Source organism: Thalassophryne amazonica, chromosome 21 (assembly GCF_902500255.1).
Source record: "Thalassophryne amazonica chromosome 21, fThaAma1.1, whole genome shotgun sequence".
Lineage (NCBI taxonomy): Eukaryota > Metazoa > Chordata > Actinopteri > Batrachoidiformes > Batrachoididae > Thalassophryne > Thalassophryne amazonica.
The window spans coordinates 15375995-15480801 of NC_047123.1; the positions used below are offsets into that span (position 1 = coordinate 15375995).

The 104807-nt window shown below is 41.9% G+C and overlaps 5 protein-coding genes across 10 annotated transcripts in view; 2 read left to right on the plus strand and 3 right to left on the minus strand.

Annotated features, from left to right (window-relative positions):
- LOC117503122 (disks large-associated protein 2-like) overlaps positions 1-15822 on the minus strand; it is a 425071-nt gene extending 409249 nt beyond the window's left edge. For all 5 annotated transcript variants that reach the window (XR_004558488.1, XM_034162291.1, XM_034162297.1 and 2 more), the window contains exons 1-2: positions 15490-15822; positions 8252-8306 (exon numbers count right to left, since the gene is read on the minus strand). Coding sequence is in view for 4 of the 5 variants with exons in the window: in XM_034162291.1 (XP_034018182.1) it covers positions 8252-8306; positions 15490-15507 (73 nt within the window). In the remaining variant the exon portion in view is untranslated. The remainder of the gene's footprint in view (positions 1-8251; positions 8307-15489) is intronic.
- A 16563-nt stretch (positions 15823-32385) lies between these two features.
- bpnt1 (bisphosphate nucleotidase 1) lies at positions 32386-101229 on the plus strand. 2 transcript variants are annotated; one of them, XM_034162867.1, is made up of 12 exons: positions 32386-32390; positions 48797-48800; positions 53122-53160; positions 63907-64028; positions 64102-64206; positions 64305-64412; positions 65612-65660; positions 75939-76013; positions 76180-76271; positions 90294-90491; positions 94929-95034; positions 99581-101229. In XM_034162867.1, exons 4-12 carry the CDS (start codon positions 63909-63911, stop codon positions 99730-99732), a joined length of 1005 nt encoding a protein of 334 aa, XP_034018758.1. In that variant the 5' UTR covers positions 32386-32390; positions 48797-48800; positions 53122-53160; positions 63907-63908; the 3' UTR covers positions 99733-101229. The 2 variants fall into 2 exon arrangements, with proteins under 2 accessions (XP_034018758.1, XP_034018759.1); XM_034162868.1 differs by lacking the exon at positions 75939-76013.
- Positions 35713-48694, minus strand: grcc10 (gene rich cluster, C10 gene). The gene is made up of 4 exons (XM_034162871.1): positions 48604-48694; positions 47215-47268; positions 41945-42121; positions 35713-36166 (listed from the first exon to the last, which is right to left on the minus strand). Exons 2-4 carry the CDS (start codon positions 47264-47266, stop codon positions 36027-36029), a joined length of 369 nt encoding a protein of 122 aa, XP_034018762.1. The 5' UTR covers positions 47267-47268; positions 48604-48694; the 3' UTR covers positions 35713-36026.
- saysd1 (SAYSVFN motif domain containing 1) lies at positions 48796-52604 on the plus strand. The gene is made up of 2 exons (XM_034162870.1): positions 48796-48981; positions 51094-52604. The coding sequence occupies exons 1-2, from the start codon at positions 48832-48834 to the stop codon at positions 51415-51417; spliced, it is 474 nt and encodes a 157-aa protein (XP_034018761.1). The 5' UTR covers positions 48796-48831; the 3' UTR covers positions 51418-52604.
- Positions 101230-102247: 1018 nt separating the features above from the next.
- LOC117503611 (serine/threonine-protein phosphatase PP1-beta catalytic subunit-like) overlaps positions 102248-104807 on the minus strand; it is a 16057-nt gene continuing 13497 nt past the window's right edge. Inside the window, exons 6-8 of the mRNA XM_034162869.1 lie at positions 103731-103882; positions 102505-102639; positions 102248-102432 (exon numbers count right to left, since the gene is read on the minus strand). Of these exons, the coding sequence (XP_034018760.1) occupies positions 102328-102432; positions 102505-102639; positions 103731-103882 (392 nt within the window). The 3' untranslated portion in view covers positions 102248-102327. The remainder of the gene's footprint in view (positions 102433-102504; positions 102640-103730; positions 103883-104807) is intronic.

Below are 104807 nucleotides of genomic sequence, written 5' to 3' on the forward strand. Positions count from 1 at the left end.
GTATAAACAGACTTCTTGTCCTTTTTAGCCCCACATAGCTGGCAGCATAGTGACCACTTTTCTTTTGTCACTAAAATGCCACTGACTGAAAATGAATGGCAGCTAGTTGCTTTGTCTTTTGTAGCTAATCTCACTATGAGGTGATGGGGTTCCAGCCATGCTTGACAGCAATATAAACCATGACATCTACTGGACAAGTTATATGATGACAATTTCCAACACCCAAAGTGTTTTTCCTGCATTGTTTATTCAGTAAAATAAAAGGTTCCATATCTGCAAAAATAACAGCGATGCAGATATGTTTGTGAAAGACTCATAAGATATCCAGCTGGTACATCGGTCAGGCTCGAGTTCATTTCCACTCAACACAGTTGTGGTTTTCATAGCGAACACCAACATCCTTTAAACTGTGTCGACATATCTGTGTGCCCATGAGCATGTTGGTCTTAAATTGAGGTGTGGTCAGGCACAGTGCAGGCGCAGAATGTGACTGAGCCATAGGCAAACAAAAACCTGGTCCAAAGTCTAGTGCAATGTATTTAAATAGCACAAAGTTCAGATGCCGCTTACACAAGCAGGTCCACAACACATGTACACTTTGATTCTATGCACAATTAAACTGACTTGAAAACTTCACGTCAGGGCACTTTCATGACTGCTGTCTGCTGCCACATTCTTATGTGTTGGCACAGATGCATTAATCCACCTCAAACCTCCCATTCATGTACGCTTTCTAAACAGCAGTGTTCCTAGCACACTGCGGCTCTTACACGTGATGACACTGAATGTTTTATTCAATGCTATGCCCAAAACACACCAATGTAGGACTGCAGCTATTGAATATTTTTGAAATTGATTACTTGAGTAATCAGATAAAAAAAAAAAAAAAACACTTTTGTTTTTAAACAATCAATCAAATCAAATCAAACAATCAAACAATCAATATTGGCAGGGCTCTCCCTAAGCAATGGCACAATGGGGGTTTGGTGCAGGACCCCCCCCCCCCCCCCCTTAAAGGTGCACTTTTGTAACCATTTTTGCACACAACCAGATTCTAGTACTTTTACCTAAAACTCATGAACTTCATCCACTACATACTAGGGCTGTCACGACTACGTCGACTATTGAAACAGTCGACAACTAATTTAGTAGTTGAGTCACTTGCATTCAACCTTGAACCAATGAAGCAGTGCTTTCATCTGCTGCTTCGTTGGATCTTCGCTTCACTCTTCAGAAGCGGCAACTCCACTTCTTAACTCCTCTCAAAGCCATTAAAATGTCAACTGTGTCACTTTTGTGCAGATTAAAGTGACTAACTGGGACTCCTGTCTTGTTGTGAGAAAAAAAAAAAAAAAAAGAGAATCGTCCTCTGTTCTGTTGCTCCAAACGCTGCGCCGCCGAGTCACGTTAGAAAGATAGAGTCCGCTCAGAATTAACTTCAAAGTGAATTGCCATTTAAAATCAAATGACACCTCTTTCCAAATGTTGCAATACAAACAATAAACTGCAATCAAAAAATTTTTTTTTCCTCCCAAAATGAGACATCCTAGCTGACATGCAGCAGTATGCAGACGTATGGAGTGACATCCATGCCATTAAATGTCTGAAAGGAAATGCTTTTGACAAATACTACAGATTTTTCTTTCTATGTCCAGAGATCAAGAATCCACCATGTAGAGTTTATTTATGTCCAGAAATCAAGGATCCATTGACCAATTTCATATTTATTTACTTTAAGACTCAATGAAATGTTGCTGACATAGAAAACCTAGAAATTAGAAAACATTGTAGCACACAGAAAATTCACAGGAGGTATCGATAAGGGAACCGATAAGGAATTGGATTGATAAGTGGAATAGATAATGGTATCAATATCGATAAAGTGCGATAAGCTGCAATTTACGTATGATCCGACAAGTCGACTAATCGCAAAAATAATCGTTGACTAGTCGACTATCAGAATAGTCGTTCCTGGCAGCTCTACTACATACGCAGGTCATTTTATCTTAAAAATTTTAAAAGATACATATAGGAGGAGAAATACTACTCAAATTGGTCTTTTCACACAGTTGGCACTTGTTCAACTCAGCTGCACCTCGTTGCCAAACCCTTTGACACGGGAGAAGTCAGGCTAATAATAGGAGAAGTGGGTCTCATTCTACTTGTCCTATAGAACAAGACCCTGAAAATACTTAATGTTTATGCCTGTATTGTCATTTAGACTTCTGTGTTAGTTCTGAACTGTCTATAGGAAACACACTGCTGAAAAATAAAGATACAGTACCCAAGAACACCTAGGAAGGAAGGAAGAAAGGCAGGCCTGCGTGCGTGCCCGCCCACCCGTCTCTCCCTTTCCCTCTCTCACACTACTCTCAAATCCAGCATATGTCTGAAAATTCTTCTGCTCAGTGCAAATCTCTACTATCCGTAGCACCCCAACTCCACTGGAAACGACGCACATTGGACGCTGAAGCAATTACACAGAAAGGTGTTTTCACATCCCTTCTGCATACTAACAAATTTTTAGGATACACAACAGACTCTCAAAGGATGCAGTCTTGTGTAACGGGGTCTTTACTGCCTTGTGATCCATACAACGAGGCTCAGCACTTAAGATCAACCACACACACAAATCTCTGTTAACATTAATCTGTCATCTCTTTTCTGTGCAGCCATGAGCCCAGTAGCCAAGGTGGCCAGAAAGTCCACTGGCTGGTCTCCACGTCTTCTGCTCTTGCGGAGGAGGCGTGAACAGGCCAGGAAAGTCCACCGCTTTGGAAAATGAGTTACTCTGACCGTTTCTGGGCACGTGCTGATCAGAACCGTTGACTTGAATAAACTCTGATCAGTAAGGTAAGAAGGATGCATTTATCCAGAAAGAGTTTGGAAATAAAATTGTCACCTTCTCATCATACAATGTAGACCTCCTCATCTCTCTCTCTTTTTTAAGTTATAAACAGATCAGTTTTATGCCCCTTCTCTTTTTCATACATTTCATGGTTTTAACAATTTTTTTAACTTCACTGATAGTGATCGTGTTGCAATTTAATCCCACAATTAAGTATTTTAAGTATTTTATGTAAAACACTGGATACCTTGTTCTCATTCAGGACCACAAACAAAAGTTACTTATTTTCATAATTCATCAAGTTATTGTTAATGGACATCTTTACTATTGGTACAATATCTCAGAATAACTAATGTGTGCTGATATTATTCCATAGCCTGTAATTCTAAGATGGACGTCTGCTGTATCACTATTATTCAGTTAAAATACTAAACGTTACTGTACAAACGTGACTTGCTATAATCCTTTTACAGTGGGGAAAATAAGTATTTCATACACTGTTGATTTTGAAAGTTTTCTCCCCTACAAAGAATAGAGAGGTCTAATTTTTTTAATCATAGGTACACTTCAACTGTGAGACTGAATTAAAAAAAAAAAAAAAAAAAAAAAAAAAAAAAAAAAACAGAAAATCACATTGTATGATTTTATGTATGATCAATTTGCATTTTATTGCATGAAATAAGTATGTGATCACATATCTGTGCAAATAACAGGCCTACTGTTGGAGACAGCCACATATTATTTACTGGATTGTCACAATGTGTAAGTTTGCCAATAAATACTCAAGACTGTTATATTGCTCTAAAATGCTGGAAAAGGCATTTCACAAGGGTTTACTTTCACTTTTCCTCAGATTTCTCAGTTACTGAATCACATCCCTGATATATACATACAGAACCTCTGGAGTTTTCCACAAAGATTTCATAATAACAAAATTTATGCAAGGAACAACAAAGTTGCTTAAGCCACCACCGCCAAACCCGCCAACATGGGACAAGTCAGGATAGCAACAGGACAAGTGGATCTCTCATTGTAGTTGTCCTGTAGGCCAACTCCCTGAAAATACTTAATATCTACGCGTGATGGACCATTAGGTTTTGGACTTCTTTACCTCCCCTCCAAAAATTGGCACACAGACAGACATACAAAAAGTTTTGTTTTTGGCCATGTTTTTCTTGATCTTGACCTTTAACCTCTGACCAAACTATCCCCAATATCTACATATCTGTCCAAGTAATATTTCAACCAGGTTAGAAGGAAATCTGTCCAGCTGTTTTTGTTTATCCAGTAGTCAAGAATATAAATGAGGCAACTGTAAATAAAACAGGCCTGAAGCAGGACATTTTCTAAAGTAAACAGTCCCACCTAGTGGCGTAAACCTGACCTGGAGTATTTTATCAAACTTCAAAAAGACTTACACATTCGTATGGTGGTCCTACAACCCCAATTCCAATGAAGATGGGATGTTGTGTGAAATTTAAATAAAACAGAATACAGTGATTTGCAAATCCTCTTCAACCTATATTCAATTGAATAAACCACAAAGACAAGATATTTAATGTTCAAACTGATAGACTTTTTTTTGTTTTTGTGCAAAACTTTGCTTATTCTGAAATGGATGCCTGCAACACATTTCAAAAAAGCTGGAATAGAGGCAACAAAAGACTGGGAAAGCTGATGAATGCTCAAAGAACACCTGTTTGGAACATTCCACAGGTGAACAGGTTAATTGGAAACAGGTGAGTGTCATGATTGGGTATAAAAGGAGCATTCCCAAAAGGCTCAACAGTTCACAAGTAAAGATCGGGCGAGGATCACTTTGTGAACAACTGCGTGAAAAACAGACCAACAGTTTAAGAACAATGTTTCTCAACATTCACGATGTCCATGATTTCCAAAGACTTTCCTCTTTTGTCCGGAGGACACGATGTCCATGATTTCCAAAGACAATTTGAAATATGGACTCATCAGGCCACAACACTTTTCCACTTTGCATCTGTCCATGTCAAATGAGCTCGGGCCCAGAGAAGGCAACTGTGTTTCTGGATGTTGTTGACGTATGGCTTTCACTTTGCATGGTAGAGTTTTAACTTGCACTTGTAGATCTAGTGACAAACTGTGTTAACTGACAATGGTTTTCTGAAATGTTCCTGAGCCCACACGGTAAGGTATCCATTTCAAAATGAGCAAATATTTGCACAAAAACAGAGTTTATCAGTTTGAACATTAAATATCTTGTCTTTGTGGTGTGTTCAACTGAATATACTATATAATATATATATTGTAATAGAATTAATAGATACTGACAGGGCATTGTATTTGCTTATGAAGCACAAGTGTAAAGTTTAAGCTCTTGAAAAAAAGTCATAAACTGCATCATTAGTCTTTGCACTTGCTTTAAATGATCCAAGCCTCACGCACACATTAACTTTCTGCCTCAACCTTGAGAAAGTGATGAGTAATGTAACATCAAGTGCAAGTTCTGTGGATGGCTGATAAAGAAAAAAAATTGAGGTTATGCACATCAAATGAGCACTCGTATACACGTCATCAGGATCCTTTGTGCTGACAAAGCTTGTAAAGACACAGTTGGACCCCACAGAAGATTAACTCAGATAACATCTGTGTTTCGGTCAAAACTCTACCGTCAGCCCATTTACTGTACAGGGCTTAAAAGTACATTTTCAGTGTACTGTCACACAGATACCATCAACCTACATCTCATACTGCATATTCTTATTGCCATACTTAATTGGAAAAATCACGATGTCGACGTAAAACATTGCGATGGGCAATGAAATCAGGAAGGAAGGGCGCTGTACTCTGTACAGAATTTATTTTATACTTTTAAATGTAGAACAGGTAGCTGATTGGATAAGGAGTTGGACTGCCAATATGTAAACCGGAGTTCGTATCTCACTTACACTACCCGTCTGTGTCCTTGGACAAAACAGTCACACACCTCTAAATGGGTACTGGTTTTGGCTGGGGAAACAACCTGCATCCCATAAAGAGTCACAGAATCCCATCAACTTGACACACCACGAAATCTGGAGAAAAGATAAAATCACCCCTCATAAATTGCTATTTATTTATTTACTGTTACTAATGCCCCTCAGCTGACTTTCCCAAGCAGCTCTAGCCTGGCTGCGTTTGGAGACGCACGGTCCTCCTCACCTTTTGGAAAAAGTCTGGAAATATAATATTTGCATCTCTATTTATCTTCAAGTAGGGAAACTCTTCTTCATATCTCTGTGTTAAAACTGAACACCGTGTTGTGCACCACTACAGCCACCAGGCCACTCTGACTCCAGCAGCACGTTATCACTCTTCTTGTTACTTCAGATTTATTTTTCCATATGCATGGCATAAAAACTGGTGGTCACGTTATGTGCCATTGCAACCACCAGGCCGTCGAGCTGCTTTGACCAGACCAGCAGAACACACCGTTTGAACCAGCTCTTCTGCCGGCCACATTTCAGCCTATACGTGGCACGTCTCTGCTTTTTCCACATACAAACAAAACATCACCACCATCATTCATTTGTGCACAAATCAATACATATTTATGTTACAGCAGGGACAATGGAATTTCTGTGTGAAAGACAGTCTGGGAGTTGTGGCATCTCAAACGTGGCTCCACATCATGATGTCGGTAAGCCGCAAGAAACAATGGAATTACCCAAACCCCATGAAGAAGACTCTTGAAAGATGCTCGTGCAATCCTATATATACACGTAAAGGGCACTGCAGTTGAGGTGGCTTCTTTCTTTTCCATTGGTAAATCTGCTTTTTTTATCCGCTCCTCAAATACTGCCTTTTTCCTCCTGCCCCACTTCTCATGCCTTGAGTAAGCGAAGCAGTAGATCATTTTCTTCTCCTCAATGGTCCAATTTACAGTGGCGTAGTTTCGTAAATTTCTTTTGGCCTTTTGAGGCTGTTGCTCCTGGAGTCCAGGATCTGAACTGTGCTTCCACAGGAGAGACCATTCCCCATAGCACTGGGAGAAGTTGCACCATTGCTTTTCTCACACACCCTGGTGCCTAGGCGTGATTTGGGGACCTTTTTATCCTGGGAGACATCCGGCCAGTACAACTGATCATTTTTCGACTTTTTCATTTTTGCTTTGTGGAGTTTTTAGCTGAGGTTCGTTTTCATTGAAACGTCCGTCCTCACACAGAGATCTCCCCCCACAAACCCTCTTCACAGTGGGACCAAGGACACTCGAGGCAAGTGTCCAGTAGGAACTCCGAACCCACCGGAGTTGGGTTTGGAGTTGAGCACTGCCTGTCTGCCATCCTGTGTGCGTGCGCACACAGCATACACAGGTGAAGAGGCGGCACATGGGTGAAACCATATGACCTAGACATGACAAATGAAGCCTCAACTGCCAGCTAGCTCAGCTAACAGGCTAACCTTGGTTTGGTTGTGTATTTAGGAGCACTACTTCTCAGAATGGTTTTGCTTTGATGTGACCATTCAAAATTATGACCCATTTCTTTCCAATGTCATGAAGCTGCTATAAATGCTAACACCATTGGCATCCAAAATGACAGCGTGTGTAATTTCCCAACGCAAAAACCTGCACACATAGATCTTAGATGACCTCTTTGGAGAACTAAAGAGGTGTTGGATGAGCTGCATGATCTGCAGCCATTGCATGCCAGATAAGAGGTACAAAATGAATGAATGACAACATAATTGTCAATCCCCCCAAAAATTCCAAAACAAATAAATGTGGCAAAATCTAACAAAACCATCTCAGAGTCCAAACAGAAAACACATGAAACTGAATAGTTGTGTAAAAGAGAGCATTTTACTGGCAAAGACAAACTCTGACTTACCTGAAAGTTCTCATCTTGTGCTTTTATATGCATCTAACAACTACGGGGATCAAAAACGGTAAAATCTGAGTACTATCAACAACAGAGATCACATCTAATCCTCCAGATACACATCATGCACTTAAAACATATTTAATCATTTAAAATCAGCCTTTCGAGTAGCAAAGATATACTTAAAAATGTGCAACAGCAGCCATTTTGGATGCCATCTGGGATTTTGACAAAGCTATAGGGGGAATTTTAGCATCCGACTACACATTTTTCTGGAACCACATGATCATTTTCAGCTTGTTCCACAAAGTTTTCCCTTATTGCCCCATTCTGTGTGTAACGAGTTGCATCAGGAAAATTATGTGGGGTAGAATTTATGCGAAATCCCAAACAAATGGGGCAGCTGAAAGACAATGCTGAGACAGAGAGATTTCCATCATGAAGCAACTCCAGATATACATAGAGGGTACGGTTAGCATTCAACGGGGGCACTTCTCGTTGGAAGTCATGAGTGCCAAGTGTCACCACCAAGTGCTCCCCCCCCACCCCACCCACACACACACCTTACCTGAGTCCTCCTTAAAGAAAAGACAGCAGTGTGTCTGTAGCAGCCAAGGTAACACCTGTGACAAATGAAAAGAAGTGTGATAGATGGAGTGAAATAAAGCTGAGTCACTACAGGCTCATGCATTGATTAAAAGGAGGGAAACAGCAAAATGACAAGCTGCGGGAATTAGACACAAAAGAAACCAAGGATAAACACCATCATCACACACATCTGTCACTATAGGGAACTTAACTTTTTGCGTCACAGTAACACTTCAAAGAGAAGGCAGTTATGTTGTTTTTACAGATATGTCATAGCATCTCAATGTTACACTTAACTCCTGAGTCGATACACATCACAATACTTGTGTGCCGATTTCATACGCATCGTAATTCTACTACTCCTGCAATTTGATTTTACAATATACTGCAATTTTTGTTTGCATTGTGGAACACTAGACCATAAAGAAAAACGGAATAATACACTTGTATGGACAGTATATAACATATTTACAACAACAATAAGGCCCACGGGGCCAATAGCATTGAGGAGTTATTGGCCCCACCAAAATTATACTGGCCCGGGCAGGACACAAACCACAGCTGGTGAAATTTTTAAATTTTGATGCAATTTTGTGCATTTTGGTGCATTCCAAGACTGAAATTAATGAACACTAAGACTATACAAAATTACCCTTAGTTTACAACTTTTTGGCATTTCAGTTTTTGTTTGAACATGTTAATGTTTGAACTTACTTTGTACACAACTTTGTGTTACTTATTTATGCTATTCGTTGTTAAGCATGTCATTAACACTTGTGCAGAATAACATTAAAAGTGCTAAAGTGTTACTATTTAACATGTTATTTTTGTCTGTTTTTTGTTTGTTTGTTTGTTTGTTTTTCCCAGGGTGGAATGATAGCACAACATAGCCTACATCATTAATGACTTTAAAAACAAGAACTGGTTGAAGAAGTTTGAATTTATTTTTGCTATCCTCTAATACAGTGTCAAAATCATACATACAAGCTCAAATACAGGCATTCATTTAAATCGCTTAATGAATGGTGTTGATGGTTCTCTTTTAATGTGGCAAAGCCAAGGCCAATTAACTCAATAGTGATCATGATTGACTACAACTGGAAGTTTCAACATAATAAAAGATGTGGTTGACAACACTCGTTGGACTGACCAATACTCAGAACAATGGGAAAGTCCAAGGAACTCAGTGAAGATCTAAAAAGAACTGTAAATTTACACAAGTTGGGAAGGTCTCTTGGAGCATTTCTAGACAACAAAGATCATCAGTTCAAACTGTTGTAGATGGGGGGGAACTGTATGGGGCCAAGTTCCTAAAAAGAATTTCCCAGGCAACTCAACCCCACAGAGAAAGTCTTCCAAATTGGAGCGCATTCCGTGCAAATCAATGTTTCAGATGTGTCACCACTTTTCCAGGGTCTGGAAGAAGACCCAAACTGACACCCTCAGATGAGAGGAAATTGATTATGATTAGAGGAAATTGGTTACAATGTTCAAGAACAACCCAGGAACCATCAAGGCTCAGGCCTGCCGTGAACTGGAAACTGCTGGAACACCAGCTTCTTTCTGTCCACATTGAAGCACGTTTAACACTGCCACGGACTGAAAGGGTGCTGATCAAGAAAAACGCTTTCAAGCTAGACTGACATTCGCAGCTGGCCACATAGACAAGCCAAATACCTTCTGGAGAAAGATGAGACAAACCTAAGAACACTGCACCAGTTGTCAAGCATGGTGGTGGTAGCATCATGCTCTGGGGCCGTTTTCCTGTCAATGATACAAGTGCATTGCACAAGGCGGATGAAACAATGAAGGAGAAGGACGACCTCCAAACTCTTCATCATCCCCTCACAGCATCAGTTATTGTACGCAGTTGAAATTTGGCCACAATTGACTGTCCCAACAGGACAATGATCCCAAACACACATCAAACCTGGCTGTGGGCTGGCAAAAGCAGGCTAAAATTAAGTTTTTGGAATGGCCCTCCCAAAGCCCCAACCTCAGTCCTGCACATTTGAAACAGAGGCAACATCACATAATACGGGTGGATAATGATACCTTTTCCTATGGTATGAGAAACTCATAGGGTTGTGTGCCCTTTAAAAAATAAAATATGATATGCATTTACAATGTGTGTGTATATATACATATATATATATATATATATATATATATACATATACATACATACACACACACACACACACACAATTTGATGAACAATGTTATGAAGAATGTGGGATAAGTTGTGAAGTCGGCTGCCACCAAAAGATCCCGCATTTCCCTTCTTCCTCTCACACTTCATGTGGGATTCTGTGGTGTTCCCAAGTCTGATGGGAGATATAATCCCTCCAGCATGTCCTGGATCTTCCACGGGGTTTCCTTCCACTTGGACATGCTGGGAAGGCTTCCCATTTGGAAATGCTGGGAAGGCCTCCCAGGTTCCATGGCCAGCACCATTGTGGGGCCCAGGGAATAAAACCCCAGGAAGTTCCTGGAATTTGAGAATTTTTGAGCGATTTTCAGTGTATTATGTTTTTCCCTGGTTTGAAGGTGCTCATTTATCAAGTTCTCAAGCAATATTTTTGCTAATGTACGTAGGTAGTAGGCCTTGTTGATGGGATACAGTGAATGATTGAATGAGGTCCCCCATCATGAGAGATCATCAAGCAAGACAGACCTATCTTTCTCTTCTTTATTGGTAGACCATCTGGTGATGATGAGGAAGACACCTACTTCAAAATACTTGATCTCATGTTGCTTTATGCCAAAGAGGAAATGCCCTTGAAATGAGTTTTTCAACAAGGCAATGACCCAAAACACACCAGCAACTGCGCATCATCTTGGTTCCAGACCAACAAGATTAACATTATGAAGTGGCCAGCCCAATCCCAGGGCATTAGTCCAATATAAAACTTTTGGGGAGACATCAAAAATACCATTTCTGAGGAAAAACCAAGAAATGCAGAGGAATTGTCGAATGTAGTCCAATCGTCCTGGGCTGGTGTACCTGATCACAGGTATCAGAAGTTGGTCAACTCCATACAACACCAATGTGAAGCAGTTGTCAGCTCATTGGTCGGTTGTGGTTGGGTGTATATGCTCGCGCATTTACTTGATTGAACCAACAGTTGGGCGTATAGCCACTCCGTTATGAGAAACGGCGGCGTAAATACTAATCAAATCAATTTTATTTATATAGCACCAAATCACAACAAACAGTTGCCCCAAGGCGCTTTATATTGTAAGGCAAAAGCCATACAATAATTACAGAAAAACCCCAACGGTCAAAACGACCCCCTGTGAGCAAGCACTTGGCGACAGTGGGAAGGAAAAACTCCCTTTTAACAGGAAGAAACCTCCAGCAGAACCAGGCTCAGGGAGGGGCAGTCTTCTGCTGGGACTGGTTGGGGCTGAGGGGAGAGAATCAGGAAAAAGACATGCTGTGGAAGAGAGCAGAGATCAATCACTAATGATTAAATGCAGAGTGGTGCATACAGAGCAACAAGAGAAAGAAACACTCAGTGCATCATGGGAACCCCCAGCAGTCTAAGTCTATAGCAGCATAACTAAGGGATGGTTCAGGGTCACTTGATCCATCCCTAACTATAAGCTTTAGCAAAAAGGAAAGTTTTAAGCCTAATCTTAAAAGTAGAGAGGGTGTCTGTCTCCCTGATCCGAATTGGGAGCTGGTTCCACAGGAGAGGAGCCTGAAAGCTGAAGGCTCTGCCTCCCATTCTACTCTTAAAAACCCTAGGAACTACAAGTAAGCCTGCAGTCTGAGTGAATTTAAAAGCAGGAAATTAGAGGTCATCCATGTCTTTATGTCTGTAAGACATTCCTGCAGTTTCACTAATTGGTGTGTCCCCTCTGGCTTCATGGATCGATAAAGCTGGGTATCATCTGCGTAACAATGAAAATTTAAGCAATGCTTTCTAATAATACTGCCTAAGGGAAGCATGTATAAAGTGAATAAAATTGGTCCTAGCACAGAACCTTGTGGAACTCCATAATTAACCTTAGTCTGTGAAGAAGACTCCCCATTTACATGAACAAATTGTAATCTATTAGATAAATATGATTCAAACCACCATAGCGCAGTGCCTTTAATACCTATGGCATGCTCTAATCTCTGTAATAACATTTTATGGTCAACAGTATCAAAAGCAACACTGAGGTCTAACAGGACAAGCACAGAGATGAGTCCACTCTCTGAGGCCATAAGAAGATGTGACTGGGCCTTCACTAATGCTGTTTCTGTACTATGATGAATTCTAAAACCTGACTGAAACTCTTCAAATAGACCATTCCTCTGCAGATGATCAGTTAGCTGTTTTACAACTACCCTTTCAAGAATTTTTGAGAGAAAAGGAAGGTTGGAGATTGGCCTATAATTAGCTAAGATAGCTGGGTCAAGTGATGGCTTTTTAAGTAATGGTTTATTTACTGCCACCTTAAAAGCCTGTGGTACATAGCCAACTAAAAGATATACTGATCATACTTAAGATCGAAGCATTAATTAATGGTAGGGCTTCCTTGAGCAGCCTGGTAGGAATGGGGTCTAATAGACATGTTGATGGTTTGGAGGAAGTAACTAATGAAAATAACTCAGAACAATCAGAGAGAAAGAGTCTAACCAAATACCAGCATTACTGAAAGCAGTCGAACATAAAGATATGTCTTTGGGATGGTTATGAATAATTTTTTCTCTAATAGTTAAAATTTTATTAGCAAAGAAAGTCATGAAGTCATTACTAGTTAAAGTTAAAGGAATACTCAGCTCAATAGAGCTCTGACTCTGTCAGTCTGGCTACAGTGCTGAAAAGAAACCTGGGGTTCTTATTTTCTTCAATTAGTGATGAGTAGTAAGATGTCCTAGCTTTACGGAGGGCTTTTTTATAGAGCAACAGACTCTTTTTCCAGGCTAAGTGAAGATCTTCTAAATTAGTGAGATGCCATTTCCTCTCCAACTTACGGGTTATCTGCTTTATGGCCCAGTCACATGGCACTTAAAGGGTGACGAAGCCCTGACAAAACAAGAAATCTGTACTTTCGTTGACTGTCGTTGACATCGTTTAACCTTCGCGCAGCTTCGTTCCTGCAGCGGGTGCTTCGTCAGGATTTTTAAACTGTTGAAAAATTTGAATGAAGGGCAACGAAAACCTCAGTTCGTCTGTGTTTCGTTTTGCTGTCGTTCTTGGCGTTTTTAAATCATTTGTAACGTTATTGTTCAATTTGACTTCGTTGGAGCAGCTGAACATTCTCACACAGTGCAGAAGCCAGTTTGTGAGCGCTGAGGCTGCTGCTGCGTTCATGTACCGTCGGAAATTACAGGGCAAACTCAGCCTGCTTGCTTGGATTTTTTTTTTTATGTGGGGGGGCAGCTTCAATGGGCTCATGCACATTACATAGGCCAGAATTAATCTTCTTTGTGGATATAATTAATTATTTTGCCACAAGCAACTGCTAAATTTGAAACAACAAAAAAGTTGTGTAATTTCCAACGGTACTTGAATGCAGCATCAGCGGCAGCAGGAGCTCCTGCGTGCGCTTATTATTTTGTATTAAATATAACAATCTGAGTGTAGGAATGACAATCCAGTCCTTCTGTACATGTGGCAACAGGCACATGAATCAAAATGATGATATAAAGAGCTGTTCTGGAAGGAAGAATTCACGTTGTGGATCAGTGATCAGCTGGTGGAAATAATCACACAAGTCAATGCGCGCATTCACACGCACTGATTAATTTACTGCTCTGACATATTCAATCATCTTTACACTTATATTTATTCTCCCTTTTGACAGTTTTCTGTTATAAATCAATATATATATGTCTTAGGACATAATACTGTGATACAGCAGTGACCACGGAACACTTTTTTTTTTTTTTTATAAATTGGAGCATGACGGAGCACGCATCGTGTCGACAGACAGTGTGGATTCTGATGATGATGGAGATGATCCCTCTTTTGTTCTGGACAAGGAACCAGAGCAGGTGGTCCATGGACATCTCCACAGCCTTAGCCAGCAGTTTCAAATTTCCTTCAATGTCGCCTGCTCTGGTCCCCGGAAGACAACTGACTATGGTTGCTGGTGTCGCCAACTTCACATTTCTCAAAACAGAGTCGCCAATAACCAGAGTTTGTTCCTCGGCGGGTGTGTCGCCGAGTGGGGAAAAACGGATAGAGATGTGAACGGGTTGGTGGTGTACAGGGGGCTTCTGTTTAGAACTACGCTTCCTCCTCACAGTCACCCAGCCGGCCTGCTTTCCCGGCTGCTCGGGATCTGCTGGGGGACAGCTAACGGCGGCTAAGTTACCTTGGTCCACACCGACTACAGGGGCCTGGCTAGCTGTAGGATTTTCTAAGGTGCGGAGCCGAGTCTCCAATTCGCCCAGCCTGGCCTCCAAAGCTACGAATAAGCTACACTTATTACAAGTACCATTACTGCTAAAGGAGGCCGAGGAATAACTATACATTTCACACCCAGAGCAGAAAAGTGCAGGAGAGACAGGAGAAGCTGCCATGCTAAACCGGCTAAGAGCTAGTAGCTGCGCTAAGCTAGCAGATTCCTAAAAACACACAAAGTGAATAATGTGTAAATAATTTAGAGGTGATTCAGCAGAGAGAGTGCTTTCGTTAAAGCACGTGAAGATTACACTGTGAAACAAATCGTTATCTGAATCTAACTACGCAGATTAAACAGCTAACAGATACAGCAAAACACCGCTGTGCTCCGGAACAGGAAGTGATACAATACCGCAGTGAGAGCCAACCACCAGTAGAGGCAAGCCAACTACTACTACAGCAATGATCCAGAACTGGGCAAGTGACTGTACTTCTGCTTGACCATCAAGTTGCAGCTTGACCTCAATGTTTTGAGTCAAAGAACGCACCCAGCCCTCGAACCACCCATTTGAAACCCCAGGTTTAAATATTTAACCAAAACCTACGACTAAAACAAAAACGTATAGTCTTAGACCTAGAAGTAAGGAACACACACACACACACACACACACACACACACACACACACACACACACACACACACACACACACACACACACACACACACACACACACACCACACACACACACACACACCCAGCGATGCTAATCGAATCCTTCAGTAACTTCTGGCAGTTTCTGTGGAATCATTCCGCAGAATTCAAAACCTATAAATCACAACTGATACACACACACGATGTTCCCTTCCTACCTCTTTCAGCGCTGACATGTTTCCTGACTTAATTCACCAACAACAGGAGATTAAAAAAATACAGGAGGCGTCACGTCCCCTGAAAAATGTCTCGTTGGTCACAAACATCTTCAGCAGAGCAGCTGAAGCTTCCCATGTTGAAGTCTTGCGTGTGTCTGATCGGCGGAGGACACGTCTGTTGTGTGACTTAGAAGACGGCGGTGAAAACACAGCTGTTCTTAGATGAGCAATCTGGACCAGACGCCATGTTTGGAAGGTCTGCACCTACACCTGCATGACGTCACGACATCAAATAAAGTTACAAGAGCTCACGAGCTGCCGTTGAAAAAAAAAGATCAAAGGGAGGAGTTCCCCCCTGTGGGTAACACCAGAATAATCAAGTATTCAAAAGTTGGGGCCAAGCCAAAAACCAGGCTTGAGTCTCCAGTGTGCCTTCAGGCAAACTCAGCGAACTCTCAAGACTTGTTTATAAGGAAATCCTCTACTTCTGCGCCACCATGATGTTATGATGCAAAATACACCCTCCCCAGATTTACCAATCAAATCCAGAGAAGAATTTAACTCCTTCAGAATTTTTATGGTCTCTTGACTTGATGGCTTCCCTCACTAATCTCCTTTTCAATTCAATTTGTTTCATTTATGTTGCACCAAACCACAACAAAGCTGCCTCAAGGTGCTTCACACAAGTAAGGTTTAACCTTACCAACCGCTAGACCAAGTACACAGGCGACAGTGGTAAGGAAAAACTCCATCTGATGATTTGAGGAAGAAACCTCAGGCAGACATAGACTCAAAGGGGTGACCCTCTGCTTGGGCCATGCTACAGACACAATTGACAGTGCAAATATACAGGAAATTTTTTGGTGTTCCTTTTTAAGAAAGGAATGCTCCAGACAAATTTACCATACAGCACTATAGCATTTGTATTTCTTCGTAATTGATGTGAAGTCTGGAACATTGTCTGTGATTTGGAAATGCTAAATGCTGTATCCAGTTTTATTTATTATCATTATTATCATTCTTCTGTTTATTTATTCAGTGTCTTTTATCCATTTTATTATCTTGTTTAAAGAAACTCAGTTATAAAAGTGATTATTTGCTTTTATATAACAGCTGAGTGGATCCTTGTCATTTGATTGGTGCTTTAGTATGTCACATGACATGGATTATTCATTCCATTTGTGTTGCATTGCATTTAGGGTGCAAATTTGGTTCCATACGTTTAGTACCATTGCAATCTGCGCGCGCGCGCGCGCGCACACACACACACACAAAACAAATCCACTGTGCTGTAAGCCGTCTGGAGGTATGAAGAGCTGTTAAGAGGAAGTTAAAATGAAAAGCTGGACTAATTTCTAATGTGTTTTTTTTTTTTTTTTTCACTGCACTTTTTTTTTGGAAGTACACACACAAGCGCCATCCCACTTATGTGAGTGGAAAAGATAAGGTGGGAAAAAAGAAAAACAAGATAACAAGATATAAACTCCTCAGGTTGTGGAGGTGATGTTAAGAGGTGAGCAGGATAAGTTTTATTACACAGAAAAGAATATTCTTCATAAAGACATGTAGGCCATTGAGATGTAAAACAGCTGGAAGGAGAAAAGTATGTTTCCTAACCTTTGCCCAGGCTGCAGAGACACAAAGATTTTATACTGCTGAACTTCTCCCATCCATCTGCACTCATGAGGACAACTACACAATGATTCCACAATACTGACAGAAAAAAAGAACACACAAAATTCATGTCGCACCAATGGATCATCTAACGGTACCCGGTGGAAGCTGTTGGACCACAGGAAAAAAGAAACACAAATGCATAATTAAACAAATATACATGTTTCTGACAGACACTGCACATGGTTGGTGTGGGAAGCTTCTGCTAGTCAGGATCTTGTTGCTCTCCTTCTTCTTTCTCCTCTGTGTTGTTTGTTTGCATTTTTTGGGAAGACTTGCACTCCAATGCAGATCATTGCTCACCACCTGGCTTGTTCTCTCATGTGTTCTTCCCAGGTTTTCCAGTTGATTGAGCAGTTCTTGAGATTGTGCTTCAGGAGGTCCATGTAGCATTTCTCCTGCCCTCCTTTGGAAAATTTTCTTTCACTCAGCTGAGAGTAGAAGCTCTGCTTAGGAAGTCGGCTGTCATCCATCCTACCAATGTGATCTACCCACTGAAGCTTGTTCTTGATGATGGCACACTTGATGCTCTGGAGCTTGGCTTCAGCCAGGATGTTGGTACAGCTGTCTTCTCACCTGATGCTGAGGATACTCGTCAAGCAACATTGGTGGAATTGCTCGAGGTTCTTCAGGTGGCGGCGGTAGGTGGTCCAGGTCTCAGATCCATAAAGTAGGGTTGGCATGACAACAGCTTTGTAGATGAGGGGTTTTGTCTTATGATGAAGGTCTCTGTTGTTGAAAACACGGTTGCGTAGGCAGCTGAAGGCAGTTCCTGCACACTTGAGTTGGTGTTGAATCTCATCATCAATGTCATCATTTAATGACATCTGGCCACCCAGGTATGAAAAGGGGGCCATGTTTTCCAAGACTTGTCGCTGCAGTTTCACAGCAGGAAGCTTTGGATTGACCATGTTGGGTGGAGGCTCATACAGGATCTGTGTCTTCTTCAGGTTGATATGAAGACCAAGCTTGGTGTAAGCTTCGTTCAAGGTTTCAAGGATTTTCTGAAGACCTTCTTCCATAAGGGATGACACACTGCTGTCATCAGCATACTGGAAGTCCATGGGCAAAGTGATGATAATTTTCTTCTTAGCTCTCAGTTGGATCAGGTTGAAGATCTTTCCATCCATTCTGTACATGATGGCACCTTTTCCATGATCAGGTGGAGGACTGTTGCCATGAAGATGATGAAGAGCCATACGCGCTGAAGGCGTCAATTTTTTGTGCTATTTACCAGAACTGTGGCAGACATGTCACCGTGGATAAGCCTCAGAATCTTGATGAATTCCTCTAGACAGCCCATTTAGCTCAGAATTTTGCACAGAACTGAGCAAGACACACTGTCAAACACCTTTGTCAAATAAATGAAGCAAAGGTACAATGTATGATGCTGTTATTGATACTTTTCTTACAAGTGAAGGATAGTGAAAATCATGTGTGTTGTCCCTCTTGATGGTCAGAAGCCATTCTGGGTTTCAGGAAGGATGTTTCCTGCAAGTGGTCTCAGACATTTGTTGGCAATCCATGTAAGAATCTTGCCTACAGAAGACAGCAAGTACATTTGACAATGGTTTCCATAGTTTGACTCCTTTCCATTTGTAGTTGGTGACAATCATTGAGTCTTTCAGATCTGCTGGTGTTTCTTCTTGACTTCAGATTTTGACAGTGAGTTGGTGCAGTTGGCATTGGAGAAAGGGACCTCCTTCTTTAAAAACCTCAATGGAATGTTGTCTTCCCCAGGTGCTGTGTTGTTTTTTATGCCTTTAGTGCCAATGAGATTTTCTTTGAGAGTTGGGGTTCGGTTGAGTTCTTCAAAGATGCTTTATGTTGGTAAATGGCTGAGCATTTCTTCCTCTTCCACGATCGGGCTGGTGTTCAAGAGATATTCAAAGTGTTGTTTCCATCGAGCACTGATGTCATCTCTGGTCTTTGGCAGGCTCAGGGCATCCTTGCTTTGAAGAGTTGCTGTTGTGAAGGTGTCGTAGCACGGACCCACAACAGGGGGCGCAAATGAACGGACAATGAGTAAGCCAAAAGGTAACAATTTAATGTTGTGATAATACACAACTAAATTCACAGAATTTGCACAGTCAATTAACACCAGGTGACGTGTGGGCAGGCTCGAAGATAGAAGACCCCCGACGAGAGAGAAGCCGCGTCCCACACGGCTTCCACCACCAACGGCCTGAAGAACACCGGAGCCGCCAAGTCCCGAGTCCCCAGGTGGCCTCTGTCTTCGGCTGTCGACCCTGGTACTGCTGGCAGAAAGCAGAGATAAGATGTATGAGTGTGAGTCCGCACACTCAGTAATCCACAGTCCAAACACAGTTAGGAGGGAGCACCTCCACCTCCAATCACACACACTCGTGCAGCTCCTGGGTTGGGGTGTGAGGCGAAGCCGTCGCTGTCACACCAAACGCCAATCCTCCAGATAAGGCAACACTCCAGGAAAACGGCTGCAATAGAAGTTCAGGTTATTACACACAAAGTGTCTGTCAGCAGAGAAATTACCTTTCCAATGGTAGTCGATTTCTCGGCGGGGAGGTGGAGTTGCAGTCCGGCGTAAGTAGTGGTGTAGATGAGTGACAGCTGGTGTGATGAGTGACAGCTGTCACTTCCTCTGGGTCTGGCGCCCTCTCGTGCTTGGAGCCCGCACTCCAAGCAGGGCGCCCTCTGGTGGTAGTGGGCCAGCAGTACCTCCTCTTCAGCGGCCCACATAACAGGACCCCCCCCTCAACGGGCACCTCCTGGCGCCCGACCTGGCTTGTCCGGGTGTCTTCTGTAGAAATCGGCCAGGAGGGCCGGGTCCAGGATGAAGCTCCTCTTCACCCAGGAGCGTTCTTCAGGTCCATACCCCTCCCAGTCCACCAGATATTGGAACCCCCGGCCCTTACGACGGACGTCCAGGAGCCTGCGGACTGTCCAAGCAGGCTCCCCGTCGATGAGCCGGGCAGGAGGCGGCGTAGGTCCAGGTGCACAGAGGGGCGAGGTGTGGTGTGGCTTGATACGGGACATGTGGAATACAGGGTGGATCCGCAGTGAAGCTGGGAGTTGGAACGTCACTGCGGCCGGGTTGATGATTTTGAGGATTGTGAATGGTCCGATGTACCTGTCTTTCAACTTGGGAGAGTCCACACAGAGGGGGATGTCCTTTGTTGAGAGCCACACCTCCTGCCCGGGCCGGTATGTGGGGGCCGGGGAACGCCGGCGGTCCGCATGGGTCTTGGCCCTCGCCCGGGCCTTCAACAGGGCAGAGCGGGCGGCCCGCCACACCCGGCGGCACCTCCTGAGGTGGGCCTGGACCGAGGGCACACCGACCTCTCCCTCCACCAGCGGGAACAATGGGGGCTGGTACCCCAAACATGCCTCAAAAGGGGAGAGGCCGGTAGCAGACGAAACTTGGCTGTTATGGGCATACTCGATCCAGGCCAGATGGTGACTCCAGGCCGCCGGGTGCGCGGAGGTGACGCATCGAAGGGCCTGCTCCAGCTCCTGGTTGGCCCGCTCTGCCTGGCCGTTTGTCTGGGGGTGGTACCCGGACGAGAGACTCACGGTGGCCCCCAGCTCCTTACAGAAACTCTTCCACACCTGCGAAGAGAACTGGGGACCACGATCTGAAACAATGTCCGATGGTATCCCATGCAGCCGCATGACGTGGCAGACCAAGAGGTCTGCCGTCTCCTGGGCCGTCGGGAGCGCCATGAAGTGGGCCACCTTGGAGAACCGGTCCACTATCGTGAGAATTACGGTGTTGCCCTGGGATGGCGGGAGGCCCGTGATGAAGTCCAGGCCGATGTGAGACCAGGGGCGATGAGGCACCGGCAGGGGTTGGAGGAGTCCCGTAGTCCTCCGATGGTCTGCCTTGCCCCTGGCGCAGATGGTACAGGCCTGGACGTAGTCCCGGACGTCGGTTTCCAGGGACGCCCACCAGAAGCGCTGCTGGACTACTGCCACGGTCCGACGCACTCCGGGATGACAGGACAGCTTGGACCCATGACAGAAGTCCAATACGGCAGCTCATGCCTCTGGTGGGACGTACAGTCTGTTCTTGGGGCCGGTCCACGGGTCCGGGCTCCTTGTCAGGGCCTCCCGGATGGTCTTCTCCACGTCCCAGGTGAGGGTGGCCATGACAGTGGACTCGGGGATGATGGTCTCGGTGGGGTTCGACAGCCCCGCTTTGGCTTCTTCTTCGTGCACCCGGGACAATGCATCTGGTTTTTGATTTTTGGTCCCGGTGTTGTGTGGGCCGCTGAAGAGGAGGTACTGCTGGCCCACCACCACCAGAGGGCGCCCTGCCTGGAGTGCGGGCTCCAGGCACCAGAGGGCGCTGCCGCATCATGGGAGTAATCTGGGTGACAGCTGTCACCCATCACCAAACACAGCTGTTTCCACTCAGCACCGAGGTATATCAGGAGGACGGCGTCTCCACCTCAGTGCCGAGATATCACCTAAGACCAAGGTAGTATTCTCTGCAGGTATACTTTGCATTATTCACTAAGACTGTCAAAACCGTTTTTCAGGACTGGTGACTACTAAGAACCTTATTCCTTGGATAAGTACTCACCTTCCTGCTGAACTTTGTCAAGAGGTGGAGGCGGCTTCTCCCCTCTCTGTAACTGGGTGCGTTCATCCACTCCTGTGTGTTGTTGCTCTCTCCTGCCAGCAGTACCGGATCCGACGAGCGGAGGCAGTGGCCACCTGGGAAGTCGGGACTTGGCGGTTCCAGTATTTCCAGGGTTCGGTGGCAGAGGAGATCTGGGTGGTTCCGGTTCGACTGAGACGGACGTCTCCTACCTTCGAGCCTGCCCACACGACACCAGCGGATTCGACCCTAAATTGTGTTTGTTATATTACTCTTGCTTGTTCAGTAGTAAATCTTGTTATTTACTTTCTCCATTGTCCGTTCATTGCGCCCCCTGTTGTGGGTCCGTGTTCCAACACTTTCACAACACCCGGGGCGGTACGTGATCCAGAAGTCAAAGCGCCCGAAGAACAGAGACCAGCGGGCTTGCCTGGGGTTCAGCCGCTTGGCGGTCCGGATGTACTCCAGGTTCAGATGGTCCGTGAAAACCGTGAAAGGCAACGATGCCCCCTCCAGCAGGTGTCTCCACTCTTCAAGAGCCTCCTTCACCGCAAGGAGCTCCCGATTGCCGACGTTATAGTTCCATTCAGCTGGGGTCAACCTGCGGGAAAAATAGGCACAAGGATGGAGAACCTTATCATCCTCCACGCTCTGGGACAGCACGGCTCCTATCCCTGAGTCAGAGGCGTCCACTTCCACTATGTACTGGTGATCAGGATCAGGCTGCACCAGAACTGGTGCAGTCGAGAACCGGCGTTTCAACTCCTGGAACGCGGCTTCGCACCGATCCGACCAGGTGAAGGGGACCTTGGTGAAGGTCAGAGCAGTCAGGGGGCTAACTACCTGACTGTAGCCTTTAATGAACCTCCTGTAGAAATTTGCAAAGCCGAGGAACTGCTGCAATTTCCTGCGGCTTGTTGGTTGGGGCCAATCTCTCACCGCCGCAACCTTGGCCGGATCAGGGGCGATGGAGTTGGAGGAGATGATGAACCCCAGGAAGGACAAAGAAGTGCGGTGGAACTCACACTTCTCGCCCTTCACAAACAGCCGGTTCTCCAACAACCACTGTAGGACCTGACTTACATGCTGGACATGGGTCTCAGGGTCCGGAGAAAAGATGAGTATATCGTCCAGATATACGAAGACGAACCGATGCAGGAAGTCCCGCAAGACGTCATTTACCAAAGCTTGGAACGTCGCGGGGGCGTTAGTGAGGCCGAACGGCATGACCAGGTACTCAAAGTGACCTAATGGGGTGTTAAATGCCGTCTTCCATTCGTCTCCCTTCCGGATCCGAACCAGGTGGTACGCGTTTCTAAGATCCAATTTAGTGAAAATTTGGGCTCCATGCAGGGGCGTAAACACTGAATCCAACAGAGGTAACGGGTATCGGTTGCGAACCGTGCTCTCGTTCAGCCCTCTGCAATCAATGCATGGACGGAGTCCGCCGTCCTTTTTGCCCACAAAAAAGAAACCAGCACCCATCGGGGAGGTGGAGTTCCAGATCAGCCCAGCAGCTAAAGAGTCCCGGATGTAGGTCTCCATTGATTCGCGTTCCGGACGTGAGAGGTTGTACAACCTACTGGACGGGTACTCAGCGCCCGGGACCAAATTGATGGCACAATCGTACGGTCGGTGCGGGGGAAGAGTGAGCGCCAGATCTTTGCTGAAAACGTCAGCAAGATCGTGGTACTCCTTTGGCACCGCCGATAGATTGGGGGGGACTTTAACCTCCTCATTAGCCGTCGTGCCGGGAGGAACCGAGGATCCTAAACACTCCCGGTGGCAGGTTTCGCTCCACTGCGTCACAACCCCAGACGGCCAATCTATCCGGGGATTGTGCTTCACCATCCATGGAAATCCCAAAATCACTCGGGAGGTAGAAGGTGTTACATGGAACACGATCTCCTCCCTGTGATTTTCAGACACAACCAAGGTCACTGGCTGTGTCTGATGTGTAATTAATGGAAGCAGGGTGCCATCTAGTGCTCGCACCTGCAATGGTGCCAGCAGAGCCACCAGGGGGAGCCCTACTTCCTTTGCCCATCCGCTATCCAGCAGATTTCCTTCCGACCCCGTGTCTACCAGTGCTGGGGCGTGAAGGGTTAAATCCCCACAAAGGATCGTTACTGGGATTCGTGCAGATTTGCGGGGTTTCCCCGCGTGCGTGTTATGACCCACCCTTAGCCCAGTTTCTAAGGACGGGCGTTGTAGTTTGACCGTTTTGGGGCAGTCCTTCTGCATATGCTCACAAGAGCCACAGACAAAACATTCCCCGCGGGCCAGCCTCCTTTGTCTGACGTTTGTTTTTATTTTGGCCCTGCTCGTGTCCATAGCCTCCTCAGCAGGGGGAGCTGTAGCCACACGGAGCTCTCTGGCAGTGAAGCGTGGGGACGACGTCACCCTTTCGGAACCTGAAGGGGGAGGGACGGCTCGTGCCCGGTCACGCCCCCCGGCCTGCTCCCGACGATGCTCATTCAAACGGTTGTCTAAGCGTATAACCAAATCGACAAGCCCGTCAAAATCCCGCGGTTCCTCCTTGGCCAGCAGGTGCTCCTTCAGGACCAGAGACAGTCCATTTACGAAGGCGGCGCGGAGCGCAACGTTATTCCAGCCGGACCTCGCTGCCGCGATGCGGAAGTCGACTGCATACTTGGCTGCGCTGCGGCGCCCCTGTCTCATTGACAGCAGCATGCTCGAAGCGGTCTCGCCTCTGTTGGGATGGTCAAAAACTTGTTTGAACTCCCGTATAAACTCAGCATAAGACGTTAGGAGCCGTGAATTCTGCTCCCAAAGCGCCGTAGCCCAGGCGCGTGCCTCTCCTTGAAGCAGACTAATAACATAAGCCACCCGGCTGGCGTCTGACTCGTACATGACAGGACGCTGTGAAAAGATGAGCGAACACTGCATGAGGAAATCTGCGCACGTCTCAACACAGCCTCCGTACGGTTCCGGAGGGCTTATGTATGCTTCAGGGGACGGTGGGGGGGGGTCGTTGAACGACCAGTGGAACATCTGTTACAGGCCCAGGACCAGCCAGAGGAGTGGCTGCAGCAGCGCCCTGATCGCGCGCTTCCACCCTGGCGGTGAGAGCCTCCACCCTCCGGTTAAGGAGAACATTCTGCTCGGCCACTAAATCCAGCCGAGCCGTGAAGGCGGTTAAGATTTGCTGCAGCTCACTCAACACGCCTCCCGCTGACGCCTGCGCTCCTGGCTCTTCCATTGGCCGTTCAAACTCGGGTTGACGCCCCTCGGAGTCCATGACGATTGGCCGAGAAATCCTGTTGTGAAGGTGTCGTGGCACGGACCCACAACAGGGGGCGCAAATGAACGGACAATGAGTAAGCCAAAAGGTAACAATTTAATGTTGTGATAATACACAACTAAATTCACAGAATTTGCACAGTCAATTAACACCAGGTGACGTGTGGGCAGGCTCGACGATAGAAGACCCCCGACGAGAGAGAAGCCGCGTCCCACACGGCTTCCACCACCAACGGCCTGAAGAAACTTAAAACTTTCCTTTTTGCTAAAGCTTATAGTTAGGGCTGGATCAGGTGACTCTGAACCATCCCTTAGTTATGCTGCTATAGACGTAGACTGCTGGGGGGTTCCCATGATGCACTGTTTCTTTCTCTTTTTGCTCTGTATGCACCACTCTGCATTTAATCATTAGTGATCGATCTCTGCTCCCCTCCACAGCATGTCTTTTTCATGGTTCTCTCCCTCAGCCCCAACCAGTCCCAGCAGAAGACTGCCCTTCCCTGAGCCTGGTTCTGCTGGAGGTTTCTTCCTGTTAAAAGGGAGTTTTTCCTTCCCACTATAGCCAAGTGCTTGCTCACAGGGGGTCGTTTTGACCGTTGGGGTTTTACATAATTATTGTATGGCCTTGCCTTACAATATAAAGCGCCTTGGGGCAACTGTTTGTTGTGATTTGGCGCTATATAAAAAAAAAATTGATTGATTGATTGATTGAAGAACACCGGAGCCGCCAAGTCCCGAGTCCCCAGGTGGCCTCTGTCTTCGGCTGTCGACCCTGGTACTGCTGGCAGAAAGCAGAGATAAGATGTATGAGTGTGAGTCCGCACACTCAGTAATCCACAGTCCAAACACAGTTAGGAGGGAGCACCTCCACCTCCAATCACACACACTCGTGCAGCTCCTGGTCAACCACTTATCTGGGTTGGGGTGTGAGGCGAAGCCGTCGCTGTTACACCAAACGCCAATCCTCCAGATAAGGCAACACTCCAGGAAAACGGCTGCAATAGAAGTTCAGGTTATTACACACAAAGTGTCTGTCAGCAGAGAAATTACCTTTCCAATGGTAGTCGATTTCTCGGCGGGGAGGTGGAGTTGCAGTCCGGCTTAAGTAGTGGTGTAGATGAGTGACAGCTGGTGTGATGAGTGACAGCTGTCACTTCCTCTGGGTCTGGCGCCCTCTCGTGCTTGGAGCCCGCACTCCAAGCAGGGCGCCCTCTGGTGGTAGTGGGCCAGCAGTACTTCCTCTTCAGCGGCCCACATAACAGTTGCTTGTCCGTGGGTGGAGGGGCTGTAGATTCCTTTGGTGGCATTGACTTTACTAGCTTTGCTGTCTTGCGAGCTTGGATATTTCTGGAGGTCAAGGAATGCTTTTTGCTTTTTGGTCAATGAGTTGCTAGAGTACCTGGTCAATCTCATCAAACCAGTCCTGATGCTTCCTCTTCTGATGTGCAAGTGTTTTTAGCAGGCTGTTATTATGGCTGTCTTGAGCTCCTCCCAATGCCAGGATGGCGTAGTTCATGGAGCGTTCTTTCATCATGCACGGTTGAACCTCTGCTTTTGTTTCGGGTCTTCAAGCTTGCCGATGCTGAATCTTTTGACAGTTTTGCAGTGTCCAGGCATCCTCTTGGGGCAGATGTTTAGCAGGATCCAGATGAGACAATGATCTGCCCAACAGTCGTCTGCACCATCTTTATGGTCGTGCTTTTGGATGATGATGTAGTCTGTTAGGTGCCAGTGCTCTGAGTGAGTAAGATGCGAGTATCACAAACAACATGAGTAAATTTGAACACAGGTGGACAAGCTCAACATCACCTCTCTGTCTGGGATTACACAAAAGAGTGGCTCACAGGCAAACCCTTTCTGTTTGTTGGCAGCCTGGAGATATACTGGACAAACCCTCCGTGACATCATCCACTCAACATTTAACTGATTCGTTTTACACTATTTACACAAATGCTATATTTTGTAGGCTTTATGATTTAGTGCAAAATATCAAAACAGACTTGGTCCATTCTTGGGTGATGTGAAATCAAAGCATATTGCTTAACCTACCTGCACAGTGATGCTAAGAAAAGATGCTGTGTTCTCCTGATGCTTAGTGCGGATGAGGATGCAGTCCAGACTGAGCCCTGTTAATATTTGGGAAACCTGCTGCACCAGCTGACTTGAGCTGAGAGTCTTCAAATATCATGTAACTGCCACATTTTCCATCTCTGTCTGCTCTGCTACAAGCTGCAGCTCAGCTGCTGGTGATGCACAGGTCAACCCGCAGGTCAAACGGGTAATCTTGGTGTTAAAATGATTTTTTTTTAACTATGTGTGACTTCATTAAGAAGTCATTCATACGAATCAATCTTTTGCTGATCAATATATGCTTTAGATCATCCATGTAGACTTCTTGATCGTTGAGACATACAAAAAAAAGGTGTTTTTGCAGACCATGTTTTCCTTGATCTTTGAATAAACTATTCCAAAATCTACTCACCTCTAGATATCTATCCAAGTAACAGTCCCACCAAGCTTAAGAAAATACATGCAGCTATTTTTAAGTTATCTTGTCTACCACACACACGCCCACAGGTAAAAACAATACTGTGGTATCACCACTTCACTGACATGGAGAATAACAATGAGAATTTTCTCAGAAATTTTCAAACTAGGCAAGAGTACCTTTGTGCATAAAGTTGCTAGTTTTTTTATGGTGGTTATAAGATCACTAAGGATGTGATCACTTTTTATTGGATAGAATTTCCAAATAACACAATTCATCATCTGGTGGAAATCTAATCTTTGACCCCAATGACCTTAACCATCAACCAAATGACTGACGTATGTCTGATTTTGATCTGCATTCACACTGTAACTGTTTCTGGTGTGTAAATTAAATGGTTTTAAAAATATTTCTGCACCGTTTGAATGTGAAACACTTTTTTTTTTTTTTTTTTTTTTTGGAGCCTACTGGATTTCCAGTCACTCCAGGTTGCACTCACTGACCTGAATATCAGTGTGCACATTCCCTTCTCATTTTTCAGTCACTATTTAAACTAAAGGTTACTGTCACATTTTGTAAAGTAGCCTGAGAACTGCAACAGCCAATGGTGGCATAGTGCAGTGAGACACAAATTTTAAATATATTTATCCATCAACTATAAGCTCACACCTTCGTTATATTTACATTAATTTCAAGTGTTAGACTTGGTAAGTCATATCATGCAGAAGCTATCTTGGGAAGTTGTGAGCACAGTCCACAAATGTCTCGCTTCAGGAAAAAGTAGCATTTTGCACTGCCCCCTATAGGTGGCACCCTCATCTATATACGAAAATTTTGCAATTTTCTCAAACTCTTTCAGGCGGCATGGTGACCATACAGATTGGGGTTCACAATCCAAATCAAGGTGGTTTCAATCCAGATTGCTTGCTAGTAGGATAGCGTTCCATTCTGTTAATTTGGCTCCCCCCCCCAGGAACCATCGCCACTACATTTTTCTGATAATTTAGGACCTCTAGATAAAGAAAATTAAATGTTGCCATGAATAAACTTGATCCCGTTAGCATTTAAGCAGCCTTATTTAAGGCTACCCCTTAAAATTTTGCTAATTTCAACAATATCCCAGCATTGACTTTATGAACCTTCATATTAAAAAATGAATTGCTTCTTGTTATTAGGAACCATGTAATATTGCATAAGTAAGGTATTTGAGTCAAAAATGGTTAAAAATGACAAAACATTTGGTGTGAGCATTTGCCCACTCAAGTCGGTTACGACGATGAACTGGAGTCAGGTTGAGACCCCTATGAGGACGACGAGCATGCAGATGAGCTTCCCTGAGATGGTTTCTGACAGTTTGTGCAGAAATTCTTTGGTTATGCAAACCGATTGTTTCAGCAGCTGTCCGAGTGGCTGGTCTCAGACGATCTTGGAGGTGAACATGCTGGATGTGGTGGAGGTCCTGGGCTGGTGTGGTTACACGTGGTCTGCGGTTGTGAGGCTGGTTGGATGTACTGCCAAATTCTCTGAAACGCCTTTGGAGACGGCTTATGGTAGAGAAATGAACATTCAATACACGAGCAACAGCTCTGGTTGACATTCCTGCTGTCAGCATGCCAATTGCACGCTCCCTCAAATCTTGTGACATCTGTGGCATTGTGCTGTGTGATAAAACTGCACCTTTCAGAGTGGCCTTTTATTGTGGGCAGTCTAAGGCACACCTGTGCACTAATCATGGTGTCTAATCAGCATCTTGATATGGCACACCTGTGAGGTGGGATGGATTATCTCAGCAAAGGAGAAGTGCTCACTGTCACAGATTTAGACTGGTTTGTGAACAATATTTGAGGGAAATGGTGATATTGTGTATGTGGAAAAAGTTTTAGATCTTTGAGTTCATCTCATACAAAATGGGAGCAAAACCAAAAGTGTTGCGTTTATATTTTTGTTGAGTGTATATAGGTGCCTATAAAATACAATTGTAAAACAATTCTTGGCAAAACAAACTTAAATTTTTATTTTTATTATACATCTCAAACACCAATATTATTAGAACTAACAATACAACTTACATGTATCAGTACAATAAACAGCTTTGGCATAAACACTGTATAGACTCCTTACTTAAATATTTTATAATTGTTCTTCAGATAATAGTACAACAAATGATGCTAGAAAATGCATTCCCATGCAAGTAAAAAATAAAACATATGTTGTCATGTGTCATGAGAATCTTTGAAACAATAAGAGTTTCATTCAAGACATAGGAAATATAAAAGTTAAACTTGTATACTGTTTTGTTTTGTGAATTTCAAACACACTTTAAAATAAGCTTAGTTTAAACACACAGATATCAGCAATCAGACTTTAGTAGGCAGTCAGTTCATTGTTCATCATCACTGTCTGTAAAATCATAGTCATGTTGTGTTGCTGTTTCATCCTCAGATTCTTCACTCTCACCTTCCATCAGTTCCACAATGTCTATGAGTGAAGGTGGAAGTATATCCCTCTCGGTCCATAAGGGTTCCAGTGAACTACCTGAAAAATAAATTGATTCTAGGTTACAAATTTTGGACTCAATTAATTTTACAGTGCTAACTCAGAAAAAGAGTATATGCTATCAGATTACATTTTAAGTAGACACATTTACCTCTCATTGTCCAGCCATTTCTGTCAGTGGGTGGAGGGACCTCCGGGCCCAGTGAATGCATGTAGAGCTAACAGAGCAGTACAGTATTCAGAATTAAATCTCTGTGACAATTCACTGATGTTTATCGGGCGTCTCTTATTCCCAACTCCTGTTTCAAAGAGTATTGTGGTCTTCTTAATCAGTGTGCTCACATAGTGCAAGAGCAGTAAGAAGATGTCTGTGTCAGGGCTCTTCACTATAATGTACTTGTATCCCTCTCAGACTGTACAAAACCACCCTTGTGTCAGTCTCCTCTTGATTGGACTTGATCTCAGGGATCTCTGTTCTGCTAACTTTCTGGCCATCTTCTGATGAGTAATTGAATGCTGTCCCATTGCATACGAGTACCACCTTGTGGTTTTGGATACGGGGTGCTAGGTCATCGTCATTCCAAACATTAGCCAGAAGTTCTATGAGCTGCAACTTGTTTTCATCATTGCAGAGAAACTCTTTCCAGTTTGCTGGTTTCATTGTATTCTCCCTTTTGATGATCAATTTTTCACTGGTCCCCCATCCTTGTCTTTCCAAGGACTTAATAGATTGAGGTTTGTACATGTCTGTACTAAAAACTGCATCAGAAGCAGGAACCATCGCAAACAGTTTGAGTGCAATTTCCTTGAAGGTTGGAAGGTTCTATCCTTCATCTGATAGAAAAGAGCATTGCCATCAAGAATGGTAAGTGTCTCATCTGTGGGCGCCATTGCTTCTACATTTTCCACATCAGATGTGAGGTATTGGAATCCCTTGCTCTTGTCTGTTTTACCAAGGAAACCATCCCCAGTCCCTATGCAATAGGAAACTGGAGTTAGCTGGTATTTTACTACTTCACTCATGTCAAGTTGAACTCCTTTCTCATGGGATTTGACAAGAAGCTGAAATGCAATGTTACTTTGTTGCTTGTATTCAATAATTTTGTTTTTCTTGGTTCTTAGCTGTACTTTCTTGTTGGCATCAGCAAATGTCTTCAACTTGAGTTTTGTTATGGGTTTGAAGAAATCTTCATTCTTCTTGAGTCTTTATGCTATGAATTGTTCCCGTGCCTCTTTTCCGCTGCTTTCAGCTCTCATTCTTTATGTCATCTGGCATAGGAGCACCAGATGAAATACCGTATAGATGGTCTGGATCATCCACTTCAAAGGAATTCAGGAAACCTCTAAAAACATTCATAGCCTGCTCCACACGTTTCACTTTTGAGTACTTCAGCTGGCCGCAGGTCTTTGTGCCTTTTCCCCTGTTGGCTCAGTCATGTCTGCCATTGTTAAGGTTGCCTGCAGGTACTTAGACCTCTCATTGGTGGTTCTAATCCATCTTTGGTAGGCACCATAGCTTGTCAGATGTCCTGACATGCCAGCTCCACATCCTCCTGCCCCTCCCATAGATTTTGCATGTTTCATCAGAGTTTCCTCCAGTTTTGTCAACTGAGCATCTACGTATTTCCAGGAATCATGGATCTGGCAATACTGATGGCACCATTCCTCAACAGCTCTGTGGCATCTGGGTGGCTTTGTTCGATGTTAGCAATGAATGGTGACATTAATAAACACAATCCCAATTATGGGCAAAACCTACAAGCAGCTGACACCTTGCAACTTTGTAGACTACTGTATTAGGGGGTAGGTGTTGTGTGGGCCGCTGAAGAGGAGGTACTGCTGGCCCACCACCACCAGAGGGCGCCCTGCCCAAAGTGCGGGCTTCGGGCACGAGAGGGCGCTGCCGCATTGCAGAACCAACCGGGAGTGACAGCTGTCACTCATCAGCCATCACCACAAAAGCCGGGCAGCATCTCCACCTCACTGCCGAGATATCACCTGTAAATCGAGGTAATATTCCTCAGCTATATACTGTGCCGTATTGCACTTAACAGTGTGTTTATCCATTACAGAAGGACCTAATTACTTGTGTCAGCTGGAGGCTGAACCAGTCGTTGACGGCAGGGTGACGGATTTCACCCTTCACGACTCGTAAGACAAGTAACTGGTCGGGTTTAAAGGACAGACTGTGTTCATTAATGCGGAGGTGGAGGTGTTGTTTCCCACCTGCATGAACTGGACTATTCCGAGGAGTTACTGAGTGTTTCCACTCACCTCTTTTTCTGTTTTGTTTCCTGCCAGCAGTACCAGATCCGACAGCTGGAGACGGTGGCCACCGGGGAGATCAGGACTTGGCATCTCCTGTGTGTTTCCAGATCCGGTGGCAGTGGAAATCGTGTGGGGCCCGGCTCTTCTCTGACTGTAATCTAAATTCTGTTTCTGTCTGTATTCCGTTGTGCACATTTACAACAGTAAATTGTTATTCTTTGGCTCATCCATTGTCCAGTTCATTTACGCCCCCTGTTGTGGGTCCGTGTCCCTACACTTTCCCAACAGTAGGGGTAACATTTATGTTTCTGGTTGAAATATAACAAGCCAAATGTACACAAAATGTATTTTAATGCATTGCAGAGTAATTTTGGAGGCCACTGGTATATGTTTTGTGCAGGTAATAAAGCCATTGTTGAAACTGAGAGTAAAAAACAGCCTTTAATTTTTCAAAATGACACCCATTTTTTTGCCATTTTTTCACAGTTTTCGACTCAAATACCTTGCTAATTTTACAAATCACATTACAGGTTGTTTTGTTATGCAATATTACATGGTTCATTATAACAAGTAGCCATTTATTGTTTAACTTGGAGGTTCATAAAGCCAAGGCTAGGATACTGTCGAAATTAGCAAAATTTCAAGAGGCAGCCTTAAATAAGGCCATTAAAATGCTATCGGGATCAAGTTTATTCATGGCAACATTTAATTTTCTTAATCTAGAGGTCCTAAAGTATCAGAAAAATGTAGTGGCGATGGGTCCTGGGGGGGTGCACGGTAGCCTATGTTGGCACACGGGCTAACACACACAGACAAATTCTTCTGTTGTGATCCATCACCTTTTTGTACTTGGCCTCGAGGTTCTTGATCTTGCCACGGCACTGGTCTGTCCTCTTCTCATACCCATGCATTGCTAGCAAGGCAGTGATGTCCTCAAATACGTTTGGATTCCAAAACATTCTGCTTCCTGGTCTCCAGATTCTTTTGCTGCCATCACTAACTACTGCCAAAAACAAACAAGATGTTATACAAAGTTTGAGCAAAGCTACCTTCAGAATTTGGCAAGCGTTTGTGCACGGCTTTTGCACATAATCCGAATGATGACACTGCCCAAAATTGTCTAATAAGGCCTTGTTCAGATTGGGGTTGGCAGTCTGGCTTGAGTTGGCTTGTATCTGAAGCTTGGTGAGATGGGCTTTTCTTTGAATCTTAGTGGCGCTATTCAGATTTAAGATGGATTCATTTTCAGCGGGGTCGAGTCGGATCTGAGCCAGAATCGATGAGGTCTGAATGGAGATGTGAAAGCCCTGTGACTGCTGGGAGAGGCTCCCTTGACTGGAGTAAGTGGGTGTAGAAAATAAATGAATGAATGAATGAACACCTGCCATCATAGATTAACATCAGTCAAAATGAAACATCGCTGTCCCTAGTGCTTTGAGATTGAAGTACCCAGACCTTAAAACTATTTCAACATCTGATGGGATCATTATCTGCCTGAATGAATAAATGGAGACATTTAAAGGTAGAAATTCCACCATTACATCTGTTGCGAGAATCAAAGTTGTTCCTGCCTAACTGAAGCAACGTTTTCAGACCTCAGGATGGTTTTAGTGCTCCAGAAGAACCGCTGTGTTGTGCTGATGGCAGTCGTCCTCAACGTTATGAGGTAATACTGTGAAAGTGACCACAGTCTGGAGATTGTTTAGCCTGTGAATTCTACCAAATGGCAATATGGACACAGCCATCTCTAACTTCTTAGCCCCAATTTAACAAACACAGCTTGACACACCAGATCCAGATGTTATGGTGCCAAAGTAATTAATGATCTTTACTTTTGACAAAATGTCTACAGTACAAATGTACAGTAGTATTCAGAATAATAGTTGTGCTATGTGACTAAAAAGATTAATCCAGGTTTTGAGTATATTTCTTACTGTTACATGGGAAACAAGGTACCAGTAGATTCAGTAGATTCTCACAAATCCAACAAGACCAAGCATTCATGATATGCACACTCTTAAGGCTATGAAATTGGGCTATTAGTAAAAAAAAAAAGTAGAAAAGGGGGTATTCACAATAATAGTAGCATCTGCTGTTGACGCTACAAACTCAAAACTATTATGTTCAAACTGCATTTTTTAGCAATCCTGTGAATCACTAAATTAGTTAGTGATTCACAGGATTGCAGGAGTTAGTTGTATAACCACAGTTTTTCATGATTTCTTCACATCTGCAAGGCATTAATTTTGCTGGTTTGGAACCAGGATTTTGCTCGTTTACTAGTGTGCTTGGGGTCACTGTCTTGTTGAAACACCCATTTCAAGGGCATATCCTCTTCAGCATAAGGCAACATGACCTCTTCAAGTATTTTGACATATCCAAACTGATCCGATACCTGGTATGCGATATATAGACCCAACACCATAGTAGGAGAAACATGCCCATATCATGATGCTTGCACCACCATGCTTCACTGTTTTCACTGTGAACTGTGGCTTGAATTCAGAGTTTGGGGGTCGTCTCACAAACTGTCTGCGGCCCTTGGACCCAAAAAGAACAATTTTACTCTCATCAGTCTACAAAATATTCCTCCATTTCTCTTTAGGCCAGTTGTATTCTTTGGCAAATTGTAACCTCTTCTGCACGTTTTTTATTTAACAGTGGGACTTTGCAGGGGATTCTTACAAATAAATTAGCTTCACACAGGTGTCTTCTGTCACAGCACTTACAGGTAACTCCAGACTGTCTTTGATGATCCTGGAGCTGATCAATGGGTGAGCCTTTGCCATTCTGGTTATTCTTCTATCCATTTTGATGGTTGTTTTCCGTTTTCTTCCATGCGTCTCTGGTTTTTTGTCCATTTTAAAGCATTGGAGATCATTGTAGATGGACAACCTATATTTTTTTGCACTTGCAGTTTTCTGTGCAGTTTGCAAGTTTTCCCCTCTCCAATCAACTTTTTAATCAAACTATGCTGTTCTGAACAATGTCTTGATCGTCCCATTTTCCTCAGGCTTTCAAAGAGAAAAGCATGTTCAACAGGTGCTGGTTTCATCCTTACATAGGGGACACCTGTTTTACACTTGTTTGTTCCACAAAATTGACAAACTCACTGACTGAATGCCACACTACTATTATTGTGAACACCCCCTTTTCTACTTTTTTTTTTTTTTTTTTTACTAATAGCCCAATTTCATAGCCTTAAGAGTGTGCATATCATGAATGCTTGGTCTTGTTGGATTTGTGAGAATCTACTGAATCTACTGGTACCTTGTTTCCCATGTAACAAAAAGAAATATACTCAAAACCTGGATTAATCTTTTTAGTCACATAGCACTACTATTATTCTGAACACTACTGTAACTGTGTGAATCTTGTAGCTGAGCGTTGTTGCCAAAGACAGACTGAAATAATAAAGCTGATAAAGTGCAGTATTTGTTTTCCCAATACCAGAGTACAACTGAAAAGTTTTAATATTCAACAGATTAATGACAACATCAAGATGACATCAAAGTAAATACATTAAAGAGAGAAGACAAGCTGTAACAAATACTGAAATGTTTTTAGGGGGCAGCGGGAGTGGATGGGGAGATATGCTTGATGAAAATGGAATGTGGAGACTGTAAAATGTCTTTGATGGAACTGGCGGTATATATATAAATACACTCTGGGAGACAACCACAGTCATAAGATTGTTTCCATCCAAATCATTGAACAAAAGTAACCTTATGCACCACTGAGTTGGCCGACATGTCTGAATTGTTTCTATGATGCTGGAATAGTGCCTCCTATAGGAGGTGTGGACAGCGGTGGCAAGAGGAGAGACTTCAGTTTCGCCGACATGGCTGCAATCTCAGGATCTTGAGTTTCGTACATCTTCACCAGTCTGGCGAATTTCAGGACACCTGAAAGTGAAGCAGAGCCAAGTTCAACGTTATAGTTGAGCTCATCGTACCACTCCATGCTAGTAGACCTGGAAGGTACACATAAAAATATCACCATTTTGAATGCAATACCCCAATTCATGACATTTAAATACCAAACAAAGCTTCAAAGACGACCTGCCCTTGTGATCTTTATCAATATATTGGCCATTTGTTGTAACTTGATATAGTTTATTGCAAATCCATTGCTATTCCTTTCACCAGTACTGTTGGGGTGTTTCTACGAGCTGATGACCACACGCAGACTAGAGGTGGGCGATACTGGGAATTTTGGTATTGATCCAATACCAAGTAAATACAGGCCCAGTATTGCCGATATCGATACCGATACTTTTTCATATTTAAGCTTCATAGATCCAAAGGATCCAAAACACCTAGGATAGAATTTTGCCAAACATTCTATGTGACAACAAAATACTTTATTATCACAATCAACATTTTTGTTTAAAAAAATATTACTCAACACAACTTAAAACAAAATCTCCTGAGGTAGAGGGCTGACAAACCACAATACAACTAAATTAACACACCACAACAAATACTGTAAACAGTTTCAATCTTAATTATTGTTTTTCAAGTCAAACATGTTGTGAAAGTGACGTGACACGGACCCACAACAGGGGGCGTTAATGAACGGACAATGGATAAGCCAAAAGTAACAATTTAATGTTGTGAATCGCACAGCGACGTACAGACAATAACAATATGGTGGACTGTCAATCATACACCAGGTGACGTGTGGGCAGGCTCGGCGATAGACGACGCCTGGCGAGAGAAGAGCTGGATCCCCACACAGCTTCCACCACCAACGGAGCTGAAGAACACCGGAGCCGCCAAGCCCTGCGCCCCAGGTGGCCGCTGTCTTCAGCAGTCAGACCCGGTACTGCTGGCAGAAAACAGAGACAGTCCTGATGAGTGTGAGTTCGCACACTCAGTAATCCCACAGTCAGTGTTTAGTTAGGAGGGAGCACCTCCACCTCCAATCACACACTCGTGCAGCTCCTGTTTAACCACTTATCTTGGTTTGGGGTGTGAGGCGAAGCCGTCGCTGATCACACCAAACGCCAATCCCACAGATAAGGCAGAACACCACAGGATAACGGCTGCGAAAGAAGTTCAGGTTATCACTCAATGATTTGAGTCAGCAGAGAAAGTTACCTGAATGGTAGCTGATTTCTTGGCGGGGAGGTGGAGTTGCAGTCCGGCCTTTATGGTGGTGGTGATGAGTAGTGGATGAGTGACAGCTGGTACGGATGATGAGTGACAGCTGTCACTCCTGGTTGCTCCAACGCCCTCTCCTGCTTGAAGCCCGCACTTCAAGCAGGGCGCCATCTTGTGGTGTGTGGGCCAGCAGTACCTCCTCTTCAGCGGCCCACACAACAAAACAATACAATAAAATAATACAAAAAATAAGGAATTTCTTCCCTTCAGTGCACTTCTCAACGTTTCTTAAATAAAGAGTGTAAAAAAATTGAACTTAAAGCAAATTAAAACAACCTTCTAAGTTAGAGAGCTGACAAACCACGATAGAGGAAAAACTAACACACCACAACAAATATTGTAAACAGTTTCAAACTTGTTATTTTTTCAAGTCGAACAATACAATAAAATACAGTAATACAAAGAATAAGGAATTTCCTCCCTTCAGTGCACTTCTGGCTTTAAACAAAATAAAAACATTAAGTGAAAATTAAAAAAAGTACAAAGAAAGAAAGAGCGCTGCTCTTACAGACAGAGAGTAGACTTTGATTAATCTGCATGCGCAGCAGTCAGTGCGTGTGGGAAAGAAAAAAGCTTGAGTATCGATCTTTTTACATGAGGATCATTCAATATCAATACCAGCGTTGGTATCGATATTAGGATTGATCCGCCCACCTCTAACACAGACCCCTCCATGTACTACCAGGTGCAAAATAATATCATACCAGGGCTCAGCAATTCCAGATTCAACGCTTTGATCAACAACACTCTTGCAAACCCTGGGATTTGAGCCCTCAATACTTTGGTTGGAGAATAAACCCTGTTCAGATACAGTCACGTCCATAATGGACTTGAAATGAAACCAGATGTCCTCGTGGTGTAGACTTTGAGCTTTAATTCAAGGACATCTTGAAGTAAAGCACCTAATTCATTTTGGCAAACTACCACTTAAGCTATCTAGGAATCACAGCCATTTGTATAAATAAATGTTTATTTGTACTGGAAATACAAATAAACATTTGTACAAGCTAGTACTGCTTAGACAAGTCAGGGGATGATACATTAACATTTGGACTTCATTTACATCACTCATTAAATACAATCTGTCTGGAGTATGGACTAGGCGGTTCTCAAAAAGGGAGGCTGCATCCAAACAAGCGTTTAAAATACAGTACGTAAAAAGCACTATGTGACAATCCGTAGGGTATCCGAATACTAGAGGTGGGCGATACTGGGAATTTTGGTATTGATCCGATACCAAGTAAATACAGGCCCAGTATCGCCAATATCGATACCAATACCAATACTTTTTCATATTTAAGCTTCATAGATCCAAAGGATCCAAAAGACCTAGAACAGAATTTCACCAAACACTGTACGTGACAACAAAATACTTTATTATCACAATCAACATTTTTGTTTAAAAAAATATCACTCAACACAACTTAAAATCTCCTGAGGTAGAGGGCTGACACGGCGAGTGATGAGTGAGCGGGCCAGGCTGAGACTACCTGCATGGCTGTTGGCTGGCGCTGTTGAGCCACGTCATGGTGCAACAACAAAAGACCAGAGGGGGGAGGGTGTGCTGCTCCATGTTGTGTGATACAGTGCAGCGCTGTTCTTACAGACAGAGAGACTTTGATGAATCTGCGTGCACAGCAGTCAGTGCGTGCGGGAGAGAAAAAAGCTTGAGTATCAATCTTTTTACTTGAAGATCGTTCAATATCAATACCAGCGTTGGTATCGATATTATCGATATTAGGATCGATCCGCCCACCTCTACCGAATACTCAGTAGGCATTTAGCAGTAACTGAACATTAACAGGATTATCCACTGTCTCCATAGTGTGCAAACAGACTATACTACACTTTCCCATGATGCAGGTGGAGCCTGGTAAGCATAGAAGAAAAACTTTTGCTTACTTCTAGTATGTACTACAGTAACAATTGGATACTGCATACTAACCTGGGTTAAGTACAGACTAAGTATCTGGATGAATTACTGTTTGGAAGGAGTTACAGGATTCTATGGTTGATTGCAGCAACTGTGCTTTGTGCAGCTTTTGCACTACCATTTATACAGCTTAATGGTGAAGTGGCACAGAAGAAATTTCTTCAAAATCAAGATGTGAAATTTCAGCTACTGTGCACAAGGGAAGCACAAGGGAGCACAAGCTGAAACCTAGATTTGATGTGTATTTTTGCATGAAAATCTTTCTTTGGTTCCACAAAAAAGTACTTATTTGTCTAATTACATATGACTGCTGAAAATGTGTGTATAAAAATATCTATAATTCCTAAATGGTGAATGCAATACTTTTGTTAAACCCCTTGAATTAAAATCTGAACATCTACGGCAGGAATATCTTGATTGTTTCATTCCAGCTCCAATGTGGTGGCATACAGAGGAAAACTCACTAAGTATGTCACAGGTCACATCTATTTATGGACATCAGGGACATATTTCATGGTATTCTTCCTTTTCTCTCAAAAATTCTTGAAAGGGTAGTTGTAAAACAGCTAACTGATCATCTGCAGAGGAATGGTCTATTTGAAGAGTTTCAGTCAGGTTTTAGAATTCATCATAGTACAGAAACAGCATTAGTGAAGGTTACAAATGATCTTCTTATGGCCTCGGACAGTGGACTCATCTCTGTGCTTGTTCTGTTAGACCTCAGTGCTGCTTTTGATACTGTTGACCATAAAATTTTATTACAGAGATTAGAGCATGCCATAGGTATTAAAGGCACTGCGCTGCGGTGGTTTGAATCATATTTGTCTAATAGATTACAATTTGTTCATGTAAATGGGGAATCTTCTTCACAGACTAAAGTTAATTATGGAGTTCCACAAGGTTCTGTGCTAGGACCAATTTTATTCACTTTATACATGCTTCCCTTAGGCAGTATTATTAGACTGTATTGCTTAAATTTTCATTGTTACGCAGATGATACCCAGCTTTATCTATCCATGAAGCCAGAGGACACACACCAATTAGCTAAACTGCAGGATTGTCTTACAGACATAAAGACATGGATGACCTCTAATTTCCTGCTTTTAAACTCAGATAAAACTGAAGTTATTGTACTTGGCCCCACAAATCTTAGAAACATGGTGTCTAACCAGATCCTTACTCTGGATGGCATTACCCTGACCTCTAGTAATACTGTGAGAAATCTTGGAGTCATTTTTGATCAGGATATGTCATTCAAAGCGCATATTAAACAAATATGTAGGACTGCTTTTTTGCATTTACGCAATATCTCTAAAATCAGAAAGGTCTTGTCTCAGAGTGATGCTGAAAAACTAATTCATGCATTTATTTCCTCTAGGCTGGACTATTGTAATTCATTATTATCAGGTTGTCCTAAAAGTTCCCTAAAAAGCCTTCAGTTAATTCAAAATGCTGCAGCTAGAGTACTGACAGGGACTAGAAGGAGAGAGCATATCTCACCCATATTGGCCTCTCTTCATTGGCTTCCTGTTAATTCTAGAATAGAATTTAAAATTCTTCTTCTTACTTATAAGGTTTTGAATAATCAGGTCCCATCTTATCTTAGGGACCTCGTAGTACCATATCACCCCAATAGAGCGCTTCGCTCTCAGACTGCAGGCTTACTTGTAGTTCCTAGGGTTTGTAAGAGTAGAATGGGAGGCAGAGCCTTCAGCTTTCAGGCTCCTCTCCTGTGGAACCAGCTCCCAATTCAGATCAGGGAGACAGACACCCTCTCTACTTTTAAGATTAGGCTTAAAACTTTCCTTTTTGCTAAAGCTTATAGTTAGGGCTGGATCAGGTGACCCTGAACCATCCCTTAGTTATGCTGCTATAGACGTAGACTGCTGGGGGGTTCCCATGATGCACTGTTTCTTTCTCTTTTTGCTCTGTATGCACCACTCTGCATTTAATCATTAGTGATCGATCTCTGCTCCCCTCCACAGCATGTCTTTTTCCTGGTTCTCTCCCTCAGCCCCAACCAGTCCCAGCAGAAGACTGCCCCTCCCTGAGCCTGGTTCTGCTGGAGGTTTCTTCCTGTTAAAAGGGAGTTTTTCCTTCCCACTGTAGCCAAGTGCTTGCTCACAGGGGGTCGTTTTGACCGTTGGGGTTTTACATAATTATTGTATGGCCTTGCCTTACAATATAAAGCGCCTTGGGGCAACTGTTTGTTGTGATTTGGCGCTATATAAAAAAAATTGATTGATTGATTGACTGATTCTAAGATGACGTGTTTCACATCCAAATTTTGCTAACTGCAGGAGGGACTCCAACGAGCACAGGACATGGAACTGTGGGACGTTTTAAAGATGTTTAACATGAAATCCTGCACCAACTGAATCCTGCACCAATGGCATCATGAGGCCCTACACACAGCGCGTGTTCTGCATTTATGGAGGTGCAGTCTTGCACTAAAATATCCAAACAAATGACCTTTTGAAAAACTTGATGAATTTATGTGAGATCAATCTAAAGTTAAGGCTGAAATCCACACATTAGTAACCACCAGATATTTCCCAACTCGCAGCCATCGAACGTTGCGTTACCTTCTCCTTCGTTGTTGAAGCCGTATGCTTTGATGACCTCTTGTTGAATCTGGGTGGCCACGGGGAGCACCAGCTGCAGCATCTTGCCCATGTCATTGCAGGCACTCTCCCGAGCCTCCTCCATCCGTGAGGCATTCTCTGGCACCGAGAAGGCCTGGATCACCTCACTGAGCACAACTATCAAACCCAAACAATTCCAACTTCAGCTGAGACTCCAATTAACCCGTAAGAACCCAGTCTCATTTACATCAATCATTAACAAATACAAACAGTATCGTACATCTGTGTCAAGTAGACAGTTCTCAAAATTTGAGTGACCATGCAGGAAGGAGACAGGTGAGGGAAGCCACCAAGGAACCCAGACAGCTCTGAGGGAGTTATAAGCTTCAGTGGTTGGAGAAACTGTGCAAACTGCAATTTTTGTCTTTTATATGACCAGATAGACAGATTAATGATGAAGCTGTCAAGAGGAGAATTTTCTTTCCAAGAAATTGCAATGTTTCAGCTGCAGTTTGCAAGAAGGCACATTGAAACCTAAGCATAGGTTTGATCTGTTTTCTTGTTTTACAGTCCTTCTTTGGTCCACTCCAACATGACACAGACAAATGTTGCACCATTTACACTCACATCCACAGAAGCCTAGAATTGTTGCAGAACTGTCATAGGTGTCATGGTGGCTTCCTTCACTAGTCTCCTTCCAAGATGGTCACTCAAACTTGGAGAACATGCGTGACACACATTTACCATACAGTACCATACTGTTTGTATTTCTCAATGATTGGTGTAAATAAAGTCCAAGACATATTCAGTGACTTGTAAATGTTCATGTATCCATCCCCTGACTTGTCTCAAGACAGCTGGCTGTAAAAGTGATGAATTAACCCTTATATTTAAAATAAATTGTCACCATCCTAACTTTTTTTGGAATGTGTGGCAGGCTTTTTTTTCGTCCTCCCATCACAAAATGATTCAAATTTTCATGACAGGTTTTTTGTAACTCACTATTACTAACCCTACTCCTACCCCCAACCCTAAGCTTAACCATAACCACCCCTGACAAACCCCCCCGCTGCACTTTTAATTACAAGCAGTTATCAGGGAATGAATCAAAATGAATTTGTCCTTCCATGACGAAAATTTTGCACTTTTCGTGACAATAAGATGAACCAATAGATTAATGTATACATTGTGCTGCTGAATCACGACAATCCATGAGACAGGGTTGGAAATATCATGGGTTCATACTGTTTGCAATGAAATACAAATCAAAGTATATGTAAGGATCATTAAATTTGTATTTTCCATATTGTCCCAACTTTTCCTGATTTAGGGATGGAAAAAGCTGATTAAATATGATTCCATTTACTGTCAAAAAACCCATCTGAAACAATTAAGGGATTTGTATTGTATATATATATATATATATATATATATATATATATATATATATATATATATATATATATATAGTTTGATAGTTTTTTATTCGGCACACAAAATATTCAAATAGAAAAAAATGAACAATTCCACAAACAAACACAGACAAAACTAGTGAGTCCGAAAGGGTGTGGGCTGAAGCAAAGCTTATTAGCGCCCACCCCTGCTAGTACAAGTCCAACAATTCTAATCAGTCATATTTACATAAATACAAATTCACTACTACATGTCGACACACAGACATACACATCAATATACTATTCACTTATAATTATATTTATATAGTACCAGATCACAAGAAAGTCACTTTACGCCAGTAAGGACTAACCTTACCAAGCCCCAGAGCGAGCACTAGGCAACTGTGGTGAGGAAAAACTCCCTATAAGGAAGAAACCTCAAGCAGACCAGGCTCTTGGGGGTGACCCTCTGCTTGGGCTGTGCCATATATACCTATATACATACGTATATACTTTACAAACATAAATATATACATACATATACACAGTCACTTATATACATATACATCTACCCATATCTATATATCTACATATGCATGTACATACCCACACATTCAAATATACAATAAGTCCCACTTATAAATTGAACATTCCATATAAATCAAATTATATTTGCTTCTTTATGATACTTAGACATAATGTTCTTTTTGAGTAGTTTCTTAAATCTTACTAAGGTACTACTCATTGTAACCTCTGTTGAACATTTGTTCCATTTCCTCACCCCAACCACAGACACACAAAAACCCTTTACATTTGTTCTTACTGGTGGTTTCATAAAAATTGCACAACCTCTTAAACTATATCTGGATTCCCTCAATCGGAACAGACTCTGGACATGTCTCGGTAAGGCTTGGTTTTTTGCTCGAAATAAAGTTTGAATTGTAACGTAATCGACCAAATCTATGAATTTTAATAAATTTACATATACAGTAGTGTTCAGAATAATAGTAGTGCTATGTGACTAAAAAAGATTAATCCAGTTTTTGAGTATATTTCTTATTGTTACATGGGAAACAAGGTACCAGTAGATTCAGTAGATTCTCACAAATCCAACAAGACCAAGCATTCATGATATGCACACTCTTAAGGCTATGAAATTGGGCTATTAGTAAAAAAAAAGTTAAAAAAAAGGGGGTGTTCACAATAATAGTAGTGTGGCATTCAGTCAGTGAGTTTGTCAATTTTGTGGAACAAACAGGTGTGAATCAGGTGTCCCCTATGTAAGGATGAAGCCAGCACCTGTTGAACATGCTTTTCTCTTTGAAAGCCTGAGGAAAATGGGACGTTCAAGACATTGATCAGAAGAACAGCATAGTTTGATTAAAAAGTTGACTGGAGAGGGGAAAACTTATATGCAGGTGCAAAAAATTATAGGCTGTTCATCTACAATGATCTCCAATGCTTTAAAATGAACAACAAAAAAAAAAAAACACAGATGCATGGAAGAAAACAGAAAACAACCATCAAAATGGATAGAAGAATAACCAGAATGGCAAAGGCTCACCCATTGATCAGCACCAGGATCATCAAAGACAGTCTGGAGTTACCTGTAAGTGCTGTGACAGAAGACGCCTGTGTGAAGCTAATTTATTTGCAAGAATAAAAGACGTGCAGAAGAGGTTACAATTTGCCAAAGAACACATCAACTGGCCTAAAGAGAAATGGATGGTGGTGTAAGCATCATGATATGGGCATGTTTCTCCTACTATGGTGTTGGGCCTATATATCGCATACCAGGTATCATGGATCAGTTTGGATATGTCAAAATACTTGAAGAGGTCATGTTGCCTTATGCTGAAGAGGACATGCCCTTGAAATGGGTGTTTCAACAAGACAATGACCCCAAGCACACCAGTAAACAAGCAAAATCTTGGTTCCAAACCAACAAAATTAATGCCTCGCAGATGTGAAGAAATCATGAAAACTGTCTTGTTGAAACACCCATTTCAAGGGCATGTCCTCTTCAGCATAAGGCAACATGACCTCTTCAAGTATTTTGACATATCCAAACTGATCCATGATACCTGGTATGCGATATATAGGCCCAACACCATAGTAGGAGAAACATGCCCATATCATGATGCTTGCACCACCATGCTTCACTGTTTTCACTGTGAACTGTGGCTTGAATTCAGAGTTTGGGGGTCGTCTCACAAACTGTCTGCGGCCCTTGGACCCAAAAAGAACAATTTTACTGTCATCAGTCTACAAAATATTCCTCCATTTCTCTTTAGGCCAGTTGTATTCTTTGGCAAATTGTAACCTCTTCTGCACGTTTTTTATTTAACAGTGGGACTTTGCGGGGGATTCTTACAAATAAATTAGCTTCACACAGGCGTCTTCTAACTGTCACAGCCCTTACAGGTAACTCCAGACTGTCTTTGATGATCCTGGAGCTGATCAATGGGTGAGCCTTTACCATTCTGGTTATTCTTCTATCCATTTTGATGGTTGTTTTCCGTTTTCTTCCATGCGTCTCTGATTTTTTTGTCCATTTTAAAGCATTGGAGATCATTGTAGATGAACAGCCTATATTTTTTTGCACTTGCAGTTTTCTGTGCAGTTTGCAAGTTTTCCCCTCTCCAATCAACTTTTTAATCAAACTATGCTGTTCTGAACAATGTCTTGATCGTCCCATTTTCCTCAGACTTTCAAAGAGAAAAGCATGTTCAACAGGTGCTGGTTTCATCCTTAAATAGGGGACACCTGATTTACACTTGTTTGTTCCGCAAAATTGACAAACTCACTGACTGAATGCCACACTACTATTATTGTGAACACCCCCTTTTCTACTTTTTTTTTTACTAATAGCCCAATTTCATAGCCTTAAGAGTGTGCATATCATGAATGCTTGGTCTTGTTGGATTTGTGAGAATCTACTGAATCTACTGGTACCTTGTTTCCCATGTAACAATAAGAAATATACTCAAAACCTGGATTAATCTTTTTAGTCACATAGCACTACTATTATTCTGAACACTACTCTCTCTCTCTCTCTCTCTCTCTCTCTATATATATATAGGGATCCTGGTGGGACTGGGAGCAGCAGTTGTGAAGCACTGCTGCTCCCAGTCCCTCCAGGATTGGATCCCTAATAATGATAATTCTTATTATTATTGTTATAAATAATAATTACTGTTTGTAATAATTGATGTAAATTAAACAATCTTCACTGACTTACTACGTGTATCCATCCTGACGTGTCTAAAGAAAACCGGCAATAAAGGTGAGAATTAATTATCATTATTATTAATCATCTCTGCATGTATATTGTCCAGTTATTTATGGGACCATGTGGAAATATTTTTGGTACTTCTGGAAAGGTGTGTTCATGCCTGAGATCCTATGCATAGATCTGACTGCAATGAATTTAATATAATGGCACAACATAACAATTCTCAGCAATTGAGAATGGAGTACATCAAGGCTCTGTTCTGGATCCACTGCCATTTTCCCTTCATGGTGCACCTTTTGTTGACATAATATGTAGCCATGGGATTGTCTGTTAGCAATATTATACTGACCTGCAGATGGACGTGCCTATTTATGTTGGTAATGTCTCTTGTATTATAAAATTCTAAGGTTTGTCTGGCTGCAGTGAACTGAATGTGCTGGAATTTTGATCAATTAGCTCTGTGATTTATCACAGTGAAAGTCTTGGTGTGATCTTTGAGCCAACATTGTCTTTTAACCTGTATATTAGACAGATGGGTAAGACTACAGTAACATTATAAAGATTAGATCATCTTGTCTGAGGCAGATAAAAGTTCTTAGGAAAGTTTTTGTGTCCTCTAGAATGTCTCAGACTCTTCTCACCTCTGGTCTGCTCCACAGTCAGGGTGGGCTGCTGTGCGGGAGCTGAGGCCATCGCTGAGAGAAAACACAGGGACACAAATACTACTGAAATAAAGCACTTCTATACATTTTTTGCTCATCTGTTTAGTTGGTTAAAGAGGAATGGTACGTATTCACTGGTCCAGGTTTCCTCATTCTAACACATGAGGATTGGCTACGTTTTTTAAAGCTGTTACTGTTGTCACTTTTCCATCTGATGCAGATGCTCAAAGCTCTTCACAATGACATCACTCACACAGATGTCAGGGTGCTGCCACGGCAACACAGACATTACATATCGGGTGCAATAATCAGGTTCCCCTCTGTGATTTTCTTGTGTTCTCAGAGAATCGACCCCTCTGGTAACAAACCTGCTTCTCTAACCTTTACCTGTTTTAAATAAATGACACTGAAGATCATTTGGTTTTGGACTGTTTGCCAGACACACTTTAGGTTTAGGTGGGCGATACCGGGAATTTTGGTATTGATCCGATACCAAGTAAATACAGGCCCAGTATCGCCAATATCGATACCGATACTTTTTCATATTTAAACTTCACAGATCCAAAGGATCCAAAAGACCTCAGATAGAATTTCACCAAACATTGTAAGTGACAACGGAATACTTTATTATCACAATCAACGTTTTTGTTTAAAAAAAAAAAAAATCACTCAAGACAACTTAAAACAAAATTTCCTGAGGTAGAGGGCTGACAAACCACAATACAAGGGTTCACTGCTCCATGTTGTGTGACAGCGCAACGCTGCTCTTACAGACAGAGAGGAGACTCTGATGAATCTGTGTGCGCAGCAGTCAGTGCGTGTGGGAAAGAAAAAAAGCTTGAGTATCGATCTTTTTACATGACGATCGTTCAATATCAACACCAGCTTTGGTATCGATATTAGGATTGATCCGCCCACCTCAGGGAAAGGAAGTGGCATTTTATGAGCAATCAATTCATTGTGACAGTAAGCACAGATTCACTGGTATTTCAAAAAATATTCGCTATGAACGTGGTGATGCGCTTCTGTTTATAAAGATGAAAAAAAATGATCAAACTAATGATGCTCATTGTCATAAAAGACAACATTCAAGCTGTGTGTCCAACATTATCTCAGTTCTTAATGTGCGACGGGAGAGTCACTCCATTATTAAATGCTGTAGTTTTAATAATTTAATATCATTAATACATAACATTCTGTAAGGAGAACGTTTTGCTTTTGGCTAATGCTGGCACCAAATGTGAATGCGCACTTAAAACACACCGACAAATAAAACTAAAACTCCTGCTGCAAGTCGCAAAGTATGAAACGACAGAAAATCAGTACAAATTGTTTAAATCGTAAAGTTTAAAGGATTTGATCACTCACCAAAAACAATCAAGCTAGCCGCAAAAATGCTACGCTGCGACAACAGGTTTTTACGTCAGTCTAACCCGTTTTACGGCACGACGTAAAACGCGGATGTGAAACGTAAACAAATGTGTGAGTTAACTTCGAAATGTTAAATTTGAAGTAAAACTCGCTCTTATGTTGTAGTGTTTGCGCGGGTGTGAAAGAAAAGCCGAGAATTAGCTGTTTAGTGACGGTTTTCCTGTAATGGAGAAGAAACTGGCAGAATTCAGAGCTCGAAAACGGGCTGAGAACGATGTTAGGAAGAAGGAGGAGCGACCCGCAGCAAAGTGCACAGCTCAGACACCGGCTGAGGTCCAGCTGCCACAGCACACAGATAACAGCTCAGAGAGCAGGGTAAGAACCAGAAAAGTTAACAAACGTTCTGTTTTTTTTCTGTTTTCTGGCGACACAAACAGACGAGAGGCTTTGTCTTTGTGAACGCTGCCTAGCGCCCCCTGGTGGTCATTGTGTGGCCGGTGAAAACGTGGACGAACTCGGTATAAACCTCATCGTTCCAGGCAGTGTTAGCTGTCAGGTGGGTGACAGAAGCAAGACACAATAAAAAACAGCTGATTTCAGTGGACAAGCATACAGCCTGAGCCTGTTTTCACCAGGCGGCCAGCCGCGGAAGTACAAATTCTCGCCTTTGGATTTGCCACTTTGCTGGAGGTGACCCATTACTGCTGTGTCACCACATCCTAGTATAGCTATGTGGCAAAAAATGAAAAGTTGATGGATTGATTCAGAAATATTAGTATCATTAGAAAGCTCCTGAAATTACCTTTCCAATGACACCAAGCTTATCTTGATATGACAAGTATTAAGGGAATTATGCTAATTTGAAGGATGCCAAATTAGCCCAATTTTCATTAACTTGACCAGTTACCATCGTGGCTGATTTGAAAACTTGCTTGGTAGATGATAGATTTTGCTCAAGTTTTACTCAAATATTGACAACAACATACAGAATAATACATCAAACTCTGAAGTCATATTTTACTTACCTTTAGAAGAAAAAGGATGTTTTGTAAGCTATCCCAGTCAATGCAAAACTTTGAAGTGGAACTCAGAGAAAATGGTACCTCCAAATCAATAGAAAATCATCATGGTGGCAGTAACATTGGGATTGTCCAACACCCTGAAACGATGTATGCATTCATTGGGTAGGTTTACACTCTGAGCAAAATCCAAAACGAAGCTGCTGCCCAAGTTCAGCATCGCTGAAGTGGGGAATTAACACATAGCTACCTAGTAGTGCAGACCAGCGGTCCATCCCCAGCTCTGAGTATCTCCTTCAGCCAAGTGAAACATCAGTAAACGCTGATTTTTCACCTGTTTGGGACCTGAGGCACCTGACAAGCCCTCAGTCATACAAGTTATGTCATTAGTTTATGTTCTCTCATGATGTAGTCACCATTTGTCTGACACAGGCATTTCAATGGTACCATATACCAAAGACATCCCGTTTTCACCTTAGATCACCAGTTAGTGTCCAATTTCACAACCTTACAGTTTGTGAGGTAGTGCCAGGACCTGAAATACTTGAACCTTTGTTCTAGCGTGGAGGCATCAACATCACCAAACACCACTGTGCAGGAACCAGGAACCACTTGAGTCTATAAACCCATCCCAGGTGTGTCTCACGCTAGCTTCATGTGCTATTGATGGTGCTTCTTATTCATGAATTCTGAACTACGAGTGCATTTTGTTCAAGTATTTTTGTTGTTGGAACAAAATGAAAATAAATGCTGGACACGCAGCTCATCCTTACCTGCTACTTCAGGAAAACTGTTAATGAGTTGCAGTAGTAGTGCCAGTAACTGCATTTTATAAAATGAAGTGGCTGCCATAACCGTCACACTTCGAATTTGGCTACAGTTATGGCAACTGTAACCCTAAATCTTGGGGCTATGCTTACAGCAGCCAATGTAATTGATGTTCTGTGAGTCTGTGCTGGTTGCTAACTCTTTGTTAGAATTGTGGTAAGTATCTGAGCTGCTGTGACTTGGTTAAACCAAGTTTAAATACACATATATAATTGCAGAATTATTATTTTGGGGAACTGAAGATGTGGATTGTTGGGAAGGGGGGAAAAATGTCTCTCCAGCATGGAATGAAAACAAACATGTCCGTTTGCGCGCTTGTTTTAGGAAATGCAAAGACTTCATAAGAACTAACAATGTAATTTTATTGCATTGTTTTTGTTGTTGAAATGTCAGAAATAGGTCAAATAAATGTTCATTATAAATAACTGAAGTGATTAATTATCAGGTAATCATTTCAGTTTTAGATGGTTGGAGGGGAAAAGCAAGTTAATTTGAAGACATGCTCTTCTGGGCAGAAATAAATTGTGATCTGTTGATTAGTCAGTAATGGAAATACTTAAATACAGTACTTTGTTGAAGAAAGATGTTTATTGAGATTCCATTGCCACAGTTGGACTGTGATCATGTGACTTGCCTGCAGGGCCGCAGTGACTGGCTGCTGGACAGCGCTGTGGGGAGGTGGCTCACTTCAAGGCCGTGTCTCTTCACAAACCTTATTTTGCTTAAAGTGCTGTTGTGGCTCGTTCTCCTCGGTCTGTTTGCTGAACTGGAGTTTGGCCTGCCCTTTTTTGTCATCTCCCTCTTCTACTGGCTCTATGAAGGACTCCGAAGCCCAGCTGCCCGTAGGTCTGGAGAACTGAGCGCGTATTCTGTCTTCAACCCAGGCTGTGAAGCGCTGCCGGGCACTCTGACCGCAGAGCAGCTAGAAGGAGAAATGGGCTACAGACCGCTGGCCAGTAGATAAAACTGACTGCATGTTGAGCAGATTTCCTTTTGTCTGTCTCTCTCACTCTCCAAAAATAAAAATTGTAGCCTGTGTAACTTATTAAAATGAGATTTATCGAATAACATCTTTATTTCAGTTTCTGTTTAATGGGTAAAAATCTTATTTAACTAAAGTAACAGCATAAATATTTTTTCATCCGGCATATTGAGAAACATTTATAATTCCACTAATATTTACTACCTTCTACAATGTATCAGATGAGGTTTTTTGGTATCAGTTTTAATACTGACCTGATTTTCTTTGCTGGCTGATATAGAAATGATTGGAAGACCAAAATAAAAAAAATGACAAGAATGAATCAGTAAACACATTTTATTTATTAAAAGGGGCAAAATAGGCATATGTATGCACACACACACTCATCTTCAACCGCTTATCCAAGATCAGGTCGCGGGGGCTGCAGCTGATCCTAGAAGTCACAGGGTGACAGGCAGGGTACACCCTTGACAGGATGCCTGTCTGTTGCAGGGCCATAAATAAATAAATATACATACACACGTGTGTGTTGAAAAAATTAGTCATTTTGAAGGTGAATTCAATGTGTAAAGTATGACATTTTTATTTACACATAGCCTGTTGCTCAGCAACAACACAAATTTCATTGTATTACATGATGACCGTTGCTTATCATGTGAAGCATTCTGTCATATTCATCAGACATGTTTCATTGTGTCTATTAATCAAAGAAACATTCTATCAAAAAAAAACTTTTTAGTTATCTAAACTAGTGAACAACATCATGGGACATAAAACCATTTTATAAATGTTTTAAAAGAAAAACAGTAGTTCAGACATCTGGCTTATGATAACGTCGTTTTGAAAAAAATATAGACTTCTAAAGTCCATGTAAACTATTATACTCATACAAGTAGTTGGATGGTGATGTGATTTTTGTAACTTTGCCTTTGTATTCTGCCACAGTGAAATTGACATGATGTGCTTGTCCTGTAAACTGAATTGTTTGGAATTTATAGTCATTTTTTTCTCCTTTTGTAATAGTTTGGGAGACATGGGGAAAAAGTGCATTTTTCTGGATGTCTTTTATTTCAATCAACTGTAAACAAAATTGTGGAATTCGGATGTGTTGAGGTTATAATTTTGGAACTAGGGTTATCTTCTTGAAGATAAAATGCAATTTTACTGGAGATGTGTGTGATTTTTAAGGATGACTGTCAGGACAATAATGGGCAAACAAGTTTAATCGCTGCTCCAGGTCACCTGAGGTCAGATGCAAAATGCCTCCACATCTGAAATAAGAACTTTAATTGCGTGGATTATTTGGTAAACTATGTGTGACTTTATCTTTCCCACTAGGGGGCGTGAGGATGCAGACACTATAGAACAAAACATGGACGGCACAAGGACCCGCCAGCGTAGAACGCGTTTGGTTTGTACACAAAGCAAGAGACGTAACTGAAGTACACTGCCGGCTTTGCTGATCGTCAGCTTGGTAAATAAGTACCCTTTGTGTTTCGAACGACCAAAAGCGTCGTAATTCGATATTTTTCGTCCTAATTAAGACTACGAGACATTAACCAGACTTTTTTAGTGTGAAAATACGATTGGTATGTCATGACATCACTACGTTGTCTTATAACGGGGTTGTTTTCTTGATCGTCATCTCGGCTCTTTGGTTAAAAGCGCTGTCACTTTGTACTTTCTGGATTCGATGTGAAAAGCTGCTTTTTTGCCTCGTCGTCGGTGAGTCTGTGCTGTTATTCGTACGTTACGGTCCGCTAGATATCACCGAGCCAGAACTGTGACGATGAAACCATGCTTGAAGAACATTGATGAAATGAAACTGAAAATATTTATTTTCATCTTCGATAATCACACAACAGGGAGGCGGACAGTTTAAATAAAGTCTGGGGCACTAGTAGAGAGACAAAGAGGAGGAAAAAAACAAAAACGCCGCCTCTGTCCACATCCAGTGGCGAAACTATCTTCAAGTGGATCCCTGTACCAGATTTGTACATTCGCTATCTGTGCATGCGCAAAAAAAAACAACCCACGTTTGTTCGATACTGATTTTACCCTTTCTGTGATTGAGAAAATTTATGGAGAAAAATAACCTGCCTGTTAACTAGAGGTGGGCGATACCAGGAATTTTGGTATTGATCCAATACTAGAGCCTGACCGATATGGATTTTTTGAGGGCGATAACGATATTTGGATGAAAAAAATGCCGGTAATCGATAAATCGGCTGATATGCCGATAGCCGATAAATCAGCCGATATTATTATTTTTTTTAATAAATAAAATGTTCTTTTTTGGACTTTTAACAAAAAAGGTATGAGCTAAAAGCTGAAGTTTTGTCCTCATATTGATTAACTTTATAACAGAGAAGAATTTTCAAGTTCAAAAAAAGCAATCAAGAATTAAACCTTTGTGAAATTAGCAAATACATATCCTTAAAAAGAGTTGTGAAATACATCTGATCTTACTACATAAACTGAGCTAATCAAACTGAGTTGAACTGAAACGGGAGAAATGTGGGGTGAATGTAATCACAGAGTTATTACAAACATCCTTATAAACTTACTTGTATGCTTTTGTCAGCTGATCAGTGCAGTGTGACGTCGAACTACGGGGGCGGTGATGAACACATTTAAGCAGGGGTGTAAGCAGCTCTCAGTTGAATTGAGTCAGAGCTCCATTTACTGGACAAACGGTGCAAGGACATTTTACATTGCCGACACAAACATTATTTCAATAACTGTTCTGTTTATGAGAAATTATCGGCCTTCTATCGGCGAAATTTCGGCCGATAGTGAGTACTTTGAAAAGGGCTTATATTGGCCGATAATATCGGCCGGGCTCTATCCAATACCAAGTAAATACAGGCCCAGTATCGCCGATATCGATACCAATGCTTTTTCATATTTAAGCTTCATAGATCCAAAGGATCCAAAACACCTAGGATAGAATTTCGCCAAACATTGTATGTGACAACAAAATACTTTATTATCACAATCAACATTTTTGTTTAAAAAATATCACTCAACACAAAACAAAATCTCCTGAGGTAGAGGGCTGTCAAACCACAATACAACAAAATTAACACACCACAACAAATACTGTAAACAGTTTCAATCTTAATCTTTTTCAAGTCGAACAGTACAATAAAATAATACAAAAAATAAGGAATTTCTTCCCTTCAGTGCACTTCTCAACGTTGTTTCTTAAAGAGTGTAAAAAAAAATAGAACTCGAAGCAAATTAAAACAACCTTCTGAGGTTAGAGAGCTGACAAACCACAATAGAGAAAAACTAACACACCACAACAAATATTGTAAACAGTTTCAAACTTATTTTTTGTTTCAAGTTGAATAATACAATAAAATAATACAAAGAATAAGGAATTTCCTCTCTTCAGTGCACTTCTGGATTTAAACAAAATAAAAACATTAAGTGAAAATTAAATAAAGAAAGTATAAATAAAGAAAGAAGGAGCACTGCTCTTACAGAGAGTGAACTTTGATGAATCTGTGTGCGCAGCAGTCAGTGCCTGCGGGAGAGAAAAAAGTTTGAGTATCGAACTTTTTACACGAGGATCGTTCAATATCAATACCAGTGTTGGTATCGATATTATCGATATTAGGATCGATCCGCCCACCTCTACTGTTAACCTGATTTTGGTCTCCACACAGAAAGGGGTAAACACAAATCTGGTACGGGGGTAATGTCAGTCCGTGAAACCAGGGCATTCCCTCTCACCAGAAAAAAAATAAAATATCCCCCTCTTTTTTCTGCATTCTAAGACAATTTGGGGAGCGAAATACTGACTCTAGTTTTGTTTTTACTTCACCGTTTTTATTTTAATCACTGGAACTCTAATAAGCCTTATCAGCATCACCAGTATGCATGCGCGGCACGCGCTTCAGGTTGGCAGCTATCGGGACAAACAAAGCCATGTGAGCAGCTGTCAGTTATGGAAATGTATTGCATTCATTGGATTATAAAAAAAAGTGACTACTCTCGTAATTCAAAAAAAATCTCATAATTACGACATCAGGATCTCGTAAGTACGAGATCAGCGGTCAATTTTTTTTTTTTAATCCAGTGAATGCAATACGAGGTCTGTCCATAAAGTATCGTACCCTTTTATTTTTTTTTTAAAACTATATGGATTTGAGTCATATGTTTTCACGTCAGACAAGCTTGAACCCTCGTGCGCATGCGTGAGTTTTTCCACGCCTGTCAGTGACGTCATTCGCCTGTGAGCACACCTTGTGGAAGGAGTGGTCCCGCCCCGTCGTCGGATTTTCATTGTCTGGAAATGGCGGAATGATTTGGGTTTTTTTTCCATCAGAATTTTTTCAGAAGCTGTTAGAGACTGGCACCTGGAAACCATTCGAAAAATTTATCTGGCTTTCGGTGAAAATTTTACGGGCTTCACAAGAATAAGGACTATTACTACAGCTTTAAGGATGGCCCACAATGGCGCTCGCCGCGCTCCGAGCCACGATGACAGGCACGAACCACCGGATTATTTCTAAACGGATGGCTGTGTGGAGCTGGGACCATCGTGTGCACTTTCTCTGGTTATCACAAGAGCTGGACATCAACCATTTTCCGGCAGATTTCACTTTTAACAAGAGATTTTGTCATGGAAAGCCGCGCGGAGGCTTTGTGCGTCACGACCGATTCACTGTTCGAACGAGACAAAGAACGCCTCCATTTTGGCGTGTCAGAGGACAAGTTGGGACATGCCCAGCTCTCCACAATTTCTCTTATAACTCACTCGACTGGTAAGCATTGAAAGCCGAGATAGGCATGTCGCAACTTGTCCTCTGACACGTGAATCAAATCCATATAGTTAAAAAAAAAAAAAAAAAAGGTACGATACTTTATGGACAGTCCTCGTATGCTGACGTAACAACACAGTCCACTGTACTCGGAAACATTTATTATGCTTACTTTTGATGAGAATTGCCATTTACCGCATGCAGTAGTGCGCGATATTACGTTTATTACGTGTGTGCCGTCAAGCACGTGCATTTGTTTGTCCCGATGCCTTCCTGTCAGCCCCAGTGCACCCGAGATGCTGAAAATACTTATTTGGCACGTAGCAGCATTCATCAATCAACCTTTGTTTATGCAAGACCTTTCCCATTTTTTGTCAAACCTTTGTTAGCAGCTCGGGGGAGATCTGCCACTGTATACACAGGTTGTGTCCCAATTCAGGGTCCGCAACTTTCTAAAGTCCATGTCCTACAAAACTCTACAGACTGAGGCTGGAAAAGCATTTGAAATAAGACCATCTAATCCCACGGAGCACTTTGCGTTGCGTCATTGTGGCTGTGTCCCAAATCAGCAGCTGCACACTTCATAAGTGGCATAAAGGCTGAAGAATTTTGTGGCACACAGATTTTCAAAGGGACACAGCTGCTGTTAACCCCTGCCCCAGCTGGTCATAGCAGTAACCCAAAGTTCAGTCATGATTTTCAGTACGTTAGGCAGTGCAGTCTCGTTTGAGTGCGGGCGCTAAAGGGTTAAAATATGACGCAATAATCCTACTTCTGGGGACGGGCCTCGTCTGTCCCCATCAGAAACACGACACTTTCTCTTGAGTTTTTGGGCAAATTACACGGCAAACAAAGTGAAAATGCAAAGAAAAGTGAAAATGCGATGTTTATGACTCAGAGCTCAAACATGTCGAGGTAATTGTGCAGGTGAGAGACCACAGCTACTCTGTCAAGGTGTACAGGGTAACACTTCCCGATACAACCTCTCCCATTTGCCTTGTCTTCCCTTTTCTATGGAGCTAAATCCAGGCCAAAAGTTTTGTAATCTGAAAATAAAAAAGATTGAAAAAATAAATTTTGAAAGTGAAAATTCAATGTTTGTTCTTGAATTTTATAATCATTTAAAAAGTATTATCAAAATAAGTGTAAGATATATATTTTTCAGTTTAAATCAATTTTTGATTCAGCTCTGTAATTGTTTTGATCAAATAATTTATTTTCATTCATATTTGTTTTTTTCATCTTCAGATCTTTTTTTCACTTTTAGATCTTATTTTTTCAGTTTCAAACTTTTGGCCTGTTCTGGCGTGGGAGGGCTTGGCTTCGATTGAGAGGGGCGTGGAATTATGAGTGACAGGAGAGCAATCCGTCCTCACACATGATGTTGCTTTCAGGAAATGTGGGTACTTTGATAATGACTCTGCTCCCATCTCCATCGTGGATTACTATGTGGCTTTCGCGTGAAAGAAAATAGAGAAAATGAAAGCTTCTTACGAGGCTTTAAACCCTCGAGATAAAGCTGTTTATTGTGATCGATGTGTAGCAGTTGGTTCAGTGGATCCGTATGTTGTACCGGATAGTGAATTTAATGACGATGTAACAAAGCGGCCGGCAGTTTCACAGCGTAAACTTAATATGACCAGAACCAAGCAGACTACACATAAATCCAAAGCCGCCTGGAAGAGCGGTGTGAAGAAGCCTCACCGTTACAGGCCCGGCACTGAGGCGCTGAGAGAGATCCACCGCTACCAGAAATCCACCGAGCTGCTGATCCACAAGCTGCGACGCTCCGCCACTGGAAAAACACCTCTGTTGGAAGCCTTAAGGACAAGTTGGAACATGTCCTGCTGTTAAACAATTTCTCATATACTCACTCCACTGAAAGCCATCAAAAGCCGCCTGGATTTTACAAATGGTTATCAACACGGAGGTGTTTTTCCTGTGCCGCCGCACCGCGCCGGCTGCATCCTGACGCGTGGACCCGTCTGCACGTCTTTCATTAAAAAAATCTCCTTTAACAGTGGAATATCCGGATAAAATGCTGAAACCGACTTCTTCTGAAACTTCTCTGTTCTCTCACCACGTCCTGGATCAATAGAGCCTGAAATGTGGAGGTTTTCAGCTTGAAACAGGCTGACGACGGCGCCTGGGACCGCTACGTGACGTCCCGCTCCGTGGGAAGGCCTTAAAGCGACAGTATCACCTCAAAATCTCTCATCAGCCGTTAAAATTTTCACCGAAAACCAGCTTAATTTTTTGAACCGTGTCCACTTCGATGTGCCTCACAGGTTTAGAACAAATTTTGATCAAACAAAGCGCCATTCTCTCAGCAACTTCTCAGGCAAAGGAATTCCGACGAGGGGCTGGACGACTCCTCCCACAAGGAGTGCTCACAGGCGAATGACGTCACCGACAGGTGTGGAAAAAGTCACGCATGCGCACGAGGGTTCAAGCATGTCTGACGTAAAAACATATGAATGAAATCCATAGTTTTTGAAAAAAATAAAAAGGACCTATACTTTATTGACAGCCCTCGTATTGTCACCATGACGATATATGCCGACGTTCAAAGGCTCTGGCGCATATCGTCCCAAGTGACAATATACATACAGACAATCAATGCACATATTGTCGCTGGTCATCAGAGCAAGAAGTAAAATGTGATGTTTAACTATGAATTGTTTTTTTTTCCCCTCTGTCTCACACACACACACACACACACACACACACACTTGCTCTCATTCGTCTGTCAAGGACGTAATAAAATCATTGGCATTTACAACCCCATTGAAGTTGGGATGTTGTGTAAAATATAAATAAAAACAGAATACAATGATTTGAAAATCCTTTTCAACCTACAGTGAGGAAAATAAGTAGTTGAACACCCTGCGATTTTGCAAGTTCTCCCACTTAGAAATCATGGAGGGGTCTGAAATTTTCATCTTAGGTGCATTTCCACTGTGAGAGACATAATCTAAAGTATGTTCCTGCTGCAAATAAGTATTTCAACACCTGTGAAAATCAATGTTAATATTTGGTACCTTTGGTGCCTTTGTTTGCAATTACAGAGGTCAAATGTTTCCTGTAGTTCTTGACCACGTTTTCACACACTGCAGCAGGGATTTTGGTCCACTCCTCCATACAGATCTTCTCTAGGTTTTTCAGGTTTGGAGTTTCAGCTCCCTCCAAAGATTTTCTATTGAGTTCATGTCTGGAGACTGGCCAGGCCACTCCAGGACCTTGAAATGCTTTTTACGGAGCCCCTCCTTAGTTGCCCTGGCTGTGTGTTTGGGGTCATTGTCATGCTGGAAGACCCAGCCATGACCCATCTTCAATGCTCTTGTTTTTTTTTCCCCCTCTGTCTCACACACACACACACACACACACACACACACACACACACACACACACACACACACACACACACACACACACACACACACACACACTTGCTCTCATTCGTCTGTCAAGGACGTAATAAAATCATTGGCATTTACAACCCCAATGAAGTTGGGATGTTGTGTAAAATATAAATAAAAACAGAATACAATGATTTGAAAATCCTTTTCAACCTACAGTGAGGAAAATAAGTATTTGAACACCCTGCGATTTTGCAAGTTCTCCCACTTAGAAATCATGGAGGGGTCTGAAATTTTCATCTTAGCTGCATGTCCACTGTGAGAGACATAATCTGAAAAAAAAAAAAAATCCGGAAATCACAATGTATGATTTTTTTAAATAATTTATTTGTATGTTACTGCTGCAAATAAGTATTTGAACACCTGTGAAAATCAGTGTTAATATTTGGTACAGTAGCCTTTATTTGCAATTACAGAGGACAAACGTTTCCTGTAGTTTTTCACCAGGTTTTCACACACTGCAGCAGGGATTTTGGTCCACTCATCCATACAGATCTCCCTCCAAAGATTTTCTATTGAGTTCAGGTCTGGAGACTGGCCAGGCCACTCCAGGACCTTGAAATGCTTCTGACGGAGCCCATCCTTGGTTGCCCTGGTGTTTGGGGTCATTGTCATGCTGGAAGACCCAGCCATGACCCATCTTCAGTGCTCTTACTGAGGGAAGGAGGTTGTTTGCCAAAATCTCACAATACATGACCCCATCCATCCTCCCTTCAATACAGTGCAGTCGTCCTGTCCCCTTTGCAGAAGAGCACCCCCAGAGTATGATGTTTCCACCCCCATGCTTCACGGTCGGGATGGTTTTCTTGGGGTTGTTCTCATCCTCTAAACATGGTAAGTGGAGCTGATTCCAAAAAGCTCTATTCTGGTCTCATCTGACCACATGACCTTCTCCCATGCCTCCTCTGGATCATCCATATGGTCACTGGTGAACTTCAAATGGGTCTGGATATGTGCTGGCTTGAGCAGGGGGACCTTGCTGCCCTGCAGGATTTTAAACCATGACAGTATCATGTGTTACTAATGTAATCTTTGTGACTGTGGGTGCAGCTCTCTTCAGGTCATTGACCAGGTCTTCCTGTGTAGTTCTGAGCTTTCTCAGAATCATCCTTACCCCACAAAGTGAGATCTTGCATGGAATCCCAGACCGAGGGAGATTGACAGTCATCTTGTGTTTCTTCTACTTTCTAATAAATAATCATAACAGTTGTCTTCTACCAAGCTGCTTGCCTGTTTTCCTGTAGTCCATCCCAGCCTTGTGCAGGTCTACAGTTCCTGGTGTCCTTAGACAGCTCTTTGATCTTGGCTATGGTGTACAGGTTGGAGTGTGATTGATTGAGTGTGTGAACAGGTGTCTTTTATACAGGTAACAAGTTCAAACAGGTGCAATTAATACAGGGAAAGAGTGCAGAATAAGAGGGCTTCTTAAAGAAAAATTAACAGGTCTGTGTGAGTCAGAATTCTGGTTGGTAGGTGTTCAAATACTTATTTGCAGCAGCAACATACAAATAAATTATTAAAAAAATCATACATTGTGATTTCCGGATTTTTTTGATTTTTTTGATTATGTCTCTCACAGTGGACATGCACCTAAGATGAAAATTTCAGACCCCTCCATGATTTCTGAGTGGGAGAACTTGCAAAATTGCAGGGTGTTCAAATACTTATTTTCCTCACTGTATATTCAATTTAATACACCACAAAGACGAGATATTTAATGTTCAAACTGATAAACTTGGTTGTTTTTTTGTGCAAATATTTGCTCATTTTGAAATGGATCCCTGCAACACATTTCAAAAAAGTTGGGACGGGGCAACAAAAGACTGGGAAAGTTGATGAATGCTCAAAGAACACCTGTTTGGAAACAGTTGAGTGTCATGATTGGGTATAAAAGGAGCATCCCCAAAAGGCTCAGCTGTTCACAAGCTAAGATGGGGTGAGGATCACCACTTTGTGAACAACTGCGTGAAAAATTAGTCCAACAGTTTAAGAACAATGTGTCTCAGCGTTCAGTTGCAAGGAATTTAGGGATTCCTAATTCAGAGAATCTGGAGAACTTTCTACACATAAGCGCAAAGGCCAAATACCGTCATTGAATGCCTGTGATCTGTGATCCCTCAGGCAGCACTGCATTAACAATCGACATCATCGTGTAAAGGATCTTACCGTGTGGGCTCAGGAACACTCCAGAAAACCATTGTCATTTAACACAGTTTGTTGCAACATCTACAAGTACAAGTTAAAACTCTACCATGCAGAGCGAAATCCATACATGAACTACATCCAGAAACGCCGCCGCCTTCTCTGGGTCTGAGCTCATTTGAAATGGACAGACGCAAAGTGGGAAAGTGTGCTGTGGTCTGATGAGTCCACATTTCAAATTGTTTTGGAAATCATGGACATTGTGTCCTCCAGACAAAAGAGGAAAAAGACCATCCAGATTGTTACCAGTGCAAAGTTCAAAGGCCAGGATCTGTGATGGTATGGGGGTGTGTTAGTGCCCATGACATGAGCAACTTACACATCTGTGATGGCACCATCAATGCTGAAAGGTACATCCAGGTTTTGGAGCAACACATGCTACCATCCAAGCAACGTCTTTTTCAGGGACGTCCCTGCTTATTTTAGCAAGAAAATGCCAAGCCACATTCTGCACGTGTTACAACAGAGTGGCTTCGTAGTAAAAGAGTGCGTTTACTAGACTGGCCTGCCTGCAATCCAGACCTGTCGCCCATTGAAAATGTGTGGCGCATTGAGAAGCGCAAAATACGACAACGGAGACCCCGGACTGTTGAACAACTGAAGTCATACATCAAGCAAGAATGGGAAAGAATTCCAGCTGCAAAGCTTCAACAGTTAGTGTCCTCAGTTCCCAAACGCTTATTAAGTGTTGTTAGAAGGAAAGGTGGTGTAACACAGTGGTAAACATATCACTGTCCCAGCTTTTTTGAAACATGTTGCAGGCATCCATTTTAAAATTAGCAAATATTTGCACAAAAACAATAAAGTTTATCAGTTTGAACATTAAATATCTTGTCTTTGTGGTGTATTCAACTGAATATAGGTAGAAGGGGATTTTCAAATCATTGTATTCTGTTTTTATTTACATTTTACACAATGTCCCAACTTCATTGGAATTGCAGTTGTATTTATTTATTTATTTATCTGTATTCTCCCCAATAAATAATGGACCTGATTTGTTGTGATGTTTAACAATGAATTGTTTTTTTCTCTGTTTCACGCACACTCACTCGCTCTCATTATGTCCACCAAGGACGTAATAAAATCATTGGTATTTATTTATCTGTATTCTCCCCAATAAATAATGGACCTGATTTATTAAATGATATTTTTTTTTTTCTCTGTCTCACCCACACTCACTCGCTCTCATTACGTCCACCAAGAACGTAATAAAATCACCGGCATTTATTCATTTGCCTGTCTCTCCACAGGATTATGCCATAACTACTGCACAGATTTTTACGAAATTTGCACCACAGATTATTAGGCCAAGAAAGACTCCAATAAATTTTGGAGGTGATGCAGATTCGGATTGGCAACATCAGAAATCTCCGATGGCCAGCGACAGCACACATTTAAACAGGTGGTTTTTTGCTGTGAAGTTCTATTAAGCGTGCATAATATTGTGCGCAGATCTAATTCGTGCAAGTGTCAAGGCTCCTGTGTTAACCCCCAAAACATGAATCAGTTGCAAATTGTGTATTATCCGCAAACCGTTAATTGCAAAATGTGAATAGTGAAAAATATCTCCCTTAACATGAACGCAGGTCTCGCAGTACATGAATATCATTCATTATATATATATATATATATATATATATATATATATATATATATATACATTTTTTTCAGTTTAAGTAGTTTACAGATTTCAGTTTACGGATCAAGGAAATCTTGGTCACAAACCGTATCACTGCCAAAAAAAAACTGGGGCGGGAGTTCACTACAGGTGGTGAGGTGAGCCTAGAGCGGCTCGCTTGTGGTGTGAAGCGCCTGGCTCCGCTGGGGGACAGCAGCAGTTGAGGAGTTTGACTGGGGATGTAGACCTGTCAAACGCTAATGTAGGTGTCAAACTCAGGGAGAACAGAAACCTCCCCCGGAGACTCCGGTGAAGTTAGAAAGAGATTTGAAGTTCACAGCTCAATATGCAGTCTGAGCATTAAATGTTCAACTTAGTAATAACTGCTGGGTATCGGGTCACACCTGGCCTTGGTATTGTGAATGAATGTGCACACTAAAACGATGTTTGTGTATGTTAGTCATGTCTGTGAGTCCTGCTGTGGTTATGCGGCTGGTGGCTTCTGCCTACTCAGTGGCAGAAAAGGCCGGAGCCATCGTGAGGAAGGTCCTTCACAGCGGAGAACTTGGCATTGTGGAAAAGGTGAGATGCATGTGCAGCTGGTGCATGAGCTGGTTTGGATGTGTTTATGATTGCTCTCTGTTCCCACACACAGACGGGGGTTAATGATCTGCAGACACTTGCAGACAGGTTAGCACAGCAGAGCATTTGTGCATCACTGTCCAAGAGGTTTCCCAAAATTACCATCATCGGAGAGGAGGTAATCTGTGTCTGTCAGGGGCCTGCAGTCACCCCTTCAAGATTATAATGGCGTTACATTGTAAGGGCTAGAGTTTGTGCTCGTCTTTGTTCACACAGGAGCTCCCAGCTGAGGATGTGAGGGAAGACCTCATTGAGAGCGTCCAGGCAGAAGAAATCCTCCAGAAGAGCTGTCCAGCAGAATACAGCAGCCTGAAAGAGGAGGAGGTAAAAGCCAGTAGCTCCACAACCACAGTGCATGCTTTTAACAGCAAGTACTCTCAGGGCCATAAATATATGGACAGTGATACAGTTTGACACTTTGCACTCTGTGCACCACCACAGTGGAGTTTAAATGATTCAAACACTTAACTTTTGGAAGTTTTATGATTAGACAAATAATTTTACAACATAATTGGAGGATGTTTAAATTTTGAGCCCTGTTTAACCCTTCATTGGCCACCTACCTCAGTGTAGCTAAGGGATGGCCATCATACATTTTGTGTATGCCATGGTATACCGAGGCTGGATTGTAAGTGTCGTTCAGACACTTTCAGTGGTACAGATTAGGTCAACAGTTGGCTGTGGGCCCATGGACTGAACAATTCATTTTATTTATGTAGTGCCAAATTCAAATTTAAATCAGTCCAAGACACTTCACGAGGGTAAGGTCTAACCTCATCAAAATGCACAACTGCTTTGACTTCACTGTAACTCTGTATGGAGATTTATGCAGTTAAAGTAAGTCCATTCGGCTTCTCCCCTGTTTTCACTTGGGGTCACCACAGCAGGATCTGCACGTTTGGTACAAGATTTAAAAGCATTTCGCTATGACAATAAATCTGTATTTTCTGCTGTTATTTAAACTGTGCAATTAATCTGCAGTTCATATGCGTGCTGACCTGGGGGGGGAGCAGTACAGCTCACAGATCAGCTGTGATCCACTTATAAAAATGGCTGCGATTCTTAAATGGCTTGTGTTGTTAAACCCTTTGGTCATCACTCGAAGTCGGTGCTGGAAGTCAACACTGCCAGAGCTTCATGATTGTTCAAGGTGCCCACAGTGGATCCAGTACAGATCTGCATTTGGATTTGGCACAAGTTTTACACTGAATTCCCTTCCTGATGCCACTCTAGCCTCTGGTCTTCCCATGCGGTCTGTGATCTGACAGTAGCAGATGCACACAGAGCAGAACCGCTGCTCCATTGTGGTGCTGTACAGATGCACAATTACAAAAATGGTGTCTCTGTCCAAATACTGGTGGACCTAACTGTTTAATAAGGGGAGGAAATAAGAAAATGCTGAAACATGGCATCTAAACTGGAATGTTGGTGAAGGAGTAGACAGTGATGCATGAATACTCTGTATTGTGGCTAATGTTCACGTGTGCATGTAGTTCCTCTGAATGTTTGTTTCTGAATCTCAGCTAGTTGTGTGGGTTGATCCCCTTGATGGCACAAAGGAGTATACTGAAGGTAGGCTCTTCAAATATGTATTACTTTTTTAAATATTGTTTTCTATAAATTTGGCTCTATAGATCACAGAGTTTGTGGTGACAGGATTTAACATTTTAATCTACAAGTTCCAACTGCAACAAAACACTTATTTTCACAGAAAATATTATGCAAAGTTTCATGTTTAGACACAGACAGAATTAGGTGTGTCTGTGTGGTCACAGCATATTAGAGTTGAAAGTAAATATGACTTCATGGCAGGCCTGGCGCCAGAAAAAAAATATTAAGGGGGCGATGAGTTTATTATATTATTATTATAGTAGAAAAATAAGACCAACCTGTTTTCAGGCCCAAACATTTGTTTGAGAAATAAAAATAGAATGTTTTCCTATAAATAATTATGATGGCTTTTAGAACTAACAAATTTAATTTTAACGGTCAACCTACGAGGTTGGACACATAAGAAATTATTAATAGTGACTGACCAGTATTTCACAGTTCCTCTGATCGCGCCTCTTCGTCCTGGCACCGCGCCACTGTCGCGCCTTTTTCCACTCACACCTCACTGCAGGTATCTTTTTCCGAGTGAAGAACACAGTTATGGGTAGTTGTTGGCGCTCTTTTTTCTTCTGGGCGAGAAGATTCTTATAAACAGACACGCAGAACACAATGCGCGTGCTCTCCCTTCACGGTGCCGCAACAGGTGTCCCATCATCTCGACAGAACACCGGCCTGCTTGATGAGGACGCTGAGCACAATGTGCTGTAAAAAAAAAAAAAAAAAAAAGCATGCAAAATTGGACTAAAAAAAATCCACAAAACTGCGAGGCACTATATTTTCCAGTATTTCTTTTTCTTTCTTTTTTATTTTTATTTTTGATAACCCTGGTTGATGACGTGAGGGGGCGTCGCCCCCAAACGCCCCCTCGTGGCGCCGGGTCCGCTTCATGGTGCAGACTTTCAGCATTGGTTTGTGGGTCATTACATGTAAATTGGATGAACAGCATCAGAATGATATATAGTCACTGATTTAGAGTAGACCAAACACAACTGGGCACTTATTCCATGAGCTGTTTGTTATCCAACAATTAAGTCAGCAGATAAAAGGTCTGGAGTCCTGGGCTTACATTTGCTGTGGAGTTCATTGATTATGGTAAATCTATACTTTAGTTAAGTCATGCTCGGCAGACATGGCAAGATTCTGCATGGAGGAGGCTCGTGAGGGAAATCACCATGGCTCCTCTGACAACTGATGGACTAATGGTGCCCAAACACGCCTCTGTATGAAGTCCGAACCACCTAACCTAGGTTTGGGTTTTTATTAAATCCTATTTTTGGGGACTGCGCGGTTGTTCTCCTAACGGTTTACTTTATTGTGGACATTATGAATTGCGTATTTTTTCCATTAATCATACATTAGTATGATTCTGCTGTGCGAGATGATTTAAAGTTCATCAGAAAATGGACGGCGACGCAACTTTTAAAAACTTTTTAAAATCATCGTTTATAAAGAAAAGCTAAAATTCCAGTAAGTTTTTGATCTTATGTTTCAAAATCTGTCTGGTAAAAATTTACTTCACATGGTCTCCATGCAAACTGTAGCTTGCTAAATCTGCATTTTATGGTTCTTCTGGATACAGGCTTTCTGAAGTTTTGGGGTGAAAAAATCAGAAACATAATGGCAGATTTCTGGATACAGGCTTTCTGAAGTTTTGGGGTGAAAAAATCAGAAACATAATGGCAGATTTCACAATTTTGAAAAGAGGGGGCAGCTTGACTTGTGATGACGGCGTGAAGAACAAGTTTAGATGGCAGTAGTTAGAGGAAAAAGACAAGAATGACCTTTTTTGTCTTCCTATGTCAGGAAAGCAAACCAGGGAGGTAAGAAGATATTCTTATTTGATTATCACTTGCATTATGCATAAGATGACAATCGTTGGCATTAATATATTTTTTATATCTGTTAGGGTCTAGCCCAGGGGTGGCCAAGTTCGGTCATTCTGTTAATCACCAGAATGCATCTGAGATTTCAAATGTTTCTGGGGGAGGACCCCCAGACTCCCCCACCAGGGGCTTTGGGCCTTTGGCCCTTGCCAAAAATTTTCATGATTTGTTTTATTTTTTATTTTTATCCCGTTTGCTTTCAACTCTGCTATGCTGTGATAGCAACAAACATATAAATATATACTCAACAAAAATATAAATTTAACACTTTTGTTTTCACTTGTATTTTTCACCAGTTATTAAACAAAAAGGATTATTTCTGTAAAAATGTTCACACATTTGTTAAAAATCCATCTTCATGTGTACTACAAGTCAAGTCTGGGAGCATCTGCCGATGCTGCGCTTTGCTGCATCCACAAAACCACACAACCACCTTGGGTCCTAGATGGCAACCACCCAGACAGACACTTGGTCCATTAGTGTTTCATCCAGAGATGGGTGTGGTATCTGTTCTGGAAACCCTCGCGTCCTGTGCACCGGCAACATTTCCTGTATGTTTGTTTTGTGAATTGTTTTGTAATTTATGTCTGTAATATGGCCCAAGCAGAGGGTCACCCCTTTGAGTCTGGTCTGCTTGAGGTTTCTTCCTCAGAGGGAGTTTTTACTTACCACTGTGTCCTGTGTGCTTGCTCTGGGGTTTGGTAAGGTTAGACCTTATTTGTGTGAAACGCCTTGAGGCAACTTTGTTGTGATTTGGTGCTATATAAATGAAAATAAATTGAAATTGAAAAAATAGTGCTCAACTGGACCAACTGAGTACTACATTAATCCATCCTCCTGGCAGGTGTGGCGTATTAAAGTGCTGATTCAACAGCAAGATAATTGCACAGATGCGCCATGGACTGGTCACAGTAACCCGCCACACAGCCACTGACTCCTACAGGTGATTTCACAAATGAACTCATCCCACCTACTCAAAGTGATGTTAATCAGTGAAATCACCTGCTGGAGTCAGTGGCTGCAAAGAAAACCTGCACCCTCTTGGCCCTTTCTGGAATACTTTGGACACCACTGCATTAATACATACAGAAGTGGAGTGTGACTGGCTCAATGTGTGATGAAAAAACCCTGAACACACCTCTCTCTGCGCCCGAACCACTTAAGCTAACAGGCTAAGCTTGGTTTGGGTGTTTATTAAATCCTACTTTTGGGGACTGTGCGGCAGTGCTCCTCAAGGTTTTGTTTGGTGTGGACATTAAAAGTTATGAGACACTTATTTTCTCAGTAATAGTACATTAAAGGCACCTAAGGGATCAGGCTACCGATAGCTGCAACAAATGCTAATGCTGTTCAATATACCTGGAGCCCTCCCTGTACAGTTGTCATGGAGGAGGAAACTATCTTTTGTGACCAAAAACTGTTTTTATTTTTTCATTTGTTTTTTGTACCAAGCTGTAAACTTGTTTATTTCTGTTCTAAAGTTGAACATTTTAACAATGAGTTAAATGAGAATGTGCTCTGTTTGGCAGCCAGCCTCAAGTGACCAGTCAAGGAACTGCAACTTTTTCTTTGTCTGGTAGGGCTTCATCTCATCCATGCAAACTAAGGTTTTACCTGAAACAGTTTGCAACAGTTTTCATTTTACCAAGGTGTATTTCTGACATCCCTGGATTGACATACCAAATGTCCCAAGGAATCCTGCCATGGGAAATGTTTGTTTATTTTTGGATTGAATAGTGGGCATCGTGATCTCCCCCTCCTTTCTGAGGTTGTACTTTCTGATAATTAATCCAATGGTCCACTTGATGTATTAAAGATATTATGTTTGGTCTTATTTGAATTCTGAAAGATAGGACAATAAATATTCACTTATTGCTATATATTAAGTAGTACAAACAGTACAGCTCAAATGGCTTACCCCCACCCCTTAAAAATTAATAACTTTTCAGACTATCTCATTTACATAAGCCATTCTTCATGTGAATTTTGTGATGCAGTATTCATCGGTTACGTTCCTTAGACTCAACCTATTTTGATAAAGTGCACACTTGAATATGTAGTAATTGGTATATTTGGCCCTGCGACAGACTGGCGTCCCGTCCTGGGTGTACCCCGCCTCACGCCCTATGACTGCTGGGATAGGCTCCAGCCCCCCCGCAACCCTTAATTGGACTAAGCGGTAGAAGATGAATGAATGAATGGTATATTTGGGTGGGAGAATTACATAAAAATATGTACAACAAAGAAAAAAAAATCAGGCACCATCCACTGTTTTTTTTTTTTTTTGCAGAAGGCACTGAAGCTAGATGTCAACAGATGCTTAAGACATCTAGTTTAACACACAAAAACCAAGTGAGGTTAAGATGTACCAAATGTAAACAGAATATAGTGTTATCTTTCCTCCCTACCCTTATTTTAGTGACATTTATATGTATTCTACTTGATCCTTTGGCTGTAGGACTTGCAAATGTTTTCCTCCTGTAGTACATGCTTATGTTTTCCCATCATACCTATGGACAAATTATAAGCTTCAAGAAAATTAGAAATACATTGTACGAGGATAAAATTGCCCTCTGTGAAAAGGTAATCTTTGCTCAAACAAGAGTAATGATGGAAACATTTTTTTACGTCATTTGGCTCTTTCTCAATCTAACATTCATAAAAGTCAATAAATCTTATCAAAATACCAGATTCTTTGCAGTCATTCCATGAGACAGCTGATCGAGGTCCAGGTGTCATTTGGATCTCTCACTTGTCTGGCAGCTGGAATGTCTTTATGTTGATCGCTTGTTCCATACTTGATGCCTGCAAGATTCTGTATGGATTCATTGATGTTTGCGCGTGCTGGCGTCGTAAGGACGCACATCAGGCGTTGAGTTTTAAACATTTCCTTTACCTCTCGTGAGGCCTCCATGTGTCTTCACACTTCTTATCAAAACTTTTTTAGTGATGAGCTCTGTAGACAGCGCTGCCCAGTACCTGTCACTTCTTATCACTACATGGAATCCTTCCATAAATTTCTGATAGACATCAGGATGCGTTTCTGGCAGCATCCACGAAAGTACTCATATGTGTTTTAGCTGTAAATCAAATGGGACCTCAGTTGTTGACAGGTGAGAGTAGGAGGACACAAATGCGAGGCTCACACAAACAGCTGTTGTCATAAATCGGGTTTAATGTGGAAAACGTGGGTTGGTACACAAAAAGACAGTCCAAAAAGCTCAGCAGCAGTACCAGGATCATATGGCTAGTCGTGGTCGGGTCAGGCAGGCAGTAGGTCGAAAACACGGTGAAGCTGGCAATACAAAACACAAGATCAAGAGCTGGAGAGAAGGCACAGGGCGCATCAATCTGGCGAGGAACAAACACAGACAGTGAGCATAAATACCCCCAGAAGCCAATCAGCAAATCCAGGACAGGTGTGCAAGGAAGGAACAAGAAACAGGGCGTGGCCAGAGACAGAGAGTGAGACAGCCACAGACACACCCCAACCAGAAAAGGAATACAAAGCAAAGCATACATGAACAAAAGGAAGATAACAAAACCGGCCAAAAACAACACAGACAACCCACCCAGCCGTCAATCCCTGACAGTTGTGATGATACTGTGTGCATGTCAGGAGTTGTTCAGTAGTAACACAAAGGTGGGGGTGATTTCTTGGAAATCTTATGCCTGTAATCTAAAAAATGTGAAATAAACCGTATTTCCCATGCTAGGATTCCTTAGGACTTTTAGTATGTCATTCTAGGGATATTCATAGAAACGTAGTGTGGTAAAACAAAAACACAAAAGTTTACAGCTTACTCATGCTCTTCTTGCACATGCTCCACTTCTTTGGCCATTTACAAGTGTTTTTTCAGTAAATGAAAAATGTTTTGAAAGTCAATGAGTAACTGCTAAATAATCATGATTTAAATTTTTGCGAAGTAATTATGGTTATTTTATTTTATAACCATTATCCAAGCAGTCCTTCAGAGGTGATTAATGGGTAGATATGGTATCAAGGAGAGTAATGTGGAAGGAATACAAGGACACATGGTGGTGGAATGAAGATGTTTAGGACAGTACAAGAAGAAAGAGGTTGGTGAAAAAGAATTGTGATAGAGAGATGAAGAAAATAGGTCTACAAGGAGATGCACCAAAAGATAAAAGAAAAGTGACAAAGGCTAAGGAAAAGGTATATAGTTTCCACAATGGGGTTTACCAAGTTATAAAAAATATGGGCCGGCTTTTTTCAAAAATGATTCCAAACAGTTGTGATGTTAGTGTTTGGTACACTACTGTATGCCTCAAACTTACTGCCTCCGAAAACCGTGTTTTCTCTTTTGTCACACCAGTGTCATGATCTTTTTTTTTTTTCTGTTATCAGGTGAAATTGGCAAAAGTTTTGTTGCAGCTGAAAAATATTGTCTTTATCAGATACTCAGAGATATTGTTACTAATTTCCTTTTAATATTGACAAATGATGCCATCCTAAATTTTAGAAGTCTTCCAATAAGAGCAAACTTAACCTTTTGTTCTGTTGTAATCAACAGATCCTCCGGAAGGCTGAAATCGTCTTGTCCATGTCAGGTCATGTTCTTTTAGGAGAGTTGTCTCTGCTTCCTTTAGGACGCCATTATGCGTCCCCGGCGTGTAGAACCAACCGGTTTTTAAAGTCATTTATACCTTCAGCAATTTGACTTTTAAATCCTCCGTAGGTCTGCCATGTTTTTATTTATTTATTTATTCTTGCTACTCATTTTAACTTCTTAAGTCTGTTTTATTTGTTTTTATTAGTTTTATTGTTGTTATATAGTTTTTTTTTCTTAAACAGACTGCTCAAATGAAACTAACCCTTGTGGGATTAATAAAGTTGTTGATTGATTGATTGATTATATAACACATTTTCCATAACATTTCTTCATAATGTAACACAAATGATCTAAATTTTAATTGGTTTATGGTTCTTTAACTATTTATTAATAATACATATATGGGCAAAAAAAAAAAAAAAAAAAACCTTGAAAGCTATGGTTTTTAGGTTTACAACATCAAGAAATGACAACCAAATTGTCCTAAACAATGGCTTCTGAGTTATATGGAAGTGTTTTTGACAGTAAATGTTTGCTCTTCTGATAGACCAGGACCCTCTCAGAATAGAGGTCCTTTTGATTCCTTTCACAATGTTGTTGACAGATGGTAATTATTTGGAAATATGTAGTGTTCGTAGACATTGTAGTGTCTGCAGATATGAAATGCATTCCAATTTCCAAGATCCATAGCAAAAAATCCATGTACTCTTGTGCTGTAATATTACAGGATTCATAAATGGACATACTGAACAGCAAGAAAATGTGGTATTTACATAGATATATTACACTTTAAAAATGGCCTCTGTGCAGCATTAATGGACACCTCACTGTGGAAAAAGGAGACACAAAGTTGAACACTATGGAAGGAGAAAAAGACTTGTAGTCTGCTAGACTAGAGACAGCTGGAAAGCATGTGCAGCAGGTTAGGGTTAAAGGGTGCAGATGGAAATGTGCTGACAAACGAGGAGAGTATGAGGAGTATGACGTGACAGAGTAATATGTGAGGGTGGTGCAGGATACAAGGATAGTGTAACAGCAGTGAGATGCTCAGTAGGAACGACAGAAGGATTTGAGGATGACGGTGGGATTACATCAAGGATTGGCTCTGAGCACTTTTTTGTTTACAATAGTGACGAACAGGTTGATGGACGAAATCAGACAGGAGTCTTCACAGAATATTATGTTTCAGATGACACTGATTACGTTTACATGCAGCCAATAACCCTTTCATAACCGGAATATTAGCAATAACGCGGTTGCGCACGGCCATGTAAACACCCGCAAAAACCCGAATATGCTTATATTCCAGTTTTTAAAAACCCGTATAAGACCCCTGGGTTACTCCGTTTCTAACCCGAATATCAGGTCATATAAACGCGCATCGGGATATCCCCATAGAAAGGAAAATTATTTTGTGTTCTGTGCATGTCCTATCCGCAAGGAATCTTTGTCTTTTGAGTACGGCAACTACTTGAATGCGGCGCGCAACCCACCAGACACCACAGAAGCAGAGATAAACAGTGCATTGTGTTCTGCGTCCTTATCAGGTGGGACGGTCGAGGCACTGGTTGGCATCACCGCGATTGCTCTCACTGCCTCCGATGCGCTTACCGAGTCTGCGGGCTCAGTAAACACCGCAGCGGGCCACTCACACCGCCCCCCTCTCTGCTGTGCGGCAACAGGTCCAGAGACTACGCTCGCTGTTTTGATGCGGAGGCAGCCCGCAAGGATAGATTTCTTGTGGAAAAAATCCACAGCGCCGCAGGGTCTCGGTATACTGCAGCCGCAGAGCTCCATGGCCATGACTTCGATTCTTTGCGGGTCCTGCATCCGTACCGCCGGAGGCAGTGAGCGAAGGGACAGCATGCGCATTGTGTTCTGCGTGTGTCTATTTATAATCTTCTCGCCCAGAAGAAAAAAGAGAGTGTTTACATAGGAGAGAAAAGTGAGAAAATATTAATGCCTGTTTGAGAAAAGTGTGTAGTGAGGGGTTTTACACAAAGCAGGATTACATGAAGCAGGATTACACAAAGCAGGATTACACGAACACCAGACCAAATCAAGCACCGGTGGAAGACGTGCGTCGCTGTTTAGATGGGGATATTCCAAATGATACCAATGACCATGTATACAGGAGTAACTCTGTCTGCTTAAGCATGTAAACGGAATATTGACCTTAACCCGAATATTAATGGAATGTAAACGTAGTCACTGTGTTTTGGAGTGTGAGTAGAGAGCAGGTTCCAACTAGTCTGGAGAGGTGGAAATATGCTCTGGAGGGAAGGAGAATGAACATCAGTCAGTGCAAGATGGAATAAATGTGAGTGAATGAGAAGGAGCACTACATAATAGTGTGGTTGCAAGGAGCTGAGGTGGTAAAGGTGGATTAGTTTAAATACTTGGATGGGTGGATGGATGGATGGATAGATAGGATTAGGAATGGACAACACAGGTAAGACATTTTGGTGTCTAATCAAAGAGGAGAGATTGAGGTGGTTTGGACATGTACAGAGGAGGGACCTGGGGTATATGGGGAGAAGGATGCTGAGGAAGAAGGCCAAAGAAGAGGTTCATGAATGTGGTGAGGGAAGAAATGCAGGTGGTTGGTGTGACAGAGGACTGTGTGAGATGGAGACATGATGTGCTGTGGTGACCCCTAACAGGAGCAGCTGACAGAAGATATTAATAATCAAGCAACCCTTCATACAACTGGCCTCACAACCACAGAACATGTATGACCATCCCAGTACAGGTCCTCCACATCCGTCTTCTTTACCTACAAAGATCATCACATTTTATAGCCTGCTTTGACTGACCAGTCCAACACACATCTGTGCAATAATCATGCTCTTTAATCTCCATCTGAAGTGCTTGTAATTTGGATTTTAACCAGTTTTTGAAATAAGCTTTTTGTCTCCATGGAAGAAATCTTTTACTTCAACTCATGAAAAATGGGAGTGAAAAAAAAGGTGTTCCATTTTCATTTGTTTCTGAGTGTATATACGGTCTGACGTATCTACACGGTAAGTGTTACTTTGAACGTGTTAACCCTTGATTGGAGTAAGTGGCAGTAGAAAATGAATGTTGGCTATTATACTGTAGCTGTGATATTTGTCAACATCTAACACAATGTGCACAGTAGTTTTGAAAGTTGAAATAATAATTACAGGTTTTTCAGTCATAGTTTATGGAAGATAATTAGTCTTAATTTAAACCCATTGGGACTTTTGCTGATGAAAACATTTTGTCTAATAAGAAATAGCAGTTTTCATTCTTTTAAACTTTTGATTTTGTTAATTTTATTACCTCAAGATACACATCACTGAAGATCAATTACTAATTAAATGTCATGTAATCTAAAACAGTATCTATCTATCTATATCTATATTTTTCTGCATTGGAACAAATTGCAACATTTTATTATAACTTAATGATTTAGAAACAATGCTGTACATTTTTTGTTGTTGAATGACCCTTAAACTGTGCTGACTTTCTAAATGAAAATGGGAGTCGGGTTTAAATCTTTATAAATGTTTTAATGGGAATGTATGACCATTTCATTACGTCTCATCTTTTACTACAGATCGATGATTCACTGGTATTGACTGGCTGCTTTCATGTCTTTTATTGTGACCTTTGTTTTGGTTTTATTTTTATGTTATTTGTCCCCCGATCACTTTTGGGGTTGATTTGTGGCTGCTTCACACTTTTCCTTTTCTCTCCCTCCTTCTGCATATATCTGTCTGCTGTCCTTTCTCTCCCGCTCTTTCTGCTGGCACCAGCGCTGAAGTTTCTGCATCCTCCTCAGATGGGAGACAGAGAGTTGGACACGTGTCGGCTTCACTGCACAGCTCTCTGTACGCTCACAGAGTGTCTGCACAGTACTGTAGAATATTATTTCAGGCAGATGGTCATAATATATCTTGTTGCCCTGTTCCTTCTGTTTCCCCTCAGATTAAAGTTCAGTAAAACTGTTTGCTTTAAGTGGTGTCCAAATGACCCACTGTGACTTTCTGCCCTCAGGGCTCCTGGATAATGTCACTGTGCTCATCGGAATTGCACATGGAGGAAGAGCAATTGCAGGTGTCATTAATCAGCCTTTCTACAACTACCAGGTATAAACCAAACTACGATCCAGTCCATAGTTTTGCTGCTGCACACCACCACAGTGGAATTGAATTAATACAAATAGTGCAGCGGATAAGAGAATATTTAGAGGGGAATCCTGCAAATGGTGATAAAAGCATCAAATTCGACAGAAACACTCCTCAGACAATCTTGAAAAAAACGATTGGCCACTTGAATTTTCAATCGGTGGTCAGGTAGGGGTCAATTGAAGAATTACACAGAGGTCAAAATTAAAAGATGCTCCAATCATATTGAAAAATATTCCACATTATTTGCCTGCTTTGACTGAATTCTATGGAGTTACTGGATAAAAACAGCAAGAATGGTGACAAAGGTCAGCTTCATTTTGTATAGGGGTCAAAAGGTAAAGTTGCTCCAATTTTGGTAAAAAGTGAGGCAAATTATTAGTTGAATGAATATGGTTTTAAAAAGGAATAGTTTGCATCATGTATTATGCTTAGTTATCTTATTACAAGGAGCATATGTCACATGTCAAAGAATCCAATGGATGCCGACATTGTTTAACCTTTACTTTGCCAAGAAAGCACGCAACACAGTCAGAACCAGTGATGCCGGTAACGCGTTACTCTAATCTGACCACTTTTTTTAGTAACGAGTAATCTAACGCGTTAATCTTTCCAAATCAGTAATCAGATTAAAGTTACTTCTCCATGTCACTGTGCGTTACTATTATTTTTCATTGTGGGTCGATAGCAGCATTAAACTTGGTCTGTGGGCAGGGGGTCGGGGTTCGACTGAACTGCCCACTTTCAGCAAGCTGTGAGCTTTTCATCCACGGTTTTTTGCAGCTGCTCGACTCATCCTCACCTCTTAAAGCGTGGTGATCAGCACACCTGCACTGAGCTTTACAAAGACATTTTTATACTTTTTTCCCTCTTTATTTAGAATTCTGAGCTGAGCCGCTCCGTATCGTCTCGTTAAAAACAGCTGATCCTCCGCGACGCGTCAACAACTAACACTATTTTCCACTCAAATGCACCTAAACTCTCTTTCTGAGGACCACATGATGTGAAAATGCAATAAAACTTTCTTACCTGTAAATCTGGTCGTTTTCTGCATAAATAAATTTTATCCATTCTTTGTGCTCAAACGCCAAAGCAGGGGCGAATCCAGGTGGAATGGGGGCGTGGGGCAAGGATGTGCCCCCCTCCCCCACAACACCCCTAGATTAAATGTCCAGTTTTGAAGCCGTTTTTTACTACAACTACTAATATTGCTTAAAATAATAATAATTTCGACAAGTAAAATGTTTAGAGAGAATTTAAATGTTAGAAAAATGTTAGAATTTAATAGTTACATTTATAAACAATGTAGGTTTGAAATTGCAAGTTTTACTGTTACAGTGCTGTCAGCAGTTAAATATGAGGTCAAGAAAGACGTCTTTATTTTACTTTTATAAAACAAGTATTTATTTTCATTGAAGTCAAGAAAGGGTGACTGTAAAGTGAGTTTTGGCAAAACAGGTATCATTGTCATGTTGACGTGGGTTGTTGTCGGCAGCTGGGGAAAGTAACTAAAAAAAGTAACTAGTAATCTAACTTAGTTACTTTTACAATTGAGTAATCAGTAAAGTAACTAAGTTACTTTTTCAAGGAGTAATCAGTAATCAGTAATTGGATTACTTTTTCAAAGTAACTGGCAACACTGGTCAGAACTATTCCATTTATTAATCCTATTAGCTCAACCAGTAATTTGCACCACTTTTTACCAAAATTGGAGCAACTTTAACTTTTGACCCCTGTACAAAATGACACTGACCTTTGTCACCATTCTTGTTTTTTTTAATCCTGTAACTCCATAGAATTCAGTCACAGATAGTCCAAACTATACCTTTTTTGGAATCTTTATGATCAGGCAAGTAATGTAGAATATTTTTCAATATGATTGGAGCATCTTTTAATTTTGACCTCTGTGTAATTCTTCAGTTGACCCCTACCTGACCACCAATTGAAATGTCAAGTGGCCAATCGGTTTTTTCTAAAGAGGAGTGTCTAAGGAGTATTTCTGCTGAATTTGATGCTTTTATCACCATTTGCATGATTGTTTCAGTTATCTGCTGCACTAACAGTATGTTACATCTGCCTGGGATAGTTAGTCACCTAAAGACTACTGAAGAAAGCCACCAACACAACCATGACAATTCTTCTCCAAATGTGATTGTTGAAACTGGGGACAATGCAGCTTTTGTCTTTTGCATCACCAGTGAGTCACAGGTTCATGGTGGAGTGGAACAGGACGTCAAGAAGAAGAAGGGCCTCTGTTGTCATTCTACATAGATTCAATGAAATTTAACTCATCATAATTAGTCAGACACAATCCAACCACTCGGAGCAGTGGTCAGTCACAGTCCAGCGCCGGGGATCAACTCCAGGTGTAGAGACGTTGCCTTGGTCCTAACCTAAATAAGCATGTTTTTGAATGTTAATGCAAGAAAATCTGGGCTTCAGTCATCCATGTGTCTTCTGACAAACCATATCTGCAATTTCACATTTAAGAAAATAGTAAATGAGCTGCATTTACGCGGTGCATCCGGAAAGTATTCACAGCGCTTCACTGTTTCCACATTTTATGATACAGCCTTATTCCAAAATTGATGAAATTATTTATTTTCCTCAAAATTCTACACACAATATCCCATAATGACAATGCGAAATTTTTTTTTTTTTTGCAAATTTGTTTTAAAAAAAAGTCATCACGTGTACATAAGTATTCACAGCCTGTGATATGAAGCTTCAAATTGAGCTCAGGTGCATTCGGCTTCAACTGATCATCCTTGGGATGTTTCTACAGCTTAATTGGAGTCCACCTGGGGTAAACTGAGTTGATTGGACATGATTTGGAAAGACACACACACCTGTCTACATAATATGTACATGTCGCAGACATGAACGTGCAACGCTCTTCAGCATCTCACCATGTCATTGAGATCCTTCAGACTGTTTTTGAGCAAATGCTTCCGGGGAGCATTAGCATGGCTAAAACCTTTCAGCTTCTGAAGGTGTTCCACCCCCCAGATCCCCCGCCTTTTGAAGCATTTTTCTTTTTTTGCAGTTCAGCTATTAGGGGCGCATCCTCTGCCACTTTAAGCATTTTTTTTTAAATGTAGATGTAAATTAAAATTCAAAGTTTTCAGCTAGTTGACAGTAGGGCTGTACAATATAGCCAAATTATCGTATCTCAATATTGTCATATCAGTATGATGTACAATATGACTTTGATTTCACACAAAGTGCAGCAACAGTGAAAATTAAACATTCTTAAACAAAACAGTAATAATACCACACTCATTTTGCACTCATCATAAGATTAGGACACTGTGCCCTCCAAAAGTGTTGGAACACTTGGAATTTCACACATTTTAATTTGTTTATGCCATTTTAAATATAAGAAATACAAAAAAAATAAAGAATATAAATTTCAAAAATTATGTTACTCAAACTGAAAGCAAATCTCTAAAACTTGATAAAACCTGTAAATAATAATCAGTTCTATTGCCAGTTTTCTTCAAACAAGTCAGGGGATGGAAACATGAACATTTCCAAGTCACTGAATATGTTTTGGACTTTATTTACATCAATTATGAAGAAATACAAAAGTTTCTTTCACCAAAACATCAAATCTAGGCTTTCATCTCAAATTTTCCTTTTGTCAAATTGTAGCTGAACTATCGGGTGTTGTTTATTAGAAAATCCTCCTCAACACCACTTCATCAGGAAGCTGGATTTTATATTTTTAATTAATTTATATCAAGTTGTAGAGATTTGCTTTCAGTTTGAGTTTAAAGCCTTGGTCCCATGAATGATGAGCCATGCTTGGGTGTGTCAGCGTTTATTTGAAGAATGATCCATGTTTTAAACCGTCACGTATCCACTAAGGCCTCTTTGCGCCTCTCTGTACCTCACATGTGGCAGGTATCATCCTCTAGTGAGCCCCGTCCAGCCTCAAGCGGCTCGTGTCGCCACATTTGATTCACGTCAAGCCACATATAATCCATGTAGCGCCATGTAACGCAATGTCAGTGCTCCTTTGGCATGAGTTTGGTCCAAACCTCCAGCCCTCCCACACTTGGTCCCTTTAAAGTGTGAGTTTTCAATTTTTCAATTCACAGCATCCATTCAAGATGTTGTCACATTTTTTAAACGCAGTCCAAAAATAGATGCTCCAGTACAGTCCGGCGGGTGTGCGCCGTGCATCAGGCTGCTCTTCACCTGTCTTCCAGAGTCATTGAATGCACCAGACTAGAACCGAACCACGAGTTCCTGGACAGTCGCCTCTGCGCTTCCTCTCACTGACTTTATTTCTTTTGACACCTTGATCCAACTTTTAACTTTGTGTTCGTCCATTATTGACTGCAAAATCACTCTTTTTTACATGCTGGCATTCTGCGTAAATGCTCGTCTTGAGTGTGAGTGATTGCGTCAGTGCACACACACAGCGGAGCTCCTGATCCATTAACAAGATGTTAAATCATACATAACAAGATATTACTTTTAAAGTTGATTATATAGAATGAATAAACATGCAACTGTTTTACCAAGCTATTAAAATAAAAACATTACGAATAATTATCTTTTAGCTGCTTCAAATCCGTTCTCCATTTCATGGAGCGAGAGAGAGAGGAAAAAGCAGCTGGAATTGTGTGCGCAAGAGGGCTGAGCCGCTCCAAAAATAGCCTGTCCCGGTACTCGTAGCTGGTAGGTGCTCGGATAATGGGCTTTTACAGCCTTGTCCTCGCCACAAACATGCCTCTATAATCCTCGTTAATCCTCGTAGTAACTTGCACACAAACTGCCCAACGCTGTTGTTGCTAAATTTTGAACATCTTGAAATTAGCACCACACTCAGAGATGAGCCTCGTTAACTGAAGATACTGCTTCTAAGAGCCTCTCAGAGCCACCATTCTCCCACAATAGTTCAATAAATCCTCTTGTAGCAAAAAAAAACAAACAAAAAAACATGCTCATTATTCATCCTTCGTTATTTGGTGGGACCAGGGCTTTAGGAAGATAAATTTAGATTTATTTATCTAAAGGTGTGTAACTGGTGTGTCACTCAGACAGCAAAATTAAGAGGTTATTTAATCAACAGCTGCCTGCTTGTTTAAAAATCACTGGAGAAACATGTATATATAAGGCAACCCGAATTAGAGGAGAAATGCTGCTTTTAACAACCTGGACCTCATTTCTGGCATAAAATACAGTCGTTTACTCACCAGTATAACTTTGGTGTCATTATTAGTCTGTGGTTTAAACGACATGTTCAGCTCATATCTGAGGCAAACATTTTTCTTCTTCTAGTAAGGTGGATTCGAAGTTTTGTGATACACAGCACCAACTACTGGACAGGAGGAACCTAGTAGTCAGTGTGACTCACTGATTTCAAAATGCAGCTCTTTTCAACCAGACGTACAGTGCCATGACATGTCAATCATCTGTGTCCAATCAGATTTTAGGGGAGTCCAGTGCAACCCTGGCCTCCGCTCTAGCTCCACCCTTGCCAAGAAGTGTTCAACATTTCACATTTCCTGTTTCACTGTGGACTCAAACTTTGGCACTTCCTGTTTCAGTGTGAACTTGCCACCGAGTTCCCGCGAGATTCACTGAGATCTCATTTGTCAATCCAGGAAGTGTTGGACATTTGACATTTCCTGTTTCACTGTGGACTCAAAATTTGGCACTTCTTGTTTGGGACCCCCTCTACCATGAGTGAGCTTTCCACTGCTGCGCGACACTTCGCTCGTACGAGGCTCCACAGTTGACGGTGCATGTCAGAGCACAAACCAAGCATGAAGTCAAAGGAATTGTCTGTAGACCTCTAAGACAGGATTCGAGGCATGAATCTGGGGAAGGGTACAGAAACATTTCTGCTGCTATGAAGGTTCCAATGAGCACAGTGGCCTCCATTATCCATAAATGTAAGAACTTTGGATCCATCAGGACTCTTCCTAGAGCTGGCTGTCTGTCTAAATTCAGCAATTGGGGGAGACGGGCTTTAGTCAGGGAGGTGACCAAGAACCCAATGGTCACTTAGTCAGAGCTCCAGCATTCTTCTGTGGAGAGAGGAGAACCTTCCAGGAGGACAACCATCTCTGCAGCAATCCACAATCAGGCCTGCATAGTAGAGTGGCCGGACGGAAGTCAGTCCTCAGTAAAAGGCACATGGCAGCCCATCTGGAGTTTGCCAAAAGGCACCTGAAGGTCTGTCAGACCATGAGAAACAAAATTCTCTCATCTGACCAGACAAAGATTGAACTCTGGCGTGAATGCCAGACGTCATGTTTGGAGGAAACCAGGCACCATCCTTACAGTGAAGCATGGTGGTGACAGCATCATGCTGTGGATATGTTTTTCAGTGGCAGGAACTGGGAGACTAGTCAGGATTGAGGGAAAGATGAATGCAGCAATGTACAGAGACATCCTGGATGAAAACCAGCTCCTCTGTGAAGCTGTGTATGTGGTGATACTAGTAAACAGACAAAAGCTGCAATGAGGGGTAATGGTCTAAGGCACTACTGCCCATTGAGGAGCTTGTGGGCCATGTTTGGTACGCAGTGCTGGTGTTTTGGCCCACTGTGGAAATTGTGCAGCTCTCTGCAAGTTAATGTTGTGTTTTTATTATTTTAGAATTTTGTTTTGGATTTACTGCCTCTACTGGTGGTTGGCTGTCACTGCGGTATTGTATCACTTCCTGTTCTGGAGCACAGCGGTGTTTTGCTGTATCTGTTAGCTGTTTAATCTGCGCAGTTAGATTGATCTAATTAACTAGATAACGATTTGTTTCACAGTGTAATCTTCACGTGCCTTAACTAAAGCACTCCCTCTGCTGAATCACCTCTAAATTATTTACACATTACTCACTTTGTGTGTTTTTAGGAATCCGCTAGCTTAGCGCAGCTACTAGCTCTTAGCCGGTTTAGCATGGCGGCTTCTTCTGTCTCTCCCGCACTTTTCTGCTCTGGGTGTGAAATGTTTAGTTATTCCTCGGCCTCCTTTAGCAGTAATGGTACTTGTAATAAGTGTAGCTTATTCCTAGCTTTGGAGGCCAGGTTGGGCGAATTGGAGTCTCAGCTCCGCACCTTGGAAAATCCTACAGCTAGCCAGGCCCCTGTAGTCGGTGTGGACCAAGGTAGCTTAGCCGCCGTTAGTTCCCCTCCAGCAGATCCCAAGCAGCCGGGAAAGCAGGCCGGCTGGGTGACTGTGAGGAGGAAGCGTAGTCCTAAACAGAAGCCCCGTGTACACCACCAACCCGTTCACATCTCTAACCGTTTTCCCCACTCGGCGACACACCCGCCGAGGAACAAACTCTGGTTATTGGCGACTCTGTTTTGAGAAATGTGAAGGTAGCGACACCAGCAACCATAGTCAGTTGTTTCCGGGGGCCAGAGCAGGCGACATTGAAGGAAATTTGAAACTGCTGGCTAAGGCTAAGCGTAAATTTGGTAAGATTGTAATTCACGTCGGCAGTAATGACACCCGGTTACGCCAATCGGAGGTCACTAAAATTAATATTGAATCGGTGTGTAACTTTGCAAAAACAATGTCGGACTCTGTAGTTTTCTCTGGGCCCCCCCCCAATTGGACCGGGAGTGACATGTTTAGCCGCATGTTCTCCCTGAATTGCTGGCTGTCTGAGTGGTGTCCAAAAAATGAGGTGGGCTTCATAGATAATTGGCAAAGCTTCTGAGGAAAACCTGGTCTTGTTAGGAGAGACGGCATCCATCCCACTTTGGATGGAGCAGCTCTCGTTTCTAGAAATCTGGCCAATTTTCTTAAATCCTCCAAACCGTGACTATCCAGGGTTGGGACCAGGAAGCAGAGTTGTAGTCTTACACACCTCTCTGCAGCGTCTCTCCCCCTGCCATCCCCCCAATACCCCATCCCCGTAGAGACGGTGCCTGTTCCCAGACCACCAATAACCAGCAAAAATCTATTTAAGCATAAAAATTCAAAAAGAAAAAATAATATCAAATCAATTTTATTTATATAGCGCCAAATCACAACAAACAGTTGCCCCAAGGTGCTTTATATTGTAAGGCAAGGCCATACAATAATTACGGAAAAACTCCAACGGTCAAAACGACCCCCTGTGAGCAAGCACTTGGCGACAGTGGGAAGGAAAAACTCCCTTTTAACAGGAAGAAGCCTCCAACAGAACCAGGCTCAGGGAGGGGCAGTCTTCTGCTGGGACTGGTTGGGGCTGAGGGAGAGAACCAGGAAAAAGACATGCTGTGGAGGGGAGCAGAGATCAATCACTAATGATTAAATGCAGAGTGGTGCATACAGAGCAAAAAGAGAAAGAAACACTCAGTGCATCATGGGAACCCCCCAGCAGTCTAAGTCTATAGCAGCATAACTAAGGGATGGTTCAGGGTCACCTGATCCAGCCCTAACTATAAGCTTTAGCAAAAAGGAAAGTTTTAAGCCTAATCTTAAAAATAGAGAGTCTGTCTCCCTGATCTGAATTGGGAGCTGGTTCCAGAGGAGAGGAGCCTGAAAGCTGAAGGCTCTGCCTCCCATTCTACTCTTACAAACCCTAGGAACTACAAGTAAGCCTGCAGTCTGAGAGCGAAGCGCTCTATTGGGGTGATATGGTACTATGAGGTCCCTAAGATAAGATGGGACCTGATTATTCAAAACCTTATAAGTAAGAAGAAGAATTTTAAATTCTATTCTAGAATTAACAGGAAGCCAATGAAGAGAGGCCAATATGGGTGAGATATGCTCTCTCCTTCTAGTCCCTGTCAGTACTCTAGCTGCAGCATTTTGAATTAACTGAAGGCTTTTCAGGGAACTTTTAGGACAACCTGATAATAATAAATTACAATAGTCCAGCCTAGAGGAAATAAATGCATGAATTAGTTTTTCAGCATCATTCTGAGACAAGACCTTTCTAATTATAGAGATATTGCGCAAATGCAAAAAAGCAGTCCTACATATTTGTTTAATATGCGCATTGAATGACATATCCTGATCAAAAATGACTCCAAGATTTCTCACAGTATTACTAGAGGTCAGGGTAATGCCATCCAGAGTAAGGATCTGGTTAGACACCATGTTTCTAAGATTTGTGGGGCCAAGTACAATAACTTCAGTTTTATGAGTTTAAAAGCAGGAAATTAGAGGCCATCCATGTCTTTATGTCTGTAAGACATTCCTGCAGTTTAACTAATCGGTGTGTGTCCTCTGGCTTCATGGATAGATAAAGCTGGGTATCATCTGCGTAACAATGAAAATTTAAGCAATGCTGTCTAATAATACTGCCTAAGGGAAACATGTATAAAGTGAATAAAATTGGTCCTAGCACAGAACCTTGTGGAACTCCATAATTAACCTTAGTCTGTGAAGAAGATTCCCCATTTACATGAACAAATTGTAATCTATTACATAAATATGATTAAAACCACCTGCAGCGCAGTGCCTTTAATACCTATGGCATGCTCTAATCTCTGTAATAAAATTTTATGGTCAACAGTATCAAAAGCAGCACTGAGGTCTAACAGAACAAGCACAGAGATGAGTCCACTGTCTGAGGCCATAAGAAGATCATTTGTAACCTTCACTAATGCTGTTTCTGTACTATGATGAATTCTAAAACCTGACTGAAACTCTTCAAATAGACCATTCCTCTGCAGATGATCAGTTAGCTGTTTTACAACTACCCTTTCAAGAATTTCTGAGAGAAAAGGAAGGTTGGAGATTGGCCTATAATTAGCTAAGATAACTGGGTCAAGTGATGGCTTTTTAAGTAATGGTTTAATTACTGCCACCTTAAAAGCCTGTGGTACATAGCCAACTAATAAAGATAGATTGATCATATTTAAGATCGAAGCATTAATTAATGGTAGGGCTTCCTTGAGCACCCTGGTAGGAATGGGGTCTAATAGACATGTTGATGGATTGGAGGAAGTAACTAATGAAAATAACTCAGAACAATCGGAGAGAAAGAGTCTAACCAAATACCGGCATCACTGAAAGCAGCCAAAGATAACGATATGTCTTTGGGATGGTTATGAGTATTTTTTTCTCTAATAGTTAAAATTTTATTAGCAAAGAAAGTCATGAAGTCATTACTGGTTAAAGTTAAAGGAATACTCGGCTCAATAGAGTTCTGACTCTTTGTCAGCCTGGCTACAGTGCTGAAAAGAAACCTGGGGTTGTTCTTATTTTCTTCAATTAGTGATGAGTAGTAAGATGTCCTAGCTTTACGGAGGGCTTTTTTATAGAGCAACAGACTCTTTTTCCAGGCTAAGTGAAGATCTTCTAAATTGGTGAGACGCCATTTCCTCTCCAACTTACGGGTTATCTGCTTTAAGCTGCGAGTTTGTGAGTTATACCACGGAGTCAGGCACTTCTGATTTACGGCTCTCTTTTTCAGAGGAGCTACAGCATCCAAAGTTGTCTTCAATGAGGATGTAAATATAGCACCTTCAACTGCACCACAGACTAAAACAGTTAAATGTGGTCTATTAAACATTAGATCTCTCTCTTCTAAGTCCCTGTTAGTAAATGATATAATAATTGATCAACATATTGATTTATTCTGCCTTACAGAAACCTGGTTACAGCAGGATGAATATGTTAGTTTAAATGAGTCAACACCCCCGAGTCACAGTAACTGCCAGAACGCTCGTAGCATGGGCCGAGGCGGAGGATTAGCAGCAATCTTCCACTCCAGCTTATTAATTAATCAAAAACCCAGACAGAGCTTTAATTCATTTGAAAGCTTGACTCTTAGTCTTGTCCATCCAAATTGGAAGTCCCAAAAACCAGTTTTATTTGTTGTTATCTATCGTCCACCTGGTCGTTACTGTGAGTTTCTCTGTGAATTTTCAGACCTTTTGTCTGACTTAGTGCTTATCTCAGATAAGATAATTATAGTGGGTGATTTTAACATCCACACAGATGCTGAGAATGACAGCCTCAACACTGCATTTAATCTATTGTTAGACTCGATTGGCTTTGCTCAAAATGTAAATGAGTCCACCCACCACTTTAATCATACCTTAGATCTTGTTCTGACTTATGGTATGGAAATTGAAGACTTAACAGTATTCCCTGAAATCATTTCTTAATAACATTTACATTTACTCTGATGGACTACCCAGCAGTGGGGAATAAGTTTCATTACAGTAGAAGTCTTTCAGAAAGCGCTGTAACTAGGTTTAAGGATATGATTCCTTCTTTATGTTCTCCAATGCCATATACCAACACAGGGCAGAGTAGCTACCTAAACTCTGTGAGTGAGATAGATTATCTCATCAATAGTTTTATATCCTCATTGAGGACAACTTTGGATGATGTAGCTCCTCTGAAAAAGAGAGCCTTAAATCAGAAGTGCCTGACAAACACAAACTCGCAGCTTAAAGCAGATAACCCGTAAGTTGGAGAGGAAATGGCGTCTCACTAATTTAGAAGATTTTCACTTAGCCTGGAAAAAGAGTTTGTTGCCCTATAAAAAAGCCCTCCGTAAAGCTAGGACATCTTACTATTCATCACTAATTGAAGAAAATAAGAACAACCCCAGGTTTCTTTTCAGCACTGTAGCCAGGCTGAATAAGAGTCAGAGCTCTATTGAGCCGAGTATTCCTTTAACTTTAACTAGTAATAACTTCATGACTTTCTTTGCTAATAAAATTTTAACTATTAGAAAAAAAAATTACTCATAACCATCCCAAAGACATATCGTTCTCTTTGGCTGCTTTCAGTGATGCCGGTATTTGGTTAGACTCTTTCTCTCCGATTGTTCTGAGTTATTTTCATTAGTTACTTCCTCCAAACCATCAACATGTCTATTAGACCCCATTCCTACCAGGCTGCTCAAGGAAGCCCTACCATTAATTAATGCTTCGATCTTAAATATGATCAATCTGTCTTTATTAGTTGGCTATGTACCACAGGCTTTTAAGGTGGCAGTAATTAAACCATTACATAAAAAGCCATCACTTGACCCAGTTATCTTAGCTAATTATAGGCCAATCTCCAACCTTCCTTTTCTCTCAAAAATTCTTGAAAGGGTAGTTGTAAAACAGCTAACTGATCATCTGCAGAGGAATGGTCTATTTGAAGAGTTTCAGTCACGTTTTAGAATTCATCATAGTACAGAAACAGCATTAGTGAAGGTTACAAATGATCTTATGGCCTCAGACAGTGGACTCATCTCTGTGCTTGTTCTGTTAGACCTCAGTGCTGCTTTTGATACTGTTGACCATAAAATTTTATTACAGAGATTAGAGCATGCCATAGGTATTAAAGGCACTGCGCTGCAGGTGGTTTGAATCATATTTATGTAATAGATTACAATTTGTTCATGTAAATGGGGAATCTTCTTCACAGACTAAGGTTAATTATGGAGTTCCACAAATGTCTGTGCTAGGACCAATTTTATTCACTTTATACATGCTTCCCTTAGGCAGTGTTATTAGACAGCATTGCTTAAATTTTCATTGTTACGCAGATGATACCCAGCTTTATCTATCCATGAAGCCAGAGGACACACACCAATTAGCTAAACTGCAGGATTGTCTTACAGACATAAAGACATGGATGACCTCTAATTTCCTGCTTTTAAACTCAGATAAAACTGAAGTTATTGTACTTGGCCCCACAAATCTTAGAAACATGGTGTCTAACCAGATCCTTACTCTGGATGGCATTACCCTGACCTCTAGTAATACTGTGAGAAATCTTGGAGTCATTTTTGATCAGGATATGTCATTCAATGCGCATATTAAACAAATATGTAGGACTGCTTTTGTGCATTTGCGCAATATCTCTAAAATTAGAAAGGTCTTGTCTCAGAGTGATGCTGAAAAACTAATTCATGCATTTATTTCCTCTAGGCTGGACTATTGTAATTCATTATTATCAGGTTGTCCTAAAAGTTCCATGAAAAGCCTTCAATTAATTCAAAATGCTGCAGCTAGAGTACTGACAGGGACTAGAAGGAGAGAGCATATCTCACCCATATTGGCCTCTCTTCATTGGCTTCCTGTTAATTCTAGAATAGAATTTAAAATTCTTCTTCTTACTTATAAGGTTTTGAATAATCAGGTCCCATCTTATCTTAGGGACCTCATAGTACCATATCACCCCAATAGAGCGCTTCGCTCTCAGACTGCAGGCTTACTTGTAGTTCCTAGGGTTTGTAAGAGTAGAATGGGAGGCAGAGCCTTCAGCTTTCAGGCTCCTCTCCTCTGGAACCAGCTCCCAATTCAGATCAGGGAGACAGACACCCTCTCTACTTTTAAAATTAGGCTTAAAACTTTCCTTTTTGCTAAAGCTTATAGTTAGGGCTGGATCAGGTGACCCTGAACCATCCCTTAGTTATGCTGCTATAGACTTAGACTGCTGGGGGGTTACCATGATGCACTGAGTCTTTCCATGATGCACTGAGTGTTTCTTTCTCTTTTTGCTCTGTATGCACCACTCTGCATTTAATCATTAGTGATTGATCTCTGCTCTCTTCCACAGCATATCTTTTTCCTGGTTCTCTCCCTCAGCCCCAACCAGTCCCAGCAGAAGACTGCCCCTCACTGAGCCTGGTTCTGCTGGAGGTTTCTTCCTGTTAAAAGGGAGTTTTTCCTTCCCACTGTCGCCAAGTGGTTGCTCACAGGGGGTCGTTTTAACCGCTGGGGTTTTTCCATAATTAGTATGGCTTTGCCTTACAATATAAAGCGCCTTGGGGCAACTGTTTGTTGTGATTTGGCGCTATATAAATAAAATTGATTTGATTTGATTTACTGTAATTGGGATTTTATGGTTGTGAAGGTTGCACTATGTATACAACTAACTAATGTTAAGTTTTTGTTTAAAACCTCTTGAATTTGCTCATGAATTCTACAAGCACAGCTTAATTGCTTCATTTATACTCTGTTGTGTTGTCTAGAGGCAAAATTACAAAAATTGTGTTTCTGTCTAAATACTTAATGACCTGGCTGGCTTTTTACTTGTTCTAATAATGTGTGACTTGGTGCTGCTTTGCCCTGTCAGCTTGGAGCAGGAGCCACACTGGGGAGGACCATGTGGGGGATGCTGGGATTGGGTGTGTTTGGAGTTCAGCTGCAGGAGGTTCCAGGGGAAAGAAGAATTATCACCACCACACGATCCCATAGCAACAAGCTTGTAACAGACTGCATAGATGCCATGGAACCTCATGAAGTTATAAGAGTGGGCGGAGCAGGAAACAAGGTAATACACAGTTGAAGTCATAATTTTACATACACCTTGGTGAAAAATATTCAAACGCCATTTAAGTCCACTGTAATATATTAGTTGGGAATCACATCGTCTACATACTTAAGAGGCAGTGGTGCTGTCAAATAGATGGGAAACTGGGCTGGAAGTGGCAGAGCTCAAGATGCTGTGATTTTAACTTGGAGTGATGTGGAGGGACAGGATTAGTAAAAATCAGAACATATCAGAGGGACAGTTTGGACAATTCAAAGACAGGCAATATTGAGATGGTTTGGATGTGTGCAAAAAAACCAGTATGTAGGGAGATGGATGCTGAGGATGGAGCCATCAGGGAGGCCAAAGAGGAGGTTCATGGATGTGGTGAAGGAGGACATGTAGGTTGTTGGTGTGACAGAGGACAGTGTGAGATGGTGACAGATGATCTGCTGTGGTGAACTTTGGCGGGAGCAGCTGAAAGGCAAGTTTATTTGTATGGCACATTTCCTGTAAAAAAAAAAAACAAACAAAACAACTCAGTGTGCTTCACAGCATTTAAAACAGTACTAACAAAAAAAAAAGGGGTACAACAAGCAAAGACAGCTATAAAATTTAATAAAAACAAACATACAATTTATTGATCATATACCAAGCAAAACAGGAATGTTTTGAGCCTAGTTTTAAAAACTGCCAAACTGGTAGTGTTTCTTGCATCCTCAGGTAAATTGTTCCATAGCTTGGGCTGAAACGCAGCCTCACTATGTTTAGCCCTAACTCGGGGGACCAACAGAAAACCACTACCCAAGGTTCTCAAAGCCCGGGATGGTTCATAGGACACTAACATGTCAGAAATGTATTTTGATGCTAGACCATAAAGTGATTTATACACTAACAGAGCTATTTTAAAACCTATTCTCTGGGCCACTGGAAGCCAGTGTAGAGACCTGAGCACTGGACTCATATGGTCATAGGTCCTGGCTCCAGTCAAGACTCGGGCAGCTGCATTTTGAATACACTGAAGCTGACGAAAAGCTCGTCTAGAGAGGCCAGTGAGCAGGCCATTACAGTTATCTAGTCTATTAGAAACAAATGCAGGAATCACTCTTTCCAAATCAGGTTTAGAAAGTACATTTTTAATTTTGGCAATATTTTTAAGATGTAGAAAGCTGTAGAAGTTAGTTAACATGGCTGTTTAAATTTAAGTCACAGTCTATTATAATGCCTATGTTTCTGACCTGCATTTTTGGTTTCAAGGAGCAGGCCTCAAAGTGATTTATAATACATTCTCTTTGTGTCTGTGGACCAAAAACAATAAGTTTGGTCTTGTCTTTGTTCAGCAGATCATTTTTTTTTGCATCCACACACTAATCTGTTCCATGCAGTTACAGAGCAAATCCACAGGCTCCTGTTCATCTGCCGTCAGTGATGCGTAAAACTGAGTGTCATCTGCATAATTGTGGTAGGACACATCATTGCTATGAATTAGCTGACACAATGGGAGCATGGACAAATTGAACAGGAGGGGTCCCAATATTAACCCCTGAGGAACACCACAGGTTAAGGCCATTTTATTGGAGAAGCAGTTACCAATTTCTACAAAATATGTTCTGTCCTCAAGGTACGACCTGAACCATTCAAGCCAGACTGGAAAACATCAAAGAGGCATTTTACCATGAGGAAATTGGCAAGTTGCTGATAAACTGCTTTCTCTAAGACTTTTCCTAAAAAAGGAAGGTTTGATATGGGCCGACAATTATTTAAAACTGTGCGATCAAGGCTGCTCTTTTTCAATATTGGCTTAATGACTGCAGTTTTTAATGCTTTTGGAAATGTTCCACTCAGGAATGAATTAAGTATGAGGTCTGTTAGAAAAGTATCCGACCTTTTTATTTTTTGCAAAAACCTGATGGATTTGAATCGTGTGCTTGCATGAGCAAACTTTGAACCTTCGTGCGCATGCGTGAATTTTTTCACGCCTGTCGATTGCGTCATTTTCTGGTAAGCAGCCTTTGTGTGAGGATGGGTGGAGTCTCTCGTCGTTTTTTCTTTGCAAGGAAATGGCAGAACGATTGGAGCAGCGCGACTGCATCAAATTTTGCCAGAAACTGGGCGACAGCCAGGTGGAAACCATTCGGATTATTCAGACGGCTTTCGGTGGCTTTTCAGTCGTGTGACTATCCGAGAAATTGTGGAAGAGGTGGGCATGTCACAACATGTACTGTGAGGCTTCAATACGAAGGCGCTTTTGCGCCGCTGTCAGCTTCGTGCCGAAGCCAGCGGCATGAATTTCGCAGCAACTCTTTTCATTGCCAAATCTTCTGTCACAGTGGAATGTTCCGAAAAAGTGCCGATGTCCAGCTCTTCCACAATTTTTGGAGAGTCACACGACGGTCCCGCATCACCACAGCGTTCACTTTGGAAATGATCTGATCATTTCGGCATGTTGATGGCCGACCGGAGCGTGGCTCGCTCTCCACCGTTGTGCGTACGTCTTTAAACCGGTTGTACCACTCCTTAATCTGTGTGATGCCCATAGCATCGTCACCGAAAGCCGTCTGAATAATCTGAATGGTTTCCACCTGGCTGTCGCCCAGTTTCTGGCAAAAATTGATGCAGTCGCGCTGCTCCAGTCGTTCCTCCATTTCCTTGCAAAGAAAAAATGACGAGACTACACCCATCTGCACACAAAGTCTGCTTACTAGCAAATGAGGCAATCGACAGGCGTGAAAAAATTCACGCATGCGCACGGAGGTTCAAGGTTTGCTTATGCAAGCACACATGATTCAAATACATCAGGTTTTTGCAAAAAGTAAAAAGGTCGGATACTTTTCTAACAGACCTCGTATGTGAGTAAGTTCTGGTAACAGATTGCACAACACAGATTTTAGCAATCTGGTGGGTAGCTCATCTAAACAGCAAGTGCTAGAGCTTAGACCCAAAATAATCACTTTAGCTTGTTTTTCAGTTACCGGCAAAAAATGTGATAATACTGAATTTATTTCTGGTTTTGAAAGTGAGATATTAATTGTGGGAGTAATTGAACTTTTTATTACTTGGACCTTGTCATTAAAAAATACTGCAAACTCATTGCACTTGGCTTCAGAGAAGAATTCTTCTGGTAATGAAGCTGGAGGATTCGTTAATCTGTTCACAGTTGCAAATACAATACGATTGTTGCTGCTACTTTTGGAAATAAGGTCAGAGAAATATTTTTCCCCTCGATCTCTGTAGTGTTTCATTGAACATAGTTTGTTTTTGTAAAGCACATAGTGGCTCTTTAGGTCAGATTTGCGCTATTTATGTTCTGCTTTACGGCATTCCTTTTTTTTTTTTTTCCTCTGACCAAGTCCCCATTTCTCCAGGGTGGCTTTTGTCTATTTTTAACAGGAGCAATATTGTTCATAACATTTAACACACTTGATGTATAGGAGGCTAACAACTCTTCTGCGTTTGAACATGGACAATTTTCAAATTTTAACATTTCCGTAAATTTTGCTCTTGTTTTGTCATTAATGACTCTTTTACGGACAATTCCCGGCCCAGTTTTTGGTTTGGGTGAAAACACAAAAATGATCAGACAGGGTAAACATCTAGAATGTTCACATTGGAGACACAAACACCTTTTGTAATCAGCAAATCCACGGTGTGTCCTTTGCTGTGGGTAGGTTCATTTACGTGCTGAGTAGGACCAAAAGCTTCCAGAGCAGCACGGAGCTCTTTAGCACACTTGTCATTGGCCATGTCCACATCTACATTTAGGTCCCCACAAATGACCAAGCAGTCATATTTCATACAGACAACAGAGAGAAGTTCATAAAAATCATCAATAAAACAATTTTATGGGGGTTTGTAAATAATTATGTAAAGTATAGATGACTGTCAAGTCTGGACTTTAAATGCCACATTCTCAAATGATGAAAATACTCTGAGTTTGTCAGTAAGAAATTTTTCTCTAAATAGGGCACACACACCCCCACCCTTTTGATTTTGTCTAGTTTCAGAAACAAATTGAAAACTTTGCAGACTACACTCAGTAAGTACTGCATTTTCAGTCTCTCTGTCAAGCCATGCCTCAGAAATGAGGATAAAGTCAAGATTATTAAAAGGAACTAGGTCATTAATTAAAAAGGATTTATTATATATAAAAAGGAAAGAAGGTAACTTTTGATCTGATCACAATTTGATGTAATGAATAAAATTTGATAGATGTGTGTCCTAATGATTATTTTATATACTTGATGGGTAATCTGAAATATTTGGAGCTGGAATAATTGAGTTTGAAAGTTTAGTACCAAAATACTGTTTGTTTAAAACTCACCTGGTGTACACACATACTTTAAAGTGCACATTTGTTGTGGGTGGAGAACCTGGAGTGCACGCAAACACATTTGATGTGTAACACATAGAAACTGTGGTGTGTGACGGGTGTCACCTGATTGACTCATATCTCTGCAGATAATCCAGCTCATCGAAGGGAAGGCGTCCGCTTACGTCTTTGCTAGTCCAGGGTGCAAGAAGTGGGACACGTGTGCTACTGAAGCCATTCTGCATGCTGTTGGAGGTACACATACATTTACACTGTGTGCACAGGGTTGCCGGTAATGCTTTATTTAGGGCCCCTTCACACATAACACAAATAAGTCCACTAGCGCACAAAGGAGGAATTGCATGCCAAAAATCGGAGCTGCCTCAAACGTCTCATACACGTGTCGTTACTGCTTCCAACACCTCGTGCACCTGTTGCTACAACTATTTGCGCACACCAGAGGCTGAAAGACAGAGTGTGCCCTGTGAGAGCCCATTCGATCCCTCTCACAGCAGGTGTCGGCCACATTCCAGGTGACACACACGAACATCTAACACCGCTCGCTTGGCACTTAGAAAATTTGCTCCCATTTGCTCTGTTAGCACGAAAACAGTCAGCAGATGATCACTTTCGAGCTGGCAGTGAAATTTGACTAACATGCCCCCCACGACTGTGAAGTTGCCAAGTACACATGGCGTGCCAGAGTGTCGGCTCCCCCTACAACACAGGCGTGCGTGTATTTCGCCCCCCTCCCCCCAAACACATGGCGTGTATGTGGTTTGCGCGCCTCTCATCTGATCACAGAGTGGCACCTTTTTCTGTGTATTGAATGGACAGGGGGCGTGGCTGGCAGCCAACAGCAGTAGCTTTTGACACCTCTGTCCGTCAAAACACTGTACGTGTTCTGCAGCTGTGATGTCCAGGACCTTACTGTCCACTGTGGTGTGCGTTACGTGTGTGCTTGCTGTCCTCACGTGGAAGTACATAATAACATATGTCGCTTTTGCGACGGGCTGCAGAGTGTGCACACAATCAGGCTGTCCCAGCTGAAACGGGCCGTCAATTCATGTGGACACACAGCACGCGAGCTGAATGTCAGGTCTGTCTCTGCCACACACATAATATGCGTGTTCTGTGTGGCGCGCTGCAAGACTACCGTATTTTCCGCACCATAAGGCGCACCTAAAAGCCTTAAATTTTCACAAAAATCGGCCGTGCGCCCTATAATCCATTGCGCCTTATGTGCGCACTGAATTCCAAAATCTGTAAAAACGACCGACGTTGTCTTTGACCGTCGGAATATCGGACCATTTCCGCTCTGACACAAAGACGTAATACATAAAGTACGTACCCTGGCAGCGATAAACCAATCGGAGAACATTACGTAATACGTAAAGTATGTACGCTGGTAGCGTAGAGTACCTACACTGCCAGCGATAAACCAATCAGAGAAGAGTCCGTGAGTCCGTGGTACGTACACTTACCTCCGCCACTCCTCCGGTAGTTACCGTATACTACAGGTATCCTGCAAAACAACATTTGTTTGTCTAAGGACCCCCGAAAATGGCACCAGCGAAGAGACATGCTTATGAGGCACAATTCAGACTGCAGGCTATCAGTTACGCGGTTGTTCATGGGAATAGAGCAGCTGCGAGAGGAAACAAGAAAATGAACTGCGCCAAGTTAAAAAGACCAAACGGAGTTTCTGCAGAAACAAAGCGAGGTGGCCACAGCTAGAAGACCAGCTGTTCAATTCAGACACAGAAGATGAAGACTTCGATGGATTTGTGACAGAACCATAATAAAAAATAATGTACCATATTGTTAAATACCGGTAGTTCAAAGTTGTTAAAAAGTTCAAATAAACTCACCGTTTTGCTTCTGTGACTTTTTTTTTTTTTTTGTAGACTGTATGTTTTAGCGTGCGCCTTTTGTAAGGGTTAAGTACCTGCTAATCGAGGCCGTGCCTTATAATCCGGTGCGCCTTTTGTAAGGGTTAAGTACCCGCTAATTGAGGCCGCGCCTTATAATCCGGTGCGCCTTATGGTGCAGAAAATACGGTATATGACAAGCCAACAGTCCGACAGATGCACCACTTTCAGTCACGTATCAGCAAAAATACACCATAACAAACACCGTTTGGTCAGTTATCACGGCACTTTTTTCTTTTTTAAATATACTTATCTCCTTAGTGATTTTACCCATTTCACTCTCCTGTTATGAGACAGTGATTGTAGCACAGTGGTAAAGTTTCTGTCTGGCAATCAGCTTTTGTAAATTGCAGGTTCAAATCCCGTGGGTGGCATGTATTCCCCCCCACAGCAGCTGCGCGATGTGGTTATACATGCTGCAGTTCCTCACACTGTTACTGCTGCCACTGTTTCGTGCACGCATGCATGAAACCGCAGCGGGATCGTTCATACCTACTCATCTGCTCAATGTTTTCATGGTTCGCTCATACGAGCTGTTCTGCTGTGATTCGCCCTGATCTGTACTTATTCATAGTATGTGTGAAGGGGCCCTTAGTAATGCATTACTCTAACCATTTTCAGTAATAAGTAATCTAACACATTCTTTCCAAATCAGTAATCAGAAAAAAATTACTTCTACAAGTCTCTGTGCATTACTGGTATTTTTATGCAGTATAAATCAGGGGTGCCCAACCAGTCGATCGCAGCATTAAAACTGGCCCGTGGGCAGAGCAGCTCTGAGTCGTAAAAACAGTTGTCTTTCGGAGCACAGTGATGGCAGCACACCTGCACTGAGCTTTACAAAGACATTTTTATGTTTTTTCTTTAAAACTCAGTGCCACGCTGTGTTCTCACTTAAAAACAGCTGAAGACCCGCAACGCATTAGCAACAAATACGAATGCTCTTTTTCCACCCAAATGTGCCTAAAGTCTCTTTCTGAGGGTGACAAAAATGCATATACAGTAGTGTTCAGAATAATAGTAGTACTATGTGACTAAAAAGATTAATCCATATTTTGAGTATATTTCTTATTGTTACATGGGAAACAAGGTACCAGTAGATTCAGTAGATTCTCACAAATCCAACAAGACCAAGCATTCATGATATGCACACTCTTAAGGCTATGAAATTGGGCTATTATTTAAAAAGTAGAAAAGGGGGTATTCACAATAATAGTAGCATCTGCTGTTGACGCTACAAACTCAAAACTATTATGTTCAAACTGCTTTTTTAGCAATCCTGTGAATCACTAAACTAGTATTTTAGTTGTATAACCACAGTTTTTCATGATTTCTTCACATCTGTGAGGCATTTTGTTGGTTTGGAACCAAGATTTTGCTGGTTTACTAGTGTGTTTGGGGTCATTGTCTTGTTGTAACACCCATTTCAAGGGCATGTCCTCTTCAGCATAAGGCAACATAACCTCTTCAAGTATTTTGACATATCCAAACTGATCCATGATACCTGGTATGCGATATATAGGCCCAACACCATAGTAGGAGAAACATGCCCATATCATGATGCTTGCACCACCATGCTTCACTGTTTTCACTGTGAACTGTGGCTTGGATTCAGAGTTTGGGGGTCGTCTCACAAACTGTCTGCGGCCCTTGGACCCAAAAAGAACAATTTTACTCTCATCAGTCCAGCTTTCAAAGAGACAAGCATGTTCAACAGGTGCTGGCTTCATCCTTAAATAGGGGACACCTGATTCACACCTGTTCATTCCACATAATTGACCAACTCACTGACTGAATGCCCCACTACTATTATTGTGAACACCCCCTTTTCTACTTTTTTTTTACTAATAGCCCAATTTCATAGCCTTAAGAGTGTGCATATCATGAATGCTTGGTCTTGTTGGATTTGTGAGAATCTACTGGTACCTTGTTTCCCATGTAACAATAAGAAATATACTCAAAACCTGGATTAATTATTTTAGTCACACAGCACTACTATTATTCTGAACACTACTGTAAAACTTTCTTACCTGTCAGTGTGGTCGTGCTCTCTGCATAAGTACACGTTATCCTTTCTTCCTGCTGTGACGGCAAACCAGGGGCAAATCCACACAGAAAGGGGGTAAACAACAACTTGAACCTACTGCTAGTGCTCCTGCTCTTACTTACCTTCCACTTGGGCTCTTGTACACACAATATGTCTACCTTTCTCCTCTCCATCATGCCAGCCAGCTCTCTCCCTTTACCAGTCACTGCCAACATTCAAAGTCCCGACTCTCACTTCACCCTTAAAGTTTTCCTCTTCTCGTGCTGTCTGTGGACACGTTCTCCTTATCTTCTTTGCCCATCACTTCCCCAATTTCCGCCAGCAGTCTGTTGGGCAACGGCACTGGTGGCAGTTGTTAACTCGGGCCTCGACCGATCTGGTGTGGAAATTTGATTTGTGTTGGTTTGTTTTACGCTGGATGCCCTTCCTGTCACAACCCTACTCATTTATCCGGGCTTGGGACCAGCACTAAGAGTGTACTGGCTGCACACCCCATGTGAGTTAGATTTACCAAAATTTTGCCTTAAGTACTGCCAAAATTACATAATTTTACAGAATGCTGGCCATCTTGAAAATACCATATACAGACCTTTAATGTCAAGTATCACTTATAGTACCCACTTTACATTAAAATATAGGACATTTTTATGCTTTTGAAAAATTTTCAGGTGGCCATTTTCAAAATGGCAGGGTTAGAATACTCAGATCAAGTGTTTCATCATCTTACTGAAAAGAACACTCAAATTTCACTTTGTCATACACTCTTATCTCTCTGAATCAGTGAAGTATTTTCTCATTTTTTTCATCTGCTTTTCTTGTGCAGGTAAACTGACAGACATGCATGGGAAGGCGTACCACTACGACGCTGATGTGAAGCACATGAACTCTGCCGGTGTTCTTGCTACACTACGCAACCATGATTACTACATCAGCAGAGTACCGCAGTCAGTGCTGCAAGCTCTGAAGTCGGACTGAGCTCTGTCAAGTGATGTCAATTCAGCCACGTGCAAAGATTTGCAAATCCACATAAAAGTTTATTTCAGTGCAGAAGATTGAATGTGATTTCTAAATCAAAACAGACCTACGCCAAAAAAATAATCGACAAAACAGGCTCCACTGCACCTCCATTTATTCAATCAGCGGAAACACATTTTGACATCTCAAAACTCATAACACCCCCCAACATGAAGCAAATGCATTTACAGAGCAAAACAAATACACATAAATGTTACATTCTTATGATTTAGCTGAATTTTTCTTTAGTCCTTGAGCCACAATAACATCAACAAGAATATCAAAGTCATGATTAAGGGCCCCTTCACACATACTGTAAAGTTTGGTCGAATACAGTGAAACAGTGCGAATTGGCGCACCACGAAACATCACAACATCATTTCCTAAGTGCCATATGAGCAGTGTTAGCTGTCCGTGTGTGTCACCTGAAATTTGGCTGGTGCGATGGGTTCGGACAGTGCACACTGTCTTTCAGCCACTGGTGGGCGCAAATGGCTGTAGCAACAGGTGTCCAAGGCATCAGGTGCGATTCTACACATTTTGAATACAATTCTTACTTCATGCGCACTTAGACTTCGCACTGTGTGTGAAGGGGCCCTAACCTCTTTAAAAGCTTCAGCCCCTTTCACACCGGACCTGCTTCACGTGGCGTCATGACAAGGCAGGAATGTTTGCATCAGGTGTGTGCAGCAGGGAGGCAGAGAAGGAGCTGCAGGCAGACTCTGCAGCCAGACTGTGCACTCTGATTTCTCTTCTAGTTTATATTTGTTCTTGTGCAGGGCTGCACTCTGATTTCTGTTATTGTTATCTTTCTTACTGTGACTGCGAGCTGCAGCCGGCACGCGCAAACGAACTGTCTGAGTAGAAGTGGAGATATCCGGAGTTATACTGGATGTGGACATGTCCTGTCTCTGGCAGTCAGTCTGTGAGCAGGACTTAATGGACTTTATTTAACACAATCGTGAGAGATGTTGACAAGGTGAGCGCAATGAACTGCAGTCAGGCTGCAAGCTGAGCTTTTTTTTTTTTTTTTTCCACATGTGCTCTTTGAGCGGTGTAGTTTTACTGCATTGTGCACACAGTATAAAAAGAATCCTGTGTGATTTATAGCTCGGGAACAATGAAACAGCAGGAATCATAAATTGCCATTAGGTAACATTATTTTGTGTGGGTGTGGTATCCAGTCACATTGAGTACTGTTGCGTTGCCTGGACTTGTGTTGCAACTACTTCCTTTCTACTTCCTGTGCTTGATGCAGAAAAAAATTAAATTTAATTTTTGCCATCGGGTTCACTTCGCCATTTGCGTCCCTCTCGGTGTTGAGCTGCATCGTCTTTGCACTAGGTTGCATCAGCGTGGAATCGTCATGACGCCACATGATGCAACTCAAAGCAGGCCCGGTGTGAAAAGGGCTTTATGCAAGTGTGACAACGTGCAAACAAGACAAATGTGACCACTTGAAAATTAAAGTAACTTTTCTGATGCCTGTGTTTTTTGAATTATCCAGAAAGATCCATGGTGTAGTCCTGATTCTTCTTTTCTGCGAACTTACTGTAGTTGTCCCCTGACAGAACGTACAGTCAGGGCTGTGAAAACTCTGCGGATCTGAGGAATTCCGTGGATTTCATCGTGGGTGGGGGGTGTTAGTGTTTTACTCTGTAATCGTCACTGGGTTTTTAAAATGCCTATCACAAAGCATTCTTTTTTTTCTTTACAACATCGTGCAAGTTTTATAAGTCCGTGGACACTGATCTGTGTGGTACAGACAGTGGTGGGCACAGCTAAACAAAAAGTTAGCTTCGACAGCCGTTAATCCGCTAACTGAAAAATTTATTTTAATAAAGCTCAACCGATAAACCCCTAAAACAATTTAGCAGAAGTTACAGCTAAAAGCTAAATAGATAACTTTCAGTATTGACTCCAGTACACTGGCAGCTACTGACAATGAGCCAACGCTTCTGTTTCAGATCATCCTTCTCTCAGCAAAAGAGACCTGGGCACCAGAGAACAAGGAAATAGAAGAGAATGTGTGCCTGTAAACGCTAAAACCTTCAAAATTAGTGCATTACTTTAAAACTAAAACATGATTCTGATATTTTCACTTTGTAAAACGACAGAGGTGACATTAATTTCAATAACATGTCCGGAATTAGTTTGTTTAAAATGTTAACCATGAGTCAAAATTGTCTGCCTGTGCATGACTCCTGTGATACGCCTGCAAGTCTGTATGGTGTGAAATTAAATGATCTTTTTTTTCCTCCCTCTTCCTTTCTCTCCGGTAGTCATCTCTCCTCTGCTGGAAGAGGATTGAGTTCTACCACTCATAGCTGTCTGTCTGCTACAAAACACAATTTTGTAGCAGACAGACAGCTATGGCACATACACACACACAAAGTAACTGGAAGGTTAACACTCAACGTACTTATAAAAAATACCTGCTGACAAGCAGAAAATACTCTCCTTGAGTTTGTGTTTACACATGAACAAGCTGGAAGGCTGGAGTGTTCGGCCGCCTGCGGGGACACGGGGACAAGCCGGACCGTCACCAACAGCTGCTCACCTCTTTTTTGGCACCTGAGCGGTACGCGGCGGCGTGACGGGACGTCCTGTGTTCACTCCTCCGTATTGGTACTTGGCTTTTTTTTCTGATGGCTTCAGGATCTGAAAAACGGGACAGGTCAATCTAAACACGGCTGCGGCCCGTGTGACGCTTTAACGGGTGCTGAGGTCTACCTGAAATGAACACATGAGGGACTCGTCCACACTCATCATGCCGCCTGCATTGTCAAACTCGCCGCAGTAGTTCGGAGCAGAGAAGAGCGTCACCAGCTGCCGTTTGGCAAAGAACTCGTAGCCGTCTTCGACAACCTGCACGGTAACGACACCATTAGGAGTCCGATGGTTTGAACGTCACGCTGAGGTGTCCTTTGAGACGCTGCGGACTCAGTTGTGGGTTGACGTGGAACATGACGGAGTTAAATTTGCTGAAAGAAGCACTTGTGAAAACCCATAAAACTAAAGCAACATACTAAGTATTCAGAGAAATACTTACAGAGTACTGTAGTACAATGCCATCTTCAAACAAAAACCTCAGCATTAAAGAGGAACTATGAAAATTTGCTCAGTTTTTCACTCTTTTTTGTTGGTCTTATTCTTCTCTACGGAGCTCCCCCTACAGCTTGGGAGTACATATGTCACAAAACGTGATTAAAAACTATGGGCCCTCCCCCTCATTCTCCATGTGCATTTGTTTTGAGAGCCAGGCAACACAATCTGTGGAACTGTGTCAAGAAAGCAACAATACACAGAACAGAGTTTCTCTCAAAAAATTTTCACTGATAAATCGATATTTATGTTTTATTTTGCTTATGTGCCAAATCAGTGAAGTTTGTTACATTTAGTATTAATGGGTTCCACCCAGTATGTTTTGAAAGTGTTCATCTCTTGAAATTACTGCATGTCAGCCTATTAAAAGGTATTAAATGTTGAATATGTTGTGATGTAATTTTTAATCTCTGTAGGCAACATGGACAAACAGCAATTTATGCCACTAAGAGTGTCATATTGTTGTTGGAACATGAAAAATATAATCTGTCATGCCTCACACAAATCAGATATTTTTGTGAGAGAAAAACAAATATTTTGGGGTCAATTTGGCAGCCATTGTGATATTAGGCACCATCTTGGATTCCACTGATGCTGTAAGACAGATCCATTGTGATCGGAGCATTTCAATGCAAAAGTAGGTCATTCTGGTAGCCATCTTGGAAAATGGCCACCATCTTGGATTTTCAAGTGGCCAATAAACCAGATTAGTTCAGTACTATTTTTTGAATCATCATGCCAAATCTAGTGCTTGTACCAGTATGTGCATGATGTTGGTGTAAAATTTACACTATCTGCTCCACTACTAGACCACACACTCATAAACTGTGACCTTTTGGCTGTTGGGGTGCTACCTGATGGGCTCTGCAGATGAGGTCCAGGTCATGCCGGTTGAGGAACTTACTAACCACGTCAGCCCCAAAGGTGAAGGAAACTCCCCGATCATTCTCTCCCCAACCCTGGACATCTTTGTCCGGGTCAGACCACAACAGATCACACAGTAAGCCTGAAACAAAGATAGAAATCAGTCAAACAACCACACAACCTTGTTATGATTCATTATTATAATTAATAATAAATACTTACATGCACTGGATTGGAGTAAGTGGGAAAAGACGAATGATTTACAACCAATCTCAGCACTTGGCCTTGCAATTTTGATCAGCCACCACACATTTTTGCAAATCTGACCAATCATTTTCCATACATTTACCAATCATAGCAGTCCCCTGTTCAACACGTTCAACCAACACAAAATCTTACATCTGCTAAAAAAAAAAAAAAAAAAAAAATGCATAAGCACTTTAATACAAAAGTGAAGGGAAACCGTTTTGCACATTTCGACTGCATCGAGCCCGGTGTACACAATTAGATTTTCGGCTATAATTGATGAAAGATTAGCACTGTGAAAGAAACATGGCGGCATCTTTAGTTGTGGCTCTGAAATGATGGTCTCACACTGCACTGTGGGACCAGTGTCGCCGACCGAACGGCCCCCGTCAAAACTTGGTCAGCCGCCTTCATTGTGCATGTCATCAAACGCGGTTCACTGATTATCTCCTCATTTCTGCTTCAAACTGCACTCCAGTCATGATCGATCTCAGCGACGGATATCTGAAGCTTTTGTACAATCATTTCCACATAAATTCAGCATTATTTCATCATAAAAGATGGAGGGAGTGATCAGAGTGCCGCAGCTACATGGGCTGATTGCTGTTGCGTTCACTGTGCGTTTTAAAGTGTCAGCAAATTTCGCCTCTTTTCTGCTTAAAACTGACTTTAGAATGATTTAAGAGGTTTTACCTTGTCATCTGATGGTTAATCATCCCATTATTCCCTTTGATCGTTTTGGGTGAAGAGAGTCAGACTCAGACGAGCTGGTGAGCTCCGAAATGATGCATGTGCAGTGGAGGCAGGGCGGGCTGATTTTT

Bases quoted from the DNA above. Each gene is read 5' to 3' on its own strand.
- grcc10 (XM_034162871.1), bottom strand. From the start codon at position 47,266: ATGGCCTCAGCTCCCGCACAGCAGCCCACCCTGACTGTGGAGCAGACC. The intron at 42,122-47,214 runs GTGAGAAGAGTC...TGGGTTTGATAG, and splicing joins GACTGTGGAGCAGACCAGAG to TTGTGCTCAGTGAGGTGATC. The intron at 36,167-41,944 runs GTAACGCAACGT...CTTCACTTTCAG, and splicing joins CTTCAACAACGAAGGAGAAG to GTGTCCTGAAATTCGCCAGA.
- saysd1 (XM_034162870.1), top strand. From the start codon at position 48,832: ATGGAGAAGAAACTGGCAGAATTCAGAGCTCGAAAACGGGCTGAGAAC. The intron at 48,982-51,093 runs GTAAGAACCAGA...ACTTGCCTGCAG, and splicing joins ATAACAGCTCAGAGAGCAGG to GGCCGCAGTGACTGGCTGCT.
- bpnt1 (XM_034162867.1), top strand. From the start codon at position 63,909: ATGTCTGTGAGTCCTGCTGTGGTTATGCGGCTGGTGGCTTCTGCCTAC. The intron at 64,207-64,304 runs GTAATCTGTGTC...TTGTTCACACAG, and splicing joins TTACCATCATCGGAGAGGAG to GAGCTCCCAGCTGAGGATGT. The intron at 64,413-65,611 runs GTAAAAGCCAGT...TCTGAATCTCAG, and splicing joins GCAGCCTGAAAGAGGAGGAG to CTAGTTGTGTGGGTTGATCC.